The sequence below is a fragment of the Delphinus delphis genome, chromosome 15 (genome assembly GCF_949987515.2).
Source record: "Delphinus delphis chromosome 15, mDelDel1.2, whole genome shotgun sequence".
NCBI lineage: Eukaryota > Metazoa > Chordata > Mammalia > Artiodactyla > Delphinidae > Delphinus > Delphinus delphis.
Genome location: NC_082697.1, coordinates 20,753,754 through 20,897,535, shown reverse-complemented (window position 1 = coordinate 20,897,535; position 143,782 = coordinate 20,753,754). Strand labels below are relative to the sequence as shown.

Below are 143,782 nucleotides of genomic sequence, written 5' to 3'. Positions count from 1 at the left end.
GCACACTGCAACTACTGAAGCCTGCGTGCCTAGAGCCTGTACTCTGCAACAAGAGAAGCCACCACAATGAGAAGCCCACGCACTGCAATGAAGAATAGCCCCTGCTCGCCACAACTAGAGAAAGCCCGCACGCAGCAACGAAGATCCAATGCAGCCAAAAAAATAAATCGATAAAATAAATTAATTAAAAATAATAATAATAAATAAATAAATTTATATTAGAAAAAGACACCTGGGTATGATGTTTTCTTTGTGGGAAGATTAACTGATTCAATTTTTTTAAGTGTTATGAAATTATTTAGGTTTTCTATTTTTCCTTAAGGCAATTCTGTTAAATATATTCCAGGAATGCGTTCATTTTACCTAAATTTAAAATTTTATGGGCAAAAAGTCAAACATATGGTTCTCTAGCTTTTTACCCTCTGCTGACTGTACACAGCCCCTTTTCCCATTCCTAAAGTTGTTTGGCTATGTTGCTCTAAATATGGTTAGGCTCATTTTCTGCCATTTTGGTTTCTACTCATTGTTTTATTGATTTTACTTTATTTGAATCATTTCAATTGTCCTTTTCCTCATTTTTTTAAGCCCTCAGAAAACAAGAGCAAACTGAGACACATGGACTTTTTCTTACATTTCAGAATCAAGTGAGTGCCTCTACCATTGCAACAATGAGAATTTCTTTCTTCTCTTGTAACATTTAAAGATTCATCTATTACAGGCCATGCAATGAGATGCTCTATCCAGTTTCTAACTTGTTCACATCCAAACACATGTATCCACTCCCCCATCCCTTCCGCCACATCAGCTTGTGCGTCTTCCTTTTCCTCCATTTTCTGAACATCTTCCCATTCCCCCTTTCTGTTTGAGTCCTTCAAAAACCCTGCTAAGGTACACCGCCTACAAGAAACCACCTTAGTTTGTAAATTGAAGTATGACTCCACTCATAGCTCCACAACTAGCCTCCAAGCTCCTTTAGGATCCTTTCTCTCACACTTGAGATACATAATTAAGGAAGAAAGTATAATTTTCCCAGCTTGGGTCTCACGCCCAAACATTTCTCAGGAGAGGGCAAGACACCATAATTGATATTCCCAACAAGACTGAATTCAACAGGAAAAGTGAATGCCGCAAGAAAATCAGGGAGAAGGAGTAGACAGGTCAAAACTACAGATGTCCTAGCTATTTAATATTCAGATTGGCGGTTGGGATGAGGAAAGGATGCTTGGAGACTTGGCAGGTCAGAGTTTCCGTTCTAATCCACAAGGGGGCGCGAAAGAACCGCTTGCGCGGGTTCCGCCCTGGGAGCTGCCGCTCTAGGCTGCATCCCGCACCTCAACTGCATTTCCGCTGGCGCTCAACCGCTGGAAGCTGCGTCTTGCGGCCTAGTCGCTGGGAACCGTGCAGCATCTTCTCTCGTCGTCCCCTATGACCTGCAGCCGACAGTCCCGGCGCCCTGGGTGAGTCATTGCGAGGTCGCGCTGCCCAGGGACCCCCGGCGGCCTCCAAGGCCGGTGCTCCGTCTCCCCGCCCCCGACAGGAGGGGAAACTGAGGCCCGAGATGGGGGGAGCTCCAGCCGCAGGTCACCTCGGAGCCCTTGTTCGCTCCCTGTTCTGAGCCCGTCCCCTCCGCCGCGTGTGGACCTTTCGGGACTCGTGTCCTAGACAAAGAGGCCTCGGGTCACCGCGCCACCGGCCGGAGCCGGTTCGGAGCGTCAGGTCCCCTGGCCTCACCCGCCCCTTGGGGAGACTTGTGCCCGCTGATGTCGAGAGACAGGTCGGGTGACGCGTGGGCCCGAGGTCCCGCAGGGGGTCGTGCAGAGCCCGTGTGAACCTGGCCCGAGAGACGCCAGAACCCCTGATTCACTGCCCATCACCTCCGACTCTAGCGTTTCAGGCCCCAAAGCCGTTCGTCGGTTACCGGCCAAATACTCTGGTGAGCGTTAGCCCATTTCCCCCTAATAAGCTTTAAGGGAAAGTGTTGAAACCTCCATTTTCCAAACGGGTGTTTGAGCTTTAAAGTGAGGGCGCCCCAGCCCCTTGAGCAAGTGCTGCTCCTGAGGGCCTTGAACTGGGGGCCGTGGCCTTCCTGCCATGCGGCAGAGGGGGTGGTCCCTGGGCTCAGGGGGCTTCTGGGAACTGTGTTGCAAAGCCTTGTGCAGGAGAGTGGGGCTGGGTTTGGGGGCCAGAAAGGCCTGAGTTCAGATGCTGACGCAGCCCCTCGTTAGCCGTGGAACCTCGGGTGAGTTACTCCATTCTCCTGAGCTTTCCTTTCCTTCCAGGGGGGAAACAGCAAGCAGTCGGGAGGGCAGAGGCCTGGTCTGTGTCTTTGAACCCCCAGTGCCTGGCAAGTGGTTAGTAGGTACTTAGTTGGTATTTTGTGGGTGGAGGAGTACTTGAGGCATTTTTACGAGAAGTTGGTCTTCCTGTGGCCTCTTGATGAGGGGAGATGGAGTCTTTCCATGAAGTGAGGATAGTGTTGGGGTCCCGGGCTTGGCTGGGCAGCTTTCCCGTGCCTGGGCGGAGAGCCGGCTGCTGACATGCGCTCCTCTGCCTGGCTCTTCTTCTGCCCTTTGTTGCCCCTGCATTCGGAAGTGATCATGGGCTGCCCGTGCCCTGGTCCCTGGTAGTGCTGGCAGAGGAGTTGCTGAAAGCGTTTCCCCGTGTTTGGAGGGTTCACTCCTGTCCCTTCCCAACTCTGGAGCTGTCCCACTCGGCCGTCCTCCCGCCGCCTTTACACATGCTTCCTGGCCCCTGGTGTGCGGCTTACTGAGTCTTCCCTATGCGAGGCCCAGTGCTAGTTGCAGAGAAGTTTTTAAAAAAGGAAGATAAAGCATGGGCTGTGTCTAAGGAGCTGTGGGCTGGCTGTGGAGCCACTGTTCGGGCAATTTTCACCAAGGGCTTCCCTCCAGGAAGCCAGGTCTGCCTCCCCTCTCTCCCCTTTCCAGGTCCTTAGTCAAGCATGTTTCCTGGTGTGATGTAGTGTGGGAAGTGGCTTGATGTGGGATGAGGGCACTAATCATACTTCATGGAAATCGTTGCTTTTCTTGTTTTTTTGCCTCTCTCTGCTCTGATCTCAAGGTCAGTGTCTGAGTTTTGCCTCTCCGCAGCCTCAGTGCCTGGCAGGTGTCCGGTGCTCAGCAACTGTGCAACAACTGCCCAGCAGGAAAGAAGGAAAGGACAGACGCATCCCGGTGAGGTGGCGTGGCCCATCATGTCATGGAGAATCAGGGGAAGACTGCTTGTGAGCCAGCCAGGGGAGAGGTGGGGGCACTTCCTGTGTTTCCTTTTCTTGGAATTGTTCTTCCTATTGACCAGTATTTATCCCTTGGAGGTCCCTTGGCATGAGATGGAGCCCAGTCCACCAGGGGAGACTTTCCCCATGGCCTGCGGTTATGGTGGCAGGAACCAGAGCAGTATTGCACTTGGACAAGGCTTCAATAGACACCAGACCTCACGTCCGCAGGCAGCCTGAGGTGCCTTTACCCCTCCTACCCCACCCCCGGGTCAAGGCCAGACCAGACCAGGCACGGCCTGTCAGGTGCTGCACGCTCCCAGACCTGTCCTGGACTTCTATCCTGTTCAAGATCCAGCTTCCAGAAACTGTACAGTGTCATTAGAGTTTGCACAAAAGATGATCTGAAAAGGCCTCTGCCTCAGATGCAGATGAGCTGTTGTCCCATGTGGAGTTATAACTTCCGTCCTGTTCATGAGTGGTGGCGTGGCTCGTGGGTGGTAACAGCAGCCCATGCTTGTGAAGTGGCCGCTATGCACGTACTCGGCCTGGGCTTCCCAGGACGTGCTGTGGCCAGGTGGGATCTAGGTCGCTCATCCAGGGCTTCTCGATTGTTGCAGAGGAGACCCTGGAGATGTGTCCCCATCCTGTCAAGAAGCGGCTGGACCACGTGCTGCTGAGGTGAGCTCTGTTCCCTGGAGATCTGGGGCTTTGCCTCCCTCAAGGTACAGGCAGGTCCCGCGTGGTCCTGGAAGCAGCTAGAGGAGAGACGAGAGTGGCTTCGACCCGGCCCTCAGCGTTACCCTGTCTGGGGCCTTTGGGAACACACCTGGTTCCTCTTTACGTGCTTGTTTCTGAGAGCCCCTGGGGAGCCCTTCCTCAGACTGTTTGTAATGTTGGCAGCAGAATGTGTGAACGGAGGCAGGGAAAGGATTTCGGTATGCCCACCTGTACCCAGGTGTCAGTCACTTCTCTGCCTCCTCCTAACTTTGGGACCTTCTCTTATTGCTGGTTTCATCCTCCATAAAGCAGGACTACAATGAGGCCATTTGTCCTCAGATCACCTAGTCCCTGTCTTTTACAACCTAAGAACTCTGTCACTGTTCTTTCAGAGGTGTCCTCCCTTTGTCTCTCCCTTCCGGGCCACGTGGAAGGCTTTTTTGCAGGATTAGAAGCAAATACTGGGTCCTTGTGCTCTGTTAGGCCGACTGCTCCAGGCCTCTGCCATTGGCCTCGTTTTTCAGCAAGCCCTCTGTCCTTTCCTGCCCCTGCACTTGGAAGTGATCACGGGCTGCCTGTGGCCTGCATTTTGGTAGTGCAGGCAGACGAAACATGGTAGGGTTGTCCTGCATTTGGAGGGTTCACATCCTCACCCTGCAGTTCGGGGAGCTTTCCCACACACTCCTGCTTCTTCCCTGCCACACCTCGGGCCTCCAGGGCTTTGGGGTCTATCATGCGTGCATTAGTGTCGTTGTTGGGGCATTCGCTTCCTGCCCCTGCTGTTGGGAACCAGGCCCTGTGTGCTGCTTAAGTTCCCCTTGATGCCCAGTTGCTATCAGTCGGCCATGGCACGTTCCCGTAAACCTGGCAGTGGCGTCCTTTTCCGCCTTCACTGGTCAATTACGCATTGGTCAGCGTTGGCCACCCTGCCATAGGCCATCCACTGTCTCCCTTTTTAGAGTTAACTACTGTTTTTTAATGAGGAAATAGTGTGTCTGTTCAGGAAATAATAGCAGCCAACATCTGCAGAACGTTTACTGTCTGGTAACTCTTGCACTAAGTCCTTTCCTGGTGCCTGACGTGCTCTGCTGTGAGCAGGGACAAGGCGGGTGCTCATCCTTGGCTTCTTGTCTGTTGCAGATGAGTCCACTGTGTGCAGAGGTGTCATGGAACTTGTCATCAGGAGTGGTCTAGACCCCAGTGTCCTTGAGGTAAGATCTCTGGTCCATTCTCTGGAGTGTTGGGTCCTCTGATCCGGTAGTTGTGTGTGTGTGTTCCCAGGGGCTTTGGGTGAAGATGTAGGGGAGCCGAGAGGTGAGCTGAAGGCAGCATCCACGAGTCCCCAGGCCTGCTCACCACCCCAGCTCTGGGCATCCTGGACCACATCTGGCCCTTCACTGTCTGCAGTGGCTGCTGCAGGGGTGGAGCCTCTAGAGTTCCACTGGGGCCATGAGAGTTGTGAGGTATCTGTCCTTCCCTGGAGTGTGGGCAGAAGGATGTTGTGATGGAAAATGGGTGGACCTGGGCATCAGAGATTCCTCCCCTGGCTTTGAATCCCCTTCTGCTGCTGGCTTAGTCAGTGTCCTGTTCAGAACCTTGTTTTCTTCATTTGAAAAACCAAAGCTGTGTTAGAGGTGACTTTGTGGTTCTTAAGACCACATGATTTCTGTAATTTCCAACTGCAGTATTTTCCCATTTTTGTCCAAAGTGACTTCTCTTTTTTTTTTTTGAGTGGATTTTTTACTGTGCTTTTTTTTTTTAATTTATTTTTGGCTGTGTTGGGTCTTTGTTGCTGTGTGCGGGCTTCCTCTAGTTGCGGTGAGCAGGGGCTACCCTTGGTTGTGGTGCGCAGGCTTCTTATTGTCGTGGCTTCTCTTGTTGCGGAGCATGGGCTCTAGGCGCACACGCTTCTGTAGTTGTGGGTTGCGGGCTCTAGAACGCAGGCTCAGTAGTTGTGGCACATGGGCTTAGTTGCTCCGTGGCATGTGGGATCTTTCCCGGCCAGCGCTCAAACCTGTGTCCCTTGCATTGACAGGCAGATTCTTAACCACTGCGCCACCAGGGAAGCCCCAAAGTGACTTCTCTTTGATTCCCCTTGGGAGAAGGTTCCTGTTGGGCTTTTGCAGGAAAGAATGGCCACTCCGTGGGTCCTGTGCTTGGCTGGGTGGTTTTCCCAGACTCAGTCTACCGTATAGGCCACTGGCACTCCCTTCTCTTCCTGGAGCTCTCTCTGCCTGTACGCACCTGCATTCAAAAGGTGGCCATGGGCTGTCTGTGCTCTGGTCGTTGATAATGCAGGGAGAGGAATTGTGGAAAGCAATTTCCCGTGTTTGGAGGGTCCACACCTGTCCCTTTCAAATGCTGGCGCTTTCACACACTCCTGCTTCTCTCCAGCCCGTGCTTTCCAGCCCTCAGGCACTGGGGGCTGCTGTGTGACAGGCAGTGACAGGAGACTTCCGAGCTTGGCCTGTCTCAGCTTGGCCTCCTGTTAGCAGAACCAGGCTACATCTGTGTCAGGTTTAGATACTTTACGGGTGTAAGGAACCAGGATGAATTATACGTAATGAATAAGCACGATGTTGGGTGGTGTATAGTCGTTGTAAGATTTTCAAAGGGAAGCAGCTTGTTGGAGGTGGCGGACCTGGCCTTTGAAGGAGTGGGATGTGATAGGCCATAGGAAGGTCTTGGGGGAAGGGAGGAACACGAGGACGATTTGAGGCTGGGGTGAGCATGAGCACCTGGGAGTCCGGTGTACAGGCAGTGATGACAGTGCGGGGGACAGCTGCTGGGGTGGCGGTCCCCGCTCCTGCCACAGGGGTGGGGCCGAGTGGGAAGAGCTCCTGAGAGCGAGCTCTCCAGCTGTCTCTCTGCCAGTTACTACATTTGCTCTGTCACCATGAGAAGGCCCATTTTTTAAAGACTGTTCATTTTGACTCTTCTCTGGGAGTTTTGAGATTCCTTTTTGAGCCAGGTTTAGTGTGAAAAGTCCGCAGCTCATGCCTGACTAATTGGGGGCACTCTCACGCATGTCAGCTTGAAGGAAGACGAGGTAACGTTGGAGAGTTATCCCTGGTCCTGACCTCCTGCCCCGTGGCCTCCTCGTCACTCTGCGGTGCTGCCTTGGAGGAAGCCTCAGGGATAGAAGCTCTGGCCTCTCAGGATGGTGACCTGGGTCCCAGCTCCCCTGGAAGGGCCTCCTCATGGTGAGTAACTGCCAAGGGGCTAAGTCGGCCTGTGTTTCTGAAATAGAAATTCCAAGCTGCCGGCCTCATGTGACTTCCTCCTTTAGGTTGTTCTGGGGCTGTTCACGGATGCTGGCGTAGCAGAGTGAAGAGGGGTGTTGCCGCCGATCATCACCAGACCTCCTTCTCCTGTTGCCTCAGCACAGTATGGAAGGGCTTTGTCCCTGTAAGCGGGGCAGAGGGCAAGTCCTGGGACTCTGGGGACTTGGGATTCAGAACTGGAGACCTTCAGCTGGCTCTGCCCTTCCCAGCAGGTGCCACAGAGCACCGTGGACCCAGAAGTCTGCTTTCCTTCCGTCTGGACCAGGTCTTCCAGTGGCCTCTGTGTCCCCTTGTCTGCTCCTGGTGTAACTTTTTAGAAACAAGAGTTCCCATTGGAGTCTTCTGTGCTGGCCATCGTGTCCTCTAACCCACTTCAATAAATCTTGAAACTGCCTTGCCGCCTTTTATGGTTTTGTTTTCTTTTTTTAATATTTGCTTCCATGTGCACAGCTGGGTATAGAGACAGTGGGTCACAGGGGCAGGTCTTCCAGGTTTCAGTCATTGAGACTTTCCACTTAGCACACTCCTGAGGCCTGACCTAGGGATGGGGGATGGGATGTAGACTTGACATGGGGTTGAATAATCCCAGGTGCTTCTGGGGGCTCAGGTTTAGCAGAGATGGGAATTGTTGGCGGAGGAATGTTTGCTCCAGGGCTTTGGAAGAGAGGATGAGGGTGCAGTGGATGTAGAGACAGTCAGGGGCTGAAGTCCTCGAGGAAGCAGGAGTGCCTTGGGCTCTGGGGGTGAAAGTACACGGGGTGGATTTGGGGAGATGGTTTGGAGCAGGGCTGGGAGAGGGATGTATGAGGAACAGCTGCCCTCGGGAGAACTCTGGGGATGTGGTGGGCAAAGGCCAGGCGTTGGGGTTCCTGGTACAGTAACAATAACAGCAGTGGTGCGCTTCACCACCCTGTGGGTACATGGTACTCTGCTCACCTTTCAGGTGTCATCCACGCAGGGGAACTCTCCCAAAGGCCCTGGTGAGAAAGGAGGAGTTCGCTGTCCATTCCTTCCAGTAACGTTGAATCACCTTGACTGGGGCTGAGGGAGAAACCAGGTGGTCAGGCCCACCTTTGTGAGGTCAGCAAATTGCTGGCTTCTGTCAGTGGGAGGCATTCTTGGGCCTGGAGGGTCCACGCTGCCGGGCAGCCGCAGCAGAGGTCCTTGTTTCTGCTGTTCCCCTCTCCTCGGTACCTGCCCAAGGGCCACGTGAAGTCTCCCATTTGCTCTCTTGAAGACCCCCCACCTGCTCTGACTCCTCTCTGGGCCAGTTTCATCCCACTGTGGCCCTAGTCCTCTAGTGAAAAAGGAGCACATGTCCGCCCACTTAGCCAAAGCCCCTTCCTTTCCAGCGAGATTTCGCTGCTGGTTGTTGCCTCGACACTTGGAGCCCTCTTTCTTTAACACCGACCATCCCCTCGTTGCTAAGCAACTTCCTGTAAGCTTTTGGTACCAGTGTCTATGCCCCACTCCCCTCCCCTTTATTCTGTTTATTCTTTCATGGTTTTCTGGACCCCCCCACCTCAATCCTATAGCCTGGGGGTCCTTGGTGCCATTTTGTCTGTGTCCTGTAGGAGGGGGCGGCGATGGAGCACTGGAGAGGGGAGAGGCGCGAGGTGCTGTGGTTGGTGAAGTGGGGGCGGGGAGGGGAGTCACAAGCCTACGGAGGTGTGATCTCTGACCGTGGCTTGGCCCAAGGGCACCAAAATTTCCTTCGTAATTCGCCAGCCTGGTCACTTTCCGGAGGCGTCACTCATTCCTCGCCCTGTTTCTGTGGCATCCTGGTATAATGACTGGAGGTGGGGGTGGGTGAAGTAATGCATTAGAAGTGCAGGTTGCACCACCCCGCCTGCCTGCCCCGCACGTAGCACTCAGTAGAGGACAGCGCTTCCTGGTCGTTAACCTGTTCACTTTCAAATTATAAATGATGCTCGCCCCTGACCCAGCCTCTTAAGTCTGCCCTCTCCTGCTCTCTGCTACCCTCGCCCACCTGACCGTCAGCCCCAGCTTAGGCTTCCCACTTACCAGGGTAGACACGCAGGGCCCTCCCCTGTGACCATGGTCTACTGTCCACCCGCATCTCACACATCACACCCCACAAGCACCATAGGCCCCAGCCGTGCTACGACGTAAGGTTCCTGACCATGCTGCCCTTTTCCTGGCCTGCGTTTTGTGTGCCTGGAACGCCCCTTCCATTTCAGATGCTCGCCTGACTCAGCTTGTGTCACTTCCTGTAGGAAGCCTTCACTGGCTAAACCTCCACCCAGACTGGATCCCCTGCCCTTCCTTCCATTGACATCAAGTTCAATTTTGGGTAGGCACAATTCTAGGAAATGATCAATAAAAGAAGGCAAAAGAGTGAAAACCCCTGCCTTTATGCTGCTTCCATTTTAGAGGACAGGGACATACCATAAACGAAGTACTGAAATGTCTAGTGTGCTAGAGAAGGACTGAGAAGAAAAATAGTCAAGCAGAGAAACAGGACAGGAAGTCTGGGGACAAGCAGGGGGCGTGGCCTTTGAATCTGGAGATGGAGAAGGCCTCACCTAGGAGGTGTGATTTGAGTAGAGGGAGGAGCTCTCACCTCTGGGCGTTCACGGCAGCCTGTGCAGTCTCCATCACGGCACGGACCAGCGATGGGAGGAATCTTCCCTCTGGGATACCAGGCCCAGGGAACTGGGGGGACGAGACACCTCTGAGGCCTCTGCAGGGCGACGGCTGATTAGCAATGTCTGCCATGTGGTGAGGGCAGCAGCCAAATCAAGTTGGGATTAGCTAGTCAGGCCAGGCTGTGCACGTCTGGAGGGCAGGCTCTGCACTGTCAGCGCGCAGCCCCTTGCCCCACCCCCCGACCACAGCTCGGTGGACTCGGTGCCATCACCCATGGGCAGGCCTAACCCATGACCTGGTCTAGGACCAAGAACAGTGCTAACCCAGCCAGGCGTGTTTTCCTCTTGGGGGGTTCTTAGCGTGTCAAGAGCCTGAGTGATTGGTTGCAGGAACAAAAGCAGGAAGAGATGGAAGAATTAAGTCCCTTTAACAGCAGAGTCCAGAGGTGCAGAGCATTGAGCTCCTGTTGTAGGCAAGAGAACCATTTCTAGAATGTTTACAGGGAGAGGATGAGATTCCAATTTCCAAACCATGTTTGTGCTGCTATACAAGGCCTGGCTATGGAGTCTGAGCAGCACTTGCTACAAGGCCTGGGGTTCAGTTTTCCCTGAATTCTTATAAGCATGGCCAAGTGACCAAAATCCTCGTCTTCCTTTTCTTTCTAAGAGAAGTTACATACACCATCACTGTACCATTAGTAGAGGGAGCTAAATGAGTCACTGCTCGTAACAGCCTACAGGGTATTACTTACCAGTGTAGTGGCTGACACAGGCGAGGAGCTCAATCTGCATTGAAGGATGAGGGATGAAGCCAGTGGTGGCCTCGACCATGGTACCAGGAATAGTTCACTGAGGCCCCTCTGCCCCCATGACTACAACTGGCATGTCACCAGGATACCTAACTCGGCCTGCATTAGGAAGCGACCTAGAGAAACCTTTAAGAGCCTGTTGAATTCTGATGTCCCTTAATTGCTGTGGGGCCTGGAGCACATTCTTTTGCCTCCTTGAGCCTCGGTTTCTGGCTCTGTAGTTTGACCATCAGAATAGGACCTACCACGAATAGTAATGATGAAATAAGATGATGCTTGTTAAATGCATAACACAGTACCTGCCTCACACTGGGTGCTCTGTACACATCAGCTATTTTTATTCGGTGAGCGTGTCTAGCTTGATAGTTAAAATGAAGAACAAATATAAAATGTCATTATGACAGACTCATCAGTCATCTATTAACGTGACACCGTAAATACTTCTTTGCAAATTTGCAGACGTCCCAGTGGGGCTGGTGTTAATCATCCCTACCATTGATTGAACTTTTATTAAATTGCATGCACTGTACTAAGTGAGCCTGTATATATAATTACTTCACTTAATCTTCACAACAACCAGTGAGGTAGACTTAATTATTCTCCATTTTATAAATGAGGAAACCAAAGCTCAGAGAAATGAAGGGACCTGTCTCCCTTCCAATGAATGGTTCAGCTGGCTTACCATTTCCTGGTGTATCAAGTAGTGAAAAATGTTGCAGGCTGATTTCATAAATAGCACAAGCATACGAGGCTGTCAGATGCTTGTTTGTACTGGGAAACTGGAAATTAGGATATTTTACTATTCCCTCCATCTGTTTCAAATTATGGCCTATTATCCAGTCTTCCTAAAATACTCCCCATCTAGATCACCAGTCTTGAGGACTGAACTTGTGAACCTGACATGTACAGAGACGATAGGCATGTTTCAGCCAACGCCAAAGTATCAAGTGCGCATCTCATTACGGCTGTGTCTGAGGCAGGAGTCATCCTAGGTCTCCTAAGCTTGAAAAAACCTTGGCAGGGTATGACCGAGGTGGCCCAAGAACCAGGATTAGGGTCAGAAGGGCTATGATCCTATCAGCAAGTTGGTGCCTGGTACCAGAGGTGAGGCAGCTGGTGGGAGTTTTATGTATAGTATAATCAAGCCAGGAGAACGGCCATCTGGGAGAATGAAGGTTTATTTGTCCATGCAAAAAAGATTTGTCAGGCACTGTGCTGAGAAGCAGGATCTGCCCTCATGGGGATCACATACAGGTATATACATAATAAATTCTATTTCCAGATATTTATGGAACAGTCACTACGTGTGGGCCTTGCTCTAAGCTGTGCACACAATCCTGAACAGAGCTGAGGAGGGGCCTCATGGAGTGTACAGTCTAGAACAGCACTGTCCAATATAAACCCATACATGTAATTTAAAATTTTCCGGGCTTCCCTGGTGGCGCAGTGGTAGAGAGTCCACCTGCCGATGCAGGGGACACAGGTTCGTGCTCAGGTCCGGGAAGATCCCGCATGCCGCAGAGTGGCTGGGCCCGTGAGCCATGGCTGTTGAGCCTGTGTGTCCGGAGCCTGTGCTCCGCAACGGGAGAGGCCACAACGGTGAGAGGCCCGCGTACCGCAAAAAAAAAAGGAAAAATTTTCCTACTAGCTGCGTTAAAGAAATAAAAAGCAGATGAAATACATTTTAGTAATATGGTTTTATTTGATTCACTACATCAAAAAATATTTTCATTTCAACATATAATTAATATAAAAATCATTGAGATGTTTTATATTTTTCCCCCAAACTAAATATTTGAAATCTAGTGCACATGTCATGCTTACAGCACATCTTGGTTACGCTTACAGCACATGTGGCTGGTGGCTACCTTATTGGACAGCACACAGATCTAGATGATGAGGGGTTCGAGGCTAATTCCACGAAAGAAGAGTGTTGCAAGGATGCCTTCTTTACAGGAAGGCTGCTGCATCTGGTACAGAAGCTCCTCCAGCCTGGGTTCCCCATCCCCTGGAGTCCCTCTTCCCCATCTTGGCAGAGCAGGGCCAGGTATATATCAGGTGTGCCGGATGGAATCCCTGCATCATGTTCCAGAAGCTACTGGAGGCAGGATGCCAAGTTCCGTAGTGCTTGCCCAGCATAAGCCGCACCTCCTAGAGTTAACCTTAGTGTGCTGGGAGTGCGTTCATTCAGTCAGTTACTACTTGTTAATTGAGCACCTACTAAGTGCCAGCCTCTGTGCTAAGTAAGCACTGGGAACACACACCAGTGAACATAGACAGTTGATAGCTCACAGTCCCATCATGATAAACAAGTAACCCACAAATGAAGAAATCATTAAAAACTGCAAGAAATGCTGTGGAGGACAAATGACAGGTGCTGTGAGATTCAACAGGGCCACCTGACCTCTTCGGGGGTCAGAGAAGTTATCCTGGAGGAAGTAGAATTAACTGGGCAAAGGAGGAGTGGTCCACGTGCAAAAGCAGCATGGGGGATGCAGGGAGGAGCTCTAAGACAGCCAGTGGGGATGGCATGCACCATTGAGGATTAGGGCAGCAGCCTGGAGTGGCTGGGAGAGCGCTAGCTTTGGAGTCGCACGGATCTGGTCCAACCCAACCAGAAACTTGCGTGACAAGTTTCAACCTGTCTGGGCCCCAGTTACCTCCTTTAGAGGGATGTGGTGAAGATTAAACAGAGTGATGTATGAAAACTCTTGATATAGCAAATGCCCTACCTCATTGTTAAATTATTGATCTTTGTTATTATTTATTGAAGGTTCTTTTGTACCATATCAAGAAGATGGCTAAGTTTTGTGTTTGTTTCCTTCTCTTGGGGACTTCAGAAGGCTCCAAAGTAGAAGTGTTTGGAGAAGTGGAGACAGAAACCTCCCCCCCCCCCTTTATTTTTTCCCTTGCTTTATTTTTACTAGAAAATTTGAACAGTACAAGTAATAGATGACTTTTAAAAATAAACCTTTTATTTTGATAGTTTTAGATTTGCAGAAAAGTTTAAAACCTAGTACAAAGAGTTCCCATGTATCCTTCACCCAGGCGCCCCTAATAAGCACATTTGTCAAAATTAAGAAGTTAATACTGGTACCTTACCATTAACTGAACTCCAAGTTCAGTTTGGATTTCACCGGTTTCCCCACTCATGTCCATTTTCTGTGCCAGGATCCAATCCAGAATACCACATTACATTTAGTCATTATGTTTCCTTAATATCCTCCAATCTGCAACAGTTTCTCAGTCTTTCCTTATTTTTCATGACCTTGACAGTTTTTTGTTTTTGTTTTTGGCTGCTAAGTACGTGGGATCTTAGTTCCCCGACCAGGAATCGAACCTGTGCCGCTTGCATTGGGAGCACGGAGTCTTTTTTTTTTTTTTTTTTAAGGTCACTGCAGTAGTGGTTGGAATAAGAGGCTGAAAGGATTTTTGTTTTTTGGGTTTTTTTTGGCTGTGTTGGATCTTTGTTGCTGCGCGCGCGCTTTCTCTAGTTGCGGCGAGTGGGGGGCTACTCTTCGTTGCTGTGCGCAGGCTTCTCATTGCGGTGGCTTCTCTTGTTGCGGAGCACGGGCTCTGGGCACGCGGGCTCAGTAGCTGTGGCTCGCGGGCCCTAGAGCGCAGGCTCGGTAGTTGTGGTACCTCGGCCTAGGTGCTCTGTGGCATGTGGGATCTTCCTGGATCTGGGATCGAACCTGTGCCTGCATTGGCAGGCAGATTCTTAACCACTGGGCCACCAGGGAAGTCCCGACGTTGACAGTTTTGAAATGTGTTGGTAAGATATTTTGTAGAATGTCTCTCAATTTGGACTTTTCTGATGTTTTCTCATGATTAGACTGGAGTTATGGGTTTGGGGGAAGAATATCACAGAGGTGAAAAGGCCCTCTTATCACATCCTATCGGAGTATATAACATGACTTATCACCAGTGATATTAACCTTGATTACTTGGTTAAGGTGGTAGCTGCCAGACTTCCCCACTATAAAGTTACTATTTTTTCTTTCCATACTCTAGTCTTTGGAATATAGGCTTGATTTTAATAGATTTTTAAGAAAACATATTTGGAAATCTTTGCCCAACAGTGAGAGAGTATATCTCTTTCTCAAGCACATTTGAAGTATTTACAAATAATGACCACATTATCTGCTGCAAAGCGAGTCTCAAATACCAATGTATCAGTATCACATAGATTACAATATGACTGTAACATAAAGACACGTAAAAACAAAACTTTAGACAATACTTAGACTTGAACTATTACGAACATACCGTATATCAAAACTTGGGGAATGCAGCTAAAACAGTACATAAGGAGAAGTTTATAACTTTGAAGGCCTTCATTGAGAAATTCCCTACAGTAAGGGGAGCCTGTGACTCATCACACAGGAGACTTACCTCCACTGACCAGTGTGGACAGGAGTTCAGAGGGTTTCTCCCCAGTGTTATGGTCTTGGGCACTCCTCCAGGACTTTAGCAAAACCCTGAGGGAATCAGAACCGCAGTGAACCACTGAGATTGAATGGCCCACCAGTTCCGAAAAATGGAGGCACAGAACAGTTCCTATTCGATTCTACAAAGAAAAGGGATAAAGGGAACTATGTTCAATATGCTGTGATAGGGACTTCCCTGGTGGTCCAGTGGTTAAGACTCTGCGCTTCCAATGCAAGGGGCGCAGGTTTGATCCCTGGTCAGGGGACTAAGATCCCACATGCATGCCGTAACTAAGAGTTTGCATGCCACAACTAAGGAGCCCGCCTGCCGCAATAAGACCCAACTCAACCAAATAAATAAATAAATATTTTAAAAAATCCTGTGGGGCTTCCCTGGTGGCGCGGTGGTTGAGAGTCCGCCTGCCGATGCAGGGGACGTGGGTTCGTGCCCTGGTCCGGGAGGATCCCACATGCCGCGGAGCGGCTGGGCCCGTGATCCATGGCCGCTGAGCCTGCGCGTCCGGAGCCTGTGCTCCGCAACGGGAGAGGCCACAACAGTGAGAGGCCCGCGTACCGCAAAAAAAAAAAAAAAAAAAAAATCCTGTGATAAACCATAAAGGAAAAGAATATAAAAAAGAATATATATACGTGTATAACTGAGTCACTATGCTGTACAGCAGAGATTGGCACAGCATTGTAAATCAACTATACTTCAATTAAAAAAAAAAAAGGGATGAGATATTTTCCCCACCCTAGCTTTGTGAAATAAGTTTCAGTTGTGATATCCATCAGAGGTGTTGAGGGAAACCAGAGTTTACATTATCTTTGATTTAGATCTGCTAAAGACATTGTTTTGTTGGGAGCAAGAGTTTTATAATTTTTTTAAAAAGCTGTCCTTTCCAAATGCAAGAAAGACAGCTTCTCAACAGTGAAAAAAGTACACAAGAATATAGGTTTAACCTCTTCTTAAAATAAAAAATTCTAAGTAACAAAGTTTGCTCCAACGTCACAGGTATTGCCTTTAAGTGCTACCTTTTTCAGAATGTGCCACCTCCTTGTAAAACTCTCGCCACTTCTAATAGACCCTGTGTGGGTTCTGCTCTCATAGGTTTAGCTGTCTTCTGCTTGAAGTGATCAAGCCTGGGAATACAAAGCTTCAAGGTGCCGATTCTTTGAGCTGTTCCCTGGCAGCTTTACCAGGGAGATCGTTAACGGTTAGGGTGGGATTCCTTGAGCTCCCTTGGAATGGGCTTGTTGAGGACCACCCTTCCCCACCAGAGAAGAATGTACTAAGAAAACCTACCCTTCTCTTTCAGTCAAGCATTTTCTATGGCATGCGCTCAACCAAGCATCCCCAGCATCTCTGCTTCTCAGCTATGAAGTATGATGTGAATGGCTCCCAGGAGGGGTACAGTGCACATCCCTATGTGGCAAACCTGCCTACCTTCAGTGGAAGGTGGATGGAGACATGCCTGGGATAAACCTAGAGTATGTCTCTAACTGTATGCAAAAAACCAGAATGAGTGTGGAGTTAGAAGCCCACACATAGGGAGAGGCAGAGCTGCAGGACAGGGAGTCCCAGAGGAATTCCAGTCCCCCGTGCTTGTTGTCTTGAAGGCCCAACTTGACCTCTGCCCTCCCCTTATTTGATGACGTAAGCTTTCCAATAAATATTTCTTTTTAAAGTATAAGTTAGATTTCCGTCGCCAATGCATCCTCGCTAAAAGCCTGAGTTTTCCCCTTAACTTGCCCCAAATGGCCAGTTGTTAAGGTGTTCCATGGAGGGTTTGCTTATCCCGGTTGATCTCGCCTACCTAACGGGGATTCCAGCAAACAGGGCAGTGTATTGAGGTCTCAGAATAAACATGTAGTGACAGCCTTTGCTCCTGGCATTCAGACATCCGTCCATTCTCAGTGGCTTGTCCTTATTTGTTGGTCACTAAATTTATTTCCTGGTATTAAAAATAAAAGAGTAGGCACACTCCGTCCATGCGGGAGATGTATGTGTGATTTGGACCTTTTGACTGGAGGGGATGTTCTGGGGCAGCCACTCCAGTGGGGGCCCAAGTTGGCAATTAAGACTGCCTGGAAAATGGTGCTTTCAAGAGTGGGGGAAGTGAGCTCAGAGGAGCTCAAGGGGCCTATAGTGAGAAGAGGAGGACACCAGCCAAGGCAGTCCTAGTATGTGCAAGGCCTTGGCAAATATTTTTTGTATAGCCCCTGTCTACATAAACAATTTTCTTAAAAATGTATTACAGAGGGGAATTCCCTGGTGGTCCAGTGGTTAGGACTCCGTGCCCTCACCGCCAAGGGCCTGGGTTCCATCCCTGGTCGGGGAACTAAGATCCCACGAGCCACGCTGCGTGACAAAAAAAAAAAAAAAAAAAAAAAAAAAAAAAAATTCTTGGGCCCCATGTGGAGCACTGTGATTTACTGATGAAGATTTAGATAATGGGTAGAGAAGAGGTGCTGAGACTTTATTTCTTGTCCTATCAGTGCACGTGAAGATTCTTGGTAATATCCAGACATCAATCATCTCTTCCTCTTCAACTCCAAGAACCATCTTTTCATGTTATTTATTGTAAAATGTGCCATTCTTGCTTAGTTTCTTATTTCCCACTGCAAAAAAAGGTATGCCCTTTGGAACCTGTTAGTATTGAAGCAATATAGATCTTCTTAACTTTGTATTTCTCTAATACATTTCTTTCCTTATATATTACATTACAATTCATACATTACTCATGATGCAGCATCCATGGTGGTGGTCCCTATGTACTGGTTTCCAAGGACCCTCTCAAAGATTTTTACTGTGCCTCATTGATGAGAATGACGAATATAAATCTTGCCCAGAGTATGCGGGAAAATGAGAGTGATGATTTATTTTCTGGTCATGTTAAATTTATCATTTGCAATACTGTTTTGTAAATGTGGAGTAACACATCTTCCAATCATGACTTGAACTCTTTTTTTTTGGTAGAAAGGAAAGTTGCTTTAATCAGAAAGCCAGCAATCTGGGGAGAAGGTAGACTCATGTCCCAAGAACAACTCCAAAGATTCTGCTAAGCCATGACAATTTTTAAAGGGAAAAAGGGGAAATAATCGCAGTTAAATATTAAGGAGGTCATATTCTTTGTCATTTTTCCATTGCGTGCAGACCTGCTGACTTCTGATCTTCCTCTGGGTGCTCTCCTGCCCGCGTGGTCTGCCTGCAAGTTTACCAAGGGGAAGCTAGGGGTAGATAGTAAGTCATTCTTTAACTACTTAATTCTTCATTATTACTCCTTCTAATCCAGGAAAGGAATCAACAGGTTAGGCAAGGCATTGTGTACATTCAGTAAAGCAAAAATCAGAAGTTAGGTTAAACGTTACCTAGTGATATCATTTTTATGATTAAGGTCTGAGAAAAACAGAGATGAACAAACAGAAAAGGGACAAAAGAGATGCTTACATATCTACTGTACAAAAGCCTAGATTTGCTGAGATGACTGTGTTTCTCTTTTTATCACAAGTCTTTTCTCTGAAGTCAATATTTCATTCTCTTTCTTGGTAATATATATTTTCTCTCTCTTTAACTAATTTTATTCTTTTTTTCCAATTCTGGTTTCATTTATTTAAATTAATTTTTATTGGAGTATAGTTGCTTTACAATGTTGTATTAGTTTCTACTGTACAGCAAAATGAATCAGCTATACATACACATATATTCCCTCTTTTTCAGATTTCCTTCCCATTTAGGTCACCACAGTGCATTAAGTAGTTCCCTGTGCTATACAGTATGTTCTCATTAGTTATCTATTTTATACATAGTATCAATAGTGTATGTATGTCAATCCCAATGCATCCATCTTCATTAAATTCCTTCTTGAGAAATTCTGTTCATTTTTATTTCTGGCTCCCTAGCATCGCTTTGGATTTGGACTCTGCTATCCAGAGTATTCACCAAGCCTCGGGGCTTCATGTCTTTTGAGAATCGGCTCAGCTGGTTTTCTAGGTTCTCATCCAAGTCTCTGCAAGAAACTATTGGTTCAGCCAGAGCTTAGGGCTGAGTCTTCTAGGATGCTATTGGAACACACTCTCCAGCTTGGCTTTGACCCTTTGGAGACTGACTGAACTCGCTAGGCAGTCAACCAACTGCGTTATTGCCCAGCTTACATTACATCTCTTTATCTCAGTTAAAAAGTTATCATGAGGGTTTGGGTCAAGGGCCTTTCAGGCATAATATGGTTACACACAGGCGTTCCCAACCTATTAGTCTCTGATTCTATCACAAAAACCAGATAGGATTACTTGCTATAACTTATTCTTGGGAATCCCTTACTGGCTCCTAGAGCTCATTGGTCCCTCTCTAAGGGTCTACATACTACCTATTTGGGAACAATTATAGTTTTGGGTTTTTTTAAAATAAATTTATTTATTTTATTTATTTATTTTTGGCTGCTTTGGTTCTTCGTTGCTGTGCACGGCTTTCTCTACTTGCGGCAAGTGGGGGCCACTCTTCGGTGCGGTGCGCAGGCTTCTCATTGCAGTGGCTTCTCTTGTGGTGGAACACGGGCTCTAGGCACGCGGGCTTCAGTAGTTGTGGCTCACAGGCTCTAGAGCGCAGGCTCAGTAGTTGTGGCGCATGGGCTTAGTTGCTCCATGGCATGTGGGATCTTCCCAGACCAGGGATTGAATCCGTGTCCCCTGCAGTGGCAGGCGGATTCTTAACCACTGCGTCACCAGGGAAGCCCCTCGATTACAGTTTTGAGTGAGTTAGAATTCGCCACACAGTTTGTCAGGTCTATCAGAATTTATTGAAGGGCTTCTTAACCTAGGGTTTGTGAACTTGCTTGGGAATAAATTACATCTTTATTTTCACTAATCTCTGACTGAAATTTCGCATGTTTTCTAATTGTTAATGTAAGCAACAAATCACAGTAATATTAGCATGACCTTGACTTTGTCGCCAATACAAATCGTGGATTTTTCACATCATGCTGGAGTCGTCGTAGACATTTCAAAACATCTTTCAAGTTCACAACTACTTCAAAATTATGGTACTTATAAGACCTGCTGCTAGATCGTGTTATTTAATGCATTACTAAAGAGGCACATATATTACCATATTGCAGGTTTAAAAAATATTCTAATAGCTTTATTTTAATATAATCGGCCTCCCTTGCAATCTGACATATTTCATTTGATGCATTTAAAAATACGACTCTGAGAAGAAGTCTGTAGGTGTCACCAGTTTGCCACAGGGGCTCATGTACAGAAATTCATGCTTGTCATGATGGTAGCAGCTCCTTCTCAGAAGCCTCAGGGGCCAGAGCTCTGCCCAGAACTCCCCTTTGCCCAGACAGATCTCTCGAGGGGCAAAAGAACCCTCAGCCTCAACTTTGGGTTCTTGTCTTCTCTTCACTCAGACTAAGCTAACGCTAGTGAAGCTTTCCTTTCGACTACATGTCTTGAACTCTTTAGGCCATAATCACTGCATTCCTGAATTATGATTGCTTTCAATGCTGACCACAGTCCTGCCTTCCACACACCACACCAGCGGGAGCACAGGAAAGGGGCCTGTGAGCAGAGTGAGAAGAGTGGCCCCCTTCGTACAAGATACATCCATCCCTTGTTCTCCATGGCTTAAGACAGATGAGAGCACCATGTCATTACACTGGTTGGAGGCATGAAAAGTACATCGATGGAAAGAGCACATCGGCATTGCAGATCAACATCTCAAAAGTCCTTGGAGGAAACAGGCATGGCTGCTTCTGCCAAAGGGAGTGAGGTGACCACCCTGGGGGCTAGCTGGGGAAGGGACAGCAGAACACCCAGAGTAAAGGACATCTGCTGCCCTTTTCTCCCATTTCCCTGGCTTAAGTAGGTCAGAGGGGCACTGTGGTCTGAACAGAGAAGTGCAAGCCAATACCTGGGTCCACACTTGCAGCTCAAGCGTCTGCAATGCATTGTTGGCGGCTCACAATCTTAAACCTAGCCTGGTTCCAAAGTGAGTGAGAATCATCAAAATCATACTAAAACTATTTTGGCAGCCCAATCTTGCACAAAGGGTGAAAGAACTACTGTATCCGATAGCAAGAGTGAGGTCCTTGCCTGGCTGTCCTCTTGGAACCAGAGCTGGCTATGGGGCTCCATGACATGAGTCCTGGAGTATCTCAGGGCATCTGGGCAACCCCACACATAAGTGAGAGAGGGGTGGGGGTAAGATAGAGGGTTGAAGAGTTCTTCAAAGAAAAGAAATGGAGAATGAGACGCACCCGGGATGGACATGGTCTGGGACGGGGTAGCTGTTCCTAGACGGCACCTCTGGCCAGCCCCAACCACTGAAGTGAGACTTATAAGATTTCAAGGTAGAAAGTTATGGCCAACAGGACCCACATGGGGCCTGGTCTGGATTGGGGCACCTGGCCAAGATGGCATTGGTGGCCTTGGAGGGGCACTCAGAAAATTTTGGGGAATACCAATCCAAAATGCAGTACCATTTGAGGCAAAAGGTCTGGGGCAGGGGACCTCTTACCTAGATCTAATTGATATTTTCTACCTCTACCACTGGATATTATTCACTAAGACTTACCGGTCCAGCAAGAAACTGGGTTCAACACTGAGCCAATGAATCTTCCAGCCACTCACCCATCCATCCAACGAATGTTCATTGAGCACATACACTGGGCTAGTATTGCATTAGGTTCAGGAGAAATAGAAGTGGATCTTCTCAACCATTATCCACACCAAGCTAGTTCTGCACAACTGAAAAAGGAAGAAAAGGAAAAAAACTGGCTACAGATGACATACCTCTCATACATCTGTTCAGCTAAACACTTTTCTCAATTATGGCTTTTGAAAACTGTTCCATTTACTATGGTTCCACACAATTTACCCGAAAACTTAGTGGCTTAGAACAATGACAATATTTATTTTGCTCATGAATCTGCTATCTGGGCTGGGGTTATCTTGTCTCTACTTTGCTTGCTTTCAGGTGAGTTGGCTTGAAGCCTGGGGACTGGAATCATCTGAAGCCTTCCTCACTCACATGTCTGGGCATTGATGTTGTCAGCTGAGACAGGTTGTCTCAGGTTGTCAGCTGGAACATCTCCACATGCTCTCTTCATGTGGTCTGAGCTTCCTCCCAGTATGGTGACTGGGTACTGAGGGTGAGCATTGCAAAAGGGGGTAAGCCAGGTGGAAGCTGACTCCTCTTAATGACCTAGCCCCAGAAGTCACCAAGCATTACTTCTGCCCTATTGGCCAGAACAGTCACAGCACCCAACCAGACTCAAGGAGAGGAAATATGGATCCATCTCTCAGTGGGAAGATGTTGGTTATGTTGTAAGAACTGGGGGATGGATTATATATATTGGTGAGGTCAATTCAGGAAAAACGTCTGCCACATAAGGTTGATACAACTGCTCCCTTTTTTTTCGTTTTTCAAATGCAATACCTTTAATACAGAGTAATTAGGTACATGATACAAAGTGATTATTCTGACAGTACAGTTTCAGATGAAGACAATTCCCCAATTCATTCTACTTTTATAGTGAGAATTTACAATGTAGAACAGATTTGAATTGTGCCCTGTTTGGAGAATCCAAATGTTTTATTCTGTATAGCATTTCATATGTCTTTTCAGTCTATTGTGCATGCACAATTTTCGCATATGTTTCAAAGTGTTCTGATGTTTAATTTTCCCTCAAGGTGTTTTGTGTGTGTTGTAACTTTATTTTTATGTTGGTTTAAGAGAGACCCTGAAAAATTTTTTAAAAATTGGAAAAGAAAAAGATGCAGAAATATAATATCACCTTTAAAAAATGACTGCTCACTTGTATCTTTCCTCCACCCACCACCCCTCACCTAATATTAAATCTTGTCTTCTTGGTCAGTACATTAGTCCTTATACATTACATTCTTTATGTAGAAGCCACATTCTTTTTTTTTTAGCATTTTATTTTATATTGGAGTATAGTAGATTAACAGTATTGTGTTATTTTCAGGTGTACAGCAAAGTGATTCAGTTTCATTTATTTATTTGTTTTTTGGCCACACCATGTGGCCTGTGGGATCTTAGTTCCCCGACCAAGGATCGAACCCGTGCCCCCTGCATTGGGAGTGCAGAGTCTTAACCACTGGACCTCCAGGGAAGTCCCACAAAGTGATTCAGTTACACGTATACATGTATCTATTCTTTTTCAAATTCTTTTCCCATTTAGGTTGTTACATATTATTGATCAGAGTTCCCTGAGCTCTACAGTAGGTCCTTGTTGGTTATCCATTTTAAATATAGCAGTGTGTACATATCAATCCCAAACCCCCTAACTATCCTTCCCCCCCGCAGAAGCCATATTCTTAATTTTAAATTATTTATTTATTGCTTATATGATTTTTGTTTCCATTGTTCCATTGCTACATTTTTGTCTGTTAAAAATATTTAGGTGTCTTGGGTTGGAATTGAACACCTATCTTATTCCCATTAAAATTAATGGAATGGCTTCCCTGGTGGCGCAGTGGTTGAGAATCCACCTGCCAATGCAGGGGACACGGGTTCGAGCCCTGGTCCGGGAAGATCCCACATGCCATGGAGCAACTAAGCCAGTGCGCCACAACTACTGAGCCTGTGCACTAGAGCCCGTGAGCCACAGCTACTGAGCCCACGTGCTACAACTACTGAAGCCCATGTGCCTAGAGCCCGTGCTCCGTGACAAGAGAAGCCACCACAATGAGAAGCCTGCACACCACAACAAAGAGTAGCCCCCGCTCTCTGCAACTAGAGAAAGCCTGCGCACAGCAAACGAAGACCCAATGCAGCCAAAAATAAATAAATAAATAAAATTTAAAAAATAATGGAAATATATATTTTTTTCATTTATCAGCTTTTCACTTAGAGGCAGAATTTTCAGGAATGAATTAAAGTCATCAGGTGGGAGATAGATGTACTTTCATCATCTCCCTAAAAGCTTTGACAGCCTCCCAGTCCTCTGTGTCTGTCATTTTTCCAGTTCCCATCACCCATTGCTCTTCTAAGCTATCACCTCCATTATCAGCTCCTTACCTGTCTGACATATTACATATGTTCCATATTTATTATGTTAGGAATGAATCTGGTTGAAAGCAACAGGTAACTTGACAAACTGTGGTCCAAAAAAGATTTTTTCCCCCCCTCATAAAACAGGAAGGCAGTCCAGGGTTTGTGCAGCTGCTTGAGTATGACCTAAGGTACCAGGCTTCTTTTGTCCTTTTATTTCATCTTCCTTAGCACAATCCTCCTCATGGTCTCAAGATGATTGCTGCACCTCCGGGTGTTGTGCCTTAATTCCAAGCATGAAGTATGGGAAGGGTGAAGGTCACAAACTTCTCCAAAGAGTTCCTTTTTATTGTGGAAGGGAAGCTGTCCCTTGGGACTTCTGCCTACATCTTATTGGCCAGGACTTTGTCTTATTGCCACTTCTAGCTGCAAGGGAAGGTGGGAACTGTGTGCTTTGCTTTCCAGCCTCTGTAGTTTGGAAAGGCAAGGGATAAGTGATTGGAATAAATATTGAGAGCCTCTTACAACATGGGCCACACTGCGTTTAATTGAAATGTATTGCTTCGATCCACAAAGTATCCTGGATATAGCCTGTTCTTGTCCTGGAACATTCTTCCTTTTCCTTTTCTCTCCTCTAGTTACTTTCCTGGGTATGTATGTGTGTGTGTCGGGGGGAGGAGACAAAATATTGAGGAAACACTCTTATTTTTTTTTTTTCCCATGAGGGTACCAGTTCCCTTGTTACTCCTTCCTCCATGGTCTCTTCTAACTGAGGGTAAGGAGGAGTCGTCAGCATCTTCTTTGCTCCGTTCTGCTCTTTTCAGACACCGTGACTTCAGCACTACTATCCTGATCCCTTCCTCTCTGAATATCAAGGACAGTCTCAAGGCCAGGTTCTCCCTCCTCTTCTTTCTCAGCCCAAGTTTCCTCCTTTACACTCCCAAGGGACTTGAGCTGTATCTCTCTAATGGTATTTATCATTTTCTTCGTTGAAGCTGAAACCAAATGATTGGAAGTGGTACTGTTTACGAAATGTGTGGTGCATTGTAGGTGCTCAAACCGGTAGCTCTTGCTATTATTACTACTATTAATAATGTCATATCGCCTATATCAGACTCAGCTCCTTAATGACAGGCTCTGAATCTGATGTCCGATTCATCTTTGTAACACACATCTGGCCTGGAACTGAACATTGCTCATAATGCTATCAATATAAGGGGCCGGCGGGTAAAGGACAACATTTCAAAGGAAGGGTGCTGTAATGGTGTGAGAAATTCCTAGAACCTGAGTGGGAGCCAGAATCTTGCAGAGAAGACCCTTACTCCGGCCGCATCCAAAACAGGCAGAGTCCCAACTGTTTCATAGGGATGCTTGTGGACCGCCTCCACGCCTGTATTGCGATGATGTAGGAGAGTCCGTCACTTCACCCCTCCGGCTCCTCCGGAAAGGGAGGCGGGACTATACCCCGCGCGCGGCGACCTGGGATAGCTGCGCACGCGCAGCTTCCGGCTCCGTGTCTTGGGAATTATTTGACGCCACCGCCTCGGCCCCACACAAGTCTCTGATCAGGCGCGCTGCGCACGCGCAGTGATCCTCTAGGCTCGGGGAGTTATTTGACGCTGCCGCCTCTGGCAGTCGGAAGTTGCCTGAGCAGAGCACAGCCGGCCGGCCCGAGTGGCCTTCGTCGACCCGGGCGCCTTGGGAGAGTCGCTGACGGGTGGACGGAGCGACCGCTTGAGGACAGCCGGCCGGGGCAGCGAAAGCGCCGGGCCTATGGCGCGGGTGGCGTGAGGCGGAAGGCCGAGTGCGGCCGGCGGCGGCGGCGCGCCGCCCCAGCAATGCGGGCCCCGCCCGTCGCCTCAGGTAACCGGGCGGCCCTCCCCGTCGCGGCCGGACCCTCCCCTCTCCTCCCCTCCGGGCGGTCTAGGGATGGCTAAGCCTTGTTTCTCGGCCCCGGTGGCTCCAGGGGCCCTTCGGAAGCGCATCTCATTTTGGGGGGGACCCACGGGGTCCGTGGGAGCTTGGTTGTGGAGTCGGCGGCTTCTGTCGGGTCTGTTCAAACCCGGGGTGGCCCTTGAGAGCTGCCCCGGCCGGGCGTAGCTCTTTCCTGGCAGCCTGGGGGAGGGGGCGGGTCTGGAGCGGAGCTAGACAACTCTGGCGAAGAATCTGGTCCAGCAGAAAGGTTGGTCGAGTGGCTGTCGCTCTGTGGGGACGATGCTGCCCGTTGCACGGTGACTGTCGGAGGAGGAAGAGTTAATAATGAGAATAAACAGCTAGCCCTTGTTAAGCGCTTACTATACGCCGGCCATTGTGCCAGACCATTACGTTCACCCCATCTAACTTCACAACAGTCCGGTAAGGGAGGAGGATTATCCCCATCTTACTGACGAGGCAACTGAGGCCCTGAATGGTTAGGTGACTTCTTTGCCCAAGGTCATGGAGCTGGTAAATTTGACTCGAGATTCAAGTTGTTGACAATTAGGTCAGTGGCTCTCAACTTCGCTGCACGTAGAAATCACCTGGGGCAGCTTTTAAAGATTCCTGATGCCCACGTAGCAGAGCCAGGCCAATTAAATCACCGTGTTTGGGAGTGGGGTCGGTGGGGGAAGCCAGACAGCAGTATTTCTTGAAGATCCCCACATGAATTCAGTGTGCAGCAAAGTTTGGGAACTGCTACTGTAGATAATTCTGCATCTCGGTAAAACGTTTCAGTGTTTCTCCAGTTTAAGTGTGTAAGAGAATTTTCTGGGAGTTTGTTTAAAATGCAGTTTCCACCCGCAGAGATCTTTTCATTAGGCCCACGGACTACTACACCTTGTGAAAGCCTGTTGGGGGTGGGAAGTAACTTTCTTTGCAGGATTTGTGAGTCAGCTGGACCTTTTAAAGTGCGTGCATCTCATGCAAAACTGTTAGTTTGCAATTTTCCTGGATACACAGTACTCATGGTTACAGTGTCTCTGATCTTTGGGTCTTGTTTGAATATGCTGTTCTCTGCCTGGTCTGTCCTCTGTGCTTTCTCCCTGCTCCGCCCAGACACACACACTTCTGCTGTTTCTTACACACATGCATGTAGCCTTTTCTTCCCATCTCTGGCTGCGTAACTCCCAGCATTCAAGAAGCCTCTGTGACCCTCACACCTCTCACTCCCAACCACCTTGGGTCTTTCCTGTTTGCTCTTTAGCATCATCATAATGGAATTTACCAGTGATTTTACTGTGTTGTATTTCTGTATTTTATTAGATTGTGAGCAACTGAGCCATGTTTTCTCATCTCTGTATTCCTCCCAGTTCTTTGACATAGAGACTCACAAAGGTTTTACTGAATGGAATGTTTGTGTCCCTTTTATGTCACAGACTGCATGCTGCAAACCAATTCTTCTCTATTTCCACCTTTGTAAAAGGTGTTTGGTAGTTCTTGCTCTACAGAGTTTTGTGCTTTTTGCTTGAAAATACTCTAGTTAGGTTCGTTAACTTTTCATTCAGCAGTTAAATAAACACATTGAGTTCTTACAACTGGCGAGACACTAGGGAAGACTAACTATGTGCAGTCAACATTGGTTGATTTTTTTTTTAATTTAATGACTTCTTACCATATTGTATCATATAGTAAGATTTCATGATGTTTTCTTTTTTTTAAAATTTTATTTATTTATTTATTTATTTATGGCTGTGTTGGGTCTTCGTTTCTGTGCGAGGGCTTTCTCTGGTTGCGGCAAGTGGGGGCCACTCTTCATCGCGGTGCACGAGCCTCTCGCTATCGCGGCCTCTCTTGTTGCGGAGCACAGGCTCCAGACGCGCAGGCTCAGTAATTGTGGCTCACGGGCCTAGTTGCTCCACGGCATGTGGGATCCTCCCAGACCAGGGCTCGAACCCGTGTCCCCCACATTGGCAGGCAGACCCTCAACCACTGCGCCACCAGGGAAGCCTGGTTGATTTTTAATATCTAGTTTTATCACAGTCAGATACAATCAGTTCTGTAGTGGAAACCTTTTTATTGCCCTTAGGCCTTTGCATGTGTTCCCTACTAAACACTGTGCCATCCAAACTAGTGTTTAGCTGTCATCCACTAAATGTTGTTACCTTGCTGGTACTTGGTAAATACTAGTAGATGGAAGTGCAGTTGGTAGTAGTTCATCCTGTTACCAGGAGAGATGACTTAAGAAGTACTTAATAAAGATTAAAACCTTGATGTCAGAGGAATTGACAAACTTAGTATAGATTTATTACAGAATGCCTGAACTGCTGTTGCCCAACATATTTACAAATTATAAAGGAAGGCAGCCCGGTAGTTCAGATTATATTTGTTCTTGGCTGGTCTTAAAACCACGTAAGGTTTATAAAAGTGAGTGAGTGAGTATGCGTGTGAAGGTCATTATGAAGAGGTTTTTGGACAATAAATATTTTCTATAGTAGTTAAATATGGTAAAGTATGTGCACTGAATAAGAAACACATTTCACGTAATGACATTCTTTACATCATACAGATTGTTATAGAAAGAATTTTCTTGGTTCTGTTTTGTACTGTTTACTCAAATTTTAGGCTAAGGCTAATGTAGAAACTGATGGGATAATTTATGTTAAATTCAGATACTCAAGAAACTTGCCCTTGTTTCTCTGATCAGATATGGGCAGAGTATCCAGTTCTGGCCTCAGCACATGGAAGAAACTCAATCTTCAAGCCTGAGGTTTAAGTCTCTAGTTTGATCCCCCAGAAAAGGTGGAAAACTACACATGCTCAGTTAAAGACCAAAAATGACTCTAATCATGATAGCCTGAGCCCTAGAAATGGATTCTTTTTAATTTGAGGTACCCATCAGTGTTAGCAGATGTGTTCCCTGACATGTGTAAAGGGCTTTTCGATAGAATACATGATTTTCTTTGGTGCAAGATGATTAAACGTTTTAGAATTAAGGTACATGGAGTTTGAGTTTTAGATGCAGAAAATAGGTAGCTTGCCCAAGACTACATGGTTGGCTGTAGCACATCTAAGAATAGAATGCAGGTCTCCTTCCTCTGGACTCAGTATCCCCTTCCACCCTCATGTGAGAGGATGTCTTGTTTCTTATTTTTGTTGTTTTGTGTGTGTGTGTGTTGGGGATGGGGGTAGTGGAGAGAGTAGTCTGCCATGTTTGAGATATTAAGTTAGATATATAATGAGTGCTTGTAGTATGACATGTACTTTGCTATATAAACTGGGGATATTAAGATAAATAAGACACAGCCCCTTTCCTTCAGGAATGAATCTATAGTCTAGTCAGGGTTGTAATAAAAGTAAAAGTATAGTATCTAAGGCAGCTCTGTCAAATAGAAATTTCTACAATGTTCTATATCTGCACTGTCTAATGTGGTAGCAGTTAACCACATGTGATATTGAGGACTTGAAATGTGACTAGTTTAAGGAACTGAATTTATAATTTAATTTAAATTTAAGTAACATGTGGTTATGGCTGCTGTGTTAGAGCAAGTCTGAGGCATAAAAGATGAGAACTGTGGTGGGGGTGGGAGCAGGCAGGGTATCCATACTTTTTTGGACAGACTAGCAAAAACTACCTGTTTTCACTTTTGGGGAGGAATGCAGGCAGAACCTGTCTCCTTTTCTTGTAACTCAGGTGTTTGATAGGATCCTTAACAAATCTGGTGCACAGGTGAATACATTCCTTTTTGGCCAAGCTTGATTGATATTTGCCTTGGGGGTCAATAGGACTACAACAGAAATATGAAATATGTTCCTTTTGCCTTTATTAGTTGTAAAGGTTATATGGATGACCTTGAATGCACTTATGCACCTTAAAATCCAGCATTTATTCACTCAGTTGATTTATTCAGTGTTTTAGCACCCTGTACCCTATTTTTCCTAAGAGAAACAAGGCATGCCTGATAGTGTGTACCTTGCATTTGTACAGCTCAAAGTATGTTGACTTACGTTGTTTTATTTGATCCTTTTCCTAAGTCACTTTAGCTAGGTACTGCAGGTATTCTCCCTGTTTTACAGGTGAGGAAACTATGACAAAGAAATGCCAAGTGATTTGTCCAAGGTCATATGGTGAGGTACGGAGTCAGAACAAAAGAAGGAGCGTTGGACTTCAAGGCAAGAGGTGGAGTTTCTTGTCCCAGCTCTACTGTTACTTGATGTGACCCTGAGCAAGTTGTAGAGGCTAGTGACATCTGTCTTGCTTAAATTTCTAGGCTTGTTATTGAACTGAAATGAAATAATATGTGAAAGCTCTTTGAAAATGATCAATTATGCAAAGGTACATTGTTATCAAGCAAGATCTGCAATAGTTTTTCTGTTGTAGGATGCCACCTTCGTAACTCATCACGTCAGTTACCATGTTGAATACTGCTGTATCATGGATTTATTCATCATGGATTTCTCTTGTCTTCTTCACTATGAAACTTTCTTTTGGGCAGCCATTGTGTCCTATTCATATCTGCCTCCCTACATGTTAGGACAATACCTGACACATAGCAGGTGTTTAATAAATGTTTGTTTAATGAAATGACTGATGTACGAATTTATAAAGTTAAAAAAACCCTGTTCTCTGTAATTAGATTTGAAGCTCCTTGGGAGCAAGGATGATGTTTATTCATTATTATAGTCCCTGTGCTTGGTGTATAGAAGGCATGTAATAAATATCGGCTGAGTTAATTGATGTAATTAATGCCAAGCTGTGGTCTTGGTGTGTCTACCACTGCATTGATCATTTTGGTAGTTTGTCAATTAGACCAAACCTTCATGTTACTTTGTGGTAGTACCTACAAGTCATAAACTGTTACCCAGCACACAGTGACCTGATAGTAGAAACATCCAGAGATTACCTAGAAAATGGATACATGCAGAGTTGGGAAGGCGATTAAGTGATCTGCAGGGTAGCACTGTCATCTTTGCTTTCCTCCTATCACTTCTGGAGTATTGAAAGTGGAGACTTCCCTGCTCGCAGCTCAAGTTGATAGCCAACAGAGCCTAGCTGGGAAGGAGACTCATAGGATCCTAACACAGCAGTCAAAGCTCTCAACCATCTGACTTCAGTATCTCACCACAGTGCTCAACCCTCCCTGCAATGTTCCCATCCTTCCTTCCCTCCCCTTCCTCAATATATTAGAGACACTGGAGTCTGCTTTCCTGTTGTCCCTTCAGCCTGTCTTAGATACTTCCGTCAAATTTCTTTAATAGGAATTCAGTTCCTTTTGTATTATTCCTATGATAAAGTTAAACTTTCTCTCATTCTCTGCCCTCAGTTTTTACTAAGTTAATTTCAAATCTCCAATCTGATGATTCATAGTATTCTTCCTCCATAAGAGCTATCGTTTGTTGATTGCTTACTATGGACTAGATAGGACCAAACATCTTACATGTCTTGATTCTCTAATCACAACTCCAAAGTAGGCTGTTACCCTACTGTTATCTCCATTTAACAGATGAGGATGCTCAGACACAGATATAGAGCAACTTTTGCAGGATTTTCCAACTTGCAGGTGGTGGAACTGGGATTTGAATCTAAGAAGTCTAGTTCCAGAGTCCTGGCTCTTAACCAGTCTCCTGTTTGTTTTCATGCTTCTCATCTCTGTGTTTAATGGCTACATTATAGTATATAGAGTTAATATGCCCTAATTGTGAAGGTATTCCATTATTGATGGACAGTTAAATTCTGATCACTTCCCCATCTTATGTGCAATTCACTACAGTGAATGAATGCCTCATGCATTTGTCTATTAAGTTGTTTATCAGGATAAATTAAGTGGTATTACTGGGTCAAAGCACCTGATATTACTATGTCTCCCACTATGTATTGGCAAAACATTCGTGCTATCCTTGGGTGAATGGTTAGAAAAATGGCATTAGGCTGAGGTGCCTTACAAGTGTGTCAATTTATCGGCAGGATAGAGCTACAAACAATTCCATGGCAAGTGGACTAGGCAATCAAGGCCCATCAGGGTTTTGCCATGGTGCTATCCTGAAAGGTTGATGCACATATGAACATCTTTGCCCAGGAGGACCTAGGCTGTGAAACAATTCTGGTTCTTGAAACTACAGATGTTCTCTGAGATCTCTGGGTTGCTTTGGACAGCCTGAGCTGCAACAGCAAGAGGAGGTTCTTATTTGCGTGTTTAAGTCTAGGCTGGCCAGTGACAAAACTGGACCCAACGGGACTTACCCTGCCAAATCTGTGACATTACATTCTGCCCTCATCTTCTTTTTTCCTAACAGCAACAAACATGAAACAAAATGAAGTTATAGGACTTCCATAGTTGGGTTATAAGCCCAGACCCTGGAGCAGAGGTGGGTTAGGGTGACTTTCAGGGCAGCAATGGCTCATTCATAGTGTATGCCTCCCTACCTTCCCTCCACAAGAATCATGCTAATTCAGTTACCAAAACTAGCATATGCCTTTATCTTTGATCAGAGGTGTAAATTGACCCATAGATGAGTTCTTTTTAGCTTACATCCTGTTTTTTTTTTTTTAAACTTGAATTAGTTGCCAACATTTAAAGAGTGGACTTCACAGAGATGTCCAGATTTTCTGTGTCTCTTGAAAAACTGGATTATCAGACAGCACTGGGGTCTACATTCCTTCAAGGTAATAGTTGACTAGGGCTGAGTAGTGATTGTGTCCTTTAAAGAGAACCTTAATTCTCTAATTTGCCCCAATGTGCACCCTACCCACTTCACCCCATGTTTGGTTTCCTAGACTGGAGGTTTTCATCCTTCCCAGACCTAATATTGGTAATGACTGCTTCAGTATCTTGAAATTAACAGATAATATATAACCTACCAACACACAGAATTTTTAAAAAATCTGTGAAACTAACAATAACAAATGAAAACCATAAATTACTATCCTTCCAATAAAATTGGTATTTCGGTAAAAATGCTCAGGTAGAGCTATACTAGAGGACATAACAAAATGGTCAGATGCTTGTGTCTACTTATAACTGAGAAGTAAGACAGTAATATGGCACTTTATATTTGACATTTTGAAATAAGGGCTAAGTAAGTAGCATGTAGTTCTTGTGATTGTGTTCCTGACAGCAGTGTGTGGTATTAACAACTCAGACACCACAAAAGGTATGGCCTTTGGTGATGTGATTGTTCTGAAATGGTGAACAGTTCTTGGTATGGTAAGGTTCCAAACATAAAAAAGTTGAATCTTTCCTCGGTTTGCATGGTTAATTGTGTTACTGGAAAATTAAGTGTATATTAAAATAGCACAAAATATTTTGTATTTATGAGTAAAATGAAGTTAGATTTTTAGCCTTAGACAATTAAGAACAGAATGATTTTCTGGCAGACATTAGAAAGTCAGGTGAAATGTAGCAAAATTATTCATTGTGCAGGACTGTCACCTGGGTTACAGGATGTCTAGATATCCTGGATCTGCCCATAAATACCAGTAACATGCCCCAGTTGTTGCGTTAACCAAAAGTGCACTTAATATTTCCAAAATACCCTGGGGGGGCAGTCCTTTTTTTTTTTTTTTTAATTGAAAATCATTGCCCTAAACTCTTGAGTGTGTCCTGTTGGCCTTACCTCCTAAATCAGAGTGAGTTTTTATCACTCATTTTGCTAGTTTAATATTTACAAAATGATGCCTTAGTTACTTTACTTTGTGTTTCTTTGATTTTTTTTTATGTTTGTTTCCAGTGTTCATTTTCTCTTCATTGTTTAATTTGCCTCTGCAGTTGACCCTTTCTGTTAGTGGGTTCTGCGTTTGCAGATTCAACCAACCATGAATCAAAGATATTTGGGGGAAAAAAATCCAGAAAGTTCCAAAAAGAAAAACCTGAATTTGCTGTATGTAGGCAGCTATTTACACGGCATTTATATTGTACTTACAACTATTTACATAGCATTTACATTGTATTAGGTATTATAAATAATCTAGAGATGATTTAAAGTATATGGGAGGATGTGCATAGGTTATATGCCACATACTTTTATATAAGGGACTTGAGCATCTGTGATTTTGGTATTGTTGGAGGGTCCTCGAACCAGTTCCCCGTGGATACCAAGGGACAACTGTAATCATAAGGTACATCTTTGTCTTATTATTTTTTGTCTTTTATGTATTCTGTTGAAATTTAGCAGCTGTATTTTTCTGTTACATGTGTTAAATATTTTAGTTCAACTTTTTCTCTCGGTCTTAGTTGCAGTATGTGGGCTCTTTAGTTGGGGTACGTGGCATCTTTAGTTGCGACATGCGGGCTTCTTAGTTGCGGCATGCATGCAGGATCTGATTCCTGGACCAGGGTTTGAAACCAGGCCCCCTGCATTGGGAGCGCAGAGTCTTACCCACTGGGCCACCAGGGAAGTCCCTACCTTACATGTTTCTTGAAGCATTTATTTCATTTTCTTCCATGTCATCATTTAAACATTAATAGATTTGAAGAATTTAAATCTCTTACATTTAAAAACTTTTTAAAAATTTTAAGAAGAATTTAAGAGCTATTAATCCTGTTTTGATTGGTCTTTCATAGTGTTTTTTTCAAGAAAGATACTCCTGTCTTTACTTCAGAATTGGGAAGGGTGGTAGCTGTTTCTTAAAAATGCAAATTCCCAGGCCCTAACCCAGACCTACAGAATTGAGCTTTTTAGGGATGGAGTTTTGAAATCTACATTTTAAACCAAAGGACCCCCACCCCAATGATTCTTATGTATGCAGTGGAGTTTGAGAGCTAGCTTGTCTTTTTTTTTTTTTTAAAACATATTTTTCCCTCCAATAATGTGTTATCCGAAATGGCCGCTAAATATTATTTAAATATTCCTTGAATATTTGAAAACCATCCAACTACTTTTTTTATACTAATAGCTTAAAGCAAATGGACATTTTCAATTTTTATGTGTATACAACATGCAGAATTTTGGACTTCCTTCAGTGGCATAAAGGGAACACCTCCTAACATCTTCCTTTTTCCCATTGATAAACCTTGGCATTCTGAAACATTCAGTATTCACTGTGTGCCAAGGACTTCTCAAAGATTCAGGAAGTGAGGCTTCCCCTCAAAAAAGGTTGACACACTTGTGGTGAAGATATCTTTACAAAGCTAACGAATAACCAAACGTGAAGCTTAATATGAATAGCCTGTAGTAGGCACTCAGAGCTGGTGAAGAGCGGTGACTGGAGGAGTCAAAAAAAAGTTTTACCAAAGAGGACATTTGAGCTGTGCTTTGAAGTGTGAAGACTTCATAAGGTGGAAAGAGGTGGGGAACAGCATGAGCAGTAATACAGGGTATGAACAAACTTGTCGGTTTTGAGCAATCATCAGTAGTTCTTTGGGTCATAGCTTGGAGGATGGGGTGGGAAAGTGGCCATAGAAGGTAAAACTGGGAACGTGGATAGCAATTTCAATTAGAATTTTAGGCAAGGTTTTTTTCTTTAATTGGATAAAGTCATAACTTTTATATAAAAGAGTAAATGCCTGAGAGTAGCTGATAAAAGTTTTGAAAAAGAGTAGTCAAAGTAAAGGGGGCTTCCTTTTCAGATGTTAAAACATTCTATAAAGCCACTGAATTTAAATCATTATGGCTGGACTTCCTTGGTGGCGTAGTGGTTAAGAATCCGCCAATGCAGGGGACGTGGGTTCTAGCCCAGGTCCAGGAAGATCCCACATGCTGCGGAGCAACCAAGCCTGTGCACCACAACTACTGAGGCTGCACTCTACAGCCCACGAGCCACAACTACTGAAGCCCGCGCGCCTAGAGCCCATGCTTCGCAACAAGAGAAGCCACCACAATGAGAAGCCCGTGCACCATAACAAAGAGTAGCCCCCGCTCACCACAACTAGAAAAAGCCCGCACGCAGCAACAAAGACCCAATGCAGCCAAAAATAAAAATTAATTAATTTTTAAAAATCGGTATGGCGTTAGCATAGGAATAGACAAATAGTTGAACAGAACAGATTTGTAAATAGATTCCTATATAAATGAGAGTCTAATATATGACAAAATTGGTATTTCAGGTCAGTGGGAAAGGACGTGCTTTTATTTTTTTGTTTTTTGGTTGCATTGGGTCTTCGTTGCTGTGCATGGGCTTTCTCTAGTTGTGGCGAGTGGGGTCTACTCTTCGTTGAGGTGCGCGGGTTTCTCATTGCGGTGGCTTCTCTTGTTGTGGAACACGGGCTCTAGGTGCGTGGGCTTCAGTAGTTGCAGCATGCGTGCTCAGTAGTTGCAGCACATGGGCGTAGTTGTAAGGATGTGTTTTTTTTAGATGTTGGGGGTAGGAGTTAATTAATTTATTTTTGCTGTGTTGGGTCTTCGTTTCTGTGCAAGGGCTTTCTCTAGTTGTGGCAAGCAGGGGCCACTCTTCATCACAGTGTGCGGGCCTTTCACTATCGTGGCCTCTCTTGTTGTGGAGCACAGGCTCCAGACGCGCAGGCTCAGCAGTTGTGGCTCACGGGCCTAGTTGCTCCACGGCATGTGGGATCCTCCCAGACCAGGGCGCGAACCCGTGTCCCCTGCATTAGCAGGCAGATTCTCAACCACTGCGCCACCAGGGAAGCCCAAGGATGTGTTTTTAATAGATGATGTTGACACAGCTTACTATACATCTCTAAGAAAATAAAATTGGATCTTTCCTATACCACTTGTAGAAGTAAATTCCAGGTGATATAAAACTTAAATGTGAAGAATTATCTTGCATGGAAATCTAGTAACTCCATTATACACTTTAGGGTTATGTCTTTAAACTTCTGGACCTAGACGCATAATAAATATTTTATGTATTTTACATTATGACCCAGAACATATGCATATATAAAAAATGAAACAAGTCTCACAGAACATTGCTTACCTTTACTGTGTGTGGTGCCTTTATTGTATATTCTATTCCATATAATTAAAAAGTATTATCTATTTCATTTATTTTATGACCCACAGTTTGAAAAACACTGATACAGGGGATAGGAGGGAGAAATCACCTAAGCGAGACTCAAAACTAGAAGTTATAAAATAAAAAAATATATATTTGGCTAGAATAATGAAATTTCATTTCATACCTACCAATTTGGCAAATAAATAAATGTGTAAATAAATCTGGTTCTTGGCAAAAGATTGGGAGTGAGAGAAGGGAAGGGCTCTAATCCATTCCTAATGTAAATGGGAGTTGTTACAGCTTCTTGGGAATCTATCTGGCAAGACCTATTAACATTAAACATACATATACTCCTTGATCCAGTTGTTTCACTCTTGGAAACTTGTTCCATAGAAATTAAAAGGCCACTACTTAAGGATATATAAGGAAGCATATTTATTGCATCATTATTTCCTGGTGACAAAATATGGGAAATGAAGTAAATGTAAATCATTGGGAGACTGAATAAATTGTACCATATCATGGAATATTACACAGCCATTAAAAAGAATCTTATTGGAAGGATATTCATGAGGTACTGGTGAATGGAAAAAAGATGTAGAAAAGTATATAGTCCCTAGCTATGTGTGTATATAAATTATTTTAATATGACTGAGTTAGGGTGGAGCAAAATACACAAGGAAGTGTTAGGTTGGTTAATCTATTCAGGGAAGTGAATTATTTGGGTAGGGAATGAAGTCAAATGTAAAGGGTAAAAAATCACACTAAAACCAAACAAAAAACCTTGTAGTATAATGTTCTTGTGCATTTATTGAAGAGATTATAGTGTGTGTATTATACTATATACTATATGTATATGTATGTGTGTGTCTGTTTATATATATGTCCATAAAAAAAGGTGAGAAAAAATGTTGTGTGGGTGTAAGTTATACTCCGATGAGAATGGCAACCTATCAGAGTCTCCCCTTTTTTCCCTTCCATTTTTTAAAAAAATTCTTATTAGTCATCAGTTTTATACACATCAGTGTATACATGTCAATCCCAATTGCCCAATTCATCACACACACACACACACACACACACACACACACACACACACACACCCCGTGGCTTACCCCCTTGGTGTCCATACGTTTGTTCTCTACATCTGTGTCTCAACTTCTGCCCTGCAAACCGGTTCATCTGTACCATTTTTCTAGGTTCTACATATATGAGTTAATATACGGTATTTGTTTTTCTCTTTCTGACTTACTTCACTCTGTATGACAGTCTCTAGATCCATCCACGTCTCAACAAATGACCCAATTTCGTTCCTTTTTATGGCTGAGTAATATTCCATTGTATATATGTACCACATCTTCTTTATCCATTCATTTGTCGATGGGCATTTCGGTTGCTTCCATGACCTGGCTATTGTAAATAGCGCTGCAGTGAATACTGAGGTGCATGTGTCTTTTCGAATTATGGTTTTCTCTGGGTATATGCCCAGTAGTGGGATTGCTGGATCATATGGTAATTCTATTTTTAGTTTTTTAAGGAACCTCCATACTGTTCTCCATAGTGGCTGTATCAATTTACATTCCCACCAAGAGTGCAAGAGGGTTCTCTTTTCTCCACACCCTCTCCAGCATTTGTTGTTTGTAGATTTTCTGATGATGCCCATTCTAACTGGTGTGAGGTGATACCTCATTGTAGTTTTGATTTGCATTTCTCTAATAGTGATGTCGAGCAGCTTTTCATGTGCCTCTTGGCCACCTGTATATCTTCTTTGGAGAAATGTCTATTTAGGTCTTCTGCCCATATTTGGATTGGGTTGTTTGTTTCTTTTATATTGAGCTGCATGAGCTGTTTATATATTTTGGAGATTAATTCTTTGTCCATTGATTTGTTTGCCAATATTTTCTCCCATTCTGAGGGTTGTCTTTTCATCTTGTTTATGGTTTCCTTTGCTGTGCAAAAGCTTTTAAGTTTCATTAGGTCCCATTTGTTTGTTTTTGTTTCCATTACTCTAAGAGGTGGATCAAAAAAGATCTTGCTGTGATTTATGTCAAAGAGTGTTCTTCCTATGTTTTCCTCTAAGAGTTTTATAGTGTCCGGTCTTACATTTAGGTCTCGAATCCATTTTGAGTTTACTTTTGTGTATGGTGTTAGGGAGTGTTCTAATTTCATTCTTTTACATGTAGCTGTCCAGTTTTCCCAGCACCACTTATTGAAGAGACTGTCTTTTCTCCATTGTATATCCTTGCCTCCTTTGTCATAGATTAGTTGACCATAGGTGCGTGGGTTTATCTCTGGGCTTTCTATCTTGTTCCATTAATCTATGTTTCTGTTTTTGTGCCAGTACCATATTGTCTTGATGACTGTAGCTTTGTAGTATAGTCTGAAGTCAGGGAGTCTGATTACTCCAGCTCCGTTTTTTCCCCTCAAGACTGCTTTGGCTATTTGGGGTCTTTTGTGTCCCCATACAAATTTTAAGATTTTTTTGTTCTAGTTCCATAAAAAATGCCATTGGTAATTGGATAGTGATTGCATTGAATCTGTAGATTGCCTTGAGTAGTATAGTCATTTTCACAATATTGATTCTTCCAATCCAAGAACATGGTATATCTCTCCATCTGTTGGTATCATCTTTAATTTCTTTCATCAGTGTCTTATAGTTTTTGCATACAGATCTTTTGTCTCCCTAGGTAGGTTTATTCCTAGGTATTTTATTCTTTTTGTTGCAATGGTAAATGGGAGTGTTTCCTTAATTTCTCTTTCAGATTTTTCATCATTAGTGTATAGGAATGCAAGAGATTTCTGTGCATTAATTTTGTATCCTGCAACCTTACCAGATTCATTGATTAGCTCTAGTAGATTTCTGGTGGCATCTTTAGGATTCTCTATGTATCGTATGTCATCTGCAAAGAGTGACAGTTTTACTTCTTCTTTTCCACTTTGTATTCCTTTTATTTCTTTTTCTTCTCTGATTGCCGTGGCTAGGATTTGCAAAACTATGTTGAATAATAGTGGTGAGAGTGGACATCCTTGTCTTGTTCCTGATCTTAGAGGAAATGCTTTCAGTTTTTCACCATTGAGAATGATGTTTGCTGTGGGTTTGTCGTATATAGCCTTTATTATTTTGAGGTAGGTTCCCTCTATGCCCGATTTCTGGAGAGTTTTTATCATAAATGGGTGTTGAATTTTGTCAGAAGCTTTTTCGGCATCTATTGAGATGATGGTTTTTCTTCTTCAATTTGTTAATATGGTGTATCACATTGACTGATTTGCGTATATTGAAGAATGCTTGCATCCCTGGGATAAATCCCACTTGATCATGGTGTATGATCCTTTTAATGTGTTGTTGGATTCTGTTTGCTAGTATTTTGTTGAGGATTTTTGCATCTATATTCATGAGTGATATTGGTCTGTAATTTTCTTTTTTTGTAGTATCTTGGTCTGGTTTTGGTATCAGGGTGATGGTGGCCTCATAGAATGAGTTTGGGAGTGTTCCCTCCTCCGCAGTTTTTTGGAAGAGTTTGAGAAGGATGGGTGTTAGCTCGTCTCTAAATGTTTGATAGAATTCACCTGTGAAGCCATCTGGTCCTGAACTTTTGTTTGTTGGAAGAGTTTTAATCACAGTTTCAATTTCATTACTTGTGATTGGTCTGTTCATATTTTCTATTTCTTCCTGGTTCAGTCTTGCAAGCTTATACCTTTCTAAGAATGTGTCCATTTCTTCCAGGTTGCCCATTTTATTGGCATGGAGTTGCTTGTAGTAGTCTCTTAGGATGCTTTGTATTTCTGTGGTGTCTATTGTAACCTCTCCTTTTTCATTTCTAGTTTTATTGATTTGAGTCCTCTCCCTCTTTTTCTTGATGAATCTGGCTAATGGTTTATCAATTTTGTTTATTTTCTCAAAGAACCAGCTTTTTGTTTTATTGATCTTTGCTCTTGTTTCCTTTGTTTCTATTTCATTTATTTCTGCTGTGATCTTTATGATTTCTTTCCTTCTGATAACTTTGTGTTTTGTTTGTTCTTCTTTCTGTAGTTCCTTTAGGTGTAAGGTTAGATTGTTTGTTTGAGATGTTTCTTGTTTCTTGAGGTAGGCTTGTATAGCTATAAACTAGAACTGCTTTTGCTGCATCCCATAGGTTTTGGATTCTCTGTGTGTTCATTGTCATTTGTCTCTAGGTAGTTTTTGATTTCCTCTTTGATTTCTTCAGTGATCTCTTGGTTATTTAGTAACGTATTGTTTAGCCTCCATGTGTTTGTGGTTTTTACGTTTTTTTCCCTGTAATTGATTTCTAATCTCATACTGTTGTGGTCAGAAAAGATGCTTGATATGATTTCAATTTTCTTAAATTTACTGAGGCTTGATTTGTGACCCAAGATGTGATCTATCCTGGAGAATGTTCTGTGTGCACTTGAGAAGAAAGTGTAATCTGCTGTTTTTGGATGGAATGTCCTATAAATATCAATTAAATCTATCTGGTCTATTGTGTCATTTAAAGCTTCTGTTTCTTTATTTATTTTCATTTTGGTTGATCTGTCCATTGGTGTAATTGAGGTGTTAAAGTCCCCCACTATTATTGTATTACTCTCTATTTTCTCTTTTTTAGCTGTTAGCAGTTGCCTTATGTATTGAGGTGCTCCTATGTTGGGTGCATATATATTTATAATTGTTATATCTTCTTCTTGGATTGATCCTTTCATCATTATGTAGTGTCCTTCCTTGTCTCTTATAACATTATTTTAAAGTCTATTTTATTTGATATGAGTATGGAGTATTGCTACTCCAGCTTTCTTTTCATTTCCATTGGCATGGAATATCTTTTTCCATCCCCTCACTTTCAGTTTGTATGTGTCCCTAGGTCTGAAGTGGGTCTCTCGTAGACAGCATATATATGGGTCTTGTTTTTGTATCCATTTAGTTAGCCTGTGTCTTTTGGTTGGAGCATTTAACCCATTCACGTTTAAGGTAATTATCGATATGTATGTTCCTATGACCATTTTCTTAATTGTTTTGGGTTTGTTTTTGTAGGTCCTTTTCTTCTCTTGAGTTTCCCACTTAGAGAAGTTCCTTTAGCATTTGTTGTAGAGCTGGTTTGCTGGTGCTGAATTCTCTTAGCTTTTGCTTGTCTGTAAAGCTTTTGATTTCTCCATTGAATCTGAATGAGATCCTTGCTGGATAGAGTAATCTTGGTTGTAGGTTCTTCCCTTTCATCACTTTAAGTATATCATGCCGCTCTCTTCTGGCTTGTAGAGTTTCTGCTGAGCAATCAGCTGTTAACCTTATGGGAGTTCCCTTGTATGTTATTTATCATTTTTCCCTTGCTGCTTTCAATAATTTTTCTTTGTCTTTAACTTTTGCCAATTTGATTACTGTGTGTCTCCGTGTGTTTCTCCTTGGGTTTATCCTGTATGGGACTTGCTGTGCTTCCTGGACTTGGGTGGCTATTTCCTTTCCCATGTTAGGGAAGTTTTCGACAATAACCTCTTCAAATATTTTCTCGGGTCCTTTCTCTCTCTCTTCTCCTTCTGGGACCCCTATAATGCGAATGTTGTTGAGTTTAATGTTGTCCCAGAGGTCTCTTAGGCTGTTTTCATTTCTTTTCATTTTTTTTTCTTTATTCTGTTCCGCAGCAGTGCATTCCACCATTCTGTCTTCCAGGTCACTTATTCGTTCTTCTGCCTCAGTTATTCTGCTATTGATTCCTTCTAGTGTAGTTTTCATTTCAGTTATTGTTCATCTCTGTTTTTTTGTTCTTTAATTCTTCTAGGTCTTTGTTAAACATTTTTTGCACCTTCTCGATCTTTGCCTGCATTCTTTTTCCGAGGTCCTGGATCATCTTCACTATCATTATTCTGAATTCTTATTCTGGAAGGTTGCCTATCTCCACTTCATTTAGTTGTTTTTCTGGGGTTTTATCTTGTTCCTTCATCTGGTACATAGCCTTCTGCCTTTTCATCTTGTCCATCTTTCTGTGAATGTGGTTTTTGTTCCACAGGCTGCAGGATTGTAGTTCTTCTTGCTTCTGCTGTCTGCCCTCCGGTGGATGAGGCTATCTGAGAGGCTTGTGCAAGTTTCCTGTTGGGAGGGACTGGTGGTGGGTAGAGCTGACTGGTGCTCTGGTGGGCAGAACTCTGTAAAACTTTAATCCACTTGACTGCTGGTAGGTGGGGCTGGATTCCCTCCCTGTGATTGTTTGGCCTGAGGCAACCTAACACTGGAGCCTACCTGGGCTCTTTGGTGGGGCTAATGGTGGACTCTGGGAGGGCTCATGCTAAGGAGTACTTCCCAGAACTTCTGTTGCCAGTGTCCTTGTCCCCACGGTGAGCCACAGCCACCCCCCGCCTCTGCAGGAGACCCTCCAACACTAGCAGGTAGGTCTGGTTCAGTCTCCCCTGGGGTCACTGCTCCTTCCCCTGGGACCCGATGTGCACACTACTTTGTGTGTGCCCTCCAAGAGTGGAGTCTCTGTTTCCCCCAGTCCTGTCAAAGTCCTGCAATCAAATCCCACTAGCCTGCAAAGTCTGATTCTCTAGGAATTCCTCCTCCCGTTGCCGGACCCCCAGGTTGGGAAGCCTGACGTGGGGCTCAGAACCTTCACTCCAGTGGGTGGACTTCTGTGGTATAAATGTTCTCCAGTCTGTGAGTCACCCACCCGGCAGTTATGGGATTTGATTTTACTGTGATTGTGCCCCTCCTACCGTCTCATTGCGGCTTCTCCTTTGTCTTTGGATGTGGGGTATCTTTTTTGGTATTCCAGTGTCTTTGTGTTGATGATTGTCCAGCAAGCTAGTTGTCATTCTGGTGTTCTCACAAGAGGGAGTGAGAGCACGTCCTTCTACTCCGTCATCTTGGTTCAGGGCCACAAATTTTCCTGTCCGTTTTTGAGAGTGCTTATTTTAGGGCGGTGGTGCTGGGGGCAGGGGGAACATCAGGATATCCTTAGTGGGGTTCCTTATAAATCCTAAGGAAATTGAGGCAACTTTAACAGTCAGTCGCATCCACCCATCCTTCACATTGTAGGTACCTTGTTCGATTCTGGTGCATCCTTTCTGCCTTCCCATTTTCAGGGCCTCTTTGTTCAGAGGAGGACCATATCCTCTTGAAAAACACTGATACTTATTGAGCTGGAATGAGGCTTTGTAAGATAAAATTAAACAAAGCTACCAGTTTGAAGAAAAACTAGTTTAAGGGATAGAACTTTTTAAAGCTTAAGTGTATCCTTAAACCCTGCTGGCTGGGCAAACAGATTTCGGAGCAAGTAGAAAATGAAAGTTAATAGAAATTAATTGGAAAGGACTAACCATCCTTGATTCTACTCATGAGTATGGCATTTATGATTGTAATATTTACATTGCATTCATATAGATATGTTTTCTGTGGCTAAAGTTTCTCATTTGTATGGTAGACTTAGATATCTTTTCATGGAGAATATACAGCATAGGGAAAAGCAGGACATGTCATGGATAATGTATAGGTTAGTGAGGGGCAGTACATGCTATGGTTAAGAGCATGGTCCCTGGAGCCCAACAGATGTGGACTCAAAACCCACCTCTACCATGTTATAGTTGTGAAGCCTCAGGGAAGCAGCAGACCTCTCTATGCCTCAGTTTTTTCATCTGTGAATTAGGGATAGCATTATTTAATTTTCATAGAGTTGTGTGATTTCATGAGTTGCTCAGTAAGTGGCAGGTCTTTACATGTTTTCTGAAGGACGTTGACTTCCAGGGGACCCATTACCAGAAGAATGTATGCCACTGCTGTAGAGAATGAAATATTCTCAAAGAATTTTATGTCTGATTTGAGGGCATTGGTGGGAAATTGCAGGGGTATGTTTCTAGCAAGTAATAGGTACTTGGAAACTGTTGACTGAAAAATCTGGGGCCTAGAGTAAACCCTTTCCTTTGTCTCCCTTTCCTACTTAGAGCATACCCTTCTTCTGTCTTTTTCTATTCTGGAACATGAAATGTAGAAGGTTCCCTCATGCTGTGAGTGTACCAAATTTGATTATTTTATCCCCTTGCACGGTGATCATCTGCCCCAGCTCTACTCTGGGCTTCTGAGGGCTCTTTTGGGGAGGTGCTCAGAGAGCTGCTTCCCAGGGTCTGCCTTTCCTACCTGATCTCACTAAGAGGCTGTTTAGGACATTCTCAAGACATTTAAATGTTTTTTTTCCTCAGTCTTCTCAAGGCAATATATTTACAGCTTCTTTATCTTGCTATGTAGGGTAAATATGTATTTACTAAGTTTTATTAGTTTGCAGCAATATAGTTTGACTTGTAATTCTCTTTTGTCTTTTCAGGTGCCATTTGGATAGTCCTTTAGCGGCACGATGTACTCTGAGTGGAGGTCGCTGCATTTGGTGATTCAGAATGATCAGGGCCACACCAGTGTGCTACACAGCTATCCAGAGAGCGTTGGGCGAGAGGTGGCCAATGCGGTGGTTCATCCTCTCGGGCAGGCCTTAGGTACCCTTTCAGCGGCTGGTGGTGAGAGTTTGTTGAAAACTGACAAAGAAGTAAGTGTTTTTTCATTTCATTCTACTCTGTGAAAATATAAGTTTGTTACAGAAGAATAATTTTTCTAACATTTTCTTTTTAAGTGGATTTCTGCTCAGTGTAGTGTGACGTCTTAATTTGACCATATTTGGGTTGAGGGTTGGGGTCCAGAGTCTGTGGGAGTTATGAGGATTAGGTTGTACCATTGTGCTGTTGGGACTTCCTGCTAGCTGGACCCAGTTCTCCACTTGAGCTGTGAGCTGAGACAGAGACTTGCCTGTCAGGTCCCTTTCCCTAAGTTTTAGGCTTAGTCTTCAGATTTCAGTTCAGAGGTTGTGTTTGGAAGGTCTTCATTCCTACGTCTAGATGGCCTCTGACTGAAGGCCCATCTTGTGTTGTCTTCAGGCTACACATGTGTGCTGCACTTGAGGCTCTCCCGCTGTCTCCATCCCAGTCTACCCTTGTCTGACTTCTAGGTTTAAGAGTGCTACAGAGCAGCTAAGTCTGTATAGCTGTGAGCCCACGTGGTTGGAATGGGGGTTGTGTTTGCTGTTCCTAAAGATGAGGAGCTTTTGGAGTGGCTTGGCCTAGAGCTGGTCCTCTGTTTTTGGGTTCAGGGGACGGGGCTGAAGTTAAGTTGCCAGTGGGGAGTCATGAAGGGGCCCTGAGAATGGAGTGATACAGAGCTTGCTAGTATGAGGTCTGGCTAAGATCGGGATTAGAACTTGTCCCCTGTGCTTGAGGACGTTCATACAACCTTTAGGCTTTGGGTTTACCTGTTTCTCAGACACCGCACCGTTTTTCACTTACATTTTGATTTCTTGTGAAGGAGAGATTAGGCTTAATCTAGATATAAGACAACTCTAGTTAGGAGACTAAGGTTTATAGCTCAGGAAGTATTTTATTTACCCTCTGTGGGCCAAAGAGCCTGGGTTGCCAAAGGGGAAGCCCCTCATACTGAGGAGCATTTTCTTCTCAGAGTGCCCTGGCAGAGACTTACCCCGAGGACCAGGACTTGTCCTGCGCACTCTCTTCTTGGTGTCTGTAATTCCTTCTGCCCTCTCCTGGGAAGAGATGGCATGTGAGTAGATAAAGGTGCTCAGTGCAGCCCTTGTTTTTTCTCCTTTCCTACCCTCAAAAGGATATGAGAGAATAGGTCTTGAATCCAGTGTTCTCTCGAATTACACAATTGAACTATTGTGTGAAGATATTACCAAAGATACCTTCTCCTTGGTCTTTCCTGTGATAAGTAGGGACTTGCAACCTGTTTTAAAATTCTTTCTCTTGTTCAGCTAAATCCCACCCCCTCCATACCCCTTCCCACCTCATTTGTCACAGCTTCACTGTGTTTTTATAGTCACTCTTAACATTTATTGCTGTTATATGTTACTTTCTATTATATTATATTGTTGTTATGTATTTTCTACCCTTAGCCTTTGTAGTTCTGAGGTTAAAAATTTCAGTACATGTATTTATCTTGTTAGATTCAGCTTTAGTTTTAAGCTATTATAATCTTTTTTTAAAATTATTTTATTTATTTATGTTTGGCTGCGTTGGGTCTTCGTTGCTGTGCGCGGGCTTTCTCTAGTTGTGGCGAGCAGGGTCTACTCTTCATTGCGGTGCATGGGCTTCTTATTGGGGTGGCTCCTCTTGTTGTGAAGCACGGGCTCTAGGCATGCGGGCTTCAGTAGTTGTGGTGCATGGGCTTCAGTAGTTGTGGCTCGCAGGCTCTAGAGTGCAGGCTCAGTAGTTGGCGGCACACGTAAGTGCTCCACGGCATGTGGGATCTTCCGGGACCAGGGCTTGAACCCGTGTCCCCTGCATTGGCAGGCAAATTCTTAACCACTGTGCCACCAGGGAAGCCCAAAGCTGTTATAATCTTTTTGAATCCTGAATTTCTATTTAACAAGTTAGTTTTTTTTTTTTTTTAGCTTTGTGATATCTACAAATGGTCAGCATGTAATCTGTTTTTCTCCAAGTTAAAATCTTGGCAGAGCCTTTGGCATGCCATTGGGCATCTTCTTCCAAAATGGCCTTGGTACAGTAATCCACTGCTATTCTGACATGTTATTTTGACCAGTTACAAATCCAACCATTCTACCTCCTTCTGGGCTGTATCTTTCCATCTTGTCCACAAGGACCAAATTTCTTGTTAAAGCCCAGTTCCCCCTTTGCCAGAGAAGGCTGTTAATGGCATGGTGAGAATAGCTTTAGATTTCTAGTTGGAAGACTAGATTTTCAGCTCCAGCATTTCCAAACGAGTGCCATGGTCCAAATTGCTTAATTTGCTAAACTTCAGTTTTCTTATGTATGAAATGAGGATGGGGACTTCCCTGGCGGTCCAGTGATTAAGACTCCACGCTTCCCTGGCGGTCCAGTGGTTAAGACTCCACGCTGCCACTGCAGGGGGTACACGTTTGATCCCTAGTTGGAGGACTAAGATCCCACGAGCCATGCAGTGTGGCCAGAAAATAAAAATAAAAAATAAAAATAAAATGAGGATAGTTTACCCTCTCACACCAGTTATTTTGATGTTTAGATAATATTTATGAAAGTACCTCAGAAACTGGTTTTAAATCAGTGCCAGGTTTCTACATTTGTCAGCTGCCTTCATAGTAACCCTCTTAATAAAGGAATGAAGCTTGTCTGGCATGACTTGTTCTTTTTGAGCAGGCTGGTTCTCAGTGACCCTGCTTCCCTTTCATAAGTGCTCACTGATCATCTGCTTAGTAATTTGTCCCAGAGTTTTGTCTGGAATTCACTTAAACTTTCCAGTCTACATTATCTGGAATATAGTTTCATCCTCTTTTGCAAATTAGGCCATTTCCCCTTTCTCATTGTGCCTTATTCGTTCATGACTGCAAGCAGTGGGTCAGCAGTCTCTCAGGCACCTTCTCTCGGCCCCTGTGATTCAGACAGGTCAGGAGGCTGGAACTCGTTTAGTGCAGCCAAGTGCCTTTTTAAGATCTTACCCAGCTTCAGTCCCTTCTGACCTCTGTTTGTTCTTGGCCTTCCATTTAAAATATTGTTTTCTTTGCCAATGAAAATAGTCGCAAAATAAGAGTTGGGCAGTTCATCTTCCTTCCTGTTGTTTGTTAAAGTTGCATAATCTGGAAATGGAATATAATTAAATTTATGTAAGTGATTTCCTAAATGACACACATACCTGCATGCAAATTAAGTGGAGAAAAATATCTAAAATTTTCTATTTCTGTGCCTCCGATCTCTATGGAAAATCAAGATGACCTGTACTTTTTATTTTACAGAGCAAACAATAATAATATTTAAGGAGTGAAAGCCAACATAGGCTTAATTAGAAATAAGTAATTTATTTTCTTCTTAAATCTTTTGCTTAGGAAACGTTGTCTGTGTCTTTTTTTTTTTTTTGCGGTACGCGGGCCTCTCACTGTTGTGGCCTCTCTCGTTGCGGAGCACAGGCTCCGGACGCGCAGGCTCAGCGCCCTTGGCTCATGGGCCCAGCCGCTCCGCGGCATGTGGGATCTTCCCGGACCAGGGCACAAACCCGTGTCCCCTGCATCGGCAGGCAGACGCTCAACCACTGCACCACCAGGGAAGCCCCCTGATTATGTCTTATACATGGAAAGTACATTCTGTAGAATTAATCTGATGTATGTTGAGATGAATATACTTCAGTTGAGAGGTTTTTGACAATAAGAGGTTAACATTTTAAATCAATCTACTGATATACAGATAGGAATGTGTAATAATTCTATATGTATATTTTTTTTTGTTTAGGTAAAATGGACCATGGAAGTAATTTGCTATGGACTGACCCTTCCATTGGACGGAGAGACTGTAAAATATTGTGTTGATGTATATACTGACTGGATTATGGCTTTAGTGTTGCCGAAAGATTCTATTCCATTGCCAGTTATTAAAGAGCCTAATCTATATGTTCAAAGTATACTAAAACACCTGCAGAATCTTTTTGTACCAAGGTAAGCTATACTAGTCTATCTGGCCTGTTATTAGGATCATAATAAACTACTCATCAATGTTACTTTTTTATATTATGGGAACTGATTTCATTGTTAGACCTTTGAACAGTAACTTTCATTACTTGTTCAGTTAAAGAGTGTGTTAATATGAATGAGAGAGATGGGCTTATATAATGTTTACTAGGACTCTTTAACAAGTGTGTGTTCATTTTAATGGCTTTTGGCTTTGCTTCTAAGATCTGATAGCTATTAGATGTTAAAATACTGTGACCCCTTTCCCTTCCAGTCAAAAAAACCCATACTTTTGCGTAACATAATTCTTGTCTCCACTTAAGCTAATGGCGACTAAGCCATCTACCTTAAAATGAATCTTTCTTATGAGAGAATGAAGACATTGAAGTAAGCAGATTTGAAATTATAGGCACATTTGTAGTAGACCAAAAGAATACTCTTGACAGTTTGTTATTGAGTTTTTCCCCTATCTCTGCGGCAGAGACCTTAAATATTGTAATGTAAGATTGCCTTACTTGCGCCTAAAACATTTTTTTCCCATTCTAAAAGAATTATATGTCACTATAAAGGATTTTGGAAATATAGAAAATAATGGAGAAGAGAGCATTAGTTGCCTACCTATTTGTAGGGATTTCCTTTGAGAAAAATCTGTTTTCAGCTGTTTTTTATGTCTGTGGAAGGGGCAAGTGGGCTTCCCTCCTTTTGGAAAAGTTCTGGTTAGGGCTTTTGATCTGTCAGATGATGAGGACTTTGAATCATCCAAAAACCAGCCCTGTAAATTTTAACTTTTTAAATTTAGAAGGAAGATTACTTTGGAAAAATCTGAATTAAAAAAGAGGACTCTCCATTAAGAGCTCTGGGCTATAGGATCAGTTGTACAAACATACCTCAAGATATTGCAGGTTTGGTTGCAGACCACCACAATAAAGCGATCATTGAAATAAAGCAAGTCACATGAATTTTTTGGTTTCCCAGTGCGTAAAGGTTTTTATACTATACTGTAGTCTGTAAATATGCAATAGCATTATGTCTAAAAAAACAATTACATGTCTTGATTAAAAAATACTAGCATTGCTGAAAAATGCTAACCATCTGAGCCTTTAGTGAACTGAAATCTTTTTGCTGGTGGAGGGTTCTGCCTCAATGCGATGGCTGCTGACTGATCAGGGTGGTGGTTGCTGAAGCTTGGGTGGCTGTGGCGATGTGTTAAAATAAGACAGCAGTGAAGTCTGCCACATTGATTTACTCTTCAGTTCATGAATGATTTGTCTGTAGCATGCAATGTTGTTTGATAGCATTTTATCTACAGTAGTTCTTTCAAAATTGGAGTTAATCCTCTCAGACCCTGCTGCCGCTTTATCAACTAAGTTTATGTAATATTCTAAATTCTTTGTTGTCATTTCAATAATTTTCACAGCATCTTCACCGGGAGTAGATTCCATCTCAGGAAACCACTTTCTCTGCTCATCCATAAGAAGCAACTCCTCTTCCATTAAAGTTTTATTATGAGATTGCAGCAATTCAGTCACGTCTTCGCGCTCCACTTCTGATTTTAGTTCTCTTATTATTTCTGCCACATCTGCATTTACTTCCACCACTGAAGTCTTGAGCCCCTCAAAGTCATCCGTGAGGGTTGAAATCAGCTTCTTCCAGACTCTTATTAATATTGATGTTTTGATCTCTTCCCATGACATAAATATTCTTAATGCCATTTAGAATGGTGAATCCTTTCCAGAGGGTTTTCAATTTCCTTTGCCCAGATCCATCAGAGGAATCGCTGTCTGTGGCAGCTATAGTCTTAAGAAATGTATTTCTTAAATAATAAAACTTGAAAGTCGGAATTGCTCCTTGATCCGTGGGCAGCAGAATGGATTTTGGGTTAGCAGGCAAACATTAATCTTGTTGTACATCTCAGTGTTGACTGAAAAAAATGCACAGTCGAAAAGTTGAGAATTATGTTTTATTCGGTGGACTTACTGAAGACTATAGCCCGGATACTGTTTCTCAGTTCTGAGGGGCTGTTCCAGAGAGGTAAGGGAGGAGCGAGGATGTATAGGAGTTTTGCTGGGAAAAAAACAAAACTGTGTAGTGGAACATCAAAAGATTACTGCTAATCAAAAAACAGACATCTCAAGTTAATGATTTTAGTGCCTTTCTGTGTATGGGAAGCTGCAACAGTTTGGGCTCATTGAAATTATTCCTTTGGTATGCATCTTAACTACCTAGGGCCACTATTTTCTTTCTCTCTGTCCTGAAGTCCCCTCAGGGTGCACCATGGGGGTGGGGGGGCAGCTGCAGTGGCTGATGGCTTTATGGCCACAATATTGTTTGTTTACTGAAATGGCAGGTGACATTCTTTGTCCACATCCATTAGAGCTCTTGGTGACCCAGGTGCATTGTTAATGAGCAGTAATATTTTGAAAGGCATCTTTTCTTCTGAGCAGTAGGTCTCACCAGTGGGCTTAAAATGTTGTAAACAGATGTGCTGGCATCCAGGCTTTATTTCATTTATATGGCACAGGCAGAGTAGATTTAGCATAATTTTTAGGGGCCCTAGGATTTTCAGAATGGTGAATGAGCATTGGCTTCAACTTGAAGTCACCAGCTGCATTAGCCCCTAACCAGAGAGTCAGCTTGACCTTTGAAGCTTTGAAGCCAGGAGTTGACTTCTCTCTAGCTATGAAAGTCCTAGATGGCATCTTCTTCCAATAGAAGGCTGTAGGCTGTTTTGTCTCCATTGAAAATCTGTTCTTTAGTGTAGCCAATTATCTTGGCTAGATCTTCTGGATAACTTGCTACAGCTTTTACATTAGCAGTTGCCGCTTCATCTTGCACTTTTTTTTTTCTTTTAAATGGAGGCATTTCCTTAAACTTCATGAACCAGCCTCTGCTGGCTTCAGACTTTCCTTCTGCAGCTTCCTCACTGCTCTCGGCCTTCATAGAACTGAAGAGAGTTAGGGGCTTGCTCTGGATTAGGCTTTGGCTTAAGGCAGTGTTGTGGCTGATTTGATCTTCTATCCAGACACTAAAACTTTCTTCGTATCAGTAGTAAGCCTGTTTCTCTTCGTATCATTTGTGTGTTCACTGGAGTAGCACTTTTGATATCCTTCAAGAACTTTTCGTTTGCATTCACAATTTGTCTAATTGGTGCAAGAGGCCCAGCTTCCAGCCTGTCTTGGCTTTTGACTTGCCTTCCTCACTAAGCTTAATCATTTCTACCTTTTTACAATGTTGTGTTAGATTCTGGTGTACAGCAGTGATTCAGTTTTTTGTATATATATATATATATATATATATACACGCATACATATATAAACACACACATATGTATATTCTTTTTCAGATTCTTTTCCATTATAGGTTATTACAGGGTACTGAATATGGTTCCCTGTGCTATAAGGTAGGTCCTTGTTGTTTCTAGCTTTTGATTTAAAGTGAGAGACATGATTCTTCCTTTCACTTGAACACTTAGAGGCCATTGTAGGGTTATTAAATGGCCTAATTTTAATATTGCTCTCTCTCAGGGAATAGGGAGGCCTGAGGGGAGAGAGAGAGCAGGAAAATGGCCGGTCGGTGGAGCAGTCAGAACACACACAACATTTATCAGTTAAGTTCGCTGTCTTATATGGGCGTGGTTTGTAGTGCCCCAAAACAATTACAATCACCATAACAGATATAATAATGAAAATATTGCGAGAATTAGCAAAATGTGCCACAGAGACACAAAGTGAGCAAATGCAGTTGGAAAAATGGTGCCGATAGACTTGCTCAGTCAACGCAGGATTGCCACAAGTCTTCAGTTTGTAAAAAAACTGCAATATCTGTGAAGTGCAACAGAATGAAGTGCAATACAGTGAGGTATGCCTGTAAACTCCTTATCTTGTGTGAAATGCCTACTGTAATCTGGCCCCTAACCAGATTAGCTGCTGCTAATTCTGCGTGAGCCCTGCTCTTTGGTCAGACTCATAAATTAAACATTCTCCCAAGACTCCTTAAAGATCTTCTCCATCATTACCTACTCTTTTTCCATCCTCATCCTCCTCTCCCTGTCCTAGATGTGTCCTAGTTGTCCACATCTCTCTCTTGATGGTTCATCTTAAATTCAGCCTTACCTGATCATCCAGGCCCATAGTGATCACACCTTCTTTGAGCCTGTAGGGTACTTCCTGTGTACTTCTTGTATCTCCCCAGTTTTATTGCTTATCTTTTAAAATGTGTATGTCTCATTTCCCCATCTAACCAACTTGAGGGTAGGAACTAGGTTGTATATAGTTTGGACTTCCACAGCACCTAGAGCAGTACTGGTATTACATTAGGGTGAATAAAATGCTGGTTGCTTATATTTATTGATTTCAAATAGAATTATAACAGGAAATGATGGGAAGTAAGTGACATATTGTTTGTGGCTAAGCAGGTTCTTCTAAAATGATGTAATACTTTTAATGCTTTCTTGTCATCCCATTTAGGAGACTAATTTACTAGGTTTTTTCTTAGTGCGTGGGACAGTCTCATGGATAGTACTGTCACTGTGTTTCTTTCCTCTTTGTACTCTTACCAACTCTCAGTGCTCAGTTTGTATTGATGAGAAAAATCAATGACATTTGAGTTAATTAGGCTTTTGCTTTGGCTTTTCTCTTTTGAGAAACATGACTACCTTATAAATTGTTCATCTTACTGTTTGGTAGTTAGCTTATTTTCTCAAAAGTGTGTGTGTGTGCATACTTCTGAGTGGGTGCTGAACTGAGTATTAGAGTTCTCATGGCCAGTAATGTCTTAGGGAGCTGAATATTTTCAGTGCTAAATATTGGGAGTTATGATCTCATCTCCTGTTACTGGAAGTTTCATTGTTTTTAAATTTAGATAGTTCATAAAATTGTCATCAAGTTTACTTAGTTAGTTGTTTTTATGAAAACTAACACTCAGAATAGAGGAAACAGCCTCTACTACTTCGCTAGAGATTAAGTCAGAGTGGATGTAGCCTTTCTCTTTTTGCCTATCAGTTTTTTTTTTTTTTTGCATAATTGAGTGAAGAGTGACCCATCATTTAAAATTGATTAGTGTCTTCATTGCTCAAATAAACTTCTTTAGAAAATGTGATGTTCTTCTAAAGCAGTGGTTGGCAAACTTTTTGTGAAGAGTCATATAGTAAATATTTTAGCCTTTGTGGGCCATACGGTGTCTGTCACAACTATTCAACTCTGCTGGTGTAGGGAAGCAGCCATAGATGATATATAAATAAATGAGCATGGTTGTGTTCCAATAAAACTTTATTTACAAAAACAGATATCAGGCCAGATTTGACCCATTGGCCATACATAATTCACCACCCCATGTTCTAGAACAGTTTTCTGAAGTTCACAAGTTGCTTTTGAAAATATTAAGGGGAAAGGAATATTTTTGGTGTTTAGACCTTTCTATTTATTTTTCAGTAAAGATTACCTTGTTTCTCTTAGCTGTAGAAACTTGGACCCTGCTCTTAAATTTAGGCTGTCTGAGTGAGGCTACAGTACCTAAGGAGCAGATGTTTCCTTTTCTGCCACTGGGCAGGTGGTACCTAGAAAGGGTGGGTAGGCCTGGGTTACCATTTGGGAGGCTTCTAATGTCATTGCTATCTTGCAAGAGTGTCACCCCCAGGACTGCTAGTGGTATTTTTATTTCTTATTCTTGGTTCCCTCTTACATGGCTACATGAGGTTTGGGGCTGTTACGTATTTCTTACTCTTTAGTAGCCAGAGCAACAGACACAAGCTTGAGCCTCATGGCTTCCCATGGACTGGATTCACATCAAACTGAACATGGGACATCTTCCTGCTCTTGGGGACTCTTGGCTTTTCCTAAGTGAATGTCTCATCATTTTACTTTAGATCCGACTTCTTTAGGGAAAACTTAAGGTTGTCATTTTTTTGCAACTCCAGTGTAAGTTTCTGGTTTTCTGGGTCATGGCCCAGAATCTGAGAATCTTTATTCTAAGGTGGTGATGGGAGTTCTAAGGGCACTCACTTCAATTTCTGGATTTCTTGAGGCAGCTCTGCGATTCCCTACTCTCATTCAGACATGTTTTATGAATTTGTAACATGAGTCATCATATACAGAAACTTGGCCTCAAGATTTATTTCTCTAGTATTAGTTACTTGTCTTGGGTTTCACATGAGAACTCCGGAGGGCAGTTCAGCATTTGCTGGTGCAGTGGGTTTACTACGATTCTTGAAATTCTCAAGGTGATCCACTTTGGACAGTGGGGATAAGGGCTGGAGCTTGGACCTGATATATTGATCTAATTCTGTTGGAGAAAAATGGTCCTGTGGACTAAAAAGCGTTATAAAACTGTTCTTTGGGAGTATCTTGGGTACCTTTGGAGCCCCCATCTTGGGTTATGTTGCCTTTTTTTTTGTAGAGCAGCAGTAGCAGGTGCTCATTTCTGAGGCAATTGCCTCTATATCTCGTCAGTTTTGGGGATCTGTTAGGATATTCCATTCTGTAGGCTCTTCTCTAGCAGACATTAGCTTCAGAGGGACTTGTGAGCACTATGAAATCACGTGCAGAATTCTTGTAAATGTGTGTTTAAAATTTTTTAGAAGAATACAAAGGCCATTCTGCTGTGTGAGCAGTGGAAGTGGCTGTGGGTATTTACTCATTCATTCAGCAGAAACCTATTGAGTATCTGTTGTATGCGCCAGGCACATTTCACACTTAGAAAATCTAGAGGTGAAGTTTACTTTCTATTATCCTCTAAAAATCTAGAGGTGAAGTTTACTTTCTATTATCCTCTATCTCCACAGGAGCTCTTCAGGCTTTTTAAGAGTGGTAGGCTGAGATCCCAGAGGGCCAAACTGTATGACGAGGAAGTAGCTTTGAACTGAAGAGGGTGCACCTAATTCTGTCTGCTGACGCTGTTAGGGAGTATCATTGGATCATTGCTTGCTGTGTCCAAAAGTCGCCTGTCTGTAACTGTTGCATTCTCTCCTCAAGGCTTGTCAGTGATGTCTGTTTGTCTTCTTCAGACAGGAACAGGGCTCCAGTCAGATCCGACTATGCTTACAGGTCCTGAGAGCCATTCAGAAACTGGCCCGTGAGTCATCCATTATGGCCCGAGAAACCTGGGAAGTCTTACTGTTGTTTCTTCTGCAGATTAATGACATACTTTTAGCACCACCAACTGTTCAAGGTTTGTTAATTTTTTTCTAATTTATTTCTGAGCTCCAAATGCTGTTTACTTTTAGACTCAATGAGTAGTAGACTCTGTGGGGATTTAAATTTTGGCACTACAGTTGACAAACCAAGATGAACAGTTCTTAGAATGGAAAACCCTCAAAGGCACAATGGAAAGTTATGTTACCTTCAGTGATGATTTTGCTAATATAGTGAGGGGCTCAGTGAATTAGTGCATGTTTGATAATGACAGTAACAGTAGCTTGTTCAGTATATTAGGATAGAGCCTATATACGAAACAACTCATGTACCTGATTACAAAGTAGTTATCCAGGTAGACTCTGAAAACTTGATAGCTAGAAGATATTTTGTTTAGCAAATGAACCCTACAGAATCTTAAAGTGTTCTATTTGGAAGTATGACAGTATGTCATGCATTGCCTAGCCATTAAAAAGCCTCCAATTTTATAAGACTTTAGAGTGTATTTTAGACATCCTGCTTTGTATGCACAGTATACACAGACAATAAGTTGATATTCTAGTTCCAAGTTCCCTTATTGCTTATTCATCTGTGTAGTCCCTTTGCTAACACATGTGAGTGTGCTTGTGCTCTCACACAAATGCAGTGTCCAGGAAGATATCTTAAAAAAACCCTAGAATTTTAGTGTTGCAAGGGACCCCATAATAGGAATACCCTGTCTGGTATTGATGATAGCTGGCCAGACACAGATAGTGTGTCTCTCTGCTACACACTCCCCATGGCAGGGATTTCAGCACCATAAGGCAGGCAATCCATCCACTTCTGGGGCTTATTATTGTTGAAACTTCATTTTTGCCCATTTGAAATAGGAATCCTTAGAACTTTTCCTTCTCGTCCCAAGTTTGTCTTTTGGAGCTATGCAGAGTACAGACCACTGCTGTTCTTCCTAGTTCCAGGGCTTGGAACAGAGGAGCCGCTCTGTTTTCATGGTTGAGGCTCTGTCCTGCCCAGTACCAGTCGTTCGGCTCCCTTCTTTGTCTCCCTCTCCCTTGAAGGGTCGCTTTCAAACACCTGAAGGATTTTATAGCAAAGTTTAGAGGTAAAAAGTCTTGGGTATTTGTTCTGATTCCTTTACTTATTGGCTGTGTGAACTTGGGCAAGTTACTTAAATTTCCTGAACCTGTTTTCTCATCTTCAAAATGGGTATAATCGATAATTGGTTAGAGATTATAAATACCTATCCTGCAGAATTAATGTGTATGAGCTGTGTGCACAGAAACTGACTCATAGCAGTCGTTCATTATAGACACTCATCCTTTCTTTTCTTCCCTCTGTACTCCTTGTCCCACTGCTGGAAGATTAAGATCTGCAATACGAACCGAGCAGGGCCACTTGAAAACTTTCAAAGTGATAATGGGTTGATATATCCATGATTTCCTTCATAGGAGCTTCTAAGAATAGTTTTTTGCTCTCTCTGTTAAGTGATTATTTGAAAGTCAAAACTTAACATTGCAGTTATTTTAATTTTTTGACCAGTTCTCCCAAGTCAGTGAATTAAAGATTCTGCTTTACAAATAAGTATGCCAAAGATGTTTTCTTTTTGTTGGTAAGGTGGCATTGCTGAGAATCTAGCAGAGAAGTTGATTGGTGTTCTCTTTGAGGTTTGGTTACTAGCTTGTACTCGGTGCTTCCCAACACCTCCTTACTGGAAAACAGCCAAGGAGATGGTGGCTAACTGGAGGCACCACCCAGCAGTGGTGGAGCAGTGGAGCAAGGTCATCTGTGCGCTCACTTCAAGGTAAGTTATCATCATCCACTTGCCTTCCTTCATCCGTCTGACCTTGGGTAGCTTTCCCCTAGTTCTGTGTCTTTCTGGGATTCACAGAGTACATGGTAAAAAGTCTCTATTCTGTGTCTCTCATTACTGTACTTTAGATAGAGAATCAAACCACTTTTTTAAAATAGGTGTGTCAGTTTGGCTAGTGCCTGTCTAATCTAAAACATTTTAGATTAAGCAGGTTTTGGAGAGGCAGATAAATTCTGAGCCCTACCACTCCCACCCCCAAAATCCCACTCTTATTCTGATTATTAAAATATTCATGATCATTATTTTTAAAAAACAAACCAAAGAAAGGTATAACAGAAAGAGTTAAGTTCACCAGAAGTCTTATTATATATGTTTATACATAATTTTACAGAAATAGGAGCATACTATAATGTTCTCCTGTGTAACCAAAGTAGGCAGTACTTTATTATAATAATTTAACTTTTTTTTTTTTTTTTTTTTTTACCATTTATATATAATGCCATCACTATTCTGTGAGTAAACTGTTAGGCTTCATTTTTTTCAGACTTGTTTTTTTCATTTCTTTTAATATGACTCTAAAAGTTGAGCATTCTTTTTTTTTAAATTTATTTACTTATTTATTTTTGGCTGTGTTGGGTCTTCGTTGCTGCGTGCAGGCTTTCTCTAGTTGCTGCGAGTGGGAGCCACTCTTCGATGAGGTGCACAGGCTTCTCATTGCGGTGGCTTCTCTTGTTGCGGAGCAAGGGCTCGTGGCACGCGGGCTCTAGAGCGCAGGCTCAGTAGTTGTGGCGCACGGGGTTAGTTGCTCCGTGGCATGTGGGATCTTCCCGGACCAGGGCTCGAACCCTTGTCCCCTGCATTGGCAGGTGGATTCTTAACCACTGCGCTACCAGGGAAGCCCTGAGCATTCTTTTTTAAACATAATCACAATACCATTTATCACACCTAAACAAAATGTTAATAGTTTGTTAATATTGGTTAGCTGTTGAGTGTTCAGATGTCCCTGAATGTCTCAATTTTTTTTATAGTTGATTCCATTGAATCAGAACACAAACAAGGTTTGGGCGTTGTATTTAGTTGACATGTTTCTTAAGCCTATTTTAAACTGTAGGTTACTGTTCTCTCATTTTTATTTCCTTGCAGTTTTTTTGTTGAACTGGATTGTTTGTCTTATAGAATGCTTCACATTTTGGATTTTTCTGATTATGTCCTAGTTGTGTTAATTAGCATGTTCCTCTGTCCCCTGTATTTCCTGTCGACTGGTGGTTAGATCTAGAGACTTGATCTGATTCAGATTTGATTGGGGGTGGGGTAGTGGTGGAGGTGAGAACAGATCATTCGTAGGTGGTATCATGTATCAGAAGGTAGACTGGTCATTTTGAGAGTTAATAAATGTTTATCTCTTTATCATCGTTTAAACTAAGATGAAGGTTTGGAGTATTCTATTGATTCTGGTATATCTTTGTGAATGTCAATATTATGAATCTATTTTTAAATAACATATCATTTTATCTTGATTATAAAAGCAATACATGCTTATAATAGAAAATTTGGAAGATGTAGGAGGAAATATCCATCACTTACAAATAACCAAAGTTTGAATGTATTTTTCCTGTTTTCTCTTTTTTAAAAAACAAATTTGAGATTATTTGATATAGTATTATCTGCTTTTTTTATTTGTTGTCTGATTCTTGTCCCAGTAATTACATGTACCTTTTTTCTTCTTAAATAGATCTCAAGATCATTTTTTAATGGCTTTATAGTTTTTCATTTTATAAATGGAATTATAATTCATTTAATAATTTCCCTGCTGTTTTGATATTTAAGTTTTTCCCTGTGTTTTAAAAATATTGTTGATATGTGAGTACTTTATACATAGTCTTTGTGTATATTCTGGTTATTTTATTAAGACATAATCTTTAGATTATATAACTATAATATAATAGATTATAATCTATTCTCATTATAATAGGTTAATAATTGGGTCAAAGGGCTTTGAACAGTTTTAATACATTTGGAATATTAATATTTAGTTAAGTAATTGAATTGTCAAATTCATTTTATGGCACACACACCATAAATTCTAAACTTCATTTAAAGTTATATAGCAGTTATTATGAATAGATTATAGCTTAGTTGTGTTGAAGGCATTTGCAGTGCGATGAATCTTTTAAAAATAATTTAAAGAATTTATTATTTATATTACATGACTAATTATATAATCAACATAAGCATAATTGTGTATTATATGATTTGTTATTTGCAGTTTTAAAGTAAACTTTTAGGTAATTTTTAATTTTATAAAGTAATATTTGATTTGTAATTTATGTTATAGTATATATTATAAAATTATATTTTGTATAATTATATACACCATTATATGTTACATGTTATACATATTATAATGTTATATACAAGATGTATTATAAAATTTATGAGATATAATATTTAATTTATAAAATCACTTATTTGATAATTATAATAAAATCATATAAGTAAAATAAAATTACAGTTAAATACATAAATTTATAAAATGATAAAGAAGTTTTATAAGTAAATAAAATAAATTTGTAAATTATATAACTTAAAAATACATGAACTAAATTATAAATAACATTAATTATTTAAAAATAGAAATACATGTTTTAAAAAATCCTGGACGGCCCCTGGCGGCCGCGGGCGGAGACTGCGGCCAGGCAAGCGGCACAGGAGCGGCAGCAGCCGCGGGGCCCGGGCGAGCATGTAGCGGCAGCGGGCGGCGCGGGGCTCCCGGGGCGGGCCGGGCCGCGGGGGCCGCTCGCGGCGACATGGAGGAAGAGGGCAAGAAGGGCAAGAAGGACTCATCGAGCTGCCAGAGAACCAGTAGACCAGAGTGGATTTCATATAAAGTGCACAGTTGTCACAGTGATTCTTCGATGGCAGTGTTGCACCCGGGGGTGAGGAGGCCGGAAGACCACTGCAGGAGGTGCAGATGCTGGGGAGACCGATGAGGTTGTGGCCACAGAGCTTGAAGCGGAGCTCAGAGGACAGATGAGGATGGATATTAGGAAGTGTGATTTGATAAGAGTGAATAAGGAAACCTTTTTGTTATGAAGACATCAAGTACAAGTGTAGAGAAAATCTTCTAATGCAGATTCAAATGCCACAATGTCAGATATCATCAATGCATGAACAGGTTGTTTCAGGTACACTATTTACTCATCCACTCCTGCTCCCCAGGTGTTATGGCCTAAACTATGCCCTGCGCCCCCAACTCATATTGTTGAAGCCCTGACCTCCCCAGCACCTCAGAATGCGTCTGCATTTGGAGATAGGGCGTTTAAAGAGGTGATTAAGGATAAGTGAGGTTGGGCTTCCCTGGTGGCGCAGTGGTTAAAAATCCGCCTGCCAGTGCAAGGGACACGGGTTCGAGCCCTGGCCTGGGAAGATCCCACATGCCGTGGAGCAACTAAGCCCGTGCGCCACAACTACTGAGCCTGTGAGCCACAACTACTGAGCCGGCATGCCACAGCTGCTGAGCCCGCGTGTCACAGCTACTGAAGCCCGTGCGCCTAGAGCCCGTGCTCCGCAACAAGAGAAGCCACTGCAATGAGAAGCCTGTGCACTGCAACAAAGAGTAGCCCCCCGCTCGCTGCAACTAGAGAAAGCCTGCGTGCAGCAACGAAGACCCAACACAGCCAAAAATAAATAAATAAATAAATTTTTTTAAGAAAAGGAGACACCGGGGATGTGCATCCAGTAGAGGGATGTTGTGAAGATCAGGAAGAAGATGGCTGTTTCCAAACTGAGGAAGCGGCCTCGGGAGAAACCAGCCCTGCCGACCCCTTGGTCTCGGGCACCCAGCCTCCGGGACTGCGAGACAATAAATAACTGTGTTGAAGCTGCAAAAAAAAAAAAAAAAAAAAAATCCTTTATAAAACTGGAAATCCTCTTCCAGTTTATCTATTTTATAAACAAGGGTTTTCATTTATTTTATTCACTTCAGTGAGGTATAATACAAGTTTCATCTATTTTCTCTTATCATATTTCTCTTAGTATATTTTAATGTTTGAATGTATTTTCCATTCTGTTACAAAATGAACTTGCTGGTATGATTTTTTCTATTTTCTAGATTGCTACGCTTTACATATGGTCCTTCATTTCCTCCATTTAAAGTTCCCGATGAAGATGCCAGTCTGATCCCTCCTGAAATGGATAATGAGTGTGTTGCACAGACATGGTTTCGCTTTTTACATATGTTAAGGTACTGTTGTTGTTGTATTTCATGTGGTCTTTACGCAGTGAGTGTCTTAGGACAGGAACGGTGCTATAACTCCTTGTTAGAGTTCACAGTGTGGCTGTTAAGCCCAGTCATCAGATGGAGCCAAATTGGACAACACACACATCTACATCATGTGCCCCTGCTCTCCCTGTCCCAGCAGGGTCAGGCTGTCCTCAGCTGCTCTTGGGCCACACTCTCTGGAGGCTTGTTCCCTGCAGTAGGTGCAGCATTTGTTCTCTTGCCTGTTGGTGCAGCTTGGATGATGATCTCTCTCCCAGGACTTTGTCACATTCTCTGGGGACTGGAGACTAGCTTGTTCCTCTCTATGACCAGCACTGACTGGTCAGTCTGGCTCTCAGGACCTCTCCTCTAGTAGCGTGGTTTAAAATTTCACTGAGGGTACACCATAGAATTTCACAGAGGGACAAATTGCTAAAAGTAATACTTCATGCTCTTTCTTTTTTTATAGTAATTCTATTCAATTCAATTTCATTGCTTCCTACCTTTCTCTCTACTAGCCCCATCCTTGTGCTCTGTGGAACTTTGGTTCTGTTGTATACTATTTGATTTGTAAACTTTTTCCTTGCATATCTTTTCTTTCTGGTTTGACGAGCCTCATTTTTCTATTTGTGTATTAGTGATTCTAAATTACTCTGTATGACCTGTTTATAAGTTAGGGATCTTAACCATTTTCTATCATGTTTTTTTCAGTTTGTATTGTGTGTTTTTCATCTTTCGGTGATTTTAGTTTATTTTTTAAAATCTGTCTTTTTCTGTGATTATTTTCTGTTTCCTTTAAGATTAGAAAGTCTTCCTTTGTTCTTTGATCAGATAGATATTCACCTATGATTTCTTCTGACTTTGTTTCCTTTGTGCCATTAAGTTCCTTTATATATATGGATTTTGTCTTTGGGTCACATATTATTCCATTGATCTTTAATTCATTCTTATAGGAGATTAACACTTTTAATTATTTTAATCTTATAATAGTTATTGATATTTGGTGGGACTAATATCTTTTTCCCTAAAACATTTCTTGGAATATTTTTAAAAATCTCTTTTTGCCTGTTTAACATTTTAGATGAATTTTAGAATCCATTTGACATGTTACAAAACACAAGTGAACAGAAGAACCTCACAAAACCTTTTGGGGTTTGGAGTGTGTGTTAATTAGGGTAAGGAACATGTCCTCCTTTAGCAGATGAACCTGAAAATCTTAGTGGCTTAGTACAGTATGTTTCATAAGGTCTTGGGTAGGGAGCAGCTCTACTTAGGTAGTTGTTCAGGGACCCAGGCTGGCAGAGTCTCTGCCATCTTCAACATGTGGCTTTATTAGGGCCTTAACTTTGTAGGCAGGTGCCTCTGTATCTGGCTAGAAGATGGAAAAGAGAGAGAGCAAGGAAAATTGTGTGGAAGGTTTTCATGGACCAGCTCCTGAACTGTGATGTAAATCACTGCTACCCATATTCCATTGGCTGGAACTCAAACATATGCCACACTTAATTGCAAGAGAACATAGGAGGAAAAGAGAAGCTAGTGAACATCTAACCAGACTCTGCCAAAGATGAGAATTGCATTAAGCTTGTATTTATATTTAGGAACAGCTGACATCTTAATATATTGTGTTTGCTTTTCTAAGAGTAGGTATTTTTCTTTTTTAGAATCTTAATTAATTAATTAATTAATTTAGGTTGTGTTGGGTCTTCGTTGCTGTGCATGGGCTTTCTCTGGTTGAGGCATTGCGGTGTGCAGGCTTCTCATTGTCATGGCTTCTCTTGTTGCAGAGCACAGGCTCTAGAGCGTAGGCTCAGTAGTTATGGCATACGGGCTTAGTTGCTCCGCAGCATGTGGGATCTTCCTGGGCTAGGGATTGAACCCATGTCCCCTACATTGGCAGGCAGGTTCTTAACCACTGCACCACCAGGGAAGCCCCTAGAATCTTAAATATCTTGCAGAAATGTTTTGTAGTTTTCTTCACAGAGATCTGCATAATTTTTTTCTTTTTACCATTATTCCTGTGTATTTATTGCTGATGTTGTGAAAGGCTAACTTTTTTTCTACTGTTAAATCTTGTAAGTGGCTATTGCTGCTGTAAAGAAAATGTTTTACTTATTTTATTTTTGTATATTTTTTATATACTTGGGATTTAAAAATGCTCTGAGTATTTCACTGATTTCTTTTTAAATTTCTAGATATAATGAATACATATCTGCAAATAAATGTCTCCTTTCTAGTAATTCATACTCGAATCTGTGGTAATTAATTATAAGTGCTTTGATTGCAGTAAGATCTGTATATGAGTTCATGTTCTGCTACTTTTTTCTTTGTGAACTTGAGCAAGCAGTTTAGTCTCTCTGAGTCTCAGTCTCTTTTTAATCTATACAATGGGGATAATAATACTATCCATCTTGTTATAAGTATTGAAGAAAAAGTATGTAAAACAGTACATCTAATGCTTGAAAAGTTGCCATTGTTGTTATAATTATTTTTGTATGTGTTTTACTACATTAGGCAGAATTTCTAGAACATTGTTGAGTTAAAATGATACTGTTTTAGCATCCTTCTTTCATTCTGATTTTCATTGGAATGCCTCTGTTGTGTGAAATTTTGAGTGGGATATTGGTTGTTGATATTAGATAGTTATTCTTTTCTTTGTTCCTGATTTCCTAAGCAATGAAAAAATTTTAAATTTAAAAATATAAGTAAAATCAGAAATACTACTGAATTATTTTCAAATCATATTTTGGCATCCATTTAAGCAATTAAATGTTTTTTCTTCTTTTACCTATTGATAGTATGTTATTTTTTCCTCAATACTGAATCATCCTTCATTGTTTAGAGAAAAATTCTGCTTGGTTATGGAATACTGTTCTATTGAATCATCCTTCATTCTTTAGAGAAAACTTCTGCTTGGTTATGGAATGCTATTTTAATGTTTTCCCAAATTATCTCCGTTTCTATTTTTTGACTAATTTATATTTTGGTAACTTAAATAGGAAACTACCTATCTTTTTCTATGCTCTGTTGCATGAAAGTTATATATTCCTTAAGAGTTTGTAGTTCTTGGATAATCTTTTCCTATTCCTTCACTATTAATTGATCTCTTCAGGCTCTATCTTTCTTCTTGAGCTGAAAGATTTTAGTATTTTAGTCAGGGGTTTTTTTTATATACAGAATAGGAACTTACTTAAACAAATGCAGGTGAAAAAGAGGGATTATTGTGTGATGATAGAGCCGTCTCACTGGGCTCCAAGAAGCAGTGAACATTCAATCATGATAGGGAGGGATCAAGGCAGCCTTGGGACAGGCTGCTCTATTGTCTATCTCTTGGCTTTTTTGCTCCTCTTGTGCACATGCACTGCTCTCTTTCTCCGGCACGCTCCCCCTGAACCCCTGTTTCTTTCTCCCCAGTTTTCGGTATCAAACAGATATGAATTTAGCAGAGCTCTGCTGGACTGAGGTGTAGTCCATTCCAAGCTTACTGCTTATTTTTCTAATTTTTGAACAGAGAAGTATAATCCCCAGTAGGTACTGCTTCTAGAGACTTCTTATCTTCCCTACGCCACATAGTGGACCACAGTTCTTTGGATACAGTGTACTAACACTAGAAGCCCCTTTTCCATACATGCACACACAGGCCCGTGTCCCCACTTGCAGTTATGTGAAATTCAGAGCCTGAGTAGATGGAAAAAGGTTTCAAAGGCCCAGGGCATCTATAAACCACTGATTTATGTTTCTCAGCCTGGTTCTTTTCGTCTTGAAGCTAGTGGAAGTTCTTTCCAGGTGCTGGCTGTAGGTTGACTAACAATATTACTTTGGGTTGGAAAGGCTGTTTAATGGACAGTTAAGCAGACTATTTTGAGTGGAAGCCAAAATCTATTTTTTAATGGAAATGTTTAAAATTATTTACATATAAAATATACCTCAAGCCCATTGTTTTAAATACATTGAATGGGTCTGCTGCCCTATCCTACACGTCTGCCACACATGCTGGGGTGTTGCCCCAGGACCTTACTTCAGACATCCGTGTGGCTGACAGGGTCTTGGTGCTCCGGCCTGGTGTCAGGCCTGAGCCTCCAAGGTGGGAAAGCCAAGTCCAAGACATTGGACCACCAGAGACCTCCTGGCCCATGTAATATCAGTTGGAGAGAGCTCTCCCAGAGATCTCCATCTCAGTGCTAAGACCCAGCTCCACCCAACGGCCAGCAGGCTCCAGCTTGGCTGGAGACATTCCGTCGAAAAACAACAGAATACACTTTCTTCTCAAGTGCTCATAGAACATTCTCCAGGATAGATCATATCTTGGGTCACAAATCAAGCCTTGGTAAATTTAAGAAAATTGGAATTGTGTCAAGTATCTTTTCTGACCACAATGCTATGAGACTAGATATCAATTACAGGAAAAAAACTGTAAAAACTACAAACACATGGAGGCTAAACAATACGTTACTAAATAACCAAGATATCACTGAAGAAATCAAAGAGGAAATCAAAAAATACCTAGAAACAAATGACAATGAAAACACGACCCCAAACCTATGGGATGCAGCAAAAGCAGTTCTAAAAGGGAAGTTTATAGCAATACAGTCCTACCTCAAGAAACAAGACAAATCTCAAATAAACAACCTAACCTTACACCTAAAGCAGTTAGAGAAAGAAGAACAAAATAAACCCCAAAGTTAGCAGAAGGAAAGAAATCATAAACATCAGATCAGAAATAAATGAAAAAGAAATGAAGGAAACGATAGCAAAGGTCAGTAAAACAAAAAGCTGGTTCTTTGAGAAGATAAACAAAATTGATAAACCACCTGCCAGACTCATCAAGAAAAAAAGGGAGAAGACTCAAATCAACAGAATTAGAAATGAAAAAGGAGAAGTAACAACTGACACTGCAGAAATACAAAGGATCATGAGAGATTACTACAAGCAACTGTATGCCAATAAAATGGACAACCTGGAAGAAATGGACAAATTCTTAGAAAAGCACAACCTTCCAAGACTGAACCAGGAAGAAGTTGAAAATATAAACAGACCAATCACAAGCACTGAAATTGAAACTGTGATTAAAAATCTTTCAACAAACAAAAGCCCAGGACCAGATGGCTTCACAGGCAAATTCTACCAAACATTTAGAGAAGACCTAACACCTATCCTTCTCAAACTCTTCCAAAATATAGCAGAGGGAGGAGCGCTCCCAAACTCGTTCTATGAGGCCACCATCACCCTGATACCAAAACCAAAGATGTCACGAAAAAAGAAGACTACATGCCAGTATTACTGATGAACATAGATGCAAACATCCTCAACAAAATACTAGCAGACAGAATCCAACAGCACATTAAAAGGATCATACACCATGATCAAGTGGGGTTTATCCCAGGAATGCAAGGATTCTTCAGTATATGCAAATCAATCAGTGTGATACACCATACTAACAGATTGAAGGGTAAAAACCATATGATCATCTCAACAGATGTAGAAAAAGCTTTCGACAAAATCAACACCCATTTATGATAAAAACTCTCCAGAAATCAGGCATAGAGGGAACCTACCTCAACATGATAAAGGCCTTATATGACAAACCCACAGCCAACATCGTTCTCAATGGTGAAAAACTGAAAAACCATTTCCTGTAAGATCAGGAACAAGACAAGGTTGCCCACTCTCACCACTGTTGTTCAACATAGTTTTGGAAGTTTTAGCCATGGCATTCAGAGAAGAAAAAGAAAGGAATCCAAATCGGAAAAGAAGAAGTAAAACTGTCACTGTTTGCAGATGACATGATACTATACATAGAGAAACCTAATGATGCTACCAGAAAACTACTAGAGCTAATCAGTGAATTTGGTAAAGTAGCAGGATGCAAAATTAATGCACAGAAACCTCTTGCATTCCTGTACACTAATGATGAAAAATCTGAAAGAGAAGTTAAGGAAACACTCCCACTTACCATTGCAACAAAAAGAATAAAATACTTAGGAATAAACCTACCTAAGGAGACAAAAGACCTGAATGCAGAAAACTATAAGACACTGATGAAAGAAATTAAAGACGATATAAACAGGTGGAGAGATATACCATATTCTTGGACTGGAAGAATCAACATTGTGAAAATGACTGTACTACCCAAAGCAATCTACAGATTCAATGCAATACTTATCAAACGACCGATGGCATTTTTCACAGAACTAGAACAAAAAGTTTTGAAAATTGTATGGAAACACAAAGACCCCAAATAGCCAAAGCATCTTGAGAAAGAAAAACGGAGCCGGAGGAATCAGGCTCCCGGACTTCAGACTCTACTATGAAACTACAGTAATCAGGACAGTATGGTACTGGCACAAAAAACAGACATATAGATGACTGGAACAGGATAGAAAGCCCAGAGATAAACCCACACACATATGGTCACCTCATCTTTGATAAAGGAGGCAAGAATATACTATGGAGAAAAGACAGCCTCTTCAACAAGTGGTACTGGGAAAACTGGACAGCTACATGTAAAAGAATGAAATTAGAACACTTCCTAACACCATACACAAAAATAAACTCAAAATGGATTAAAGACTTAAATGTAAGGCCAGACACTATAAAACTCTTAGAGGGAAACATAGGGAGAACACTCTATGACATAAATCACAGCAAGATCTTTTTTGATCCACCTCCTGGAGAAATGGAAATAAAACCAAAAATAAACAAATGGGACCTAATGAAACTCAAAAGCTTTTGCACAGCAAAGGAAACCATAAACAAGATGAAAAGACAACCCTCAGAATGGGAGAAAATATTTGCAAACGAAGCAACTGACAAAGGATTAATCTCCAAAATATACAAGCAGTTTATGCAGCTCAATATCAAGAAAACAAACAACCCAATCTAAAAATGGGTGGAAGACCTAAATAGACATTTCTCCAAAGAAGATATACAGATTGTCAACAAACACATGAAAGGATGCTCAATATCACTAATCATTAGAGAAATGCAAGTCAAAACTACAATGAGGTATCACTTCACACCGGTCAGAATGGCCATCATCAAAAAATCTACCAACAATAAATGCTGGAGAGGGTGTGGAGAAAAGGGAACCCCCTTGCACTGTTATTGGGAATGTAAATTGATACAGCCACTATGGAGAACAGTATGGAGGTTCCTTAAAAAAACTAAAAATAGAACTACCATACGATCCAGCAATCCCACTACTGGGCATATACCCTGAGAAAACCATAATTCAAAAAGAGCCATGTCCCACAATGTTCATTGAAGCACTATTTACAATAGCCAGGACATGGAAGCAACCTAAGTGTCCATCGACACATGAATGGGTAAAGAAGATGTGGCACATATATACAGCCATAAAAAGAAACGAAATTGAGTTATTTGTAGTGAGGTTGATGGACCTAGAGTCTGTAATACAGAGTGAATGAATTAAATCAGAAGGAGGAAAATAAATACCATATGCTGACACATATATTTGGAATAAAAAAAATGGATATGAGGAACCTAGGGGCAGGACAGGAATAAAGACGCAGACGTAGAGAATGGAGTTGAGGACACGGGGGTGGGGAGGGAGGGGTAAGCTGGGACAAAGTGAGAGAGTAGCATGGACATACATACACTACCAAATGTAAAATAGCTAGCTAGTGGGAAGCAGGTGCATAGCACAGGGAGATCAGCTTGGTGTTTTGTAACCACCTAGAGGCATGGGATAGGGAGGGTGGGAGGGAGTCACAAAAGGGAGGGGATATGGGGATGTATGTGTACATATAGCTGATTCAGTTTGTTGTACAGCAGAAACTAACACAACATTGTAAAGCAATTATACTCCAATAAAGGTATTAAAATAAATTAATTAAAAAAATATGGAACAGAAAAAAAATAAATACATTGAAATGTATGGCTTTAGTATGTGCACGTGAACACAAACACTAATCCCAATTTTCACATAGTTTTTAAAAAATTGGAAATGTTAATATTAAAGTAAGATTTTCTCCTTGGGTTTCTTGTTGATTTATTTATAGTTTTACCATTCCATTGCTTAATTCCAAACATATTACAAAATATCCATGTATACGTTAAAAAAATTAAAAACTAGTCTTATTTTGATTCTCATTCTCTGAATAGGCAAAGTAGGTTCATGTAAGCACACTTCTGTAAAGTAGTGTTGGTGTTTGAGTCCCTAGCTTATTAAATACAGATTAATCTCCTCTCTGAATCAAAGAAATAGGCACAAATGGCCTGTTCTTAAATTAGATTGCATGCATTTTATTGCTAAAGAGATTTCTAAATGTATAATTAATTCTTGCTCTCTCTTTTGATAGTAATCCCGTGGATTTGAGTAACCCAGCCATTGTAAGCTCTACTCCCAAATTTCAGGAACAGTTCTTAAATGTGAGCGGAATGCCGCAGGAATTGAATCAGTATCCCTGCCTTAAACATCTGCCTCAAATATTTTTTCGTGCCATGCGTGGAATCAGCTGTCTGGTGGATGCATTCTTAGGTGAATTTTGTGTATGTTGCTAGATGTTTGAAGATAACTTTAGAGTCTAGTTTTAGAAACTTTTGTGGACAGCCGAAAGCAAAAGATGATCAGAGTTGATTACAAATAATAAACTGGGAAAAATTATTTGCAACAAATGTGATAGCTAGAGGGTTTTTGTTATTATTATATAAATAGATCAAATAATGCAAAGAAAAAGAATAAGACCTGGTAGATAAATGAACAAAGACTATGAGGAGATAATTTGCAAAAGAGAAAAGTGTTCATTCTCACTAGTAATCCAAGAAAATACAGATTAAAATGCATTAGGTGTCATTCTTATGTGAATCATTAGGAAGCAGTTTATACTTTTTGTGAACCATTGTTTTACACTGTTTTTCACATGAAAAGTCAGAATTTTTTTAATCTGTTAAAAGGCAGTGGTATTTAATACCTATCATTTTCAAAAACGTTTTATTATGTGCAATTAATGTATTACAGAGGTAATATATTAGTTTAGTTAGCTTTGGCTGCCACCTAGCCAAAAGTACTAGTGGTTTAAACAAGGTAGTTTACTTTCACACGTGTTAAACGCAGGGCTAAGCTGTATACAGGGCTGCTATAGCAGTTCCACCATTGTCAGAGACCCAAGGCCCTTCCATCTTCTGGCTCTTCATCCTTTGTGCACACTCTCATGGGCCATGATGGCTGAAAGAGTTTCAGCTATCCTGTTCAAAAATTGGGAAGGAAGGAGCATCTACCTTTGATTCGTTCTTTTAAGGAGATTTCTTGGGGAAGACCCACCCAATAATTGCCCACTTCTCTGTGGTCAGAACATGGCCACATCTGGCTGTAAGGGAGCCTTCAAAAGGCAGTTGTTTATTCTGCGTAGCCATGTCTAGCTAAAATTTGTGTTTTGTAACTCAGGAAGAAAGGACAAATTGATACTGGGAGGCAGCTAGCAGTCTCTGCTGTAGTCTGTTGTGAGCCTTCACTGGTGTTGCTTGAGGAAGATTTACTGACCACATATTTTGAACTATGAAGAATAACTCCATTTGTCTTTCTTTAAAGGCATTTCTAGACCCCGATCAGACAGTGCTCCTCCAACACCCGTGAATAGATTGAGTATGCCTCAAAGCACTGCTGTCAATACCACCCCACCACATAACCGGAGGCACCGGGCTGTTACTGTGAACAAGGCCACCATGAAGACAAGCACAGTACGTTTTCATGACCATTGTTATACTGTATAAAATGGGCTTTTTAATCTGCCTTCCTTTTAAAAAATCCTGCTGTTTTCTTAAACTTTTCATGAGTGTGGCTATATTCTTGTGTTCTTCTTATAGGTTAGTACTGCTCACGCCTCAAAAGTTCAGCACCAGACATCCTCCACCTCTCCTCTGTCAAGTCCAAATCAGACTAGTTCAGAACCCCGGCCGCTGCCTGCCCCACAGAGACCAAAGGTTAACAGCATCTTGAATCTCTTTGGATCATGGTTATTTGATGCAGCATTTGTTCACTGTAAACTTCATAATGGGATAAACAGAGACAGCAGCATGACTGGTAAATATTGCTCAAGAAATACGTTGTCATTTTTTTCTTTTCTTTTTTTTCTTTTTAATCTTTCCTACCTGCAAGATTAATATGTATCTTAAAAAGCTCTCTGTCTCTGACCAAGCAGTGTCTTGTGCTTAACCCCTTCCAGCTGAAGTAATTTTGAAAGTTTCCCTACTTGTCCTTTTTATGTTCGTTCTATGAGGTTTGGCTTTTGTCTAATACTTCAGGTTAGCCACGTTTTGTTAAACCAGATTCCTAGGTGACCTGGAAGTTCCCTTCATGTCAGCCAGGATAATAATATTGATATAAAGAATTAAACATAATTGACCAGAAATTTATTCATAAGAAGTGTTTTCTTAGATTTTGACAGCCATTCACTCATTACTACATATAAATATCAGAAAATTTCTGCTTCACAGAAGACTCTAACCTTTTAGGTTTTAGTCTAGAGAACTTTATTTCAAGGGCACACTTTGAAAAATATATTTTCTCTGTAAGTAAGACTGGTGAAGAATTAATAACTCAACCCTGATATCTTTATTTAGATTTTATTACAGAAATGAAATTCTATCTAAATATGATTTATTTTTGTCATCTTACCATTACACATGGAAGTAGTGGCATAGGGTGCAGGATGGAAGGCTGAGGTACTGCAGAATATACTGAATATTTATGACTGTTTTATAGAGCTGAGCAATAATAATGGCTAGCACTTACTGAGCTGCAGTTACTCTGTGCCAGGCACTATGCTTTATGAATTAATTGTGCTTTATGTAATAATATAATTAATATTGGTTGGTTGGTAAGAGAAGCACTTTTCCACTGGGGTTGGAAATAACTTGAGATAAAAGGATACCTAATTGCGTTAGATTATGCATCTCTAGGGAGAGTGTTAATTTCAAGGATAAAACTAATAAAATGGTCATAAGGGTCTCTGCTTTCTCTCAGAAATGCATTCTTTGTTATTATGTATCATCTCGGAACTAAGGGTCTATGACTGTTAGCATTATATACATGTAAATTGTTTTGGTTGTTCTTACAAATCTTTAAATAATTTAGAAAAGTAGTGCATATAAAGGCATTTTCAGGAATATAATTTGAGATTGCATGATTGAGTTTAGGGATTCCTTTGTTTATTTTGTTCAAATCCAGACACTTTATATTCTACCATTTCCATATTTTATTTGCAAGTTTGACTTATGGATAAATAAATGTACTTATTTGATGACTAAATGAAAACATTTAAAAAACATTTTGGCTTATATTTTCTAAAGTTCATGCGCCTTATATTTTGAGTTTTATGACCCATGTTTATATTTGTTAATTTGTATTGTATATTCTAGATTGAGTTAGTCATATTTTTATTTTTTATTTTTATTAAGATACAATTCTTTACAGTGTAACTTTTGGGTATCAAGCTGTTGACACTAAAATCCCTGAATCCAGAGTGGTTCAACCTGCTGCTTCCTTGGTGGGCTTGCTTAAAGGGAATTTATAGATCTTCCCACTCTCTAGGGAGTTTTTAACAGCTTTTCTCACCCTCTTGTGCCAAAAGATAGAAACTAGAATTCAAATCATGTGTGGGCTACAAATTCCTACTTTTAACTCTTACCATTTTCTTTGGTGGGAAAAGGATAGAAGCTCTTCTTCCCCCACCTTGTGTTCAGAGATGAGAAAGGCTGTTGTATTACCCAGGAGATAGGAGGTGTCCAGATAGCTGAATGGGTTAAAGTGCTGTTGGGTGCTACTCTTGAGGTCTTGCGGGTGGTGGGAAGGTTGAGAATACTGACTCTGTTAGTCTGTTCTCTAAGTACTGGCTGCCATCAAGGAATTCTGCCATGTAGTTCACCTCTAAAAATGTTTGCTTCTGTGAACTGGTTAGCTTTAGAGTTACATGACAGTACACTGTGCTTTGTAATTGTAACATTGAGCTGGGAAGGGTTAATGAACTAAAATTTTAATGCACGTTATGGGCAGTTCAAAACCTCAATTTTTTGTAGTTGTGTAATTTTCTTCGTTCATTGTTTTGCATGATACAAAAATCATAATTTTGGATCTGAATGCACAATTTCCTGTTTTTGAACTAGCTTGTGGTATCATAAAGCTTTTAATCTAACTTTTAAAAAGCAAAAAAGCTTCTTAACTTATTGTAAAATTTCACCATCTTTAAAGTATTCTATAATTACTACTGTCCTTTGATTTGTTTCCATTTATTTCTATTATCTTGCAGCATCTTTTATCCAAATTCTTCTTTCTTATAAATCTTGTAAGTAGGAACCAGAAGCTTCTCCTTAATTGCAGTCATGTTTTTATTTTTTTCATAATTCCATTAAAAATTTTGATTGTCATTGTCTCTTGTAGTTTTTGCACTTGGGAAGAAAAATACTTTTCTGTGTTTTGAATGGGGAAGATTGTTGGCAAAAGCAAATTAATCTGCCTGAATCAGTCCCATTATTTTCGTACACTAGTCTGGTCATGTCATGAATTCCAGGATTTTGCACTAACTGTGTTTTGGCTTTTTTTTTTTTTTTTAATTTAAAGCTTTAAGCGTATTTTTATACAGATTTAGTGTTTGATTTGTATGCATTCTGCATGTAGTGTTTTTCAAATGTATTATTGCTGGATAGCTTATTCAGGACTAAAAATGGCTCATGGGAAGTTGCATAAAGATTTATGCTTGACTCTGCATTCTGTTAAATCTGTTATTACAAATAATTTAAACATTTCATGTAGAGTGATAAAAGATTTCAGAGTGATTTTCAATACACTGTGAAATCTTTTGTTAAAAATAAAAGCAACTTTCGAAGGGCTTCTGTTTCAGTGACAACGAATGACCATGATAATCTTTCTTACCAATCCAGTTTTCTGATTTATCAACCTAAAGTTAGCTGCTGTCTGTGGTTGTTAAAATTCATTCTCATTTTGCTTGGTTGGGCGATTCTTCGGTGTGTGTTTTGGAGTTGGTTGGGTGGTGGGAATGCTCTCTCTTCCTACCCATTTCTTATCCTTACCTTGCCCTCTCCCTAAAGTATACAACCTGGCATGGGATTACCCATTCAATTATGATGTCTGTCTGGGGTAATGTGTAAATTTGCAGTACCTATTTTTCTTAATGTTTAAGCATCATTTTTTAGGGAGAGAAAAAAAACAGAATAAATAATAGAAAAGCCAAATTCTGTGTTATATATCTGTATGTATGTGAATACAGATATATACAAATGTACTCTGCTAATCAGAAATTCAGTTGAAAAATGCATCTTGTAGAATCTGTTAAACTGACAGTACCACTGTAAATTGTTACCCCTTTTCAAAGAAGATTTCAGAGAGCCCTTTAAAAAAAAAAAATTAAGACATAATTGCTAAACAAAAGCATTATTGGATTCTATTCAAGTAGCAATTTAATGACACCAATATTTGATCTTTGTGTCCAGGGTCCCATGAGCCTATTTGCATATCAACAAATATAATAAAACCCTCCTTTTTTCTCCCCAGCCATTACAACACAAGCTAGCATGGAGTTTCGACGGAAAGGGTCACAAATGTCCACAGACACCATGGTTTCCAATCCTATGTTTGATGCAAGTGAATTTCCTGATAACTATGAAGCAGGAAGAGCTGAGGCTTGTGGGACACTGTGTAGGATTTTTTGTAGCAAGAAGACTGGAGAAGAGATTCTGCCAGCTTATTTATCCAGGTCTTAGAATTTTTTTTGTTTATTTTTCCATTTATATAGTTGTGATAGTGAAACTATTATAGCATGGCTTAGTAGGTTGAATTGATAAGTAAATGTTAGTTTGAAATACCTGCAAATGTATGTAAGTAACTGAAATTTTTTGCTTGAATTCTTCCTTTTTACCTACCTTACCAGATTTGGTGAGGACCCCCTAACACCCTTTTTATTTTAGAAGTATTGTTAATTCCATCTTACATGACGTTTGTTAATTACAGAGAGATTTGAAGGGCCACACTAAATTTTTAATACATTTTTATCACAGTACTAGACAGTATAGATGGTCCAGAAATGTTAGCTGTCAATCCTGCCTCTAAGGAGCTTATTTTCTCAAGTGAGCAAAGCCATGTACACAAGTAACACCAATCCAATAGCAATAGGAAACTGGTAAGAGAGAGACACAGAAAAAGTGCTATAGGCATTCAGAGGAAGCAGAAGCATACACTTGCCCTGGGGGTTCAGGAAAGAGTTACAGAGGATTGGATGATTGTGCTGGACTTATAAAAGATGACTAGTATTTAGACTATGTTAGCAAGTTGGGTAGGGTCATCCTATCCAAATTTATGACTTCAGCCAGTCTTTTTGAATGGCTCTGCCATCCATTCAGTTGCTTATGCCAGAAACTAGGAGTCATTTTAGGCTTCTCTTCTCTCCCTCTGTATCTTTAGATGGTCAACCGACTCTTGCCTTTCTGCTACTTAACCCTCTTTCTAATCTCTCCACTCTGTCCCCACCATGACACTTCAGGCCTTGTCACTTTTTTGCTAAATTAACTTGTAATGGCCTGCTATTTTTCTTGACTGTCTTTTGCCCTCCTCAGCTGATCATTCACACAACTCCTGAAGTGATACTAATATTAATAAGAACATTCAGGTGTCTGTACATACTAGGTTCTCAGGAGAGAGGATTAAACTGACTCAGAAGGAAAAAGTGTAGAAGAATACAGATATGAAACAGAATGGTACATGCAGGGAAGTAAGCAGTATCTTAATAGGCACTTGACTTTAAGTAACAGAAAACTCTTTCAATGTGACTTACGCAAAAGGGGAATGAGTTAATGAGAAACTCACACTATTGAATACCTTCTAAGGTCAGGACATGCAGCAGGGTCTCACAAAGGGCAGGAACCAAGAGCTAGAAAGTGTTCAGGGACCAAAACAACTTTCCCCTTTTTTGTTTCTCTGTCATCATGGTCTCCCAGAACTGCTTCATTCTTCTCTTACCTGCAGATCATGTTCTTATATTGTAGTATGCTTCTAAGTTCAAATTTCCGTGACCTTTGTCTGGGTGACCAGCAGGGCCAATTAGCATTCTGAATCCTAATTTCAGATTCCTGAGAAAGAGGATCTGATTAATCAGGTGTCTACCTCTGGTCTAATCAGCTACAGCTGTGAAGGTGGGTCACATTGGATACTGGCACCCCATGTGGTGGGGGCACATTTCTTAGGAGGGAGCCGATGGGTTGGGACGATACTCCAAAACGGTATCAATAGCAGTAAGGGAGAAGGCTGTGAACACGAACCTTCCATCTGGCCCATAAGATTAGATGGGTGGTAGTGTGACTGAAGAGCGGATTTGTGACGGGGGCCAAGGATGGGGTTAGTGTTGAACCTGTTGAATTTGAGGTGCCTGCGGGCTGTTAATCAACAAATATTTATTAAGTTCCTACTTTGTGCCAGTCGCTGTGCACAGGGAGTACTAGAGTAATCAGTAGACATGTCCTGCCCTCAGGTCTGCAGTATGCTTTTGGCTAGTAGATCTGGAGCTAGAGACTGATTTGATTATGTTTGGTGGCTTAAGTAGTGTTTAAAACCAGGCTAGTAGAAGAGATAGCTTAGAGAACTGAGGTTGGCAGCTTGAGGAACCCCCAGTGTTAGGAGGCACGTGGAATAAGATCTGTTAAAGGAACTAGCCATAGAAGTCAGAGAAGAATTAAGAGCGGAAGGGAGTAATCAAAGGGTTGAATGCTTTAAAAAGGCAAAGTTAAGACTTAGACATGTCTTTTGGATTTAGCAATTGAGAGACCATTGGTTATTTGCTATAACATGGTTTTAGTTGATTTCTAGAAAGAGAAGATGGATTGAAATGGGTTGAGCAGTGACCAGGAGGTGAGGAAGTTGTTTCTGAGGAGGTTTGTGGAGAAAGGTACCTTACAGTAGCAGAAGAGTATACTAGGATAGTTGCTCTTGAATGATGGAAGATTGAATGCTTAGTTCATTGGGGGTTAGGGGAGGATGTTGAAAGTAAGATATGTTCAAGTACATTCCTAAAAGGATTCTTATTCAGAGTGACCTTCATATCGTGGTGAGTACAGGGTCGAATGAGGTTTCTTTCTTTCATTGTGCCCCCAAAAATAATGGGGGAGGGGGAAAGGGACACAACACACTTTTTTTCAGGAATTGTGAAACGCTACAAAATTTTACTGACATGGAAATCATTTCAGTAATTCCTCCAGTTTATTGATAATTACTGCAGCCTTTTGTTTTTATCAATAGTTACTTCATTTGCAGGCACCTGTAACTGAGTTGCAAGGCTTAAAACCTCAAGAAAGTGTAATAGACACGAATCTTTTTTTCCTTTTGATTAGGAAATATAACTTGGTTCTTAGCGTACTTGATTCTGAATTGTTCTAACTCCAGTAATACCTTTTAAAGGATAGAAGTAGTGAAGATTGGAAATAGACTTTAAGATGACTGTGTAGAAAATATTAATAATTATGAAAACAGTTGATCAGCAGTTTGTTTAAAATTTTTTTCTTGCTTTCCTAGATTTTACATGCTTTTAATTCAAGGTTTGCAGATAAATGATTATGTGTGCCATCCTGTCTTGGCCAGCGTTATTCTAAACTCCCCTCCTTTGTTCTGCTGTGACTTGAAAGGGATTGATGTTGTGGTTCCTTACTTTATTTCAGCTCTTGAAACCATTTTGCCTGACAGGTAAGCTTTCATTCTGTACTAGTATGTCAGTTGTTGGTTTTGGCCTGGTCTGTTTTGGTGCTTCCCTCCCCAGTTTCCCAATTTATCCTGTCCAGTTGTCTTCATAGCCCAGGGGGGTTCAGGCCATATTAAATGAGTGTAGAACATCCAGGCCTACCTTGTCCCTGAACTCTTTCAGTTCTCTTTGTCCACGGGTGTGTTGAGTCCTTCTTGGTCTGGTCTAGAGGGGTAAGAATAACCCCAGCCCAGAGGTCTTTTGTGGAATAGGCCTTACATTTAAAATCAGTCAATCAGTCAATCAGATTCTAGTTTAATTCCATAACAGTTTAACATAGAGATTCTCTCTCACACACACACAAATTGCAGAATATGAACTCAGTGGAAAGTAGTTACTGCATTCTTTATAAAACCAAACCCAGTACGTGTATTGTAAAAAATTGGCATAATGTATATTTGGCAAAGCTAAAAACATACTTTAGTTCAGAAATACTAATAGCTATCTTTTTTTTTTTTTGGCAGAGAACTCTCAAAATTCAAAAGCTATGTAAATCCAACAGAATTGAGAAGATCTTCCATTAATATCCTGCTTTCTTTGTTGCCCCTCCCACATCACTTTGGCACAGTCAAATCCGAGGTAAAGTTTTATTAAAGTTTTTTATATTCTGTATTCTCTTTTGTGTGTTAATTCAAGTCAAGTTGTATTTTTTAAAATGGAACAGGAGCTTTTAAAAAATTTTTCAGATTATTTCAGGTGAATCAACAAAGTTGATTTGTTGAGGTATTTCTTCTGTCAGTGAGCCAGCATGCCCTTGGCCTACCATTTCAAGCAGTGATGGGCTGGTGATGTCTGATCTCATATGTTGTGTGAGTTAGTGACACACTTAGCACAGTGGCTAATATTAGTCAGACTGAAAGCCTTGCTTGTTGGACTGATCTATGTGTCCACTGTAGCAGTTCCTACATGGGCGTAGTGTACCACAGCAGACGATGTTAAATGTTATTTGTTTCTTCCGTAGGTGGTTCTGGAAGGAAAATTTAGTAATGATGACAGCTCTTCTTATGATAAACCAATAACTTTTTTGTCACTGAAGCTGAGACTTGTGAATATACTAATAGGTGCCTTGCAAACGGAAACGGACCCCAACAACACTCAAATGATACTAGGTTTGTGTTCACATGTTTTTTTGTAAGTGAAAACCCAGGTGGTATGTTGACCTCAGGCATGTTGAGGAGGCAGGGGTCAGGGATGGGAACCTAAGCATAATATAGCCCTACTTATTCTGAATCAGAGGCAGAATTTGTTTGCTTTTATATGTGAAAAATTTTGAAGGGGTGAGATGAGGGAAGGAAAGCATCCCAGTTGTCTTGGTAGGTGATGTTGGCTTAGTTTTATTTGTGTTCTTTATTTTTCTCTTTCCCTCTTGCCCTTTCTCTCTCCTTCTCTCCCCTTTCCTCCCCTTCTTCTCCCCTTCCCTCTCTTCTCTTTCCTTTCTGTCCTCATTACTTCTGCCTCTGCCTCTTCCTCCTGCCTGTTATGTACATGTGAAAATATTTGGAGTTGGGTGTAATTCTGGAAGCCATGTTTGAACATGCCAGGAGGAGACTGAAGAGTAGCTGTTGCTGTGCCTCCTCCCTTGTTCCTTATTGTTTCCTGTTGGTTTTCTAATCATACTGACTCTCTGTCTTAAATGGCTCCTTATTATTATTGCCACTTACATATTTTAAACACTTATCACCTCTCAGCTTGGTTACTGCAGCTGTCTCTTACTGTACTTCTGGTTTTTTATCAAAGCCAAGGGCATAGTCCTATGTGCAGGTACTCCAAGGAGAAAGAAGAGAATGGCATGGCTTTTATCCTTGAGCAAGTTTCATTGCAGAGGTTGGAACACCTTCACAGAGTGCTCAGATAACAGCAGAAGGCAGTGCTGATTGCATGTCATGTTGAGTGTCTTCAGGGTTGAGAAAGAAGAAACCAGAAGAGCAAGGAAACTTCATAGAGGGAAGTGGAAGTTAAATTGGATCTTGTAGGGCAGGATTTGAATAGGGGCCAGTGAGGTTAGGATTTCATTCCAGGAGAGGAAATGACAAGGCCAGAGAATTGGTGGTGGCAGTAGTGGTTGGAGTGGGTACTCAGGAAATATAGTATGTTATGCAACAAGAGAGGGGAATAAACAGGGAAGAGTAAATCCTTTCATTTTGGAAAGGAGTTGAAGGAACAGAGGTTAAATTTTGGTATGAGAGAGCCTCCAAATTGTACTTCTTTAGGTTATTCAAATAACATCACTTGAAATCAGGTAATTTCTACAGTTGATAGAGTATTTAGTTCTGCTTTATCCTTGTTCTGAAGAGGCTCCCTATGTGTGTTCCAAGGAAGAATCAATTGTTGGTCTTGCCATAGATTGGCAAAGCTGTGTCTGTCCTCTCTTTATCCATAGTGCATAAGAGCACTCCCCCACTGGGATGAGAAGCAGTGTGCTAGGCTCACTATCTTGTTTCTGTCCTAGTCTTTCTAGGGCTATGAGTTCCTTGGTAATAAATACATGCAGCTTGCCTTCAGAATATGCAGCCATGGGCGAGCCCTAAACCATTCGTAAAAAGCAGTTGGTCAGAAAGATATAGCTGTGATTTTTATTTTGTTATTTTATATTGAAAAGATCAGGGCTTCCCTGGTGGCGCAGTGGTTAAGAATCTGCCTGCCAATGCAGGGGACATGGGTTCAAGCCCTGATCCGGGAAGATTCCACATGCCACGGAGCAACTAAGCCTGTGCGCCGTAACTACTGAGCCTGTGCGCCACAACTACTGAGACCGTGTGCTACAACTACTGAAACCTGCATGCCTAGAGCCCATGCTCTGCCACAAGAGAAGCCACCGCAATGAGAAGCCCACGCACTGCAAGGAAGAGTAGCGTCCACTCACTGCAACTAGAGAAAGCCCGTGCGCAGCAACAAAGACCCAGTGCGGCCAAAAATAAATTTAAAAAATAAATAAATTTATTAAAAAAAGAAAAAGGAAAGATCAGAATCTGGTTTTGAAAGTATTACATAATATTTTTCTTAGTTTATATTACCCTCGAAATTGAGATGTTTACATCTGGTCTTTCACACCAATTAAAAAATACCTGAAAACGGTCATTTTTTTATATAAAGCAAAGTTTGACCTTCAGATTTATTTTAGGAAAATGTTATTTTAAAATTTGGGGGAGAGATCAGGAGATTAGGTCATTTCTAAAGAATATCTTTTCTGGGCTTCCCTGGTGGCGCAGTGGTTGAGAGTCCGCCTGCCGATGCAGGGGACACGGGTTTGTGCCCCTGTCCGGGAAGATCCCACATGCCGCGGAGCGGCTAGGCCTGTGAGCCATGGCCGCTGAGCCTGTGTGTCCGGAGCCTGTGCTCCGCAACGGGAGAGGCCACAACAGTGAGAGGCCCGCATACCGCAAAAAAAAAAAAGATCTTTTCTGACCAACCAGTGGATTTATTAGTTATTTTATGGAACTTCCAGGAATACTCAGCTAAAGTAATATTCTTATCTCTGTATTAATGGAGATGTTTTAGCCATTTTAGTATTCTTGTCATGTATTTAAATGTATTTTTTTTAACATCTTTATTGGGGTATAATTGCTTTACAATGGTGTGTTAGTTTCTGCTTTATAACAAAGTGAATCAGTTATACATGTACATATGTTCCCATATCTCTTCCCTCTTGTGTCTCCCTCCCTTCCACCCTTCCTATCCCACCCCTCCAGGTGGTCACAAAGCACCAAGCCGATATCCCTGTGCCATGCGGCTGCTTCCCACTAGCTATCTACCTTATGTTTGTTAGTGTATATATGTCCATGCCTCTCTCGCCCTGTCACAGCTCACCCTTCTCCCCATATCCTCAAGTCCGTTCTCCAGTAGGTCTGTGTCTTTATTCCTGTCTTACCCCTAGGTTCTTCATGACATTTTTTTTTCTTAAATTCCATATATATGTGTTAGCATACGGTATTTGTCTTTCTCTTTCTGACTTACTTCACTCTGTATGACAGACTCTAGGTCTATCCACCTCATTACAAATAGCTCAATTTCGTTTCTTTTTATGGTTGAGTAATATTCCATTGTATATATGTGCCACATCTTCTTTATCCATTCATCCGATGATGGGCACTTAGGTTGTTTCCATCTCCGGGCTATTGTAAATAGAGCTGCAGTGAACATTTTGGTACATGAATCTTTTTGAATTTTGGTTTTCTCAGGGTATATGCCCAGTAGTGGGATTGCTGGGTCGTATGGTAGTTCTATTTTTAGTTTTTTAAGGAACCTCCATACTGTTCTCCATAGTGGCTGAACCAATTCACATTCCCACCAGCAGTGCAAGAGTGTTCTCTTTTCTCCACACCCTCTCCAGCATTTATTGTTTCTAGATTTTTTGATGATGGCCATTCTGACTGGTGTGAGATGATATCTCATTGTTAAATGTATTTTTTTGTTGTTTCAGGGGCAATGTTAAATATTGTTCAAGATTCAGCACTTTTAGAAGCCATTGGTTGCCAGATGGAGATGGTAAGAAGTGTACAACATGTAATTTGTCAGAGAATATCAACTTCTGTTTTTATGTAAATTATATTCCCAAATGTCTGTCCTTGTGTTTTTTAAAGGCATTTGTTTGTAAATTCAGCTCACTGATTCAGAAGGGATCCTTTTAAAAATATCTGTTTTGAGGTTTCTTACCTTTCAGTGCCTCATCAAGTCCCTGAGAGATTCTGCATGAGAGAAATTCCAGCTAAACACTGTCTTTATTCCTGGACAGTGTTTACTTAAAGCTCTTCGCTTTTTTTTTTTTGCTGTACGCGGGCCTCTCACTGTCGTAGCCTCTCCCGTTGCGGAGCACAGGCTCCGGACGCGCAGGCTCAGCGGCCATGGCTCATGGGCCCAGCCACTCCGCGGCATGTGGGATCTTCCCGGACCAGGGCACGAACCTGTGTTCCCTGCATCGGCAGGTGGACTCTCAACCACTGTGCCACTAGGGAAGCCCTAAAGCTCTTACTTCTTTTGCTGTGTTGGTGAATTGGCTTGAATAATCTAGAAAAAGTCCCCTACTCCATAATTCCTTGTATCCCTTGTAGATCTAGTGTTGGCTGTAAACAGCATCTAGTTTATTCTTTTCTATCTCATCAGCTCTTTCTGGCCCCTCTAGACCAAAGTTTGAAGATTCCCCCAAAGCACCAATGCTTCTAAATCAAAAAAACTTTCCAGAGACTCCCAGTTCCCCCTGCTTCTGTCTTCAAGATATGTGATCCCTCTACCTGGAGTAGAGGTGGAGCAGGGGGTGGGTGGAGAATTAATAGAGTATACTGGAGTGAGATGAGTGGATGTTGGATGGGTGATCAAGTTATTATTAAGGAAATTATGTTCATGTCCCAGTAGGTGGCTAATAACAGTCACCTTATCTGGATAAAATGAATTGTGTTTGTAGGGGAAGAAAATGAGGAATGTCTTTAACAGACACCTTTGTTAGCCCCTATACATACAGGAGTTAATCTTTGTACTAATCATGTTTTATTGTTTGTGTTTTACCATATAACTACATTTGAAAGTTGTTGTTTGTTTATTTGTGTTTTGTTTTTTTAAGATTGTATTCCTGTTCTGATGTTTTGCTTGGGAGGCACTAGGGTATTTCTTTAAGGACCCAGAGTCATTAGCTAGTGAAGTCTAGTGAAGATGGAAAAGGTCTGGCCCTTTTAAACAGCAGCAAAGAAAACCCCAGAATGGGCACCGCCTCTAATCATCAGACCCTTGATACCTTCAGTAGGTGGTATTTATGTGAAAACACCACAGCAGTTTTAATCCTTTGTCAATTTTTATCTATATCAGTTTATGCTATTCAGCTGGCACATTCCATTTTATCAACATGGCTTTAGTGATTGACTTCTGTCTATACTTGTAAACTGTGGGCCTAGCTGTCAAATGTTTGTTTCATTTTTATTTGACTAGGGTGGTGGAGAAAATAACTTGAAGAGTCATAGTCGCACGAATAGTGGTATTAGTTCAGCAAGTGGTGGAAGCACGGAGCCCACAACTCCTGACAGTGAAAGACCTGCTCAGGCTCTCCTAAGAGATTATGGTAATCCACGTTTGTTTGGTTTTTTTTGAAATCTAAAGTTTATAGAGCAACTTTTAACGCACAGATATACAAAACAAACAAGCAAAGAAAATTTAAACCAGATTTTAAGTTCATGACTTTTATGTATCTAAGTGTAACAGAGAGGCTATTAGTCCAAGACATTACGAAAAAGAAAACATTTAGCTCTGTAGCTTTTAGTAGTTAGATTTTGCGTGGTTTCTTAGATTTTATAAGTGATTATAATGTGTGGTTAGGAAACATTTCTGAATTCTGTACCAGGTGCTACTACTAGTACAGAGTCAAATAGGATTTATGCTCTGCCTCAGAGTCTAATGGCAGAGTCGGCCAGTATATCAGTTTTTGCAGTGTGGTAAGGGTGGGTGATGGTTTATGCATTAGATGGCAACCCAGAAGAGAGTCTGTCTTTGTGTTTGAAGGCTATATACCCTACTGTATCTGGTTAGATTCTTCAGTCACAAAATGTAAGGAAGAGTAAGGAAACACTTGCCATTAGAGCATCCTATTCAATAATGTCCTTTATCCTGGGCAGTTACTTTATGGGTTCTGTGAGTTTATGGGTGCCTTTATGTTTTTACACATAAATATTAATGGTGTATTGAATCTGTAAGTATTAATCCAGCTAGATTGGAATGAAATCTAGCTCCTTAGATGTGAGCTTAAGTTTTTTAATCATTTGGAGAGTTCATGAGCCCAGGAGTCCAGGCATATTTCAGTGATTTAAGTTTGTTTTAAGTATCCTTCAACATGTCAGATACATAAGGTCATTATGTGGCTATTAAACACATTTAAATATTGCATTTATGAAGAAGTTATTTAAATTGCTATCTTACTCATTATGCTTGTGGATTTAAGTGTAGGTGAAAATTTGTTTTATTTTTCATGTTTCTAAGACACTTTTAAACTAAAGAAATTTTCACATTATTATGTGTTCTAATTTAAATGTTTGAAGTGGTTATTGTTTGTTTCAGTATTTTGAACTGGTGTTAGTGAGTTCTGCTTGTAATGTCATAAAATATTTTTCCTAAGAAATCCAGATTTGTGTTAGTGTCGCATGAATGTCTCTCTTTAATGATCATTCCTTTTTTTGTTGTCACTGCCCTCTTTCTGATAGGATCGACAGGTATAATGTCCCTAAAGCTTCCTTTATAAATTCAATTTAATTTGTCCTAATTTATTATTAACTAAGTAGTAATTACTTTTAAATATAGAATTAGAGGCTAAATAAAAACACAGTAATTTGGTTATTTAATTTTTTTAGAAGTATTAAAGTTGTCTTAGAGAATTCAATGTTAAAATTTGTTTGAAAAGGGATTGCATGTAACTTTTGGTGGTTTAAACCCTGAAAATAATTTCAGTAGATGCTTTAGGATAATTCCCAGCATCTGAGGAGATTCTAAAATTTGAAGTCTTTCCTCTATAAAATTCCAAGGAAATAATTGATAGCCTTTTTATTGTTTTGCTTTTTTTTTTTAAATGTAACTCTGTGAGTTAATTTAGAAGTTTTAAGATTTACATTGTTATAAAAATGATATTGAAACTTTCAAATCCCAGTGGATGTCTATATGAAAGTACATGAGCTGGGAGCTAGAAGCTGCTCTGGTCCAGTGTGTGTGCCCTGTGCACTGTTGTTCAGTCAGGCTTGACGCTCAGGCCAGTGGGGCGGGGAGCATAGCGCTGTGTGGGTGCCCATCGTACTCACTGTGGCTGCTGTGGTCTGTGCCTAGTGGAATGCTGTGCTTCTCGTTACTAATGCTTAGTTGTTTTCCCTCCCTGTGGGATGTGGCATTGGGGTTATATCCTAGCTCTTAATACAGATTCAGCTGCCGGGCTCCTGATTCGCAGCATTCATCTCGTCACCCAAAGACTCAACTCCCAGTGGCGGCAAGACATGAGCATATCACTGGCAGCTCTAGAGCTCCTCTCTGGCCTCGCGAAGGTGAGAAGGACAATCCTTTTATTTTAGCCCAGCGGCCTTGGACTATGGCTCTTTTTTCTGTATCTCCTGACCCCTTCTTGGGGTATTGCGGTATTGGTTATATTCAATGCAGTTGATATCAAGGTGTGTAGAAATGAGCCTCCAAGTGAGGTTTTACAAAATGATCTTTACTATTTTGTTTAATAGGTTCAAAGAGTGTGAATGATATTTTTTGCTGTTAAATTACTGGAAACATTTCAATACTTGCTATTCATTTGTACATAATAATAGAATACCTGTTGATTTATACCTGTTGATTTTGTATTTGCTTATAATACCCTTAAATTTTCAACAACATTTTGTGCCATTATAAGATCATCTAACTTCAATGAACAAATGCAGATTTGGCAACAAAAGAAAAGCTTATCCTAAAATATGCCATTTGGGACTACCTGTGATTCTTCCATCTTCCATTATCAGAGATAAGTGAAAATTGGCTATATTTTCAAATTTCTTTCATAGGTCTTTTTCAGTTTTGTGGAACCTTAGAGCTGGGTGTCCATTTGCATTTCTCTAAGTATTTTCTTTTTTTTTTATTGAGGTGAAATTCACATAACATAAAATTATCCTTTTAAAGTGAACAATTCAGTGCCTATTAGTACTTTCACCATGTTGTGCAACCACCACCTCTGTCTAGTTCCAAAACATTTATAACCTCAAAAAGAACCCTGTACCCATTAAGCGGTTGTTTCCTGGTCTCCGTTTCCCCTAATCCCTAACAACCACCAATCTGCATTCTGTCTCTATGGATTTACCTATTTTGGATATTTCTTATAAATTAAATCATACAACCTATGACCTTTTATGTATGGCTTCCTTCACTTAATATGTTTTTGACGTTGATTTATGTTGTAGAGTCTGTCACAACTTCATTCCATTTTATGGTTGAATGATATTCCATTATATATTTATGTACCAATTTGTCCATTCCTCTGTTGTACATTTGGGCTGTTTCTACCTTTTGGCTATTGTGAATAGTGCTGCTATGAACATGGACATACATGTGTTTATTTGAATACCAATTTTCAATTGTTTTGGGTATATACCTAGGAGTGGAATTGCTGGGTCATATGGTAATTCTATATGTAACTTTTTGAGGAGCTGCCAAACTGTTGTCCACAGCGACTGAATCACTTTACGTTTCCACCAGTGATATAGGAGGGTTCCAATTTCTCCACATCTTCACTAACATCTAAATGTTTTCTTATCTGTAAAATGGGCAGGATTATCTTTTGTGTATGTGTGTGTGTGTGTGTGTGTATATATATATATATATATATATCGTATAACACCTGGTGATGTGGGGATGAAATGAAATGAAATATATAGAACACTTTGTAAACACAAAGGTGATGTACACACATAAGGTGATATTGTCTGAGATAAAATTTAAGCCCTCATTTTACAGATGAGGGGACAGGTAAACAGAGGCTGTGACTTACCTAAGTCATGAGAGACAAAATAGGCAAGTCACCACCACTTAGAGCTTACCTTTACCTCAGAGATTCTCAAGGATAGATGAAATGGCCATAGTTTTGTGAGGAGCAGTATTGATGCAGAAGGTAAGAATAGCCATTTGTGAGACATGCAGGATCACACTGTCTTTGAGAGCAAGGTACTGTTGCCTGTGACCTTCAGTACACTTGCAGTGGTAAGGAATAATTAGTCCTAGATGGAGTGCTCTCTGGACCTAACGAACTATAAAGGGCTAACACTGCGTGATTTCAAGACTTGCTGTATAAAGCTATGGTAATCAAAACAGTCTGGTATTGGTATAGGGTTAGACAGCTAGATCAACAGCGTAGTATATAGGGAGTCCAGAAATAGATCCACACGTGTATGGACATCTGATTTTTGACAAAGGTGCCATGATAATTCAAAGGAGAAAGGATAGTCTTTTCAACAAATGGTGCTGGAACAATCAGATATTCATATATCAAAAAAAAAAAAGAACTTTGAATCATACTTTGTACTATGTACAAAAATTACCTCAAAATGGATTGTAGACCTAAATATAAAACCAAAACTCTAAACTTCTAGAAGAAATAATGGGAGAAAAATCTTTATTGGTTGTACAGAGATCTGGGTTATACAGAGATTTCTTAGATATTATACCATAGAGGAACAGACTATTAAATTGGACTTTATTAAAATTAAAAACTACCATTCTTCAAAAAGTACTGTTAAGAGAATGAGAGGACAAGTCACAGATTGGGAGAAAATCTTTACAGAGTATGTATGTGGTGAGGGACCTGTATCCAGATCATATAAAGAATGCTCAAAACTCAGTAATAGCCTTTCGTTTTGGTGGTGTGCAGTAGTAATATGGTGGTGAAAATTTCCAAGAAGAGGACGTTTGTTGTTGATGGCTTTTTCAGAATTAAACTGAATGAGTTCCTCACTCAGAGGCTGGCTGAAGATGACTGCTCTGGAATTGAGGTCTGAATTATACCAACCAGGACAGAAATCATTACCTTGGCCTTCAGGAGCAGAATGTTCTTGGTGAGAAGAATCCAGGAATTGACTGATGTAGTTCAGAAGAAGTGTGGATTCCCTGAGAGCTACGTAGAGCTTTGTGCTGAAAAGGTGGCCACACAAGGTCTGTGTGCCATTGCCCAGACAGAATCTCTGCATTACAAACTGCTAGGAGGGCTTGCTCTGCAGAGAGCCTGCTGTGGGGTGCTGCAGTTCATCATGGAGAGGGGGGGCCAAGGGCTACAGGGTCATGGATGTCAGGGAAACTCCAAGGACAGAGGGCTGAATCCATGAAGTTTCTGGATGGTGTGATGATCCACAGTGGACCCCGTTAACTACTATATTGATACCCCTGTGTGTCAGTGTTGTGCTGGGTATCAGAGTGAAGATCATCTTGTCCTGGGATCCAAATGGTAAGACTGGCCCTAAGAAGCCCCTTTCTGACCACGTGAACATTGTGGACTCTAAGGATGAGATGTTATCCATCATTTCCATCTTGGGACAGAAGGATAGGAAACCAGAGCTACCTGCCATGCTCGAGCCATTCCCCACTGCATAACATGGTCTTCTTGGCACCTGCATCTGGAGTCTGGATGTTGCTTTGTAAAGACCTTTCATACAGTCTTTTAAAAAGACAGTATAACAGTGACAGCAAAAGCCCTCAATAATACAACAAACAACCCAGTTTTAAAATGGGCAAAAGATTGGACAGATATTTTACCAAAGAAGATATACTGATGGCAAATAAGCACATGAAAAGATGCTCATTATCATTACTTATTGGTGAAATGCAATTAAAATCACAGTGAGATACCACTCCATACCTTTTAGGATGGTTAAAATTTAAAAGACTGACCATACCAAATGTTTGGTGATGATGTAGAAGAATTAGAGCTCTCATATACTGTTGAAGGGAATGTTAGATGGTGCAACCATTTTAGAAAACAGCTTGGCATGTCCTTAAAAAACTAAACATGCATCTATCATATGATTCAATCAGTCCACTCCTAGAAAATAAGAGAGCATATACGTGTACAAAGACTTGTACATGAATGTTTTTAGCAGCTTTATTTGTAATATTCAGAAGCTGGAAACAATCCACATGCAACAGGTGACTGTATAAATTAATTGTGCTATAATCCATATAATGGAATACTACTCAGCAATAAAAAGGAATGAACAACTGATACACACAAAAATGTGGATAAATAATTGTGCTGAGTAAAAGAAGCCAGACTCTCCCCCCGACCCCCACCAAATAGTGCAGTAGTCTATGATTTTATTTATATAGAACTCTAGAAAATGCAAGTTAACCTATAGTGACAGCAAATCAGCAGTAACCTAGGGAGGGGGCAAAAAGGAGTGAGAGGAAGGATTACAAGGGTGAATGAGATTTTGAGGGGTGATGAATATATCCACCATCTTGATTGTTGTGATAGTTCACAGGTGTATACTTAGGCTAAAATTTATCAAATTTTACACTTTAAATATATGTAGTTTACTATATGTTAATTATACCTCTGGGCAGCTGAACAGAACTTTGTAGCCCATACAGCATTGCTGTGGGGTTGGGTTAGGGGGCTTAAAAAATGTGCACATGTTCCATTGCCAGCTATTCTTGTGATTTGTGGCAGTGATGAGTAGCTGCACCCCAGGAGTTTAGGTTTTAGAGCATGAAAAAGTATGCTAAAGTGAAATACTGTTTTAGGGTTTGAAAAATGCCCTCTATTTTTATAGAGTAGTATATGTTAATACATCTGAAATGTTATGTTCTTCTATATAAATAATACTTTAAAAAGCAAGGCTTCCTGTGGTGTGTCATATTCTCAGAAAGGCTGGGCCTCAGTGTTGAGGATTTGACATTGGTACAGTGGTTCCTGGCTAACTGTGTTCACCGTACGAATATGCTCAGGTGAAGGTGATGGTTGACTCAGGTGACCGGAAGCGAGCCATCAGTTCCGTGTGCAGCTACATTGTGTACCAGTGTAGTCGGCCAGCTCCTCTTCACTCCCGGGATCTTCACTCCATGATAGTGGCAGCTTTTCAGTGTCTCTGTGTCTGGCTGACAGAGCACCCTGATATGCTTGATGAAAAGGTTAGTCTACTAGATCTTAAACCAGTAAATAGAAACAAAAATGTATGTTGGGAAGATATCTTTTGAAAGAGAATATCTAAATTTAAATACAACATTGCATACTTTAAACTGAATATACTTGTTATATTTCAGGAAAACACTTGTCCTAGTGAGCATAATTCAAAAACTGTCATCGTACTTATTACAGTTGACCCTTGAACAATATGGGGTTGAACTGTGTGAGTCTACTTATATGCAAATTTTTAAAATAGTAAATACTACACTATTACATGATTCCTGATTGGTTGAACCCGTGAATGTGGAACTGTGGATAAGGAGGAACCGCATATATGGATATGGCTGACTATACATGTGGATTTTCGACTGAACTGAGGGTCAACGCCTCTAACCCCCATGTTGTTCAAGGGTCAAATGTATTTGGTTGCAAATTAACCCATAGAGAAGTTCTTTTCAGAGATGGGCCTTTGAATAATTTATCTGTGAACTGTCAAGAGATGGCCAGTAGGTACTTTGGTCACCTGTCATCAAACCAAGAAGGGCAGTTGATAGCCAGGCTGCAAACCTAGAGCACTGCTTGTTCATAAAGGTTGCTTGTATCTAAAAATTTCATTTCACACACGTTTCTTTCTTTTCAAGTAGACACAGATATCTAGGCTGCTTTCTCTACCATTTTTCCATGTAATACTCTTCTTATGGGAAGGCAGACAGTTACAAAGAATTCACAGTGTAAATAAAAGAAGAGATACCAGGTTTATTGGAAAATTATAGAGAGCTTTATATAGTTTTTAAAAAATAATACTGTTGATTAACTCTTAGTCATTTTCATGATGACTTGTAAAGTTATCATACCAGAAATTGCTTTAAAATGTCAATAACCTATGAACTTCCCTTTGGATAATGTAACATATTTTACACTATCTAGGTTTAACTGAATTACTGTTACATCTCTTTCACTCAGCCTTTCACGATTTACAGTCCATGGTAATTTTACAAGAATTGTGACTGAAAAAATTGAATTGAATTTATCATTACTTATTATCTAAATCTCTTAACACTCAAATTTAGTTCTTTAAAGAAAAATTGGGGGAGGGGACAAGTTTATTTTATTAAATTATTTTGAAGTTAATATATACCTATTCAAGAAAATGAGAAATTAGAGTCCCACCACCAAAACACATCCATATTGACACTTTCATGTATTTCCTTGTCGTTTCATAAGATAGGTGTATTACAAAAGCTAATCTGCTTTTCCTTTTTCTAGGACTGTCTTAAGGAAGTGCTAGAGATTGTGGAACTGGGTATTTCAGGAAGCAAGTCCAAGAACAGTGAGCAAGAGGTCAAGTACAAAGGAGATAAGGAGCCAAACCCTGCATCTATGAGGGTAAAGGATGCTGCTGAAGCCACCCTAACATGGTATGAAAGTGACTGCACAGGGATTGTGCCTAAGAGTTAGATGGAATTAGATGTGATCCTGTGTTGTTTCATCTCCTCCCCAGTTGTTCAGCATTAAGTGACACAACCCCATTTAGGATACTGTTTCTCCAGAAATAAAATGGAAAAGAAAATGTCTTGTTTTTTGGACCAAAGGAAACCAGGAACTTGGGGCTGAGAGTTTGGGTCCTTGTTTTTCTATGCTGGTTGTCAGTTAATTCAAGTCATATCATTTTAGAGCTGGAAGGGATCTTGGAGAGCCTTACCCACCCCCTCATTTTGATGGCTGAGTCCAGAGACAGGGTATGTCTGGGTCACACCATTAGGTCTCCTACTTGCCAGCTCAGTGGTTTGTATTCTCTGCTATACCATTTATATTACATGTTATAGGTTCATTCAGCAAGATTTATAAACGTCCTCTTATGAACTGGTAATAGAATGTAAAGATAAATCAGATTCAGTTATTGCCCTCAAAGAGCTTCTTGTCCAGTAGGGAAGATAAGATGTGAACACAAATATCTATAATGCTAGTTAGATTAAATGCTCCAAGAGACGAGGTACAAATAAAATGCTGGGGTGTTGGAAGGAGGAAATGAATACTTCCAGATTCAGGGAAATCAAAATAAGATTTCTAAGGAAAAGGACATGGACCTGACTCTTAGAGAATGGATAAAGTTTGAGCTATAAGTCAGATTGCAGGGTGGTTAGGCAGCAAGAGAAGACTCCTATGTCAAGCAGTTTGGTTGTGAAGGGACAGAGACAGGTTGGTATCTTGAAAAAGTATTAGAATTGAAATAGTGTGTTTGGCCAGTTAGTGAGCAGAGTAGAAAGAGGGAAGAAAGGCAGTTTATCAACTGAAAGGAAGAGGTAGGTGGAGAAGATTAGGTGGAATTGGTACAGATGGAAAGATGAGACTTATGAAAGGGTAAATGTAGATGAGACCCCAGAACAACATAAAAACAGGAAGGAGGAATGTCAAGTCAGTCTGGGTTGGCTCATCTTGGTCTTCTTAGTAAAGTGGTAGGTCAGACAGCTTGTAGATTTGTATGTAAATCAGCCCTTACCAAGATCCCAGAATCTTTTATGAGTTCTGTGACCTGTTGAAAGCTTTACACTAAAGTGTGCACAATAAAGTTGGGTTTATTTCAGTTCCTCATGGGCTTAGGCCATTCAGTAAAGTTTTAGAAGCGCACTTGCTTTAGTTCAGTCCTGCTCACTATGCTAATGATGGGCTTTCATTGACTTTGTGGGGGTTTGGCTAATAGCTAGAAAATTAGAAAAATGCGATTGAGTACTAGAAATAATAAAAGTCCAGAGAGAAGACCTGTGTGGGCTGGGGTGGACTTAAAAGCATTATTAAAAAACTAAGACTTGATGTGTGTACCTTGAAGAGTAAGGGATATGGAGAAAGGGGGAAGGACATTTCTCACTGGGACTCTGCATTATATAAAAATAAGTTTGCTCCATCCTAGGCTGGATGGAACATTCCATTGAGAATATGATTGGCAGTGAGGATTGGATATGAGCTCAGAATAAGTAGAGAGTCCTGGGATGCTTCCAGAACTAGCCAGTAGTTATCGAGGTGGCTCATCTGTCTTATCTCTGCTGGCAACTCTACAAAAGGCATCTTTAGTTTTAAGTCTTGAAGAGGGCCTTGAAGAGTCATCATGAAACATATCCAAATCACATTTTCTCTGTTCCCTCACAATTACAGCTTTATGTCAATATCATTGCTGTTTTCCAGTTATGCAAACACAAAACTTTGACTCATTTTCTGATTTATCTCTGCTTTATCTGTTATTCCCCATATGAAGCCAGTGACTGAGTCCAATAGACTTTACCTTTGAAAGTATTTCCTCCATTTGTTCTGACCTCAGATAGCATTCCCAGTCCAGGCCCTTATCACTTCTTGCCTGATTTCCCTGTTTTCAGTCTCTCACACTTTTTTGCATTCTGTTGCTGAACTCATCATCTTAGGTACTGTGCTTATTCTGCTGCTTGAGTGATTGAAAACTGAATAGATTGCTGTTTACTGCCATATGGTGTGAAATTTTTGGTCTCGTTTTCAAGGCCCCCCTTGAGTCCCCACTCAAACTGTCTGATCTTTCCCAGCACATCCCTTCTGCCACAGCTGGCAGGCCACTTGTGGCCGTGAAGTGTACATGTTCATACCTGTCTGTATACTTCCCCTGGGTTTCAGGACTTCCCTCTTCTCCTCTTGGCCACATCCTCCATTGTTCGGTGCTCATATCATATCCACTACTTCCATGGACCTTCTTTGGTCATTCTGCTTCTTTTCCACACCTCTGTGCTCAATTAGTCTGACCTTACCACACTGCATGAATTCTACAGTGTCATGATCACACCTGGTTATATTTGATAACATGCTAGTGTTACCTCCCCAACCTGGGTAAAGGCCACATTTCCCTCTTCACATCCCTCACAGTGCTGAGCACACAGGAGATAGTTACGGAATGCAGATCAGCTGGTTGGTGTTTTTCCCCTTGTTGTATAATATACATTAGGACTCTTGGAAGACATTTTAGCGGCCCCTCTGCTTGGTCACCTTTAAGACTTATTTACCAAGTTATTTGGCCTCTAATTTTGGGATACTTTAGCCCCCAAGTTTGCCCATTTCATTTTAATTGTTAAAAACTTGATGTTTACACTGAGCTGAAATCTCTCCCACTTTAACTTCTACCCATTGTTTCTGATTCAGACTTTTAATAATAAAACGCTTTTTTCTGAGGAGTGGTGGTGTCTGAAGACAGTGCTCATGTTCTTTCTAATTCATTTCTGCCAGTACCTTCAACTGTTTTTCATATGACAGAGATTTAGAGTACCTTTATCATCCTCGTCTTTTTTCCTTTCAATGGCGCAGGTTTGTCTGTGTACCTCTTTAAAGGTCAATGACCTTTAAATTGTAGAATATTATATTTTCATTAAAGTGTACTTAGAGACTGCATTGGGTTTTTGAGAACCTGGTGATTTGTACTAAGTCAACTAAAATCTTAGAGGCTTTTTTTTAACGCATTTACCTTTTGTCTTTCTCATCCTGTACTTATTTTTTTGGGGGGTATTTGGATGTAATGTACAGAATTTTACATTTAAACTTGAAATTTCTTTATGTAAGATTTACCTCATTATTAATTTTTTAAGATTCTTTTGGATCCCAATTCTTACTCTGATATATTAACTCTGCAGCTCAACTTTTGGTCAACTGCAGATTTATTTTATTTATTTATTATTTTAAAATTTATTTATTTATTTATTATTTATTTTTGGCTGTGTTCGGTCTTTGTTACTGTGTGCGGGCTTTCTTTCGGTTGCAGCGAGTGGGGGCTACTCTTCATTGTGGTGCGCAGGCTTCTCATTGTGGTGGCTTCTCTTGTTGCAGAGCACGGGCTCTAGGCCAGCGGGCTCAGTAGTTGTGGCTCGTGGGCTCTAGAGCACAGGCTCAGTAGTTGTGGCGCACGGGCTTAGTTGCTCCGCGGCATGTGGGATCTTCCTGGACCAGGGCTCGAACCCGTGTCCCCTGCATTGGCATGCGGATTCTTAGCCATTGCGCCACCAAGGAAGTCCCCAACTGCAGATTTAATGAGCCTGCCCTGTGTGTCCTAATCAAAGATACTGATAGGGGTTTCCCTGGTGGCGCAGTGGTTGAGAGTCTGCCTGCCGATGCAGGGGACACAGGTTTGTGCCCCCGTCTGGGAAGATCCCACATGCCGCGGAGCGGCTAGGCCCGTGAGCCATGGCCGCTGAGCCTGTGCGTCCGGAGCCTGTGCTCCGCAACGGGAGAGGCCACAACAGTGAGAGGCCTGCGTACTGCAAAAAAAAAAAAAAAAAAGATACTGATAAAAATATTGAACAGGGTCTTCCCTGGTGGTCCAGTGGTTAAGACTCCGCTTCCATTGCAGGGGGCACAGGTTCTATCCCTGGTCGGTCGGGGAAGATCCCGCGTGCTGCACAGCGTGGCCAAAAAAAATAAATAAATGGTTAGTTCTTTAAAGTGTATATATATATATATATATATATATATATATATATATATATAGAACAGAGAAAGACTCACAAAGCACATAAGAGGTTTCCCTTCAGGTTCACAGAGGTTTTTAAATCTTGTCTGTAAGTTTATAATGATACACTGCCAAATACTTGCATGTCTTGATTTCAGAGATATTTCTCTGCCTTTCCAGTCTAGTAATCATCAAGAAGAGAAAAATGTGGTTAGGCTGGTGTGACCTGTACCCTTGCCAGCAACCTATTTGATAATGTCTTAGAATCTTGCATGGAACATAAGCTCACATGGTCCATATGCTTTGTGACAACCATCTCTGTCCCATGTTAGAAAACCCACATTTTCCCATTGCTTGTCTCTTGGTTTTTCATAAATTCTTAGGCCTGAACTCATCATGAAGTTCTCCTGGTCCTTGAAATTCTTAGATAGTCCTTCTCCTAGGAGGAGAGAAAATGGAAGGAAAGTATCTGTTGAGCAGTGTTGCCTTCTATTATCAGAGAGATTTGGGTTCAAGCATTAGAATGAAAGAGAAAGGGAGAGGATTGCAATGGTGTTGGGGAATACTAGTTTTCAAATGAGTTACGTATGAAGGATCAGGTGATATTAGGACCACAAGGTAAAATCTTTAAGTTTTCTTAAGAAGATTCTTTCTGTGTTTCAGTTTCTTAATTAGAAAATGGGAATAATAATGGTAGCTATCTCATAGGGTTGTTATGATAACTAAATAAAATGTGTAAAGTGCTTAGACCCAGTGCCTGGCACATGGTAAGTGGTATATGTAAGTTATTACTATTATGCATTGAAGGTATGCAGAAATCTCTGTGGATATAAACATTTCAGAATGGTAAGACTTGATCAGTTGAATTCCAGTTTATAAAGCATTTTTTCATATATATTCTCATTTAATAATTACAGTGGTTCTGTGAGATGTTAACTACTAGTGCATCAAGTTCCTTATCTGTAAAATGACGATATCTATTCATGGCCACACAGTGAGAAGGCAGTAGGCCCTGGTTTCTGGTCTCTTGATGATCACTTATCTCTTCTGAGCCTGAGTTTCCCCGTCTGAAAAATTGAGGGGTCTTGGCTGATCTTTGGATCCTTTTCTAGGTCTAGAATGCTTTAGCATTATCCTGAAACCTGGAGCACACACATTTTTTAAAATATATCTTTAGGAGCTTCATGATTTGGAAGTATGATTAGTCAGGTTCCCTGGGTAGCAAACTTCAAGAGAGAGAAATTTGCTTGCAGGAAGTTTATTGGAAAGTGCTCTCAGGATCAACCCTTATGAGGGAATGAAGGAAGTAGGATTGAGCAGAGGGAAGACATAAACTGTGATGCATTTGCAACAAAGAGCTCTGGAGCTGGGCTGGCCCTTCAGGATTCTCTCATGTTGGGGCCGGGGGGCTGGGACTTTATACCCCTGCATTAACAGTTCATTGGACGAGAACTGCCCCAGGAGGAAGCTGTGATCTTGAGTGAAGTGGTTCTCATTGGCCTCTCCAGGACTCAGCTGAAAGCTATGGCCACCATCTCCCTGCATCTGGGGGACTGGGTCTTTCAGTCTTGGAGAGGGAAATCTGGACAGCACACCACAGCATCTGCCACAGGGAGTAAATCTGACTCTCAAAGAGGAAGCGTGGCTGTGGTCAGATAAATCCAAAAGAACAGAAGCACAGATTGATGCATGAGGTGAATTGAAGATTTCCCTTTGGGGATTAACTGTTATCTTTTGCATTCTCCGTAGTATTATGCAGTTGCTTGGCGCATTTCCTTCACCCAGTGGTCCTGCCTCTCCTTGTAGTCTGGTGAATGAGACCACTTTGATTAAATACTCCAGACTGCCAACCATAAACAAGCATAGTTTCCGGTACTTTGTCTTGGATAACAGTGTCATCCTGGCAATGCTGGAGCAACCTCTTGGAAATGAACAGAGTAAGTTTCAGCACTTCGGGCTTTTTCCATTGCTAAATCAACATGTTCATCAGTATTAGCAAGCTGTTTCCAGGATCGGGGAAGGAAAGACTGCAAATTCTAAGTAATTTTGCATTTGTCAGAAAGCCTTCTAGCTGATGAGATAATAGCAGCTAAAAAATAGAGGGTCAGAAAATGCAATATACATATTAAATAGAATCTTTTAGAGACCCTTTATATCTATTAGAAAAGAGCTCCATAATTTTATAAAAAGTTCAGTGGGATATTTCTGTTGTTTACTGTGTATAAAAATCATTATTACTCTTTCGTCCTTCTTGAACTTTGGATCCTGCCCCTCTCCTTTCCCGCCCTTCACTCCACATTGTTCTTTTTCAGTTATTGGTGCCACCCAAACAGGCTGGGAATTGGAGGAGTCATCTTTGCCTTCTCCTTCCTGTTACTCCCTTATGTAGTTGGTTTCCAAGTTTCTACCCCGCTAGTGACTTTGGAATCTTCTTTTCTCTGCATTCCTCCCAGTACAGCCAAATGCAGGACTTTATTATTTCTTATCTGGATTATTGCTTCCTACCTGATCTGATTCTTCCTCCTTCCAGTTCCAAAATTTGTTACCGTTACCTCCATCCTACTTGCTGCCACCATTGCATTCATCCTCAAATGCAGATCTGACCATGCCAGTGCCCTCCTGAAAATTCTTCAGTGATTTTCCATTGACATAACATGCACTGTTTTCTTCCCCTCTTTCCCCCAATTATAAACCATCTCAAGGTGTGTGATTACCACTGCAACGCAGACTGCTCAGAGTACATTTTTTCTGATGGTAATTGGAATCAGCCAGTATGTAAAGGAAGCATGTTCTTAGAGAGACCCTTATTGCTGGGAAGGTAAAGGAAAGTGAAGGTTACAGAAAAGTTGGGCATACAGGGAATCACCTAGCGTGCAATTCCCTCATTTACAGGTTAAGAAACTGGGGCTCAGAGAGGGTATGTGACTTGTCCAGGGTTACTTGAGAAGTGTATGGTATGACCAGGACTAGAGTCCAAATTTTCTGAACCTCATACTATCTCTTTGTTATTGTTGCCCCACAGTGATAGGATTTCCTCAGTGATTAAAGACTTAACCTTCTTACTTTTGCAAACATGAAAAGGATCTTAGAGTCCCATGCAAATTCTGTTGAGTATATATAGGTAGGATCTCATAAATCCATAAAATGAAATGAGACGTTTCCCAGTAGTTCAGGGACGAGTGAATACCATCACAGCTTTCCTTCCTCTTGTGGTAAGATACAGTGACTTTAATATGAAGTGGATGGGGCCTTTAATCGTTGCCCAACTCCAGAAGCACTGGTCCCAAGTCTTTCCTTCTTAAGGCACCTCATCCTTCTCTACCTTAGACCTGGGTGTTGCTTGACTTTCTTCCCTGGTTTGTGCCAATTATTCATGATTCCTCCAGTTTCCCACTCCCGAGCCACCTGCTAAAGAGTCTATAAAATCCCAGTATCCTCTCCAGGTTTCCTGGCCTGAGGGGTAGATGTCAACCCTTTTCCAGATTTTTTAGGACTCCATTACTCTCATTTGAAGCAATTTCATTGCATTGGAATTCTACCAAAAATATAAACAATTGGGATTTTATAGAAGTACAAGGATATTTTAATGGTTCATTGTAATAGTTAATAACAGAAGTAAGAGAGAGAAGTTTGAACAAGTTTGACTCCTACACCAGAGACAAAAGAAGGGAGGGAATAGGAAGAAGGATCTGGGTACTCAGGCAGTCCATCCTGAGTTCTTTACCTCCCTTCTTCCTGCCCCTGAACTTGTGTTGGGATGAAACAGTGCCTGCCTGTGGTGGGCTGTGGTGCACAAAGGCATGGGTGAATGTAACATCAGCACCGCAAGCACCCAGCCTGTCTTCTGCATTTAGGTCATTCCCAACACTGAAAGTTAAGAGTATTTGCTAGGATAGTGTTGCCCAAAAATGTGTATGTGTATTGCTGGAGGTATGTGAGATGATGTTGGTTGATACATCGGTGAACATTATTTTATGTATTTTTAAACATGTGTTTTAAAAATATATAATTAGCACACCAAAATTCATGATTTTCCTTTTAAGGTAGAAATATATCATTTCCTTCAAAAATTTTAAGTTTAAATTTAAATAGTAATAGCGGTACTTGGATATGACAGAATCCACAGAGATGGTTCACAAAGGATAAAAGTTAGGGAAGCACTATGCTAGGGCTTTGATTATTAGAGGCTCTAAAATTGACAATAGGTGTATTTTATATGTTGTCAGAAATAAAAACTTCTCCACCAACATTTTATTCTAGATGATTTTTTCCCCTCTGTCACTGTGCTGGTCCGGGGAATGTCTGGAAGACTTGCTTGGGCACAACAACTTTGCCTTTTACCCAGAGGAGCAAAAGCAAATCAGAAGGTATCCATCAGAAGTTACAGGGAAGTGACTAGGAGTGAGTGTGTGTGTGCACGTGTTTGTGTGTGTTTTGATTTAAAGGTTAAATAATATTACAACAAAAATCACAGATAAATATTTTTGATCCTAGCCAGATTCTCAGTCCGTGAGTTCACATCAGAATCATCTTAGGAGCCTAGAATTCCAGGTCCACTGAAATACTCTTTAAAGACGTCTTCAAGGCAGGTGTATTTTCAGAAAACTTTCCGAGTGACTCTGACATCCACTTATGATTAAGAACTACTGTTCTGAACAGTGGACCGAATTTTTTCCATGCAGTGTTTAAAATAATAAAATTTAGGTACATGCCATTATGAAAAAAATTTTGCCAGAGCCTTGATGTCTCTGGCAACAGTACTTAGTTTCAGATTGTTTCATATAACTGTATAATTGGTAATATGCTCTATAATTTTTTAATGTGCTGTATAATTTAATGAAATCTTTCTTTGGGGTGGCACAGTTTATTTTCTTTATAACAGTTGTAATCACGTGAATAAAATTTGCTTACGGGAGAAAGTTGGAAAATTCAGATAATAAAGAAGAAATTTTTAAATCACCGGTACTTTTACTCTCCAGAAGTAGATAGCCACTGTTAATAGTTTAGTGGGTTTCCTTCCAATCTTTTTGTTCCTTTCTGTATATAACACTTAAATAGAATTTTAGTCATTTTTGTATATACTGCTCTTTTCACTTATCACACTGTAAGCTTTTACTTATGTTACTAAAAATTCTTTAAAACATAATAAAATTTTACCAGCATTTAAGAGAGACGCTCACAAAATTGGAGCAAATGCCTAAAACAATTGAACATTCCATATGTCTCTGTTAGATGAGATGTGTTTGCTGTGAGGAGCACACCCCTATTTGCTCCTGGTGGCGTCACGCCAGTCACATTCTGTCAGCAGCACTGTATAAGCCACTGAATGCCATTAAAGACTGAGGAAGAAGGAGATCAGGAAAGGCACTAAAACTGTTCAGTAGTTTAATATGTGCCATATATTTTTTTGTTTAATCCTTATGACAGTCTTGTGGTGGATTATTTCCATTTTTCAGGTGTGAAAACGGAAGTCACACAGCTAATATATATTAAAGCAGGGATTTGGCGCCTTGAAGACCTAGATTCGGTGCCATATCTTTTCACTTAAGCCATGCTAAGGTTCTAATTATTGAACTCACTGTCTAGAGATGCCCAGTGGATGTAAACTTGTTACTTTATTATATGGAATGATTTGAGAGCCCTTAGGGAAGAAGGAAGTTTGAGCCTTAAGCTCTGAAATGCCTTACCTATTGGCTTACCGCTGAATATGGAAGATTCAGGCCTGGTGCAGTGGAGGTCCGTAACCCATTTATCAGGCACAAAAATCTGTCATAAGTTGATGAACATTTTTATAAAAGTAAAAGAGTACATTGGTACCTTTACCATTAGCAGTAGTATTTGCAGATTCTTACTGAATTTCTGTGTTATGCAATCCTAGGGAAACACAGGCTTCTAAGAGACCAGGGAAATACATGTCATTTCAGCTGGCACCCACATGTAATAAACATAATGTTATTTGTTTTATTTTAACAGCTTTTTGTGCCTGAACCTCGTCCAGTTCCTAAAAATGATGTTGGATTTAAATATACTGTGAAACATCGACCATTTCCTGAAGAGGTGGACAAGATTCCTTTTGTGAAAGCAGATCTGAGCATTCCAGATTTGCATGAAATTGTTACTGAAGAAGTAAGATAAATTATTATCAGCTGTTGTTAAGAGAATGACTATTAACATTCTTCAACAAGTTCTGTGGTCAAGACACTGCCTTTCTTTGGTATTCCTGGGGGTGATTCATAAGATGACCTGGGTATTTGTCATCCAGGAGGTTACCGTGTAGTAAGACAAATATAGATTGTGGCTGATTGAAAGAAACTGGACATATCTTATAGAGAGGTGGCACTGGGCTGCCTGGGCTGGTCTGTGGTTTCAGTAGTGTTCTGATATGATCAGACCCTAGTGGAGGATATTTGGAGAAGGGAGCCCAATTCAGAGACAGTTATGACAATCTAGGCAGGGGATGGGAAGGACTACCTCATTGATAGTGGAAGTTTAAATATATGGCATGTCTTGTAGAGGTAGATCCAGACAGTCTTGGATTGATGAGGGAAGGAAAAGAGCCAAAGAACTTTAGATTTCAGGCTTGAGTGACAAAGATAACAGTGCCATTTATAGAAATATAGACATTAGGAAGAGGTCAGGTTTGGGAAAATGGGAGAAATGTATTTGGGTTTAGATTAATTTAGATACTTAAATAGATTAAGTAATTGGTCACTTAGGTCAAGAGAGAAGAATTTTAAGAAATGGAAGACAGGTATGTCAGGGCATGAGAGAATATAAGGTTAGGAATGGAGGCTGCCTGCAGTTTCCAATGCTAGAGAGATCAAGGAGAAGGAGCACTAAGAAGAGGCCCCTGGATTTTGTCATGAAATGTTGGTGACCTTTGAGAGCAAGTTCAAAGGAGTATTAAAGTGTAAGGGTCTGGGGAATGAATGGTTAAAGAGGAAAAGGCAGTGAATATAAACTACACTGTTACTGTTAGCAGTAAAGGGAAGGGTACAGAGTGAAAAAGAGTGTGAGGAAATAGCCTTAGCTAAGGAAACGCAAGGCTGGTTTTTCTTTTTCTTTCTTTTTTTTTAATTCAAGAAGAATTAGAGGTGGAAGGAGCCAGTGGAAAAGGGTCTGCACCTGCCAACACTGTAAGGTGGCCTGGGGAAATGATGAGTAACAGAGTAAAGCCCTGGAGGCAGTAGGGTCAAGAACCTGTGATTGAGTTTAGAAAAGGGACACTTCTGGTAAGACAGGAGAGGAGAGGGTCAGTGAAGGTTCAGAGACATTTAGAGGTGGAAAGGAGGAAAATTAAAGCAGCTTATATAAATTTTAATCTTAGTTCTTAGCAATGAAATAGGGAAGCAAAGATGATTCTTAAAATTGCCAGGCAGCCCAGCTAGGTTTAAGTAGCATCATCTGTAGTGAAGTTACTTAATGCACTCTGCTGACTTTCTCCAAAAGTCCTTGGTATCCAGGGCTTCCCTGGTGGCGCAGTGGTTGAGAGTCTGCCTGCCGATGCAGGGGACACGGGTCCGTGCCCCGGTCCGGGAAGATCCCACATGCCGCGGAGAGCCTGAGCCTGCGCGTCCGGAGCCTGCGCTCCGCAGCGGGAGAGGCCACAGCAGTGAGAGGCCCGCATACCGCAAAAAAAAAAAAAAGTCCTTGGTATCCAGAGGCATAAGTAAAAAATTTGAATGGTGTGGAGATTGGCTGGGTGAATAAGGAAGAATAAGGAACAACACAGCCATGTTATATGCTTAGAAGAGGGTATAAGATGTCAGATTCGGGGATTTAGTTTTGGTTGGGAGGTAGATGAAGCCAGAAGGATGCTAATGGCTTGGGGAAATACGGGGAGGGGTTGTTTGCCTCTCAGTGATAGTAAAGGGGGAGTAGGAGTTTGGGTGAGCTGTAGGAAAGGAATTTCAGGATGGTAGCTCTTGAAAGTACAGCACATCTGAGGTACAACGTGTGTCATGGATGGCAAGAGTTGTGAAGGTTGAGGAGGTTGTAGGAATATAAGCCAGGCTGTTCACCAAAGAGGATGGAATTTTAAATAGGATGGATCAGAAGGGAAGCAGAGGTAATAACTCCAAGAGTATAGCAACTAATGCTATGGTTATGGACTTCAAAACATGAGGGGATCACTGCAGGATGAAGATGGACAGGGATCTGGCAGAGAGCAACGACTCTGCCCCCTTTCTTGCCGATGTGAAGGGAAGCAGAGACAGAGTGGTTTCACTTACAGCAAGGAGATGAAGGAGCAATTTTTGAGGCTGTAGGGACATGTTTTGGGTATTTGTTTTAACCTTGTAACGTATTTGCTTGATTGTATGCTCTTGGTTGTACTGAATTGAAACTCAGTGTTGATCACTGAAAATTATCTTCATTTATTTTGTTGCTTGTAGCTTTATTTTCATTTAAAACTTGATTAATTCTATTACTTTTATGATAATTCCAAAAAAATGAAATGTTCGGTTTATTTCAGTTAGAAGAGAGACATGAAAAATTAAGGAATGGCATGGCCCAGCAGATTGCTTATGAAATACACCTTGAACAACAAAGTGAGGAGGAATTGCAGAAGAGAAGTTTTCCTGATCCGATTACAGATTGTAAGCCCCCACCTCCTGCCCAGGAATTCCAAACAGCACGCCTTTTCCTTTCACACTTTGGATTTTTGTCCTTAGAAGCATTGAAGGTAATTTCTGTAAACTTTTATGAGTAAATATATTCATATATTAACATTCAGCTGCTGATAGCTAAAGCATTTTTATGAAGATAGAAGGAATTTTAAAAAACAAACTGTTTAAAACCTTACCCTTCATACAAGGAAATGAAATTCCATGATGCTGTAGGTTATAATATGAGCTCCAAGACAGTTTTCCCATGAATATATTTAGAGTTCTGTCTGAGGGGACTGCTTATAATATAATAATATATGCGCCTCTGAATTTTCCTAGGTAATGTAGGACTCATATCACACATATTAATGAAATCTATAGATAATTAGAAAAAAGAATGTTAAAACTCTTCCCCAGTACACTTTATTACTGAAAGTATGGGCTACAATTTACTCTGCTCTTCTATGCCACTTTTAAAAAGGAACAAGTATAAGCACTTCTTATGTTGTGCAGTTCCTGAGATCAGACTGTCTAGGTTTATGTCCTGGCATCACTACTTGCCAGCTATGTGATCTTGGGCAAGTTGCCCAACTTTTCTGAGTCTTAGTTCCTCATCTATAAAATAGGGGTGGGCTTCCCTGGTGTTGCAGTGGTTAAGAATCCTCCTGCCAATGCAGGGGACACGGGTTCGAGCCCTGGTCTGGGAGGATCCCACATACCACAAAGCAACTAAGCCCTTGCGCCACGACTACTGAGCCTGCGTTCTAGAGCTCGTGCACTGCAACTACTGAGCCTGCCAGCCACAGCTACTGAAGCCCGTGCACCTAGAGCCCGTGCTCCACAACAAGAGAAGCCACTGCAATGAGAAGCCCGCGCACCGCAACAAAGAGTAGCCCCCACTCGCTGCAACTAGAGAAAGCCCGTGCACAGCAACAAAGACCCAATGCAGCCAAAAATAAATAAATAAATAGATAAATAGGGGTGATAAGGGTATCCATCTCATTATGATCGTGTCAGGTGCTTCATGTAGTACGTAGTACAAAGTCAACCAGCCTGTAAGGTAAATAATGTCATTATTCTTAATTCCATTAAAACAATTTTACAAGGAAAGTAATGGTATCTCTATTTCACAGATGTGGAAACAGGGCCTCAAAAATGTGAAATGGCTTCCCTGAATGTGGATTTAGAGTTTGTACTAAGGCCTGTTTGTTTTGAAAAGCACAACTGAAGATTGCTAGGCAAGAAGTTGTTTATTGCACAAGTTGCCCCCTGCCCTTACTCGCCAACAGCTACTTGGTTAAAGGCCATTTAACTTTTAAGGAAAGCAGAGGGGAACATTGCTGACTGAGTTTGGATTTCAGCATGTAGATGAAAAATATTTTATGTTGTAGAAAATCGAGTTAGTGGTGGAGAGTAAAAAGTAAAAAACTCTTAAAATGCAGAAGAAAACAACAGAAAGAGGAAAATAATGAGAAATACAGTGGTAAATATGGAAGGCCAGGAACAAAGATACTACCTAAAAATGATTAGTGGTATTCCTAGTGGAGAAAATTGAACAGAGTAGAAGCAGTAAATAAAAACATACTAGAAGAAAATATTACATTCTGTGGACTGAAGGGAGACAAGAAGAGGCATGGACTGAAGGGAGACAAGAAGAGCCTTAACAGCCCTGTCTCTGAGATTGAAGTTTTCCTTTCATGTTATCTATTCTGCTTGAAATTTTTAAGCTTTCAAGGAAATAATTCTCATGCTTTCTCACCTGGTTCAGAACATAGGAAAAAGGGACTTCCCCAGTGGTCCAGTGGTTAAGACTCCGCACTCCCAATGCAGGGGGCCCAGGTTCAATCCCGGGAATTAGATCCCACATGCCACAACTAAGAGCCTGCATGCTGCGATGAAGATCCCGCGTGCTGCAACTAAGACCCAGCACAGCCAAATAAATATTCTTTTAAAAAAAGAGAACATAGGAAAAAGTCAGAAAGTAAACTGGTTTATTTTATGAATCTTACCTTATCTCTAGTAATTTATACCAGACAGCACACACATGAAAAAGCTATAAACCAATCTTTACTTACGAATATATGTGCAAAAGTGTTAAGGAGAATGCTAGTAAAATTGAATTCAGCAGCGTGTTAAACAAATTAACTTCTACAACCAAGTAAGGTTTATCCTAGGAACTTAAGGAGAGTCAGTTATTGGTAAATATTAGTAAAGTTATTAAGAAAATAATTTGATCCTATTTTAGCAGATCAGTCAATAAAACAGTCAGTATTCAGTAGAATAATATTCAGTCTGATTTTTAAAAAATGAATAAACAAAAAACCAAAAACTTAGTTAGGGCCAGTAATGTAGATCTCAGTAAATGGCAGCCTGTTTAGGAAACGAGATGGGGAATGAGGAAACTAGAACCACCCTTTGTTAAAAATCAGAGGTAAAGGATATCTACCTTGGCCACTGTTTAACACTGAGAGTTTTTTAGTTAATGAAAAGTTATTTTAATTTTATTTTTAATTAAAAAAAATTTTTTTTTGGCTGTGTTGGGTCTTCATTGCTGCACGTGGGCTTTCTCTAGTTGTGGCGAGTGAGGGCTACTCTTCATTGAGGTGCATGGGTTTCTCACTGCGGTGGCTTCTCTTGTTGCGGAGCACAGGCTCTAGGCGCGTGGGCTTCAGTTGTTGCAGCACGTGGGCTCCGTAGTTGTGGCATGCGGGCCCTAGAGCATGCAGGCTTCAGTAGTTGCAGCAAGTGGGCTTAGTTGCTCCGTGGCATGTAGGGTCTTCCCGGACCAGGGATTGAACCCATGTCCCCTGCATATGCAGGCGAATTCTTAATGACTGCACCACCAGGGAAGTCCCTATTTTAATTTTTAAATAATTATAGATTAACAGAAAGTTTTTTTTTAAAAATGTGCAGGGAGGTTCCCCCAATGGGTAACATCTTACATAACTACAGTATAGTATCAAAACCAGGAAAGTCAGTGAAATATTAAAAGAAACTAAATAAGAGGAAAAAAACCATTGGAAAGGAAAAGACAGTTCTCAGGTAATATGATTTCTAATTAGACAGCCATAAGAGAATCAATAGAATGTTTAAAGTAAATGGGAATTAAGATCACTACACACCAAGTATAGATATTAATGACTGTGGCTCTAATATGCAGTTACAAATATGATGCCAAAATACCTCAGTTACAACTGCGATATTGACAAAAGTTATTCTAAGAAAATGTATTAAAACACAGACCTAGAGAGAAAAACTTTAAAGTTATTAAGAGTTAAGAGGTATAAAATATATGCATGTTATGTTCCTGAATCAGAAGATCATCCAGAAGAGCAAGGTGATGAGATAGCTTATTTAAAAAAGAAAGAATGTGGAGCCTTTGTCCTATAAGGTGTATCATAGCATGCTACAGGTCTGTAGTTCCTTATCCATGATTTCAAAGTAAAAAATGAAAACTAGAAGTTCTTTTGTATGTTTGTATAAAATTCACTTAGTGGAAAAATCTGACCTGAATTGATGCGAGGCTATTTGTAGTCTTACTTATTTCATAGTGTGAATACTCTTCTGTTTGACTGCAAAAATAGTAATGTTTTTGATGATAGGGTGTTGCCTCAACCCTTGTTAGGAATGTTATATAATGGACTAGAAGACCAGGCTCACGATCCTTGCTATTGTAGAAGAGAGTAATCCTTGCCATCTCTGGGGGTTGCTTTCCTGAAAAATATCATGGATGGCCCAACCTGCTGGGCAAGATCAGGATCTCAAAGAAGATAAAGGATGGGGGGAAACAAAACAAAAAATGCCTTAAAAAATTAATAGACTATTTTTTAAAGCAGTTTTAGGTTTGCAGAACAATTGAGTAGAAAGTAGAGAGACTTCCCATATAACCTCTCTTCCTCCACACACACAGTTTCTCGTATTGTAACATCTTGCATTGTTGTGACACATCTGTAACAAGTGATGAACCAGTATGGGATGGATTATTAACTGAAGTCCATAGTTTACCTGAGTTCACTCTGTGTTGTACAATTCTGTGGGTTTTGACAAATGCGTATAATAACATGTGTTCATCATTATAGCATTATACAAAATAGTTTCACTGCCCTAAAAATCCAGTGTAGTCTTCTTAGTCATACTTCCTCCTCCTTCCCCCACCCAACCCCTGATTTTTTTTACTGTCTCTACAGTTTTGCCTTTTCCAGAATGTCATATAGTTGGAATCATATAGTATGTATCCTCTTCAGATTGGCTTCTTTCACTTAGTGATTTGCATTTAAGTTTCCTCCATGTCTTTTTGTGACTTGATAGCACATTTCTTTTTATTACTGAATAATAGTCCATTGTGTGGATGTATCACAGTCTACTTATCCATTCACCTACAGAAAGACACCTTGGTTGCTTGCAAGTTTTGGCCATTATGAATAAAGCTGCTTGTAAACATTTGTGTGCAGGTTTTTGTGTAGGCATGTTTTTAATTCATATGGGAAAATACCAAGTTACGTAATTGCTTCACTGTATGGTAAGACTATGTTTAGCTTTGCAAGAAACTGCCAAATTGCCTCCGGGCATGGCTGTACCATTTTGCATTAAGACCGGCAATGAATAAGAATAAAATACATATAAAATTTTTTGCTAGAAAGCTTGATATTTTATAGAGAAAATAGGATTTTAAATTATATACATATTAAGATTTCAACTGTCTTTCAGCAGAAAAAGGCAAATAAGAGAACTGGAAGGAAGAACACAAGCATGTTAAATAGTTTCTGTAGTTTGGGATTATGGTTGTGCTTATTGCTGCGACTTTATAATTTTTTTTTTTTACTTAATGTTTATTAAACCGTGAGCAAGTATTGCTTTTATAATTAGAATGATGAAGAGAGATAATAATTTCTCCTTTCTTCCTTTGGCGATAGGAACCTGCAAATAGTCGTCTACCTCCTCACCTTATTGCACTTGACTCCATGATACCTGGATTTTTTGATGACATTGGGTATCTGGATCTCTTGCCATGTCGTCCCTTCGACACAGTTTTTATTTTCTATATGAAGCCAGGTCAGAAAACAAACCAGGAGGTGAGATTTCTGGATTTTGGGGGTAAATTTTTATGCTATAAATTCTATAAACCCTTGAGGTAATTGTTACACCGGTTGAGTTTCCTTGGCTTTCTAGGAACTGAGTGTGACTAGAAAACAATAAGATTCTCTGAGGCCTCCTTTAGAATGGCTGAGACCTGCCTTCCCTAGTCACAGGGAAGATTTAGATTAATTTCCAGCTGCCAGCCAGTGGCCTGCAAGTTGAATTTGACTTACTTATTGCATCTTGACTAAATTTTCAAGTTGTTTATTTAAAAGTTTCACTTCTGAAAAAAATTTTAATTGGAAGAAGACGAGAACTGGCAGTCAAATCAGTTTCCTGGCACTTAGAAGGATATGAAGGGATATGGGTGAACTAAACAGGTACACTTCTAAGGAGATGATGTGTTTAAGAGATGATATGTTTAAGAGATAATGGCCTGGCAATGATGCCCGGTGGATTGAGAAGTATTCGACGTAACACACCACATGTTTTGACTTCATTAGGCCTCCAGATGGTCTTGCCATAGATTAACATTGTATCAACTACATCAGTGATCTGTGGACTGGCTGCATCAAAAGTTACTTGGGAGAGCTTTTAAAAGTAGTAATTCCAGGATCTTATCTCTCCTGATCTGATAAAGAAGTTCTGGAGTAGGCTAAGAGAATCTTATGTTTTAAGAGATTCCCCAGGTGATGTTGATACACTACCCCTCTCCCCATCTCATTTTTAATTTGTAGAGGATTCCTCCTTTTTCTTCCTCTAGCATTAGGTTTTCAACAGAAGCACTGTTGCTATTTTGGGCCAGATAATTCCTTGTTATGGGAGCTGTTCTATAGAATAGGACATATAGCAGCATCTTTGGCATCTACTCACTAGGTCCCAGCAGTGCCCCACCAGTTGTGATATCAAAAATGTCTCCAGACATTGCCAAATGTCCCCTGGAGAGCAAAGTCACCCCCATGAGAACCACTGTTTTAGAACAAGGGACTTTTCTTTCTGAGGCCCAGGAATTAAGTTTTGTACTTGGTGAAGAGGAGAGATCCTTCTGGTCACTTCGTTTTTTTCTGGAATGGTTACATTCTCTTCTTTGGACTAAGAGAAGGATGTTTTCCCACTCATTAATTATTGAATTTGTAACAGGTTTATACTTTTTATAGCATTTGTCAAGATTTGTAAGTAAATAATCACATACCTATGTAATGTTTTTCACTAATCAGACTCTGTGAAGGCGGGGACTTAGTGTTTTTTGTTTACTTTTAGTAAACATGTCTAGCTCAATAATTATTTTGCTAGGGAGGGAGCTAAAGGATTTTCTTGTATTTCTTATCTCACCTAATCTTCACAGCCATCATTATTACTCACTTTATAGATGAAGAAACTGAAGCAGTGGGGTTAAGAAACTTGCCCAAGGCCCAGCCAGGATTTGAACCCAAATCTATCTAACTTGGAAGCATGCATTTTTAACTACAGTGATATAGATAGTCCCCAGTTTATTCTAAGCTTGGGCTTGATTTATCAGACACTTCAAAGTGAATCGATTTTTATGAAGCTTATTTTGATACGCCCTTTTGTTTCCTTCATTATATCTGATGATTGGTATATATTTCAGATTTTAAAGAATGTGGAGTCTTCCAGAAATGTTCAGCCACATTTCCTAGAATTTTTGCTCTCCCTTGGCTGGGCGGTAGATGTGGGCAGACACCCTGGCTGGACTGGGCATGTTTCCACCAGTTGGTCTATTAACAGTTGCGATGATGGTGAAGGACCCGAACAAGGTAAAACTCGTATGTTCATTTGTTTTTTCTTGTTTTGTTACTCTTGGCTTTTCGCCCATTACTATTAGTTTGTAGTCTTATTAAAAAAAAAAACAAGCAGAGGGCTTCCCTGGTGGCGCAGTGGTTGAGGGTCCGCCTGCCGATGCAGGGGACACGGGTTCGTGCCCCAGTCCGGGAAGATCCCACATGCCACGGAGCGGCTGGGCCCGTGAGCCATGGCCGCTGAGCCTGTGCGTCCGGAGCCTGTGCTCCACAATGGGAGAGGCCACAGCAGTGAGAGGCCTGCGTAGCGCAAAAAAAACAACAACAAAAAAAAACAAGCAGAGGTATAGAATGGAAAAGTCTCTTTCCTCTAATCCTCACAGGAGGTCACTTAATAATTGTATAGTCTTCCAGACATTTTCTGTTAATATGGGGAATACTTATGTATATGTATATATAAATGAATGTATATGTTATATACATATATAATGACAGAGTTAATTAATATAAAATTAATGGCATAATTATCACAAGGTTAATAAGTTCCTTTTTTTGTAGTGTGAGTGAACAAATTCCATTTTCTATAACAATATTATAATAAATTTAGATTATAGCAAACAGTACAGTTTCCTAACAAGTGTATTTTGTCTAATAAATATAGTTTTCTATTAACAGATGTGTTTTTTAGACTTTGTGGCTGTCATTTAAGTTACATTCTTGGGATATTATATAAAAATCTTTGTAGTAAACAGCTGACTGTCTCTGAGAGATTCATGCCCATCTCTGCAAATCCTCCTGAGGAGCTGTAATCAGGATAACAAGTACCAGAGCAAGTATAAGTTTAAACTTAAGGCCTTTGCACCACCTGGCTAGTGCTTTTTGTTCTGGGAGCTCTTGAAATCTTGAAATCACTGGAAAGTTAATAATACCTCTCTCAAGTGGGTAATGCCTGTGTCCAGTGCTTTGAATTAGCAAAGTTTTTCTGTCAACAAGATTATACTCTCTCAAGGTTTCCCATTGAATATCATTGTGACTTGTGACTTGTAATTTTTTCTACTTTCAAGCAAGGTTGAATCAAAGTATTTGAGGATATGCTCTAATTTTAATTGCCACATAACCTTTAATATGTGCTTGAGTGTATTTATAGACTAAGTTCTCATAAGTAGAATTGATAAAGGATTTGCACATTTTTTAGTTTGATAAATGTATAAATGTATCAGTTGGATGCTTAAGGTTGGAGGTAACAGAAAACCCGACCCAAATTGGCTTAGAGTTTGAAGGTCATTTATTGCCTCATATAACTGAAAATTCCAGAGATTAGTGTACATTTTTTGTTGCCATTTGATCAGCAGTCCTGTTCTATTTCTCTGCAGTTTTTCTTTAGCTCTGATTTCCATGTATTGGCTTTGTCCCAGCCTGGCTTTCCTCATAGTGCAAATAAGGCAGTTCTAGGCTTTACATTCACATACCACACTAGTCTGAAGAGGAGAGATTAGCTGAGTCTCAGAACCTCCCTTCTCCCCAAATCCTGAGATACGCAGTGATTGGACCACCCTGAGCCTGTCGCTGTGGCAAGAGAGATGGAATGATCCTGATAGAAACAAACAAGGTAGAGGAGGGGAGGGTGGAGTGGATGTTGGGGCAGTAACCACAGTGTGTACTGCAGCAGACACAAGTGCTTGCCCAGCATCTAAACCGGGAGTCAGCAACTACAGCCCATGCCTGTTTTTGTAAATAAAGTTTTTTTGGATCTCAGCCACACTTCTTTATGTATTATCTGACTGCTTTCATGCTACAACGGCAGACTTAAGTAGTCGTGGCAGAGACCATATGGCATGCAAAGCCTTATTTACTATCTGATCCTTTGCAGAAAGTGTTTGCTAACCTCTGGTCTAAACTTCCTGTTTGCCACATCCTCACCAATTTAGGTGTCTTCCAGTCTGTTAGGTGAGGAATTTTCTATTTTTAATTATGATTGAGTTTCAGCATCTTCTCATATTTTTATTTCTTACCTGAGAACTACTTGTTTATTTCCTCTTCCCAGTTTTTTGTCAGGTTGTTGATCTTTTATGTATTACTGGCAGGGCATTGTGTCCATTTTAATTGAAAACTATACTAGCTCTCAGGAGTGTTACTTTTGTTAATTCAATCTTGCTGGCTTAGAGCAGATACTATTACTAAACAGCCTGTACACTTTCATATTATATCACTGATCACTGGGGAAAGTGGAACAGAAGCAAAGCTGAGGAGCAGTAGAGAGAGACCAGGGACAGGAAATGCCTTGAAAGCAAGAGTACACACACGCAGACATCTGTCCCCCTTCCCTTCAGAGGGACTGTGGTAGTCTTCTCCCTTTTGATTACTGTTACCTCTTCCAAAGAGACTGTTGCCTAAATCCGCCTTATACAGATGAGCTAAAGGTCCTGCTAATCAGAAGTGGTCTGGTTTAGAGTAGTTTCAGAAAGTATGAAATTAAGATTTTATGATTTAAAGTTAGTGTATGTGCACCACAACTACTGAGCCTGCACTCTAGAGCCTGCACGCCACAACTACTGAGCCTGTGTGCCACAAGTACTGAAGCCCGTATGCCTAGAGCCCGTGCTCCACAACAAAGGGAAGCCACCACAATGAGAAGCCCATGCACCTCAACGAAGAGTAGCCCCCGCTCGCTGCAACTAGAGGAAGCCCGCACGCAGCAACGAAGACCCAATGCAGCCAAAAATGAATAAATAAAATAAATTTTTTAAAAATACAACTTCTAATTTAAAAAATAAAGTTAGTGTAAAGACATTTAATGAACATTTATGGTTTATTCTTCTTATACATTAATTGGTTCATGTCGAAAATGTACCTTCTATTTATTATCACTTTATTAACCAGTTAAAATTTCAGGAAGCAGGATGATATTGGTTTTCCCCACTTTTTAGAGCAGTAATGTAGTGTTTCTCATTCCTAGATGAAGTGATTTCCTCTGAAGATGCTGGGGCTAGCATTTTCAACGGACAGAAGAAGGTGCTGTATTATGCTGATGCCCTTACAGAAATAGCTTTTGTGGTTCCTTCTTCTGTGGAGTCCTTAAGTAAGAGCAGTTTTTGTATGGAACTATTTTTGTATTCACTGGTTTGTGCAGTAATATTGCATTGGGGGAGATTCTGAAGTCATCTAAGACATTCTTCAGCTTCAAAGGCATGATAGCTTTTAGATTATGCAGAGGTACAGGATGTTATCCCCTCTTAACTAAAGGAAAGTAGTTAAAAACAAGAAGACTCGCCCTCTAATAATAATTTTTAAATAAAGGAGATCCACTTTGGCCCATTTTTTAACTTTTTTTAATCTGATTAATACATAGAAGCCCTATTTTCCAGTTTATTCATTTCTTTCTCTAATTATGAGTAAGCTCTCACCTGCTTCCCTGTTTCCATGTGAGAGCCTTTATATGGAACCCCAGAGAATCCTGCAATTGGAAGGCCCTCATGATGGCATCTGGCTGATCTTCTAACACTGAGGAGGAGAAACTTCAGCCTAGAAAAGGTGGTGATTAAGCCTGTTCTTCTCAAGGATCAGGAGTGATCATTACTTCTCAGTCTGAATTCTTAGTCTTATTTTGCCTAGAACCTTTGCTTCTTGCAAATTAAACTCATTTCTTTGTGCCTGACCAAGCAGTAGGTGGAAAACTTCAGCTTCTTCATTGAGACCATCCATAGGATAGGATGCTGCACATCACACTTTGATGATCTCATCTCTAGGCTAATGACTTTTTGTGTACCCTAGCCTACCTAGGCAGCCTCCTCACCTTTGTATTTGGACCCTTAATTTTGCACTCTAGGCCCCTCTCTGTCTCTTACTCTGGGACCAGTTGTGTCCGTGGCAGGAGGGGCCTTCCATGTTCTAGGTCAGTGTCTTAGCAGCTGTTTGCCTTCATGTCAAGGCTGTGATCTACCACCTGAATTCCAGAAGCCAGGCCCCATCTGTCCTCTATTGAGTCCCTGCCTGGTGTCTCTGGCCCAGCCTGTTTGCACCAACTCAGTAGAGCCAGAGCCAGCAAATTATGGCACACAGGCAAAATTCAGAACACTAAGAATGGTATTTACATTTTTAAAGGGTTGTAAATAAACTACAAAGAAGAATATGCAGTAGAGACCTGTATAGCCAGCAAAGCCTGAAATATTTATTACCTGATCCTTTGCAGAAAAACTTTGCCAACCCTTGCTCTAGAAGCAATGCTTTGCTTAAGTGACTTAGGTTGGACTGTTAGCATAACTAGTTTAATAAACACGTTTGCTCTAAGGAAGTAGTAGGTATTATAATTATTTTTTTTCTTTATGCTATAGCTGATTCATTGGAAAGTAACATCTCAGACCAAGACAGTGATTCAAATATGGATCTTATGCCAGGAATTCTGAAACAGCCATCCCTGACGCTTGAGCTTTTCCCTAATCACACAGACAATCTTAATTCCTCACAGAGGGTAAGTCACTTTGTTGATAAACCTCCAAAAATTTGTAGTGAAATGGAAGTAATTATAAAATCACACCTGAAAAGCTTTTAACTTTAACTCAGAGAGTAATTATAGCAGTACTGATTCATTAGTATCTTAATTTTTTTAATCAAATTCTTATGCTTTTCTTTTTTTCAGCTTGCAACAAATATTTAATTCTAATTCAGCCTTTGTTGTTTTCCTTGATTTAGCCATTTCAGTTCCGTGCTCGGTTCTTTCATCCATTCCGTCTCAAGCCTAGGTTTTTATTTGGTCCCTAAAATATCCACTAAAGGTACAACAGTTACTATACATTTCATAGCATTAATCATGCAAAATCCAACTTAAGTCTGACAACATACAGATGACAGCATTTTGAAGAATCGCCCAGTGTTTGAATAAATGCACTGAGTGAGGCAACACAGCAGCTACTACAAGAAGACAGCATTTTACTTTTATCCTTTTTTCTTACCTTATCAGATGTTGTGTCTTATCTGTGTTCTCCCCTCATGTTATGTCTTAATCCTTACTGGAAAGTGACTGAGTAAGTGATAACAAGACTACAGGATCAGTTTACAGGTGTAAGAAAATTGATTTAGAACAAATAGTAAAAAAGACAAAAGTGTAGTGTAAACTTTCCTGAAGCCCTTCTTCCATTGTAAAGGAGTTTAATTTGGCTCTTTCTACACTTAAAATGATTTTTAACGTTAAGTATTTGCTTAAAAGAATATGGGAGAGGTTCACCTTTAAAATTGATTTGGGAAAAAAAGTTAACTTGTATAAAACTCTCTGAAGTAGACTGATTTTGAAAATCATGAGTTGCTACCTTTAAAAAGGTTTTACAGAATACAGTTTGGAGAAGAACAAGTCAGGTAATGCAGAATTTTAGTCAGATCTAATGGTCAGGGATTGCTACTCATTTTCTGAATGCCAACGTGGTTACGATTAGAAGGGAACTTCCTCAACCTGAAACAGAACTCTGCTAGAAACCTGCAGCTAACATTATACTTACACATTATTCTGAAAGCTTTCCCACCAAATGGAGTCAAGGATGTTTGCTCTCACTACCTCTATTCACAAGATAGTAGAGGTTTTATGCAGGGAAATAAGAAAAAGAAATAAATCGCATAAAGCTTGGTTATTTCTTAAAATCCAAAGAATGACAACTCTTAAAGCACCATGTTTTCATTTACCACATACTTTGCAGACTACTAACAAACTTAAGGAAAGAAAAATCATATCAGTAGATACAGGAAAAGCTGTTGACAAGAATTCAACACTGAAAGGATCCCCAGGCAAATCAGTGATGTTGCTATGATGGAAAAATCGTCCTGCTTTCTGACCATAGAGATAGACTCAGATCCTTTTTAAGCACTCATTAAGGCATTGCATCAAATTTTATTTTTATAACTATAATTGTTTACTGTTCCTTATCTTTTTTTCATTTGAAGTTTCTAGACCTTCATTTCCTTGTTCTAGTTTGAGACTTGATAAACAGAGGAACCAAAGAAGGGCTTTTTTGCACATGTATTTTATACTTTTTTCCAGAAGTGACTTCCCATGACGTGATCCTTATTTCACTGGGTAGCTTGATGAATGTATGGTTGTAGTTTTATTAAGCCAGTGTTTTTTATTTGTTTGTTTCTTTTTCTTCCCCTCTTCTGCTTTTCTCTGCCTCATATAGCTCAGTCCCAGTTCCAGAATGAAGAAGCTGCCTCAGGGGCGCCCTGTGCCTCCCCTTGGACCTGAGACAAGAGTTTCTATAGTCTGGGTGGAACGCTATGATGATATAGGTACTGTGTAAGGACTTTGTCCATTAATAAGATTATAATAGGATGACGATGACTTGTTAAATGTCTAAAGGGAGTGGCAGCATAGGCCCTATATGGTGGCCAAGAGCTGGAACTGGAGTTCAGCAAGCCTGGATTTCATTAAGCCTTAGGTCACTCATGTGTTAAATGAGTGATCCAGCACTTATTTCATAGTTGTGAAGATTTGATGAGACTCATGGTTACAAAAAGCCTTTAACTCTTCTTGGTATGACAGTTACTGGTTTGTGACCACTTGGTCCCACTGCATGTAGCCCCCAGTTACCCCAGAACCTCTGGAAAGGAGAAGGGGGAACACCTCCTTCACCCTCTTTCCACAGACCCTACTGTCTTATTTTAGTGTAAAGCTTAATTTGTCCTTAGGGATTGTGCTATGGATATGTTTCTCATGATTTTTATGTAAGCTGCATTAAGAACATTAGAAATGTGTATTTATCCTAGAATCTCATCCAGCTCAGAGTTTATAAGAAAGTGTGAAAGTTGCTTTCCAGAACTTCTAAAGCTATTTCCAAGCCCTCTAAGACTATAGATTATGTTCTGTAAAAACTCTCTGCTTTAGATGAACTTATCTAAAATACGTCTTAAGGGAGAATTTTTTTTTTTAATTTGTGAAGAATAGTTAGGATTATATATTTTAGGATAGCGCAGTCCATATATATGTTGCCTGCTATGTGAAGAGATTAGGAAAATAGGTTTCCTAGGAGGGAGATATTAATTGTAATGCTATGATTTTCTTCCAGAAAACTTTCCCCTCTCAGACCTGATGACAGAAATCAGTACTGGTGTGGAGACTACTGCAAATAGTAGCACTTCTCTGAGGTACGCTCTATACTTGCTTGAAGTTTGTCAGCATTGTGTTTAAGCATAGAGAAACCTATTGTTTACAGTATGTTGATTGCAGTTTCATTAAGAGATAAGGACTTTAATGAAACAAAAGGGATGAAGGCAGTAAGAAGTAAACGTAATTAGGGGAGAAGAATCAAAGAGAGAAGTTTGTAGATTAATGCACAAGGTGATCAAATTAGCAAGGATTTTTAAATAGCATAATTAATTGCTGTTTAAATTTATCTGAGGCAAAAAAGAAAGACGGAGAAGTGGAGGCAATTAAGTATTAATGAAGGCTGATAATAGAGTAGCAATATTAGATAGAAATAATGGAATTAAATTGGTCAAAACATTCTGGATAGATAGCAGTTAAAATGTCCTCATCACATAGGAGCTATTTAATGGGAAAATATTTCTAAGTAAAACATAATACTAACTTTATTATAATACTAAGATTTTTATTTTAGCTTTTCATGCACAAAAAGGATAAAAACAGAATAATATGATTCTAAGAATAATAAGAATGTATCTGTGCAGGCTTTATTGTTTCAGAGCTTTTTGCTTGCTTGTCTTTGGTTTAAACAAATAATTTATATCAAGCTAAACTTGATATTTTAACTTTGAGTAAGTTCCTTCTGTTTCCATGATCTGGTTTGTATTGCACGTAAGATGAATTTAGATTACTGTTGTAGAAACAAAGTCAGTAAAGGTGGTTTATTTTAACATTATCATATTAAATTTCTAGAATAGGGCAAGTCATTCTTAAAACTTCCATGTTTGCTTTCGGGTTTTTTTGGCCTCACTGCGTGGCATGCGGGATCTTATTCACAGTTCCCCGACCAGGGATCGGAACCTGTGCTCCCTGCAGTGGAAGCACAGAGTCTTAACCACTGGACTGCCAGGGAAGTCCCCATGTTTTTTATGCTAAAGTATTTTAAAGCAAATTACAGATTTTCTAACATTCTAAATATGCACCTCTGAAGATTAAGAACACTTTTCAAATAGATAAAGATAACATTATTACAGTAATAAAGTTAGTAGCAGTTCCTTAATTTCATCTAGTAGCCAGCTCACATTCAAATTTCTCCATTTTCCCTAAAATAGTCTTTATAGCTGGTTTGTTTAAACCAGCATCCATTTCATCCATCTGGTGTTAATTCTTTCAGTCTCTCAATACAGAACAGTCCTGTTTTTTCTTTTTTTCGTCCATGACACTGACTTGCTGAAGAGACCAGGATAGATTTCATGAGGGGTACTTTTCTAGAACTAGTTTGGAAGAGAACTTTTAAGTGTCTTGTACTGTTTGTTGTTGTTTTAATCTTTTTAGGTCAAAAGTTCTAATATGATTGGACTGTAAAATTTGTGTTTTACTAGTAGTTTAGCAAAGTTTAGAATTTGTCTTGGGGACAGAATTAGTATAGGATTGATTTTTATTAAATGTCTTAAAAAATTGACTCACTGTCCCTTTGGCCAAAATCACTTTAGAAAGAAAGCTCATTGTGTTGCAAAACAAAAGCAAACCCAAAACCCTGGCATATAGCATCGAAGAGTAACATGGGTACCTCTAGATGCATTGGCATAGCCCTGACACATGATGTGTAATTCAGTCTTCTAAAAGTACGGTTGCTGACCTTGGCAGCTGTGTTACCTGTTCAGAGGCTTTGAGGGCTTTGACTGTGCTAAGATTGAGCCATTTATCACCTCTGCTGAGGAGGACAGTTGCAACTGACGCAGACTAAGGTCCTCCCGACCTCTTTCCCCAGCCCCTAAAAAGAAAATCATATCAGGGGTTCCCATAGTGAGCCTAAACTGTATTTCCACTTCTGCTCTGAGGTGCCAGCATTGACTGTGGTGGAATTCCCTGCCCTCTGGCCAGCCCCACTCTTGTTCCCTACAGGAGGGAGGAACTAAGTAAAAGTAAAAAAATGGCTGGTTGCTATTGATGGTTCCCCACCATACATTTTTCTGGCCTTTCCTTCCACCCTGTGTCCCCAGTGATTTTCTAAGCACAATTTTTAGCGCCTTTTTTGGTCAGCTTCAAAAGGCCAACCCCATTGATGGGTAATTAGGGTCAGGTGTTGGTGTGGGGAGCTTCACCGTGGGCTCCCAGAAAGAAGATTCTGAGCAGACTGATCACTTGTCTCTTCTCAAATACTGCCTGGCAGTATGTCCCCTTGGTATTCTTATATTATACATGGGGGACTTCAGCTCTTGAATATCTGGGGTAAAAAGAGTTTTTTCTTTTCTTAAGATCTACTGCTCTTGAAAAAGAAGTTCCTGTCATCTTCATCCACCCTTTAAACACTGGATTATTCCGGATTAAAATTCAAGGAGCCACTGGAAAATTTAACATGGTCATCCCTCTTGTGGATGGGATGATTGTCAGTAGGCGAGCACTCGGTAAGCTTCATATGTGGCTGAAGGATTGAATTTTCTTTTCATTTGTTTTTTTTAAAATAAATTTATTTATTTGTTTATTTTTGGCTGTGTTGGGTCTTCGTGGCTGTGCGTGGGCTTTCTCTAGTTGCAGCAAGCAGGGGCCACTCTTCATTGCGGTGAGTGGGCTTCTCACTGCGGTAGCTTCTCTTGTTGCGGAGCACAGGCTATAGGCTCGTGGGCTTCAGTAGTTGTGGCACACGGCCTCAGTAGTTGTGGCTCACGGGCTCTAGAGCACAGGCTCAGTAGTTGTGGCGCACCGGCTTAGTTGCTCCATGGCATGTGGGATCTTCCCGGACCAGGGATCAAACTCGTGTCCCCTGCATTGGCAGGCGGATTCTTAACCACTGCGCCACCAGGGAAGTCCCATTGAGTTTTCTATTTTTTTTTTTTTTATTTAACATTTTCATGAACCAAAAAGAAGTATAAATAAGGAAATGATGATATTACTTAGTAGGTCCCACATGTGGAAAATCCTGTGGCTCTTGTTAAAAGGAAGCATGTTTGGCTCTGTTTTGAAGTGTGCTTAATCGTGTAAGTACGAGCACAGCTGTAATTCACAAACTTCCAGTACTGGAAAACGAGCATAGTTGTTTACACTCCAGGGCAGGAAAGGGGTTGTCAGGCTAGATTTTGATTTTGTTTTTCCATGTCATTGTGTGTTTCTTCTGACAGTTCTATCTTAGTAGAGCTCTGTCTCTCTGGGGACAAGGAGTTTTGCAAATGGAATGAAGTAGTTTTGAGTTTGCAGAGAATAGTTCACTTGAATACTGATAGTTCACCTAGCTGACTAAAACCCTCTGTTTTCAAGGTTTTCTGGTGAGGCAGACTGTAATTAACATTTGTAGAAGAAAGAGACTGGAAAGTGACTCCTACAGTCCACCACATGTCCGCCGGAAACAGAAGATCACCGACATTGTCAACAAGTACCGGAACAAGCAGTTGGAGCCAGAGTTTTATACTTCACTTTTTCAGGAGGTTGGACTCAAGAACTGTAGTTCTTAGACCACTGTCTGTCTAGGACTATTGAACTCTAGTTTGGAGCTATAATATCAAAGCAAAACAATTTGATAGGTGATCACTGTAACAATAAAACAAATCACTCCCCAAGAGCTTACTGTTTAATCACCAGAATAGAAGAGACACATTATAAACCCATCTGAGAGAAGACTTTTCGGCTTTTTAGTGAAATGGGCTCCCAGACACAATCATATTCCTGCTGGTAATGATGATATACGTTTTAGCCATAAACTTTCTTTTAAAAGTGACAATTTTAGTTAAATATAAGCCTTTTGAGGAGAAAGGCTTTTATGCATCTCAGTTAAACATGTGCATTGGTAGTTTCAAATTTGCAAATTAGAAGTTGAAGATAGTTTTATACCTCACTTTTTAGGAGGTTGTGTTCAAAAGTAAAATCTGTCTCAGACTCTTCCAGGACATTTAAAGACTCGTGTTGATAGCATGGAGGAGAAGGAAGGAAACCTCAACTTTCTGCTCACTCGTAGGTCCATTTGTCATCCAGCTCTCATCCAAATGTCAAACTGACGGAAAAGAACTTAAGTGTTTTTTGCTCAGATAAGAAGTCTGAGATTAAAATATTTCATAGTTTTTCTCCACACTTCAGAAAGTTATCTCATCACTGCAAAGGTCTGTCTGAAGGCCTCAGTTTCTGGGCAGCCCAGGAACAGATCTAAAATGGAAGCGTGGCCCAGTCCTTTAATGAAGATACAAATGGAGTTTGTGGAGTTAAGTTAGAAGACAGCTGTGGTGCCTCCACTCTCTCCATTATTGTCTAGCTCCGTGACATTATGACAGGTTAACCATTTGTAATTCCTTGGTAATTTCTTGGTTAAATATTAAGAAATATAAATTCATAGCAAAGGTTAAACATTATTTGGTTTCATCCATTGTCTCATTTCAGGACCAAGCAGGAAACTGCAGTAGTTTATGAAGGATTCTAATTTGGGGTTCAGGAAATAGCCTCTCAACGCTACTAATTCAGATCTCTCCCAGAGAGCTACTAGATTTCATCATAATTGACAAACATTAGTGACCACCTCCTTGGGTGGCTGCTTTTAGAAATGGCTGTTGTCATATTTTCTGGACTTTGCCGGCTGAAGGCACAACAAATCCCTGCCCGGGTTTTTGAAATACTTCTGTTACCTCGCTGCTACTTTTCTGCCAGGGATAAATGTTTTGAGGTGGCCAGACCCAGAACATCCTTACAAGGATTCCTGTTACAGTGCTAGAGTATACACTGCTCATTTCTCCTATTCTTATGTACTTTCTTCTTTATTAAGATTATTTTATGTTAAGAAAATAAGTGACATTTAAAAGTCCAAAGAGGAGTGATCACAGTTGTATAAGGGGTGATTTCCCACTTGAACTCTGATGTCAGTAGATTCTGTAGGTCAGGCCTACAACGGTCTGTTTGGTTTGATGTTTTGGTAGTTTAATTAGAGGGTGGGGAATAGTATAGGACCTAATTCCCTGTGCAGATATTTCTATTCCAGAAGTACATGTTGATATCTATGAGCAAGAAACGGCATAGCAGCTCTTGGTTTTAAATTTGCCGTACCTTTTTCTTCGTGTTTGTTTTAAGCTCAGGTAAAGGTAACCTCCTCCTTCTATGACTCCAGTTTCCATCCAGGGTATAATATTATTCAGTAATTGATTTTCTTTTTAATCTGGGCAATAAATTGATGTTTCCAGATGGTAGCATGGGGGAGGGGGTTGTATGATTAGCGCGTTCTACCCTAAAAATGTTTTAGTAGCTCAGCAGGTGTAAAGTGAGGTTTAACAACTTTCATGGAAATTCCAGATTGACATTTCATGGGAAAAAATGAGCACTTGTTCTGATGGATGTGGACAAAGAAGGCTATAAATTAACGTGCAACTTATAACATTCCAGAGGTTAAAAATAACTGATGCAGGTGTACCTCTTCAGTGTGACTCTTCAGATAACACTTTTACCTTTGGCTTAGTTCTGCTGTCAGCAAAATGTACGGTGGTGTGTGTGTTGGGGTGGCCTTCCTGATGCTTCAGTTTGCTCTAATTTCTGACAACTCTTTGTAATTCCAATGGCTTTGATAAGTCAGTGAACAACCATGTTGAATGCATTTATGATCTGGAAGACTTTGTGGGCTCCCAGGGAAGGAGGGATGGATTTAGGACTGTGCTGCTCCCAGAGACGTGAAACCCCAGTGTGCACAGCACAGACGGAGTATGGGGCACACATACCTCGTCAGGTGCCGACTCCTTCTGCTCAAAATCACATCTACCTAAAAAGGGAGTGTGGTGGGGACCCTTGGACCTTTCACTATTGTGGGTTTGAGTTCATGGTCACTAAATTCTCTCAACTGCCTTTGTAAAAGTCACTTTGAGTACAGTAATGCCAGAGGAGCATATTTAGTCTCCAATAATAATCTTTAGTAGTCCACTTGATAAATTTGCTAACATAGGTTCAGAACCTTTGGGGGGAAGCCAGGACCACTTCGGTCTTTGGCTTAAACAGTTTAGTTGCTGCATGTGACAGGTGCACCAGGGTGTGGATGAGTGTGGCATTTGTTGACAAGGAAAGCATTACCCAGGGGACAGAGGCAGGTAGCCCCTCGTAGTCCCTTCTCACATTTGGGGGGTAGGGGCTCTCTCCCCCTCTCTGATTGGGAGCATTGAGGACAGAGGAGGGCTTTTGCCTTTTCCTGTTCAGCCGGCTCTCTTTTGTCAGTGCTTCCTCCTAAGACCCCCTCCTGTCCGTTGGCCCTTTGACCTGGATAGTTACATGGTGGTTTGACTGCCTCCCGTCCTGGCAATATATACACACATGCATGCATGCTGTCCTCCATTTCCAGGTCTTCAGGTCCCCTGAGGCCACCCATTTTCCTCTGGACTCATTTATAAAAATAAAATACCTACATCTTTGGCCAGTAATGTCAGTTCCTACAGGTTTTGTGTGTGAGGGCTTCATGAATGGTTACTTCCTGCATACACTGAGGAAGCATTTGTCAGACTCTGCAGAGTGATTTTTAGAGAAGCAGTGTCTTCAAGAGTATTTATTTATATTGGAAGGTGGAATTTTACCCAAAGAAAGTGGGAGTCAGCCTTGCTCAAAGACATGTAGATGGTAAAAATGTATCGGAGGTAATTTGACACTCCTGCTGGTAGTTCTCCATTCAGCATTTTTAAACCCCTTCAGGTTATATCTTCCTAAAAAGAATTGATTTATATGTTTACATGAAATGGTAAGTTGCATTAGGTGGTCTGTTTTAGGGATTTCCATGACAGCCTCTTTTCCCGAGATGGAGAGATTGGAGGTAATCCACCCGTTCAATGTGGAATCAAACTGTGGGTTCTCAGTAGCTAAAGAAGCCATGTACTGTATAGTGTTTTTCTCGGAGTATCAACTCATGTTTTTCAGATGCTTTTCTTTTTTTAATGGTGAGGGAAAGGTATAATTTGGGATTCCACAGTGCCTTGCATACAGTAGGCGCCCAATAAATATTTGTTGAAGCAAACCAAGTTTCCCAAGTCCTTGTCTCTTGCAGTGACCAAGAACATCTTTCTCCTCTGAAGGGCTTGGCAGTTGTGGCTAAAAAATAAGCAGTATCATTATTTGCTTGAAATCATATACACAATTTGTATGAATTTTGGTATGTTGCCAAGACATGATCTTTTTCTTATTGTATTTTCTGTAAATATTTCTGGCACTGAACTGTAAAGTAAAGGCGAAATGTAAATATGAAGGTGTCCTGTGTACCCTCGCCTCCTGTGTTTCCTCTTCGTCAGTTAGGGAAGAAGGCCCAGAGGCTTGTTTGTATTTATGCAGCCCCTTTGTCCAGAAGAAACCCATGGAATATTGAATGTAATACATTTAGTCAATTAAATTTTAAGGAGATTCTTATCTAAAAATGTCATGTGTGCTTTTGGTTTGATTCTGGCATGGGTGTTCTTCATAATTTAGATCAGTAGGTTTTCACCCTGGTTTTGTAGAGTATCATGAAATACTCAAAATTTGATAAATTTAAAAAGAAAATTATTTGGCCTTCTATGCTGGAAGGAGCTTGTGTAACTAAAGCACTTGCCAACAGAGGCCCACCTTACAGAGGCTAGCAGTTGCTGAGCGGCTGGCTGGCTCTCTGTGTCCTGGGAACACAGAAATGCCAGCTGAGCTCCCTGCCTGCAGAAGATCTGAGCTCTGCCAGGGCTGGCCAGTCAGGAAAGCAGAGATGCAGGGGGAGGTCCTCCCGCTGCCCACTGTAGGGTCTTGGCTGCAGAAGGTTCCATGGGGCCAGATTAACACCTAATGCCTAGGTCACACGTGGCGGGGGGGGGGGGGGGGCGGGTGGTACCACTTGAGCAAACAGCTGTGGTGCATGACTCTGCCAAGAGCCACCCCTCCAGCCTGGCACTGACTCCACGTGACAATGCGTGGCCCCCCAAAGTGCAACTGGAAGCCCGGGCTGCGAGTTGCCTCCCCTCAGGTGTGTGTCCACACCTGCTTGCCTCCTCACCACAGGACCTGCTGCTGGGTTCTGGTGGCCGGGGGAGCTTAGCCCTGGGCTGACTGCACGGTGGCCCTGTTTTGGGGTCTGTGTTCGAGCCTTTCTCAGCTGTGCTGCTCAGCTCTTTCTGACCCCAGCCCCTTCAGAACGCAGTGCCAAGGGACCTCCCTGGTGGTCCAGTGGCTAAGACTCCGTGCTCCCAATGCATGAGGCTCGGGTTCGATCCCTGGTCAGGGAACTGGATCCTGCGTGCCGCAACGAAGAGTTCGCATGCTGCAACTGAAGATCCTGTGTGCCACAATTACGACCGGCACAGCCAAAAACGAACAAACAAAAAACAGTGCCAAGAAATCACCCCAACCCAGACCGCCCAGCTCTTGGTCTTGGCCCCCGGGCCCTGAGTGGCACAGCTTGCCAGGCTACCGTGTTTCATGGGTGCACATTCTAATACCATCTGCCCTGACCCTCCTCTGCTGGGGACTTGGGTCATTCCACAGCTGGGCTAAGACTCCCTTTAAACACACTGGCCCTCCAAACCCCAGCTGTCCCCGCCCCCATTTTTACTGTGGCTGGACCCCTCTTACTCTTCTCCCTGGGCCAGTGTCTTCCTCTAAGGGGGTCCTTCCACTCCATGTCTCCCCTAGGTCTACCACCCACTTCCTACAGCAGCTCCCCCAGCCTGGAACTGGGTCTGCCTGACTTTCCAACCTGTGCTCCATGAGATGCCGTGGTCTGAAAATCAAGTCGGCCTCAGACTGGTTGCCTATTGACGTGTGGCGTCCGAGCCTCACCCCCTGGAGGTTCTGACTCAGCAGAGCAGGGTGAGCACGCCAATCGGCATGTCTCATAAGTACCGTCCAGCCCCCTCCGCCCCTCTGCTGGCAGTGGCTGAGGCAGGTGGGCCAGTTGGAGAATACCACGCTTCCGCCTTCCTCCCCTCCATAAGCAGCAGCTGCTCTTCGTGTGGACTTCCCGCACCCACCAGGCTCCCAGCCTGGCCAGAGTCTCTCTCCAGCTTAGGGGCTGTCAGGGCCTGGGAGGTCCAGCGCCTTCTTCCTGTCGTGGGACCTGACGCGGAGATTTACTGACTACTCCATAATGAAAGAATGACAGAGGCGAGGGGGAGAGAGAAGCTCAGCATTTGGGGGTGTCTTGCCCATTTGGGAGATAAAGGAACAAGGTTCAAGTCTTAGAAGCTCTTCACTGAAAACCCTAATAAGGAGAGATGCAGAAGCTTCCAGATTAAATAACAGTCATTTACTGAGGGCCTTGCTGGCTCCAGAAGGAATATGTGACCTCAGATATATGAACACCCACCCGGGGGCAATTTGTATCCACTTTACTAACTTTTAGCAGCTTGGCGAGGTAAGGATTATTTCTATTCTACAGGAGGGTCGGGGAGGTGTCACGTGAACCCACAGCATCTTACAAGGATTCAAACCCAGGCCAGGAAGCCTGAGCTTTTGTTCTCAGTCAAACTGTCCCACTGTCCCCAGTTTCTTCCCACTCGTCCAAAACAGCTCTCTCTTCAGCTGCCTGAAGGACCTTGTGGTTTCCTTATTACGTCACCCTTTCAGTCACAGTTGGGCTGAGAGCGGAGCGTGGCCCGGCCCGCCAGGTCCCCAGGGCAGCCCTGCCGGCCCAGCCCAGGCCAGCCTGGCCTAGCCACACACGCACCATGAAGTACCCTCTGGTGCCGCTGGTGAACGAGCTGACGTTTTCTTTCCTGGTGTTCTGGCTCTGTCTGCCCGTGGCTTTGCTGTTGTTCTTGCTGATCGTCTGGCTATACTTCTTACTCAGCCAAGGTGAGCTGCCCAGGCCCGGGCCCTAATCCTGGAGGCTGGGCAGGGCGTGGGATATGCTGGTAGTCCCCAAACAACTGCCGAGAGAGGGGCGTCCTTCAGGCAGAGGGGTTTCCTGCTGGCTCCGGGAAAGCGTGGACTTGGTAGTTTAGCGTTTCTTAACCTGGAGTCCCAGAGTGAATCCTGAGTTTGGAAAACAATGTGTGTGTGTGCACATCTGGCCCTTCAGGGGCCACTGCTAGCATATAAGGTCTTTGGTACATATGAAAGTATTGTGAATGTGACTGCGAATTTAGTTAAGATATTCTAGATAGAAGATAAAACGGTTTATTACTTTTGCGCTATAATATAAATATATTTGTGGTAAAATAAACTTGGAGCAGAAATGTACTTGGAATTGGTTATCGTGTATACAAAATTCATATTATTTCTGAAGAAGCAGTAGTCATGTACCACCGGTAATAGAAGCTATTATTATCAAAATGTGTATGTAAACTATATATATATACACAGAATAGTGGAACTATAATTTTTGTGTGAAATATGGTGTCAAATGTAAAATGTATGTTTCAGCATGGCAGTAAATGCTTTCTGTTTTTGTGACCAATCATTAATTTAGAAGGAATTGAATCTTTATAATAAATAAATAAATACACATACAAAAAGGTGTCCCTTCAGGGCCACGGCTAGCACATAAGGTCTTTGGTACAAATCAGAAAGAGGTGGCCCCTCTGGGCAGATGAATTAGTAAAAGACGTCCCTTCTTGTGAATGCAGCCAGGGCACAAGGCTTGGTGAGCAGAGCGTGGGCTGGCTTTCAGCCCCTCTCGGCCCTCAGCCCTGTGCTTTTGCAGTCAGCAACCAGCTTGATGGGTACAGCAGCCTTCAGCATTTAGCAGGTGCCCAGAGACCATTCACACAGTTTCCTGCCCAGACTGCACATCAGGGAGGATCTGGGTTTCTGTGGGACACAGGATCACAGAAGCTGACCGACACCTGTCCTGAACTCAGCATGCCACCCAGAGGAGTGGGAGGCAGGGCGAAGCAGGCCTGAGGGAGGCTGGGAGCGGTGGGCCGGTGGGGACGGGGGACGGCCTGGCCACGTGGCAGGAATGACACTCTGCTCCTCAGGTGTCCCGTCTCCCCCGGCACTCCCATCACCTAGGGGCCTCTTCCTGGGGACTGCTTGACCTCCCACCTCCCGCTCAGCAGCCCCATGACCTTTGACCACCTGCGCAGGGAGGGCACTGAGTGTGCTGCCAGCTCTGCTCAGATGGTGCTCAGACAAGCTGAGCAGTTCACCCCCAACTTGCCCCATAATCTCACATGTAGGGGCCGGCAATTGTGCAATTGTTACGAGTTCCTGGCGAGAGCTTCCAGAAAATGTTTGTTTACCAGGGTGGATGGCAGCCCTCCCTGAGGGCCAGTGTTGGGTAGAAGGCAGAGCCCTTGCCTGCAGTGGCTATAAAATCCCGTTTCTCCAGAGTCTAGGGGATGTGGGCCCGGGTTTCAGCTTTGCCCCTTAATCGTTCATAACAATAGCTTTTTTGAACACTGTGCTAGGCCTGTGCTAAACACCTGGTGTACCTTATTTCATTTAATCCTCAGACTAACCCTGTGAAATAATCCTTATCATACAAGTGAGGAAACTGAGGTTTGGAGAGAAGTTACCTGTCCAAGGCCACACCCTTAAGAGTGCCGACTGTCCAGTGTCTCACCTGGGCTCTGACACCTACCAACTGTGGGACTTGGGGCAAATCCTCTCTGAGCCCCAGTTTTCTCACCTACAAAATGGAGATAATAACGGTCCCTACCCTTTGGGGCTGTGGAGAGATGCATGTCAGGGGCCGGGTACCTGTACACACATGGCACATAGCAGGTGTTTGGAAGCTGAGAAATAATCCAGGCAGTGTCGGTTTTGTCAAGGTAGGAGGAAGTGTAGGCGTAGCTTTGGATGGGTTTTCCGGAAGGTGGGACACCTTCCCTGAGGTCCAAGGCACTACCCTCCTCCAGCAATTCATTCTCCTTGGAGGCCCATCTCTAAGCCATCCACAACCTGCCCTGTCTGACCCCGCTCTCAGACTTTCTCCTGAGAGGCTGTTTACCCACTGACATCTCACACGGCAGTTTGAAACAGGTCCTTTTGTTGATTTTGCATTGAAGAGAAACTGTCCTTAAAGTGAGGCAAGCAGCCCTTCCTCAGGGTCCCCGTCTTCTTGGGAATCTCAGTATTTCTGTGTTCTGTCTTTGTGCTGAGAATTGGCTCAAACCCAGGGTCTGGACCTGCCAGGGATTGGGGGGCTGGGGCTCGGGACACCCTGGCCTGGGGTTTTCTCTTCTGCCATGGATCTCTGGATTGGAATCAGTCTGGCCTGGAATCCAGTATGAACAGCCGTCAAGAGGAGCTCTGATTCCCCCCTCCCCACCCCCACCTGGCCTGGCTCAGCAGGGCGGTTTCAGAGCCCAGAAGGGAGAAGGTTGAGCAGCAAGTGCCACGTGGCCCACGAGGACGTGAGGATGCCAATGCGCTTTTCCAAGTGGAGGCTGGAGCAAGTGGGGGGGAGGGGGGAGCTGCCTGGTGAGATGGGTACAGAGGCAAGAAAAGATGGTTGGCAGCTGAGCCCTGGAGACGCTGGCCAGGGAGGGCAGTGCTGATCCCCAGCCTGACATAGGAAGGGAGGATGAAGCCTCCGAATTCCCTGCCTTTGGACAAGGGCCCCCATGGAACTGCATGGGACTGTGGAGCCGGGACCTGCTTTTGCGTCCAGCGCTGCCACCTCCCAGCGGCAGGAAAACCTACACGTGATATTAGATGGGTACCTGAGCTTGCTAACATGGCATATCTCGGGAAGGCAAGGTAAGAAAAGAAGGAGAAGGGGGAGATTATTGTTTTTCTGAGTATGCTCAAGTTGTTTCACTGGTTACAGAGAAGTAGAGGAGGTTGAAGACAGCCCCTCAGATTTCAGACCAAGAAAAGGCCGAGGGGGTTTCCTGGTGGTCTAGTGGTTAGGATTCGGTGCTTTCACCGCCGGGGCCTGGGTTTGATCCCTGGTGGGGGGCTTTGGTGGGTGAAGGGGGCGTTCTTTTTTTTAAAAAAGGGATTCTACCATATACTTCTCTGCAACTTTCTTGTAATATACCATAGACATCCAACAAGTTACAAGATACAGATCTAATGCGGGTGTTTTGCAAGCCTCATGACATGCCACACGTGAGTGTGCCACACTTCATCACCCAGACCTCTCATGATGGACACACACATGGTTTCCAGGGTATTTTAGTGTGTGTGTGCGCGTGTGTGTTTCACCATAAAACAGTGCTGTAAGGGAAACCATTGGACACATATACTCAGACATTTGTTAATGAATGAACTGGTGGATGGATGGATGGACAGGTGGGTAGGTGGGCTTGTGTCTCCTCGGTGACCCCTCCTGGGCCATGCTCAATACAGGTAGGTCATTTGCTCACCCCTAGGGTCCTTCCTCTTCTAGAAGATGGATGTGTCATGGGCCAACCTTCTTTCTTGGTCCCAGCTCACCCTTCAAGGCCCTAAAGTCTTCCTGAGGTCTTGGGGCTGTCTCATCTGCCATGCTTCTGCCTTGGCCCCCTGGCCTCAGATAAGGCTGCAGGGGATGCCTGGGCCCTGCAGGGGGCTCCTTTAGCATCGAAAATAGGAGCTAGGATGTGACCACTGAAGAGGCCTTGTCTTGTCCCTCCACAGATTCAGAGGAAAATGACTCAGATGTTTGCTTTGATTGGGAGCCCTGGAGCAAAGTCCCCGCCAAGTTTTGCCAGAAGACGTTGCATAGCCAAGAGGAGGAGAGGCCCTGCTAGTGAGGCTCTTCTGCCAGGTGAGGCCCCTCTAAGAGGTGGGGGGCTGGAAACAGGAGCCTCAGGGCCTGCCCAAAGCCTGGGGCAGCTGCCATGTTGGAGCTCTCCTCCCTCTACCGTGTTGGAAATCTTGCTGTCTCTGCCATGTCAGAGAACCTTCTGCCTTATTGTGTGGGAGACCTGTTTTCGCCACGTTAGAGGACCAGTCACCTCTGCCGTGAAGAGTTTCTTTACAAAGGCCCCCCCTACCCATTATCTCTGTGACCTCACCTCCGATCACCCTCCTTAGGGTCTTTGCACTGGCTGTTCCCTCTGCCTGGAACCCTTCTCCCCACACATACCTCACCTCGAAGGGTGCTGCTCAAATGTCACTTTTTCAGTGACAACCACCCTCCTTAACACTGTAATCTTTTCCCCACTCTGGCTCTGCTCTATGTTTTCTTTTGCCATAGGACTTATTACCCATGACGTGCTCGATAATTGATGTCTCCAAAACATGCACAGCAATGCCTGACACACAATGGAGGCGCCAGAGATATTTGTAAAAGGAAGGAGAAAGACGTGATAACAATAGTAACAGTAATAATAATGGCTGATATTCATTGAGTGTTTAATAGGTACCAGAGCCCGTGCTAAACGTTCACAAGCTCATTTACGGAAGTCCTATGAAGAAGATATTATTTTTATCTTCATTTTACAGGTGGGAATTCAGAGTGTCAGTGCAGTTAAATAATGTGCCCAAGTATCAGAGCTCTACCCTCACTGAACAGCGAGGACACCTCATCCATCCCAGTGGGATTAAATGCCATTTCTATGCCAGTGACTCCAAATGTATCTCACTCTAATCTCCCTTCTGAGCTCTATTATCTGTCCCCTCCATGCCTTTTCATGGCTAGAATGGGATTCTTAATTCCCTTTGCTACGCAACAAAGCAAAACACAGCACCCGATCTTCTGCCAGCTGGTCCGCATCTCCATGAACAGCATTGCCGTTGGTTGGTCTAGTTGCTTGAGCCGCGAGCCTGGGAGTCATCCGTCATGCCTTTCTTTTCCTCCCACCCACGTCCAGTCCATCAGCAAGTCCTAAATGCCATCTCTCATGCATCCACTTCTCTCTGTCCCCAGGGCCACCATGGCCTGCCCTACCCCAAGGTCTGTCTGTATGTCTCACTCTTGGAGCCCCTGCCTGTCCGAGTGGAGAAAGGAGGTGGTGGTGAGAAGCAGGGACCCTCACTTAACCTCAGTCACACTGACCTTGTCAGGTCATGACCTTGACAGTTGAAAAAGGAAGTTGAGGGCCCTTTCCCCAGAAAAACACACACTTGGACACGCACTCAGAGTTTTGTGCTCAGGGCCAGGTTCACAGGTTGTCACCTGTGTGGTTCCACAAGGTCACATGTTCAGAAGAGCCTCATGCTTCGTTTAATGTTCTGCTGTCACTGTCTTGAAATTCTTAATTTTTTTTTTTTTTTGGCTGTGCCACGTGGCTTGTGGGATCTTAGTTCCACAACCAGGGATCGAACCCTGGCCCTCGGCAGTGAAAGCCCAGAGTCCTAACCACTGAACCACAAGGGAATTCCCTTGAAATTCTTAGTTTTTGAACAAGGGGACCCACATTGTTCATTTTTTTAATGGGCCCCACAAATCACATAGCCCGTACTGTTTGTGTACAATTAATGGGGTAAGAAAAGGAGATATTCGGACTCTGATATAGAGCCCTTCCTGCCCCATCGTGGTTCTGTCTCCCTCTTACTCTTTCATCTCATTGTCACCCTAGATCCAATGTTCCACTGCTTCCCAGCCTGGTTTTCCCAGAGTCAGCGGGGCTGCAGCAGCGGCCGAGGTGGATGGGAGACTTGCCAGGGAGGGGAGAGGACTTTGGTGAGTGAGCTGCTCCCCAGGGACCCCCGACTCGTCTCCTCCACTGATGGACACACGAACGCCTCCAGAGACCCGGCTCTTCTCCGTTACAGACCACCTCCCAGTCCCCCCAGGGAGGAGCCTGAGCCTGTGAAGACAGTATAAGCTGGCCCTTGGGGAGAAGCTGCCGACTGAACTCAGAGGCCCGTGAGGGCAGGCCCCAGAGAAACCTGCTGGGCCTGACCAAGTCCACTCACTTGACAAGCTGTGCAGCCCGGGCCCAGCCCTGGTACCACCTTGAGCCATCCTGACCTTTGGGAATCTCTTTCCCACCTGTTCAAAGGGCTGGGGGATCTTGCTCTGAACTTCTGTTTTCTAATTCAAACTCACTGTATGTGAAATCAAGCTCAAAATCACTCATCCTTTTTTTTTGGCCATGCCACGCAACTTGCAGGATCTTAGTTCCCTGACCAGGGATTGAACCCTGGGTCCCCGGCAGTGAAAGTGCCGAGTCCTAACCGCTGGACCACCAGGGAATTCCCTCAAACTGACTCCTTGATTAGTCTTCAGGTTGATTTTAATAACAAATATTAATTTTATAACTATGTACATTATCTGCCATTTGCCTAGTTACAATAGGAAGAGCTCACCTTTAGTGGGTGCTTACTGTGTGCTAGGTGCATTCACTATGCATTTTTTATACACATGATTGTTTTTTCTTTTTTTTTTTTGCCACGTTGGGTCTTCATTGCTCCACACGGGCTGTCTCTAGTTGCGGCGAGCGTGGGCTACACCTCGTTGCGGTGCACAGGCTTCTCATTGCGGTGGCTTCTCTTGTTGTGGAACACAGGCTCTAGGCACGCGGGCTTCAGTAGTTGTGGCACATGGGTTCATTAGTTGTGGCTTGCGGGCTCTAGAGCGCAGGCTCAGTAGTTGTGGCTCACGGGCTTGGTTGCTCCGCAGCATGTGGGCTCTTCCCGGACCAGGGCTCGAACCCATGTCCCCTGCATTGGCAGGCGGATTCTTAACCAATGCACCACCAGGGAAGTCCCACATGATGGTTTTTAATGCTCACAAGCATTCTGTGAGGTAGGGTCTTTGGTTATTCCTGGTTTACAGATGGGGAAACTGAGGCTCAGAGTGGTCAAGCAACTTGCTCAGAGTCACACGGGTAAGATTGGGATTTGAACCTGGACCCTGACTCTAGCGCCTGGTCCCTGTTCCACTGTGCCAGTTCTTCTCCAGGTTGGGGTGTTGGAGGAGAATATGGAGGAGACACAAAGTTCTGACCTTTCAAGAAACCCCCTGTCCCTTTACCCCCGCTGGCTACGGGCAAGCAGCAGGGTTGATGGGCTGGAGAAGGGGACAGGCCCTCTCAGGGATCACCTGGGTGTCATCTTTGTGTCCCCTCTTTCTCTCTCACCCCACATCCCACCAGCCACCGTAAGACTTCTAAACAAAGGCAAGAGAATGAGTCTGAATTATTAGCGCCTGAATTATTAGCTAGTCTCCTGGACTTCGTTCTCTCTGGCTCTGCTTTTTTCTGCCCTATTAGAGCAATCCATCCAAAACACAAATCGGAGCAAGTCTCTCCCCACCACCCCTATCTTTCTCCCTCTCTCTCTGTGTGTATGTGTGTGTGTGTGTGTGTGTGTGTGTGTGTCTCTCTCTCTCACACACACACACACACACACACACACACACACACGCCCCTTTCTCCCCACACACTTTGTCACGAGCTTCTGTCAGTGCTGTGCTTTCTGGGGGCTTTCCTGGCATCGAATAAACACTTTTAATAACAAAAACTCCCCTTTGGCTGAAGCTCCCCCCCGCTGGCTTTGTCTGACATTTTCTCCAACTGCCCTGCTCCGTGCAATGCCATGTACCGTTTAGTGCCGCTGCCCCTTTGCTGTCTGTAGGGGGCTGCTGGGGCATCGTTCGGCTTCCTGCTGACCCAGAAAAGCCACCAAGCCCCCCCCCCGACCGTCCACCACCCGCCCCCAGCCATTCTGGAGGAGCCAGAGGAGCCTCCTGGGGCGAGCTCAGGCCTTGAGGGAGGGTGGCCGCAGCCTGGCTCTGCAGGAAGAATGTCCGGCCGTGCTCCCGGAGCGGCGCCTGCAGCGGAAGGCGGGCCAGACAGCTCCCTGGGGCCCCTGGAAGGCTAGCAGCTCTGGAGGATTGTTGGCTGTGTGTGTACGGGTTGTCTGTGGAAAGATGCCCTCGCTGCTTGGGTGGGAGGCTGAGACCCCCGGCCTCTGAGGGAATGGATTGAGGCCCCCTTTCTGGCATTTCGTCTGGTAAGGTAGGAGGGGTGTGTGTGTGTGTGTGTCCTTCTCCCTGCTGCCCAGATGGCCCTGGTGGCCCTGGCTTCACCGTGTCCCCAGATCCCACGGGTCCTCATCGCCAGGCGGCTGGGGCGCTGTGCCTGGTGCTGGGCAGACCTGGGCTGCAGGTACAGGAATCCCAGGAGAGGAGAGGGAAGGTTTGGGCCACTGGTGTCTCAGGGCCAAGCCCGAGGGGCCAGGGGACCAAGTTGAGTACCCACGCTGGGGGTGTGCATCATCTCACTTCATCCTCACCACACACTTGTGAAGCAAGAATTCCTCTCATCCTACAGATGAGGAAACAGACGCTCTGGGAGGTCAAGTAAATGGCCCAAGGTTACCGCCAAGGGGTGGAGTGGGTTTCTTTTTTTCTTTTGACTGCATGTTGAGTCCATGCCCCCTGCAATGGAAGCATGGTGTCTTAACCACTGGACCACCAGGGAAGTCCCTGGAGTGGGTTTCAAACCTTGGTCCGTGAGACCCCAAACCCAGGCCTTTCCTGGGCCACACACTACCCTGGGTCACTGATTTTTGGATACTTTGAGATGTGAGTAACCCCCAATATGTGCCGTTTCCCCTTCCTCTGGATGAAGAGAGTATTAGGGACTCCAGGGCTTCTTTGGGGCTCAGGATTCAGGACCCCAAACTGTGGAGTCTCAGCTGGGTTAGTGTGGTCATCTTGACTGAGAACTGTCACCCCCTTCCCCCTGCTCAGTGTGCCTCTCACAGCAAAACCAGAATTTTTATTTATTAAAACAATGTCTTTACATTTATTTTATTTATTTATTTTTTTGGCGCCGTTGGGTCTTTGTTGCTGCGTGCAGGCTTTCTCTAGCTGTGGTGAGCAGGGGCTACCCTTCGTTGCAGTGCGCGGGCTTCTGATTGCGGTGGCTTCTCTTGTTGCGGAGCACGGGCTCTAGGCGCGAGGGCTTCAGTAGTTGTGGCTCTCAGGCTCAGTCGTTGTGACCCGTGGGCTCTAGAGCGCAGGCTCACTAGTCATGGCGCACGGGCTTAGCTGCTCCGCGGCATGTGGGATCTTCCTGAACCGGGGCTCAAACCCATGTCCCCTGCATTGGCAGGCGGATTCTTAACCACTGTGCCACCAGGGAAGCCCTAAAATTTTTATTTTTATTGTTATTATTATTTTTGGCTGTGCTGTGCAGCTTGTGGAATCTTAATTCCCCAAGCAGCAATTGAACCTGGACCCTCGGCGTGGAAGCATGGAGTCCTAACCACTGGACCACTAGGGAATTGCCCAGATCAGAATTTTTAAAACGTCATTTCTCCTCGACTGTGATTACAGCATATTACAAACAATGTGATTCTGATAGAAATTCAAACAGTACAGAAGCTTATGCGCCTATTTCCCAGAACCTACTACTGTTAAGGTTTGGACATATACCTTGGGAGAATGTTGTGGCATATATAAAGCTGTACCTATATAGTTCTACGCAAATACAACCATGGTAGTGGTTGTGCCTTTACGCTTCCTTTCAACCCTTAATTAATGTTATGGACATCTTTACATGTCAGTAACATAAGGATCTAACTTATTCATTTTAATGGTCTCCCAGAATCCAGTTTTATGGGTATCCTTTCATTAATTAGTTCCTGGCTAATTTAGACATATAGATTGGCTCCAATTTTTAACCATTTTAAACAATACTGTAACGGACATCTTTGGGGATTTGTGTGGGTAAAACTCATTCCTAGAAGGGTAATTGTAGGTTTTAAAGGAACACTTAGAGTCTTGATAGTTCCTTCCGAATTGTCCTCCAAAAAATGCTGTAGCTCAGAACACGCCTGCAGCAAGGGAGCCCCGTTGCTCTCCTCATTTCCACCTGAGGACCGGATTGCTGCCCCCGACCAGAGTTTCTAATTCAATAATTCTCTGGCAAAGACTGAGAATTGGCAGAGTAGATTCGCATATCCAAGTTTTCAAGCATCCAGTTTTAAATTTAAATTAGTTAAGATTAAATAAAAATTCATTTTCTCAGTCATACCAACCACATTTCAAGAGCTCAGTAGCCACACGTGGCTAGTGGCTACTGCACTGGCCAACACAGCATAGAAAATAGCCTGATTAAGTGACTCAGGCAGGGACAGGCTAGTGTTTATGGTGGGGAAAGAATGGGTTCAGATCACTTCCTTCATACCTAAGGGCCTCCTGAAACCACAGCGCATACCAGTTGAGAGCACTAGAGCTGGGGCTTGCAACGTGGGTTCGAATCCTGGCTCTGCTGCTTGCCAGCTGGGTATGTATGGGTCGGTCATCTACTCCTGGGTCTGTTTCCTCATCTGTAAACTGGGGACAATAGCACCCACCTGTGAATATTAAACTGATGCCTGCGCGTGTCTGGTGCTGGGCATGTAGTAAGTGCTCAGGAAACACTGGAAACAAAATGACAACGGGAAACAGTTATTCATGCTGTACACGGAGGATCTGTGCACTTTTCTGCATATACTGTACATCAATAAAACACTGAAAACAGAACAAACAAAAAATCAGCTGTTAGTGATGCTCAGAACAAATTTTGTGGATGTGCTGAGTGCCCTTGTTCTCTGGTGAAATGGGGGACTCACTGCAGCACTGTGTCATGTGACCTTGGACAGTGACGCCATTGGAACTGTTAGGCTTTTATTTCATTTCTGTCCCTTCCTGCTTCCCATCTGACCTCCTCAAAAAGTTCACCCAAAGAAATGATCACTCCCCTCTCCCTGCTTAGCTGTCAAAACGGGGGCAAAGGTAATGACTTTTGTTTTGGTTAAGTCACCGCAGTTTTCAGATTGTCACGAAAACACCCAGAGGCTGGTAATTTCCAAGCAAATCACAAAGCAACTGAAGAAATCATGCTGTGCACCAGCAGGGGTTTCCAAACCGACACAGGAGCTTCCTGGACGGGCAGTTTTCTCGAAAAGCATAAATCAAGCTAAACGGCCAATTTTATAATTAACTGGGAATCAGTCTCCAGTTAAGCTTCTGCTCGGTAAAATTGGCCAAGAGGTTGCCCAGGGAGAACTGGTGCCCTGCCTCTTCCTTCGGGCACTGGCAGACCTGAGATTGCTTTGCTTTACCACTTTCAAGGATGTTTCAGGATGGGAGGGTGGAGCTCAGCGTGTGGGCAGGACACTTGGGGGAAAGGCACAAGCCAGGGCCTGTGGGTAAGGTGCTGGCGGGACAGGCCACGTGCAAAATGAGCATGGGGGCCCCTGTTCAAAAATTATTAAGAATTTCAAGATGGTGATAGCAGAGCACTAAACCCAGCAAGGGCTCCTCCTAAGCCTGGGATCCTGTGGGATTACCCAGGTCACACACCTGTGCTGCTGGTCCTAGGTACTGGATCACACCTCCAGAAGTTGGGGGGACATCCATGGGTGGGGCGTCAGGCTGAGGGCAAAATACAGCCTCAGAGACTCCAGGGCACAGGACCCCACGAGGCAGAAGCCAGGTAGACAGCAGGAGCAAAATTGGCCCCCTGTTCCAGGCTATAGCATCTACGACAACAACAGAGAAAAATCCAATAGAACAATTCTGCGGGGGAGGCAATTTGGCAGGAAGTGTCAAAATTTTATGCAAACCCTTTGATTCAGCAATTCCACTTTCGACTCCCTTCCACTGCTACCTCTGCGCAAAGGTACAAGGTCATAAATACGAGGATGCTTTTTACTCATGATCTGGACCCGATGGAGGCAATCCAAGCATCTGTCAAAAGGGCATAGGTTAAAAAACCAAGCTACCTCCCCAGGTAAGGATATTTCAAATAAAATGCACTCTGTGGGTGAACTTATGATTCGACTGCTCAAGATATTATCTAAGGCCCCGCTTTTAAAATTTCTTTTTATTGCTGTGCATGGTATCCACTTTGTTCTAAGCCCGGATCCCCACTGGGTGACTGCCAACACCTGGGGGCTACTTATTTTTCGCACATGTCTTCAGCAAGTTGTCTACATCTCAGAATTCCCAACGAAAGTCCTGAGCTGTATCTTCTTGAAACAATTCCTGTGGCTGGAGGAATGCAAGCAATGGTTCTTTTCTTTTCGGTTTTTTTTTTTTTTTTTAAACAATAGCTTTATTGAACTATAATTCACATATCATATAATTCACCCATTATAAAGTACACAGTCCAGCCATCTTCAGTCTATTCCTAGAGTTGTGTAACCCTCATCACAATCGATCTTAGAACATTTTCATCCCCTTAAAAAAACGCTGTACTCATCGGCAGGCACTCACACAACAGTTCTTAATTCAAGCTTACCTGGACCTGCGTCTGTGACTAGGCTGCGCGAGGGGGGGGGGTAGTCACAGCTGCTATAATGGGGGATGCGTGGAAAGGTTGCTGGGGAGGCAGCCACAAGGCCCACCGCATCTGTGCTCTGCTCACTCGTGAAGTTGTGATGTCCCTTTGTCCTCGTCTGGCCCCGAGATGCTGACGGCCTCCTGCAATACGCCTTCCTTGCCTCGCCAAGCTCTTATTGTAAGACTGCCTTCAGTGCAGTAAGAGTGAGCCAGATCTCATGTAAAAGGGATACGGTGGTGGCCAGGATTGGGGAAACCCCAGCCCTGGCCGGGGGGACAAATTATGCAAAGACACGGAGGTCTAAGAGAAACCGGAGAACTTGCCAACTCATAACTGGAAAGCAACGTTCACGTGGGGAAATGGCAAATGATGAGGCCCACGTGTTTCTGTCAATGTCACATTTCTAGCCGTTCTTTTTATTTTTCTTGCTGTGCTATGAAGCGCATAAAGGTTCCTCACGGTCATAGGTTCTTTGTGGATTTACTCTTTTTCCCTCCTTGGAATGCTTCTCAATCTGCAAGTGCTATCGATATTCAGCCATTGTGTTAACATTTACCCAATATTTGGCCCCCCTTTCTTACTTTTAACTTTTGTTCTTTTACATTACGTGTGTTTTCCTCAGCTTTATTGAGATATAATTGACGTATAACATTGTGTAAGTTTAAGGTATTCAATGTGATGATTTGATACACATATATTTTGTGATTACCACAAAAAGGTTATTAAGATCTTTATCACCTCACAGAGTTAGCACTTGTGTGTGGTGAGAACATTTAAGATCTACTCTCTTAGCAATGTATAAGTATTTTAACTGTAGTCGCCATGCTAATCATTAGATCCCCAGAACTTACACGTTGTACAACTAGGAGTTGCCCTTTGACCAGCATCTCCCCATTGCCCCCACCAACCCCTAGCAACCACCGTTCCACTCTCTGTTTCTGTGAGTTCTGTTTCTGTGAGCTGTTTTAGATTCCATCATACAGTATTTGTCTCTGTCTGAATTATTTCACTTAGCATAATACCCTCAAGGTCCATCCATGTTGTCACAGATGGCAGGGACTGGGGAGCAGGGAACTACAGTCGTTTATGCTCTTCTTTATTTTCATTTATCCTTTACTTCTTTGCTTTTATGCATTGAAAGTCCTCCCTCATCCAGCAAACTAACTATCCACCTACATGTGTTTTTCTAGTTGTGTTTTTAAAATTAATTTTGGTGTCTGGTGTGAGAGACCCACCTTCTTAGTTTTTTTCTTTTCCAAATGTTCAATTGTCCCAGTACAGTCCCAGACTCCCAGTAAAGTGCACAAATATTTACCTTGTACATCTTGATGTGTGTACCTATGCAACTACCACCAGATCAAGATATAGAACACTCCCATCACCCCAAGTCTCCCGCATGTCCTTTCCCAGTTAATCCCCCCTCCCCCCAGGGTAACCAGACTTCTGATCTCTCATCAGGAAGAGTCTTTCCCATGTCCTTGTGCTGCTGAAGGAAGAGGTTCTTCATTGATCATATTTTGATGTGGCTGGATAATCCTAGGTAACATTTTACTGAGGGCTTCCCTGCCCCAGGAGTTGTTCCAGAGGCATTGTTCACATGCACTGGCTTGTTTCCTTACCTCACCCTACGAGATGGGTGCTGTCATTGTACTCCCACTTTATAGATAGAAAAAAGAGAAGTGAAGCTCAGAGGGAGGTGATGGAGCTAACTGAGCCCCCAGCAGCCTGCCCCACAGCCTTCCAGATTGACCATTACTCCTCTTGCTTAGGAAATTTGTCCTCCTCCCC

At 42.0% G+C, this 143,782-nt stretch overlaps 2 protein-coding genes, 4 non-coding genes and 1 pseudogene across 8 annotated transcripts; 6 read left to right on the top strand and 1 right to left on the bottom strand.

Annotated features, from left to right (window-relative positions):
- Nucleotides 1–2,577: 2,577 nt before the first annotated feature.
- Nucleotides 2,578–2,711, top strand: LOC132439089 (small nucleolar RNA SNORA71). Its single transcript, XR_009522314.1, has one exon. It is a non-coding gene; the product is annotated as a small nucleolar RNA SNORA71 (small nucleolar RNA).
- Nucleotides 2,712–4,498: 1,787 nt separating this feature from the next.
- Nucleotides 4,499–4,631, top strand: LOC132439092 (small nucleolar RNA SNORA71). The gene has a single exon (XR_009522317.1). It is a non-coding gene; the product is annotated as a small nucleolar RNA SNORA71 (small nucleolar RNA).
- A 1,563-nt stretch (nucleotides 4,632–6,194) lies between these two features.
- Nucleotides 6,195–6,329, top strand: LOC132439088 (small nucleolar RNA SNORA71). Its single transcript, XR_009522313.1, has one exon. It is a non-coding gene; the product is annotated as a small nucleolar RNA SNORA71 (small nucleolar RNA).
- Nucleotides 6,330–25,754: 19,425 nt separating this feature from the next.
- On the top strand, nucleotides 25,755–127,135 carry RALGAPB (Ral GTPase activating protein non-catalytic subunit beta). Of its 3 annotated transcripts, none has more exons than XM_060030791.1 (30): nucleotides 25,755–25,960; nucleotides 45,200–45,415; nucleotides 49,152–49,354; nucleotides 56,367–56,530; nucleotides 58,105–58,291; nucleotides 62,412–62,543; nucleotides 70,880–71,058; nucleotides 72,109–72,257; nucleotides 72,384–72,600; nucleotides 76,087–76,288; nucleotides 79,093–79,260; nucleotides 79,780–79,894; nucleotides 80,277–80,424; nucleotides 83,736–83,800; nucleotides 85,232–85,361; nucleotides 87,197–87,318; nucleotides 91,745–91,927; nucleotides 93,189–93,340; nucleotides 99,124–99,311; nucleotides 101,635–101,741; nucleotides 103,348–103,500; nucleotides 105,848–106,057; nucleotides 110,894–111,052; nucleotides 112,666–112,831; nucleotides 115,770–115,892; nucleotides 117,145–117,281; nucleotides 118,975–119,083; nucleotides 119,860–119,938; nucleotides 122,196–122,344; nucleotides 123,192–127,135. In XM_060030791.1, exons 2-30 carry the CDS (start codon nucleotides 45,230–45,232, stop codon nucleotides 123,383–123,385), a joined length of 4,476 nt encoding a protein of 1,491 aa, XP_059886774.1. In that variant the 5' UTR covers nucleotides 25,755–25,960; nucleotides 45,200–45,229; the 3' UTR covers nucleotides 123,386–127,135. The 3 variants fall into 3 exon arrangements, with proteins under 3 accessions (XP_059886774.1, XP_059886772.1, XP_059886773.1); XM_060030789.1 differs by having other exon boundaries at nucleotides 87,185–87,318; XM_060030790.1 differs by lacking the exon at nucleotides 25,755–25,960 and adding an exon at nucleotides 30,025–30,191 and having other exon boundaries at nucleotides 87,185–87,318.
- Nucleotides 88,608–91,731, top strand: LOC132437555 (small ribosomal subunit protein uS3-like; annotated as a pseudogene).
- Nucleotides 127,136–129,559: 2,424 nt separating the features above from the next.
- Nucleotides 129,560–133,516, top strand: ADIG (adipogenin). The gene is made up of 2 exons (XM_060032718.1): nucleotides 129,560–129,686; nucleotides 133,404–133,516. Exons 1-2 carry the CDS (start codon nucleotides 129,560–129,562, stop codon nucleotides 133,514–133,516), a joined length of 240 nt encoding a protein of 79 aa, XP_059888701.1.
- Nucleotides 133,517–135,834: 2,318 nt separating this feature from the next.
- TRNAE-UUC (transfer RNA glutamic acid (anticodon UUC)) lies at nucleotides 135,835–135,908 on the bottom strand. The gene has a single exon. It is a non-coding gene; the product is annotated as a tRNA-Glu (tRNA).
- Between the last annotated feature and the right edge of the window lie 7,874 nt (nucleotides 135,909–143,782).

Coding starts and splice junctions, on each gene's coding strand:
- RALGAPB (XM_060030789.1), top strand. CDS start 45,230: ATGTACTCTGAGTGGAGGTCGCTGCATTTGGTGATTCAGAATGATCAG. Junction 83,801..85,231: donor TTGGTTGCCAGATGGAGATG/GTAAGAAGTGTA, acceptor TTATTTGACTAG/GGTGGTGGAGAAAATAACTT. Junction 85,362..87,184: donor GGCTCTCCTAAGAGATTATG/GTAATCCACGTT, acceptor GTTATATCCTAG/CTCTTAATACAGATTCAGCT.
- ADIG (XM_060032718.1), top strand. CDS start 129,560: ATGAAGTACCCTCTGGTGCCGCTGGTGAACGAGCTGACGTTTTCTTTC. Junction 129,687..133,403: donor ATACTTCTTACTCAGCCAAG/GTGAGCTGCCCA, acceptor GTCCCTCCACAG/ATTCAGAGGAAAATGACTCA.